Raw genomic sequence first — 142,829 nt, 5'->3', positions numbered from 1 at the left:
AGGCTAAAGCCATTGATGAAAAGAAGAGCTGGAGTAAAATTGTTGTATTTTTAATATTAGCAGCTACGGAATTCTAAAGAGGACTACTGTGTGTACCTCAGTTCTATTCTGAAGCCATCTGAGCTCATAGAAAGGTCCCTGGATCTTCTTGTGCCTCCCTTCTAGTTGAAGAAAGCTGTTCTTGCACTTCTTTTCCTCCCCAGAAGTGTCTGTAGACCTACGATCATTGTGCCCTTGCTGCCTCACTATATTTAAATGTAGGCTCCTCAAGACTATCTGCAGAATGTTTGTAATACTTTAACCACTCCTAGATTGTTCTTCTCAGTCTTCTACTTTTTCGCTATCTTGAAATGTGGGCAGCAAAGCAGCTTGTAATATTCCCAAAGCATTTGTACCAGTATTAATGCAGAATTAATTGAGTAGGAAAAATCACTGTTTGCATTTTATCCTGACAGAAGGCTAGAATTTAATTACATCAATTCAGGAAAAAGGTTTTTTTTCCTTCTTCATATGGTTTATAATTTTTTTTTAATATGGTGATAGCCTAATATTCTTATAGATTTCATATGTCAAATCAGCTGTAATGGGTGTGTTTGGAGTGCAGCATTTTTCCACAGATGAAGCCTAGACTTAGAAGTTTATCAAGATACTAAGGAAAAATACAGATCATTGCTCAGAGCAGGTTTATTTTTAAATTTAAATTTAGATTTGGTTTGTGAAGCCACAGTAGTTGCACATTCCAAAGCAGCACAAGCAGTTCTGTATGTTTTTTGTATCTATTGGACATTCTGCCCCAGATTTTCTACACTCACACACACAGAGTCAAGGTATATTTGTATAATCAGTGATGACACAAAAAGACATATTTTGACTTAGTTCATTTGATTGTCCCCATGGGGAACACTTGGCTATTACCTTTTGGCTAATCAAGCTCCATTCAGTGCTCCCTCTTTTCCATGCAGTGTGAACCTTCATGGAAAACCCATAATTTATGGAGCAATTAGTTAGCTAGGCAAGACTGACTACAGGGAAAATTAAAAAGCAGGAAACTTTTTCAGCTGTCAAACCATTGACAGCAATTGTATAAATGGGTAAATTACAATTCTTTTGGTAATTCGTATTAGTTTGGCCTAGAGCAATGCAGCTGTTTTGCCGTTGTGCAAAGCAAACACAAAAAAGATGTGAACAGACACAAATTAATTGTCTTTTCAAGTGGAAAACATTCTTGGGAAACATATCAAACATTTAACGAATACCACTCAACAAACTTGAAATTCCCCACGCTGGTGTTATTCCCACTGCTTATATACTAATTCTAATAAAATGCTGTTTTTCTGAAACACATTTTCCAAATCAGAAAAATGCTTATGAAAGCTCTCCTTTGGGGAGAGAGTAGCATCAGCATTCACACGTCAGGGGGAAACATTCAGGACTGAAGGAAAATAGACCTGTTGGTTCAGAGGATTTTAGCTCGGCTGATTCGAGAGGCAACCTCCAGCAAATCTGTCTCTGTCTTTATGGACAAACATAAATTCATCGAGAATTAACCACTCGTGATTTTGCTATTACAAACAAAACCGAAGGACTGGTGATCGGGGGGAAATTACAGTTGACTGCCAGAAGTCTTCACATCTCTGGTAGCTGAATATTTTGGGCAGATGAAATGTACACCTGCTGCAGTGCTGTAAGACAGAGGTATGCAAGAGTAGGCTGGCATGGATCATAAGGAATCCAGGATGCTTCAGTGGCAAATAACAGGGGAACAGAGCCAGGGGACAGAAATATAATCTGCTGACTTTGTTTTCAGTTTAAAAAAATTAGGGAAAAAAACCCTATATATGACCACTTCCCCATTCCTTTTTCTCTTTTCTTTGCATGGTGAGATCTTCCACCACCTCTCTAGTACTTCCCTCCAAAAACCTCGTGAAGGAGTTCCCTCACACACCCTCCCCTTCAAAGACACGTTTGATGCTCTTTGGTATCGCTTCTCCTGAGTTTTTGTGCTCCTAAAAGACAATTTCAGTGCAATAGTGCTTCTTCCTATTAATGTTATTCAGCTTGTATGGAGCCCTGCTCTCCTGGCTCCATACAAGGAGCTGGGGATGGCAGAACCCCTGCCTGCCCATGGGAAGTAGTGAATGAATTCCTTGTTTTGTTTTGCTTCTGTGCACAGCTTTTGCTTAACCCATTAAACTGCCTTTATCTCAACCCATAGGTTTTCCCACTTTTCCAGCTCTGTCCCTGACCCCACTGATGGGGGAATGAGCACGTAGCTCTGTGGGGTGTAGTTGCCAGTTGGGATGACACAAGAGCTGAGATAATTTCCTCTTTCTTTGGGAACTGGGAATTTACTGTTATAAAAATATGACTGATGGGGTTTTTATCCCCCCTCATCTCCTGTTTCTGTCTATATGGACCTCATTTACAGTCCCAGCAAGCTTTTCTGGTGGAATAGCTCCACATTGCTCCCATATCCCTGCACTGCTTTCTTTTGGCACCTTCATTGTTTATTTGGCCACAGCTGAAACCAAGCTGTGGTAGGACCAGTGTGCCAAATTCATTTTTACTGGGAGACCTGGTGCATTTTCAGTACTGTTGGGGCTTCTTGGTGCCCAAAAGAGAAGGAACAGGTGAGGTGACTTGTGATGAAGTACAGATGAAATAGCAGTAGGTGGGATCCATGTGTTGCTGATGTGTCCTTGGTGTAAAGGCAGAGCTGCACTGGGATATGGAATTAGCAAGTAAAAATAACCCCTTGGATAGACACTGTGCCACCCTTATGATCAGTGTGTTCCTTTGCAAGAACTGGCATTTTTTAAAATAGAAATAATGATTCAATTATTCTGACACCAAAATATGAGTTGTCTCCTAAACCAAATTAAAGCAAGGGAAGAGAGATATCTAATTAATAGGCATATAAATCTTGCTTTCAACGGCCCAGATTTGCTTCACAGTGCATTACAGGCTCTAAGCTGTAGGTATAATTTAGTGATAGAACAAACTACTAAAAAGAAAAGTAATTACAGAACAGATGAATCATTCTCACTGCAGGAAAGTATATTTAATGTTACAGTGAAATGATTGCTTTATCATAATTTTAATTATTTTGATTTAACTTAAAAAGAATCTTCCATGTTATATTATGCAAGTTTAAGCAATAGGGATTTGAGCTGCGGAAGTGTGACTAATTTATTTTTATTTTTTAAACTTTCCTAAGACTTAGAACAGGTAGAATATAACAACTGCATCAGGTTATTTTAAAATTTGATTATAGAATCCTAGAATGGGCTTGGTTGTGGAAGGAATGAGAAGGAGGTGTCTTTACAAACAAACTGTGGGTCTGCTGGTCGGTACAGCCAGACACTGAGAGGTGAAAGAAGCAACGAGGAGAACCATAAGTTCCATAGGAATCCCACTGATTGAGACAGACTGTTACTCACCCAAGGCCGTGCTAAATCCCTGAATTTAGAGAGAAAGAGCAGAGACACAAGGAAAAGGAAAACATGGGGGAGAGCAGTTGCTGCAGTTACAAGCACAGTTGGCAGGGATGGTGTTAGAGCAGGGCACAGAGGCTGCAGTGACTCCCCAGAAGCTTTAGGGCGTGCTCTGATATGAGCAAGCAACCTCTTCAAATGGTGGTGGGAGCTCAGGCAAAAAGAAAGACAGGAGTTATTTAAAGAGAAACACTTAACAGTGTAACCTGTTAAGAAAGCATTAATTTATTCAGTACTGGAAGTGTGCTGGAAGTGTCCCTTTCCATAAATATGCTTGTTTAGGCATTGCTCTCTTGGGCTTATATGCATTATAATATTTAAAGAATTCCCCAAATCACACCCAAAGTCCATCCTCCTTGGTATGTAATCAGTACATAAATCCTGATTTTTTTTGATTTTTGGTCCTTTATGTTTTCATGGCGCAAGATTGTCACCTGCCTTTCATTGTTCAGAATTGCAGCATTTGTTCTGGGGTTTTGGGGTGTTTTATATCTCAGGAAAATCCACAAACACCAGAGGTTTATGCTCGAAAAGGAGACAGAGGACTCCTGCAACTTTATTTCAATAAAGGGAGAGGTCATGGGGCATTTCCCCTGGGGTCTCTCAAAGTTTTAGGGGACGCTGCCTCCTTTTTATCCCAATTTCCCAGCTGCAATTCCCTCTCTCTTTCCCCATTGGCTGAGGCACTTGAGAGGTTCAGACTCCCCAGAAAGCCTAATACCTAAGATCCCTTGTAATGTATAACCGCCTCCCCCTTTTTTCTTTTTCTTTGTGTCCCTGCTCTTTTTCTGTAAATCCAGAGATTTACCTTGGTCTTGAGTGAGTAACAGTCCATGTCTATTAAGGGAATTCCTATGGAATTTATGGTTTCCCCCATTGTTTCTTTCACCTTGCCATGTGTAGCTTTTCCCACCATCAGGCCCAGAGTTTGTTGGTAGATACCTCATTCTCATTCCTTTCATTCTACTAAGTGTCTGAACAGTAACTAAAACAAAGCTACCAAAGTCAGTTACATGGTAAAACAAAGCTACAGACTGAAAGTTACAAACTTTATACAAAATCAAGTGAGTAAAGCTAAACTAGAAAAGGAAAGTTACAAAGTTTAGGCAAACTACAAAAATGAGTAAAAACAAACTACCTAAACAGGCAAAACTAAAACATTCTTTGTTTTAATCCTTCCAGGAGAGTTCTCCTTCAGCCAAGCCACAGGCAGCAGCTGGCACCGGCCCGCTCTGCGGAGCCGGCGAGAGCTCGGGCTCCACCTGGGAGAAGCGGCCTGCAGGCAGGAAGGCAAGTGATGGCCGCACCCCGCACTGCGGTGGGGACAGCCAAAGGGCCGGCAAACGGGGAGAAAACGAGCCAGCCTGCAGTGCCGGAGCTGCAGGGATCGAAGTCCCCAGCCCGGCAGCCAGGAGCAGCTGTGGCAGCAGGGCTCCAGTGCAGGCCCGGCCCGGGGACACCCACACCTGACTCTGGGCTTCCACAGCACGGGGAAAGAGGTGAGGGAGCGAGCGGGCAGGCCCTGGTCACAGTGCTGAAAAAGTGCCACAGGCCAACAGGAACTCCGGCCAAGCTTACACTGTTTGCAATATCCCCCAAGCCCCGGAAAACCTGGACAGCAAGGCTTTGAAAAATGCCCATGCCGAAGCAGGACCTCTCCCCTCTCCCGGCCCCACACAGATCCAGTCCCTGGCCCTAAAGATACAGCAACCATTCTGGGGCACAAAGCAAAGGAATATGGAATATACTATCATAATGGCTTACTCCAAGACAACCCATTATAAGGTTTATTAAGTGTCTAGGGTTTTTTTTTTCCCCTATTGTCATTTTCTTTTTATTAATCATTTACTATATTAAGTTAAGTTAATTTTTGTCCTGTTGGTTTGTGATATCCAAATCACAAAGACATTTTTCTAAACCGACTTCTAAGCTGTGCAACACAAGGCAGTGCAGAGATTACTGTGTCACTTGTGAATGATTATGGTCACACCACTATGACAATTTTCTGGAACTAAGAGGTCGAGTCACTTGCATAATTAGTTCAGACACAGCACCACAGGAAAGTGCCTATTGCCAGTGCCTCTGGACCCAAATACACTGGAATCAGGCTTGCAAAGTGCCGTCAGAATCATCCATCATCCCCCAAAACCCTGAAAAACTGGAGGGAGCTTTAACACTTATTGAAGTGACTTCGAGGCTTGAAAATCTGCACTGTACTGGGAGATTTAGAAATTCCTTTGATTCAGCTCATTGGAGTAAAAGCATGAAACGTCACAATATGAAACAAAAATATTTTTCTTTAGGTAAAATTATGTCAAAATTAGGGTTGAGGTAGAGGTAAGAGGAAGCCAATGGGAGAAGAAGTGACTTCTCTAGGTCAGCCTTCAGCTGATATAATATAGGCCAGAGGAACTGTGCTTTTGCAATGCTTCTTTTTTCCCTCTGTCTATAAAAAGAGTCTGTCTCGGGAATAGGTATCTAGAACCAAGAGACAGAAATTCTGGTCACAAGATATATTTTAAACCTATGTGGATCAATTGGAAATAGAACAATTTGCAAAAGGGAAGGGGGATGGCTTTTTATGCCATTTGCCATCCTTAGATCAAGATTGGGTAATTTTTAAAAATTTTTCTCAACCCAAGCCTGGAATAGGAATATTAGATAGGATGTCTTGTATGGTGATACATAGATGTGACTGTTACAGTAGCAAAAATCAGTGTCCAAAAGGGATGAGGCAAATGCAGAATAATACAAAATCCTGACAAGTCCTCATACTGTAGCACTGTGTTTCTTCTATGCCAGAACTTCATGCTGAGAGTTTGATGCCCTTGACTTTGCTATTAAGAGGTAGTGTGAATAACCAGAAGTTTGGGGCACATTGTACGTCATCTCTGGATACAACACAACCCAAATTCAGCCATCTGGAAACTGCCTGAAAGATGAGGACCCAAAGCTCCTCCTTTAGTAGTGATTAGAAATTGTGCCAATTTGGCAATGAACCAAGTATACCATGATTTTAAAACCTAAGTGGTGCTAGCAAAGCAAGAAAAAAGGCCATAAGTTTAAAATATTGTTTTATCTTCAATAAGCACTAAGTATTCCTTCCTTGCATGCAGTTTAATCAAATATCATGAAAATAAATTCTAAGTCACTAAGACATACCAATAAAAATGTCTCAGGTGCTAACTCCTAACCAAATTATGAACCGAGAGTCTTTCTGGAAAAAACATAAAAAGAAAATTTACAGCTTATATTTTCTATTAAGCTTCATTTTTGGATTTGCAGTCAGTCCATATGTCTGTATGCAATACCCTGGAACACAGAAGGAAAAGTTGCCTGAGTGTTCATTTCTCTTTGGAAAAGCTGATAATGCTTCCTGTACAATGCTATTCAATAGCAATTCACTGTTTCAACTAAATGCAAATGCCACACCAGCAACTGGCTGGTAAAACCTGTCAGGAGCTGAAGTCCATAAGCTGTCACCTTCAATGAATGCACTTTCCTTCAAAAAGTCATGAAAGTGCCTATACAACCACAAGGAAAGTGGTGTAGGAGCTGAGTTAGCTGGCAACAGATTTAACCTCCTGCTGTGCTGGAAAATGAATCGTCAAGTGAAGACCACTTGTCAAACAGAAGTTCCTTTGTAATGTACAGGAGGTTCAGTAATTGCTGCAGCTCTTCAACCCCTCAGGCAGAGGTCACTGGAACCTATAATCAAGCCCCTAAATATTATTGCGTGCACTCTGGTGACTGAATACACCCTTTGTCAGCACAGCGGTGTGTTAGCATTTAACACTGGTGTTCATCTTCTGCATGGGCTGAGAGCCTGCACTTCAGTACAAAATGATTGCTTGTTCTGACTTGGACACTGCTCCTTGTCTGGCACAGCTGCCCAGGAGGTCTGAGATTTGGGATTCCCCCAGCCAGTCAGAACTCCTTTGGAAGAGTGCATATGTGGTTAAAGCCATGCACTGGTGGCAGTGCTGGGAAGGTGGGAGCAGAAGGAAAGGGGGCCTAATGACTAAATAGAAAACGTGAGTATCTTTGGATCTTTGGAATTAAACTTTTCCAGACACTACCTCCTTTTCCAGACCTGCCGGGGGAATTTCTACCTGACATAAAACATAGGAAAATGTAGCCTTTTTTACACTTTCAGAAATGTTGCCTTACGCTGTTGCCACCACGAGGCTGCAGCAGAGAAGAGCATTAATTCCTACCTTAGAGCAATGTGTAAATCAAAGCTGGGGCTTCAAAATCCGTTCACTAGGATTTTCCACATCATCCATGTCATAGGAGAGAAACACAAGATTGGTGCAAAGGGAATTCTAAATGTCACAAGCATGCACCAGTACAGCTATTATTTTATTCAATGAGAAAACAAAACTGAAATGTCAGCATGTTTGCGTGCAGGCTTCCACCTTGTCCTTTCAGGAATGCCAAGAGAGAGAGAATTAGGAGAGCTGCTCAGCAGATTCTTGTGGCAACAGAAACAAAGTACCAGTTACTTACTTCCCCGATGCTGATCTGGTGGGGTGACATGAGGAAAATAAAAAAAAAGTAAAAAAAGAAAAAAAAGAAAAAGTAAGAACAGTTTAATAGCTGGAACAAAAGAAAATATAAAAATAATTATTATATTAAGGAAAAGTAGAGAGAAAGGAATAAAACCTAAGAGAGGAATAAGCACCACTCCCCACTGAGTGATGCCCAGCCCATTCCTGAGCAGCTCATGGCCAACTTCTCCCAGCTTAGATGCTGCTATGGAACATCCCTTTGGCCAGTTTGGTTCATCTGTCCCAGTTTTTGTACACCTGTTCTCTGACAGACCATGGGAAACCAGGAAATCCTTGATTTAGGGTAAGCACTACCTAGCAACAACCAAAGCATCAGTCTATTATCAATGTTGTTCCCATTCTAAATCCAAACCCCAGCACTGCCCCAGCTCCTGGGAAGAAAATTCTCCATCCTAGCTGAAACTAGGACAGAGATCCCTCTTGGTGTTGCTCTGTAATAGTAGGACATGCTGCAGTCTCCCAAGATACTTATTGGACATTAGTGAGCTAGACTACAAACTCTGGAGTTTGAGTTATTTTAAGGGCCATACTGAGCAACGTTATTTTACCTTCTGGGCATCCATTCTCCAGCATTGCTCAGAATCTTGTTTAAATCCCTACAAAATAAATGTCTTCTGCTAGAACCCTTTAGTTCAAATGATGAGCCAAAAGGATTAAACACATTGATAAAAAACTAGATTTCAGACAAAAATGTGGCTGAGAGTTATCACAGCAATAAATGTTTATCTAAACCTTCCTTTTTCTCAAGCATTTGCTAGCAAGGAATGCTGGAGGAGCCTTGAGAAGAGAAGCTTTGGGGTGACCTCATTGTGACCTTCCAGTACCTGAAGATATCCTACAGGATAAATGAAGAGAGACTATTTACAAGAACCTGGAGTGGACAAGGGAGAATGGCTTCAAACTGACATAGAGTAGGTTTAGATTGGATATTGGGATTAAATTCTTCCCTGTGAGGTTGCCCAGAGCAGCTGTGTCTGCCCCATCCCTGGAAGTGTTCAAGGCCAGGTTGGATGGGACTCTGAGCAACCTGGTCTAGTGGAATGAGGTGATCTTTAAGGTCCTTTCTAACCCAAACCATCCTATGGTTCTCTGAAGTCTGTGGATTTCTTTCATATCTACCTCATCTATGCAAAATTTTACAGGTTGTTTTTTCAGTGGGCATTTCCCACAACTCTCCAGTCACCACTTCACATCATGTTTGGAAAACAGCGTTTGAGCTCAGGCATATCATTTAGACAACATGAATTCTCCCTATGAATCAAGCAGAAAGCTAAAACAGGATGTGGAATTTATTGGAGAGAAAGGAATTTTGTAATGCCTTTCCAATTTATAAATCTAACAAGGACAAAGCTTTTTTTCAGTCACTTTTAAAGGAGTCTCAGACTTTACAGCCCCCATGTCTTTGTATTAGGAATTGTTTGGAACCTGTGACCGTTCTCTTGGATTTGTGAGGAGAACAAGGAGGTTTAGATTTTGCTGGATCTCGGCTGCCCAGGTCAAGAATATGTATTTGGTGTTGTTCTGAAGGATTATTTTTCCAGCTTGTGGACTGCTTTATTAATATGGTGGATGTAGTGTGAGACTTGTGGATGAGAGAATGTGAGAGAGCAGGCAACACTCTCTTCTGAAGCATTTGGGTGGTTTGGGAGCTGCTCCAATGTCTGATGGACCTGCAGTCCTCAGCTGGAAACACATAGCTTAAGCGGTGGACTCTGCCAGCGTGGGAGAGGGGGATGATGCTATCTGTACAGTTGAGAAGAAAAGAGCAGATCACTAAGTGTGTTTGGTCTAGTTTACAGCCTGCAAGGGGAGAATGAACATCAGCACCGGCTTTTTGTTGTTGGATTTTTTTTTTTTGCAGGCAACAAAGAAAAAGTCCATGGATGTCTTGAAAGGACTCAAGATAAGCTGAGCCTGAGAGTGTAGAGTGGTACATAGAGCTTGAGGGAAAGGATGCAGCTCAGTAGGTGCGAGTTTCCCGTTGAGCAGCTGCTCCAGCAGAAAAGGTTCTACAAGAAAGAGTCCCTGCTGGAAGTTGCGTTTTCTTTCGCAGCCTGTAAACTGCACAGCCAGCAAGGCAACGATTCCCTCTCCTTCCCCGCTGCACGCAGGAGCCCGTGCCGTCATTCTCCAAGAGCCAGGAAGCACAGCGGAGCTGTTCCCCGCACTGCCCCCGCACGAACGGGGCCGGGCGAGCGGAGCGCTTGTCTTTGTCCTGTCAGCGCTCATCCAAACAACCACACGACGGCGATATCTACTCGCAGAAGAAGGGACCGCACCCAGCCCAGCTCGGAAACACCCCACGTGCTGAAGAGCCAAGCTGAAAATGTCACTGCTCTCCAATCCACTGTGTCAGGACAAAACGATTTCGCTGATCTTCTCCTTCCAGGGACTAACTGCTATTTGCACCACACTCAGACGGCAACATGAACTGAACTGCTTTGCCCTAGAAAATCTTTTCACTCTCAGTCTGCTAGACTCTGAAAACATCAGACAGAGCTCACAAAAGCGCCAGCTGAGAGAGCTCTTGCTGCTTACAACTTCAGCTGCACCCAAAGAGCTAGCAGCACACCCCCTGGCACCTGCACTTTCCTTCTCAGCTCTATGTATCTCATCACAATCCTTTAGTCTCACGGAGTGAGGATCTAAACTAAAGGGCACCTGCGGCTGCTCAGACTCTAAAGGTACCAGGACAAAATGCTCAACAGCTTGGCTTTTGCCTTCTCACTGCAACAGCTCTAGCCCATGGAACTGCCTATTAGGAAAAGCCATGGAACCCACTAAGACCGCATGCTGTGCACAACCAAACTTGGCTTCTTTGGCGAAGAGAGGAACTGTAAGAAATCTCTTGCTGGAGTTTACCTCCCCATGGTACCTCATCATTAAATGACTCAAGTGAGTACCTCGCCTTCAGTACCATTGCCCGTTTCTTCCTTGCTACCTTGCTTTGCCTTCCCTTGCCTGTGTCTCCCTTGCCCTGCCCTGTCTGCAGCTGCTTTGCTTTGCTTTGCCCACTGCCCCGTGCCTTGCTTACTGCCCCTTGCCTTGTGTTACCTTTTGCCTTTGCAGGCAAAGCAATGCAATCCACGAGCAGGCAATTGCAGGCAAGCCAAGAGAGAGGTAGGGAAGGCACAACCCAGTGGGGGAAACCAAGTGGGGTGGGAGGTGAGAGAAGGCCCAGAAATTGCAGGCGAGGCTGGTAAGTGCAGTGAGGGCTGGGCCAGGCAAGGACAGGAAGGGCTAGGCAAAGCAAGGCCAAACAAAGGGGCAGGCAAGTCAAAGCAGGGAATGGTATACAAGGTAAGGCAAGGGGCGGGTAGGAAAGACAAAGCAAGTCAGAGGGAAGGAAGGCAAAGCATGGCAAAGCCTGGGAAGAAAGGAGGAGGCAGAGCAAGGCAGGGGATGTGTATGAAAAGCAATGCAATGGAAGGGAGGGCTAGGTAGGGCTAGGCAAGTCAAGGGGTGGGGTTGCAGAAAATGACATCATCATTCTGTGGGATGGAGGCAGGCTGCCCATTCAGAAATGGTCTAAATTTCAGCCAAGGCAGTAAACTTGAATTATTCATGAATGCCCGTTACAAGACTTGCTTTTTGCTTGCCTTTTGTTTCTTCCTTTTTTTTTAAACAAAAGTGGATAAAATCTCTCTGCTTTCTTCAGCACTCTAAGTTTGGACAGCTGGAAATCTCCAGTGCAAATCAGCAATAATGAATGCAAGTAACAGATTAGATAATCATGTGGAATTTATCAGGTACATATGGGTGTCTATTGTCAGGGTGCCTTTGTGCTTTATATAGGAGTTTTCAGAATGTGCCTGGTCAGCAATAATGAACAGAAAAATCAGTGAAAAGAAGGCGGCATTTCTAGAATGTTGGGGTTTTTAAATAAAAGAAAAAAACTACATTTATTTTATGAGTGCAGGTCACTCATAAAACAGATATAGCAGTTTACTTTTAATGTAACTCTTCTGAAATGCAGTGGACCCATAATTATATGTTTCTATTTATAAATTAATGACATGGGAATTTATCATCAATAATATGGATTTGTTATAACCATTATTTTTGTGACCCAAATCAAGGTATTTAATATTTTTATTATAAATCACAGTCTCTATTAGTGTATTTTCTAGGTGTATTGAAGCTCAGACTGGCAGCCAAATGAATACAGGTTTGGATCACAGACTGCAGTTCAAAAACCTTCAGAATATGTGTATTGGTGAGTATAAAGGCATCCCTATTCACCCTGCCAAACTAAGGCCTATCAGTGTTGCTTTTCCTAAGCCATTATATATTACTATAAGAAATTAATCTGTTTAATCGCTTCAATTTCATAGTGTGTTAAAGCTCCTCCCTTTTAAAACATGTTGGCATTTTACATGGTAGACATGCTTGTTGTCTTTGAGTTGTCCCTGACAAACTAGCTACAGTTATTTCTTTATTTCTTTGTGATTACAGTTGTTTTTCCAGTCTTTTCACTCTTTACTCATTGCTTTAATTTCATGCCCATCATTTAGGTATTGCTGATACCTAATAGCATGATGACTGCGCTGTTGTAAATAGGACAAGAAATATGAGACGTCTTAGGGAATTTATAACTGAAAATAGGTTGACAATCATAGTCACTGCACTGCATTCCAAAGTAATCCTCCCTGGGTCTGCGGTTTGTTTTCTTGGTGGTTTTTTTCCCTTATGGCTCCCAAGTATTTCACAAACTGAATTCAGTTTAGAGCACTGGCTCTGTGGTTCATAACTGCTCACCAAATCCCTTCTGCAGCTTTTGCAGCCTTGTCTTTACTGGGTGTTGACTCAAAGATTTGTACCTGGGTTTTACATTGCTGAGTTGCTCCTAAATCCTTGAATAGGAGACTAGAATATGGAAAAAGAATTAACAAGTGACTAACATAATTATTTACTTACTTGTAATAAAATTTTCCAGAATGCAAGTTCAAGTCAAAGATACAAGCAGACAATAAAAGGAAAGATGGTGTAAAGTGTATGCCATTTGTTTTGGAGAGCTCATTGTATGAAACATGTATCTTTTATAGTTTTAACTTCAAACAGGGAACGTAGGACTTACTTTTTACAAAATGAAGAAAGTCCTTCTTTTGGAATTTTTGAAGGTTTTGTATCAGCCAGTATTTTTATTGCTATCTAGACTTCATTTATCTCAAACTTGCTTCTCTTCAGGTAAGGAGGCATGTCCTCAGGTCATGTCTGCATCCCAAGGCATGAACAGTTCAACTCTGCAAGCAGATCAATATCAGTATTCCCATTCATGACTGTATTTCTTCTTTGCTTTTCTCAGTTTGGGTTTTTTTGCATTATCTAATGATAAGCAGCTTAGATAAAGAATGTGTTGCCTTAGGAGATTTTGGAGGACCCCATCATTAAGTGATGTAGGTTTCTTAAAAATGTCTGTCCTGTTTCTTTCATCTGCAAATCTGTCTGAGAGAGGGCTGCCTCAGAGAATGTCTGTGAATAGAGCGAAAAGCAAAACCTGACACACGTAAGGAACTAGTAAGTGTGGCAGAGATTTAGGATTGTCACTTGCCATATGGGCATGCCAAGTAAAGAAATGCAGCAAAGTCTTTCTGCCTTCTTTGCTGTGGGGGAGGCTTAGGACAAATACCTAAATCGGTTTCTCTTTTGTTGCATTTGAGTTTTCAAGCATGAAGATTTATTTATGTATTTATTTATTTGTGTTAGAAAATTATTTCTGAAGCCCACTACCTTCACTGTTTACTTGTCTCCTTTAAGAGAGAGAAAAGCAGGTAAATATAGAGCAAATTATTGTTTCATTGCAGTATCATTCAGATTTCCACCCTGCTGCAGACGGCTTAGGGTCTTGTAGCCTAATTTTTGGCAGCAAGAGGCCTCTTTTTTCACATCCACAGCTAATACTTCAATAATCTAAGCAGCTTCTCCCACGTATTTTTTTGCAGCTTGTGATGAGCATCATATCCTTAGACTAGCAGAAGGAAAAAAACTAGCAAACTATCCTATACATTCTACACAATTCTTTCTGAGGCCAAAGAGATGTAAAGATTAGACATATGTTAGGAATCCCAGTCACGAATCTGTCTTCATCTTTTGCCCAGAATTGCCTGAAAAGAAATTATATGGAACACCTTAGCTGCTCTCTTCAACTTCTTCTTTGCTTAGAATTGTAAACGCAAGCAAATATTTTGCATTTCTAGTATTTTTGTAGGGACATGTGTAGATTCCTGAAGAGGGCGAGGGTTTGATGAAGAGAAAAAGCCCTGCAGAATTTGAGGTGAGGGTTAAGGTCCCATCACATATCAAGTGATGGGACAAGGTGAGATCTCAGTTAATGCTACATTACGTGGAGGAAGCTCTGGGAGAGCTGCGTGTCTCAGTGCATCATTTTACTCCCCAAAAGGGGAAAGGCTCATGCTTATCAAATGAACAGTGTTCACCATCCCCTTGGGCCCTGGACAAAGCCCTGTTTGGGTTACAGACATATTAGTATCCATTGTAGTTACACTAATCTTGGAACAAAGTTTGTATTTTTGATGCTAAGGTTTAATGAATAGTTTATATGGGTATGATCTTGCCTGTGTGTTTTACAAGGCTAAGGTGCAAAGTCTGCAGCAAGTATTATAACATTAGGTGAACTAGCTGACAGGAGCAAGGTGTGAAATGTGTAATAGATTTATGTTCAGATTGCTACAATGCCCACCCTTAGAAAGATTAAAAGGTCTCTAGTACTTGTACTCTTTCCCCTCAAATTATTGATCTCAATTAATGATCAGGAATTTGTGTCAATAGACAATAAATTGAACTAAGTAAAAATTCCCTGGGTTGAGGCTTTTGCCACTGATCTTGCTAGAGAACCTGAATACTCCGGTGAAAGGGAAAAACAAAGGGTCAAAACCAACCATTTGAAAAGGAGATCCCTGGTCCCAACTAAAGAACAAGAGAGAGCAGGAAATGAGGCAAGGATGGTTATGGGGTTTATTACTTTGTCTAGGCCATGTATTTCTTGGCTAGAGCTAGGAAAAGCAGTAGTCTTGCAAGGTGCATGTGGTATTTTTGGGTATGTACCTACATGACTGCACACATATGTTTACACCTATAATGCATCCAAAAAGGTAACTAAGCCAAACATAACAGCTGTGTATCTGGGGCTGGAGTGTGTTTAGGTCACTGCAGAGTTGGACCTGGGAAGTGATGCTAGTGTAGTAATTCCCTCATTGGTCACCATTTTAATGGTGTGATACCTCAAAAAAAGGGATGTCTTTTGTCTAGCTATGAACTTTTCCAACTTCCAATCAATGCATTTTGTAGAATTCTTTGCTACTTGGTTAATTATCCATTTAGTATCATGCATCTCCTCTATTGGAGATTGTTAGATCACTATCAGGTTTGCTCAAGTGCTTAACTTGTGTGTGATGGAATGAGGACAGGCTTTCCAGTCCTGAAGTCACAAATTTCATCCTTATACCTTATTTTGGCTTCTTTGAAATGTGGTCATGGGCAGATAAACTGACAGCTTGTAAATGGGAAAGGGGAAAGTTGAGAGACCATGATATTTGAGTCTTTTCATTTTTGCTATTGAATTTGTCTTTTTCTGAAGTCTGTGTATTTGGAAAATACCAGACTTAGACTAGAAATATCCATGGTTCTTAGACTTGTTTCATACAGTGCAGGTATGTTTTTCTAAGATTTTTAGAAGTGGATAGGTTTTCCTACCCACTGAGGAGATGTCTGGGTCTGTTTAGTGCCTTAAAATTTCCCGGTCCTTCACAGTACTTAAGCTGAACATTTTTAGCAAAGTTTAATCAAATTGGCTGCTTTTGACACGAAAAGTCAGTTTTTTGAGTCATCCCTTCCCCATTGGAAAATGCAGCCTCTGTTGCTTACGAGCTGCATAGGCAGCATAAGCATTACTCCAAATAGGGAAGCAGCCTAGGCTGAATGCTCAAGGAAGCTGTTGTGAATTTTCCTTTCTGGACCACCTGCATGGAGTAGTGCAGTGGTGTGTAAAGATATTATTATTTCAATGCAGAGTCCCACTGAAGTCACTAGGTTTGTATTTACAGACTGTTTGAAACATCAGGGCCACAGCTTTGGCTGTTAAAAACAGCCAATGGATATTCACTATAGCCTAGGTTGAAACAAGATTAGTATTTTTTTATATGTGCACAATAATGAAGCTGGATTTCATTCTTCTGAATTCTTCTACATGTACACATTTATCTGTCAATATGCACTACAACAGAAACCCATTGGAGCAACTGTAGAGCATGAAAATATTAGAAATACTATATTGTCAAACAATACATTTCTATCCAAAAGCTTTAAAACATGATGTGGTGTGTATTTAGAAAATGAGGTATTGTGATTTAAGACCTATCCTGCTTAACTTAAATTGCTGGGAGAAAGAAGAAAAGAACTGAGAATGAAGAATTAAAATTGGCTTTTCTGAAGCTCTTGTGAGCTGGAATGAGTATCAGCAATATGATACCCGAGTAGGGAACTGCCAGGATCTGCCTTATTGGAGTAGAGGAACTTCACAAAAGGTCTCTCACGAATGTCACAAAAGTTGCATTTTCTATTCTGGTATATTGACATGATTGTGTCTTAGATGCAAAAATCTTATTTGTTCTCTCCATTTCCTCTGCAAAGTCACTGTGGAGAGAGTAGGATCAGGGATTCATTAAATATTTTGTTCTGTGCTGTCAGTCTGCAGCTCCCTCTCTCGTGCTCCCTTTAATCTTTCTAAGCAATTTTCTCTCTTCTTGGAGGGGTTACTGAAATGATCCTTTGAAGCAACCAGCTTTGACGTTTGGAAAAAAGAATTATAAAACAAAAGAATGCTCTAATTAAGGAAAACATCAGTTAAAGCTCAAGAAGAAATCTAAGATTTTGATCAATTCTTTCATGTATGCCTGAAAACTGCAAAGCATTAGCAGAGGGGCTCATTAGAGGGTGCTCACCCAAAGTCCAGATGAAGGAGCAGAAACACCTGTGAGTGATATGCAAGACTGCTTTGTGGAGGAAAATTAAATATCTGCTACCCTTCACATAACACAGGTTGTGATCTACTGCCCAAGTAGTTCATGAAAAGAGAACTTCTGTTTACAGTGGGGCTATTTAACACTGTTTCAGAAGTGAAAATGGGCTCAAAAGGGTGTGTATGTTCTCCACTGTTGGTTTCACTGAGAGTCAAATCCTCTGGGTCCACGTGTTTGCCCAGAGGTGTGCTTAATTGTACCTACTGAGCGACTTAATGAATATGGCAAGATTGAGAGGTTTTTCAAGGTAATTTTCTTCTTTGTTCAAGTGTTTTGTCCTTCCCCAGTGTTATCCCTGTCGCAGGGATTAATGCTGATACCTTGCTGCTCACAGTATGGAAGGTTGAGGAAGTTCTGAGAGTACAAACTTCACCTTGTGTCTCCATGTTTTGTGGCCACTTGCTACAAAATGCTGAATTTGGATGTTGTGAGAGCTGAGTCAGCGCTTTTCCACACAGAATTGCCCCAGCTCATTGTTCCAGCTGTGATGCCATTGTGGATAAGCAATTTCTTTTATTACAAAAGTTATAGACATTGTAATGAGATTTTTGTGAAGGGTCTCTGCAGGGTTGGGGAGGATATCAGGGGCCAGCGGTGCCTCAGCCAAACAGTTCACAGAATCCATAACAGTAGTGAGATACAGTTAAAAATGGATAATTGCAGCATGCTCACGCAGCCCTTTGAAAAGCAAGTGGAATGATGTAAATCGCTTGCATTGTTTTACTTGCTTTCTTTTTTTTGCTGAGTGAGGAATAATTTTATGCAGTGAGGTTGTGTGCTGCTGAGGCTTTTTGCCTTCCTTTCTAAATTAATTTAGTGGTTTTGGGGGAAAAAGCTAGCAAGACAGGTGGAACTCACAGAAGACCCTAGTTTCAGCCAATTTTGGGTGTGTCCACTTCCTGGAAGGAATTGTCTTCTTTCAGTTACAGGGTTTCTTGCTCTGGGCCTGGAGACAGTTAGTTAACTGCATCTTTAAAAACACAGCCACAAGCCCTCTTGCTGGCAAGCTGCACACCCACAGTGGATTAAATGAGCACTGAGGCAGAAGGTGACAGCACTTTGGTAGTCCCAGGAGCTTATTGCCTGCATTAATAATATGCCTGCACAGGAGAAATAAATTTTAAGAAGCGACAGCTTGTGGAGGTAGTACTACAGTGTGAAGACCTTTCCTGCAAGACTGCATAGACTTTATCCTTCAAGGTCTCCTTGTCATCAAACACCATCCCAGGGAACTGGGCAGCTTTTGCCTGGCTGCTTCAGGGGCTTTTCTTAAGGTGTTGCTGAGCTTGCCTGGTTGTAACACGCTCTCTCCGTGGACTGCAGAAGGAGCCTCCTCAGTGTGGAAAGACTCTTGGCTGCTGGGGTAGCAGTGGTGGGTTCTGGTGTCTTCCTGCTCCTTCAAGGGCACCTTGCAGAAATTGCACTGCTGGAGCTGAGCAAGAACCTTTTCCCCTAGGCAGAAAGATCTTTTTATGGACAATGGTTTGGTTTTTTTTTTATGGGGACAACAGACGAGACAATTACTGACTACTCTGGTCATGACACAACACAGTGCTCGTGCAAGTGGAACAGCTTCTACCCACTTTGCAGTTATCATGGTGGTGCTCCAGAGATCTCCATAGCATACTTGATTCCTGTGTGGCAATTATTTTCTCATGCACAAGTACAGCATAAGTTAAATAAAGGTGCTTTCTAGAAAAAATGTGAAGTGCTGAAATCCTGAACTGCTAGCAGAACAAGGAAGAGAGTGTTCTTCCCTTCTTCAGTCACCAGGCTTTTGCTGACAATTATTTTGGCATCCATAGCACATGCACACATGACTGACCATACATGTATGGAACCTCCTGAAAAAATGAGGATTGTGCTGGTGCGTGATTCTGCAGCCCTATCTGATGCCCACTGTGACAGAAAATAAGATCTAATAGAGTAAGTCTAGTTTTAGTTTTATAGCACACTCCCCGAAAATTTACTGGCAGCAGATATGGTGATACCATTTTAAAGTTGACTCCTTTGATATCTTCCATCAGATCTGAAAAAGAAGTCTGTTCCCAACAGATATTTGGGGCTTCTTGGCTGAAGCATCTTCCCAATCTTTTGACAAATTCAATGTCTCAACACGCTGAATCTAACACCCACCCCTAAAATACTGTCAAAGCAAGTGGCTTTCTTTAGAAATGCCCTTTTTCCAAGTTTGGGATGCTGCAAATACCTCTTTATGCAGTAAGTCTAGCTTGTGGGAGGATCTGATGATGTCCTTTCTTTTTATCTTCATCTGTAGCATATCAATTGTTCCTGCCCTGTAGCCTTGATGGGTGATCCCCTCTGCACACACCCCTCTGGCCTGCCAATGGGTATTAATGAGGCTCGAAAATGAGTTTATTGGTGCTCGTGCTGGTCCTGGAAGCTGCCACAAGCAAAGGCTGGAAAGTCAAGTCATGTCACCGGATCACGTGGTGATCAGTGAGTAACAAATATTATTGCCATCTGCATACTAAGAGTGACAGTTCTGTGTGACAGTCAGTATGTATTTTGATTGTCCTTGCTTTGTAGGTTATCCCCCTGAAAGAGGAGAGTAGGTGTGTAAAGAGGTTGCTGAAAAAAGAAAGGATGCTCCTTCCCTTAGGAAGCAATTGAATCTGGCCAAGGGAGAGAGATGTTTGGGTCCTGGGTAAACCAGAGGAAGCAGCAGCAAAGCAGCAATTTGCAGCCTAGTGGGAAAATGAAAGGCTGCTGAGTAAAGCTGTGAGCACACTCCAAGCTCTGCTTATGTAGGAGAAAATATCTTAGAGAACTGAGTATGCACAGCTGCAACCCACCAAAAACCCGTAAAAGACAGCTTGAGAGCAAAGGTCTGCTTTTCTTGGACATAATGAATTGGCAGAGATTTGTTTATAAACCTCTTAAATTATTTCTCTGTCCAAGTGACGCCTTGACACTTGTCATCGTCTGATCTAAAAAGTCAGTAAGTCAGGTTTTTGGTGTAGGGAAGACTAAATCTGAACACCTTCTAAGTTGTCTTTGAGGAACTCCTCCTGTGAAAGAAAAGGTCGACAGATTTCTATAAAAGTTAGGTCTAGTCTGGAATTCCAACACACAATCTGGTGATTTTCATAAAATGAATTAGCAATCTGACCAGACTGACAATAATTTTTAGTAGTAAATGACACTTTGTTCTCCTGTTACCAACATTTTTGGAAAATCATGGGACTGAATCATGAGCTCACCATAAAGTGGTTTTCCATCCTCTGTGCCTGGTCTCTGCAGATCTGCTCTGAGGGCCTTGATCTTTGCATAGCAGTTGACACCTAATGATCTCCTTCATCACGTATTGTACACCTCAAACACTGAGAACCTGCCTCCCCAGAATGTTTCTTCTCATTTTGCAGTATTTTGGGGTGGGGTATGCTTTCCTCTGTCCTGAGGGGTAGAGGGCACTGGCAAGTGCCTGGAGAAGTGGTCACATTAGTGTGAATCTTTCCTTGTATGGTTTTTCTCCTCTCCATCTCTTTCCAGTGTCATCTCTTGTGGCATGAACTGTCTTGTACTGGGAGGAAAAACCACAGTAAAGAGAAAACAGGTACTTCCCACAGGAAAAAAAAAAAAAAAAAAAACAAAACACAAAAAAACCCCAAACATTAATAGTACGCAGCTGAACTTGAAAAATGCTGTAGAAATCACTTTGAAACTCTTCAGTGGATTTGTAGGTGCTCTAACCAGTCTTCTACATCATGGAATTTTCCCCTACACATTATTCATTAAACAAAGGTATTTATTAGAGCAGCGTGTGGCATAGATAACATCTCTATTGCAGAGGAAAGAGAACACACCTTGCTTTTGTGTGAATGGCAGGTACAACATATGCCTGAGGCCTAGGTGCAGGATTCCCACCATGGGAGCAAGTAGGAGCGAACAAATGCCCTACAGTTGCTCCCACCCACCTCATTCATCTTTGGCTGTTGCTCTTGGGATGCTTTTCCACCTCATTTACCTTGAATGCTCCATGCAGCGACTTCCAGCTGCTCCTCAAGGGTGGCTTTTAAAATCAGTACCTTTTACTTCTTTCCTTGAGGACTCCCAAGGTCTCTGACTTTCAGAGGTCCACCCAAAGGTACAAACACAAAAGCCATCCAGCTGGCACGTGGGTTTTTATTCAGCATGTAGGAGGCTGCAGAGTCAGTCACTTGGAAGGTGTTTCAATTACAAAGGTGTTTCTTGTAATTGAAACACCTTTGTAACCTCTTTAAAGGTTAAAAAGAAAGGCTTTTTTTAACCTTTAAAAGGAGGTTTAAAAAACCCCCCAGATTAGATAAAAGCAGGAAGGTTATACATGTAATTGTGTATGTTTTGGCTGCTGGATAATGGTCATAATATGGAGCAAAGGCCTTCTCCAAAGAAATCAAATTACACAGGCAGCATTTCTGATGACACCCAGGCCTTTCCTTCAGTTATTTGGACAGGTTGTTCATTTTTCTGTACTGATAAGCCTTTTTGTCTTTTGAATGTCTTTGAACTTCTCTCCTCAGGATGTCAGCACAAAATAAACACCTTGTTAACTGTACCTTGCTCTGCCATCAAGGATGTTTCTCTCACACAGAGCTGCTCTTTGCCAATGTCCTGATGTTTTGACCAGGAAGCTGAGTTGTTCATCATGGTAAAGTTGTCCTTTAGGTAGGAATGCTACATTCCTATCTATGTATGTACTTATCTGCATGGATATGACTTGGCCTTTTGAAAATATGAAACCTACACACTTTGGATCTTGATGTAGTATGTAAGCTACCTACTGACTTTTTGTTTTTTACATCATCGCAAGTCTTCAGTTCCTTCCTTAAGGAAGTAATGCTCATGAACAGCTGGAATTTTCTTCCATTATTGCTCCTCTCCCTCACAAGGAGTGGTTCCAAGGTGTCTGTGTTGATGCCTCACTGCTTTATGGAGCCAGCAGATGCCAGCAGCTTAAGCTCAAAAAACTTCTAACCTTCAAATATATAAGAATTATATTTGCTGTTGGAGAAAGGTCAGCTACAGGTGCTGCTGCAAACAAGTGTTAGCCAAAGGATAAATGAGGTAGAACAGATCTGAACAGTTCTGGGCAGCCAGTTATTATGGGAGCAATATGTCTGGATACATTGAGAGTAAAAAAACCATTTTTTTAAAATTTGGAAAAAGTAGTGTCTGTTCAAAGACAAATAGGATATGCTGTTGAAGTCTTACAGAAATTTCAGCTCTTTTATGGTAATTTTTTGAAAGAATTGTTTCAACAAACAGCAAATATGTAAGGATTTATATTTCATTGCTTTTAGTCTAGTATCAGAGTACTAATGTTATTTATTAAGGTAATTTTGGTGAATGGATTTTAAAGAAGATATTCCCTATGCCATTACTAGTACACTGCTATTAATATTTAAAATCTATTATATGGGGCTACTGTAAGTTTGCTCTTCAGGGTATTAAAAACAGTACTTAAAAAAGAAAACAGACTCCCTTAAGGAAGAGCTTCAGCAGCAATAAACAAAATTTTCAAAAACAAATCAAAAATATAAAGTGAAAAATATTAAAATTATTTTTGTAGAAAGTTGAAATCCCTGCAAATGATTCATGTGGGCTCTTTAGCCGAAGAGACCACTAGCACTTAAACTTTTAATGATGGGAGATGTAAGAATCCCTTTTTGTAATCAGGGAAACGCAGCCAGCACTGGCATGGAATGTGGCAACCCCTTAGTAGCAAGGCCAACAGCAGTCCAAATTTATTAATCACCTAAAATCTTAGAAAGATGCCCGGAGAAATCCTATAAGCAAGTCCCTGGACCTGAGTAAATGACAGATTTGGACGGGCAAGAACATGATAGCAAAAAACTACCTGCATCAGTATGTGCAGCAAAGCACTGCAGAAACAGCTTTTACCTCCTGCAACACTTCAAAATTCAAATTATTATCGTTTGTTTTGATTTGCTTTCTTTTGTTGTTGGTTGGTTTTGGTTTGTTAGTTTGTTTTTATTAGAGCTGCTCTGCTTTTGAGGAGGTCATGAGACAGTGTCCTGGCTGGCAGAGTCCCAGTACCTGCTGCCCAGGAGCGGCAGGGACAGTGTGGAACACGAGGGGGCTTTGGGAAATAAAAGGACAAGGGGGCAGTGGTGTGTGCAGCTCTACTGTAGTGTGAGGAAAAGTGACCTTCTCTCCAGAGCCTCTGCCAGTATGGGTGGGAATAGGGTGAGAGGGCAGCAATAGCTTGTTTGGTAGATTCGTTTTGCTGGTGGATCTTGTGCTAGGGACTCACAGGATTCATGTTGCCACTGTGCAGTTTTCTCATGTCCAACAGAAAGGTCATGGGGCAAGAGACTGTTTCTTTGCCGAGTTCATAGTGAGCAATTCTCACCAAAATTTCAAAAAAGAAAAGACAGAGATGGATCCTCCTTCAAGCAGCCAATCACTGTTGTAGTTTTGTTCCTACAGACGCTGTGTGAGACCTGCCTGCAAATTCAGCAGTTGACTCAAAGCAGGACTTTGGGTCCCTGGCATTCTAGACAAACATCTTCAGCCCCCAGGTGCATTGAGTATTCTCAAGGCAAACTCACTGACTGGGATGAAAAATTTCAGATCTTCCTAAAGAATGCTTCACTCAAAAATTACCCAATACTGGTTAGTTTAGACAAGATCAAGCACAGGAGGATCTCTCTCCCCAGTGTGATTCGTAGTTAGCTCCTGTCTGGGATGGTGGGTTTGTGGCTGTGGGCCCCTGCCAGACTTGACTGAATGGGTGAAGCAGCTTCATGTGCAGACAGAGCAGAGATCCCAACCAGTATCTCTGCAGAGTACTACAGTGGTGTTACGAGGAGTTTTGCTCAGGCTGACACTGTGCTGAATTGCATTGTCAAAGATGCTGGGTTTTGAAATGTCAGCTGAACCGTGGTTTCTTTTCCTTTCCTGCTGACCATCACGTTGAAACTTCTGGCTTATTTCATATATCCTCCAATGTTGGCCAAAACAACTCCAAAACAAAAAGTGGTTCTAATGTTCAAACCTGTTTGTGTTGAAGCCATTGTGGCAGCCATCTACTGCTGTACTTATGCTTAACTTACCAGTACACCTGGAGATACCGTGATGCTGGAAAGTTCTTGAACCTCTGAGAAGCAATAGGAGATGCAATATTGGATGTCTCACACAGATCAGTGGTACATCACTGATTTGCTACATACCCTACAGCAGCTCATACCACCTCTTCTATTGTAAGTAACCTTACGTTTATTTTGATGTTTTAGCTATTGCAGCTATTTTGCAAAATATTTATCAGCATCTCAGCTAGATGCTATGACAGAACCAATTAATTAACATTAGTGAAGCATTTGCTATTCTTGGATAAAAGACACTACAGAAAAACAAATTATTATTCCTTTGCAAATCAAAATTCCACTCTATTCCTAAATAATTTTATTATCCTTGGCTGATGGCAAAAACCAAGACAGAGTTGCCTGAAGGCAACTTTAATCAGAGATTTGTCCTTTTCAGGTGGAAAAAAAAAATCTATAGTAAACAATTTCACTAGCCAAGAAACAATGGAAAGGCTTCCATGCTAAGATGTTAATTACTTTGTGGTTAGAGAAGGAAAGAAGCCTGAGACAAGCATCCAACTTCTAAGCTATTCAGGCTATGAAGGAAACTAAAAGCCTACAGCTCCATTAAGAACTAGAAGTTAGAGGTTATTATCTCAGGAATCCTACAGTTGAGAAAATTATTTAATCACTTCTGCCTTGGTTGCCTCAGTGAGTTCCCTTTTCCATTTATATTGACTGTACTTTTGTACTATAAGCTCTATTTAAAATGTTGTGTTTACAGTTCATCTTGACACCCTTGAGCTTCCCATCTTCAGCTTCCCTGACAACAATCCCTAGATGCAACAGTAGGGACATGTAGAACAAGTGTGCACACAAACACTATAACCACATCCAATAAAGTAAATCTGACCTTATATTAATTGTAACCTGCTGGTAAAAACTGAGGTGTCTCTGCTTTTACTTCAAGAGTTTAAAAAGATGACTGGTAGTGAGTTTTTGTTGTGAGATGGAGGGAAATATCTGCCTCCAGTAATATCTGTGGAATTAAGTTGCCTGGAGTGGGCATGCTACAGCTTAACCAAGGCCACTGTGGCTGTCATACTCTTCCACAGTTGTGAGATGGCACTTTTCCACAGCCTTTAGCCAGGATCAGGACATCAGCATTTTTCCATTAACTTGTTCTTCCTGTAGCTCTGTGGTTTCCTTTGCTTGTTCTGGTGTGAATTTCCTTCCATCCACAACTTTGTTATGCAGCTTTTTCTTCAGGAGGCAAGAGGTCTGCCTTTGTTTTGATAATTGGGAACTGCTGAGGACACAAAAATACACTACCAGCCATCACCCTTCGTCTCCCAAAGCCCTACAAACTCTTTCTTGAAGACCTGCCTTGAGCCTGGCAGCCCAGCCCACTGCTCACCTTGGACTTTACTGCTGCCACTCAGGCTGCCCTGGTCATTAACTCGTTTGGCTGGGGAAGAATTAATGCTTGGTTCCTATGTACAGATAACTCTCCACCAGGCAGTTCTGCTGTCCTGTGAACTGGGGCCGGCTACAGTTTATAGCACTCCTAGTCTGCTTCCTGATGCACTCATACCTGTGTGGAACTGACAGGGAGCAATAAGATCAGTCGATGCTTTCCCTGAACTATTTTCTCCATGTTAGAACTGTTTCCAGTGTAGTTCTGCTGTACTAAACTCTGCCCATCATCTCTTGCACTCACACTAGCAAGAAGTGCAAGTATGCAGATTAGACCCAAGCAGGAAGATGTTGCTAGTGATGAATTTTTTTCTAATGCAGCTGGATTCATGTGACTGGTAGCAAAGTATTCTGACTGATGTGACTCCATTTGGCACCAAGATTTATTTGAAATCTTTGGTGTTTTTTCCTGCTGTGAAAACTAAATATTTCTCATGCCAAGACACCATATTGGGGTGGTATTTCACCTACCTAGCATAATTAATCAATAATAATTAAATACAAATTAATCCAGCAAAGTGAGGCTCTGATGCCATAAGAGGTTCCTAACAGAAGTGTAGTGCCTGTGGCTTTTGATGGAAGCCAGCTGAGCTGTGGAGAAGTACAGAGCTCATTCAGCTCTAGCTATCATCCTGTAGTCATCACTGAAGTTCATTGAAAGTAGCAATTTCTCTTGGGTTTTTGTTTGCTTGTAGTTTTTAAAGCAGAGCTTTTGGAAAACTTTCAGAGGGAATGTAACCTGTGCATTTTTGCTTTATCAAATAAACAAATGAATGTATTTGGGGCTTGTGATGACAAATTCCGATACCCATTCCTACCAAAAAAGTATGGCCCAGTAGTGATTCTGTGACACTTGGATCAAAGACCCAACTCAGGTTCCTTTGCATGACACATAATTGTGTTTTAATAATTTGGTTTAGATTTTGTTAAACAGAGACAACTTAAAAGAAAACAGACAGTGATGAAACTGTCTCTTCCATGGGCTTCAGTTTGTCCTAGGGACCTACTGTTTGAAAAAAAAATGCCAGATTTGGAGAAGAAACTGCTTCTCAATTCTAAGATTAATTCTTCCTTGCATTCAGGGACAAGGGCAACAAGGGAAGTTCCTCTCATTCCTCCACTGAGGATTTGGAAGGGCAAAGCTGTCTTTCTCAGATTTCTGGGTCACTTAAGCTAATGAAAAATCATTACTTACTTTTATGCTGGATTGTAGCTTTATGGCTTACATGACTCTTGGACTACTTAGTCATGAACTTGGTTTTTTTACCATTTAATCATGAAAGACTCCATGAATTTGGCTGGTATATATGATGATCCAATAACAACTCATATACTGCTGCTGTTTTCTTTGCAATCAGGAAATAATTGCTTTTAAAGTGTAATAATCTGCCCTGAACATTGCCAAGGAGGATTCCTTTATATGATCCTTATTTCTCTTCTATTAGATTCCTTCATATACCATCACCATTTAAAGTCCTTCTACTTGGAATGCAAACTGGATCAAATAGTTACAGTAAATGGTGATGTCCAGCTTTCACTGGAAGACTATGAAGCATGAGCAGTCCCTAAGACTGTGTAGGTTGAAACCTATGGTACTGTAACGTGATATAGTGGCAGTAACACACAAACATAGCTGTCATTTGAACTTGCTTATTGGCACTGTCATTCCCTCAAGCAGGACAGCTGAAGCAGGTATGAGACCAGTGTCTGCCAGATATCCCAACCAAGCTATGATTTGATGTGGCTAAAGTCAAGGTGGAATTGATTTTATAAAACTTCCTTTGGTTTAAACCCTTGCAAGGTGTACCTAAAATCCCATAGCTCAGATCGCAACTACCTCTTCCAGCCCCAACCAAAGCACCAGTTTGGGACGATACAGGGCCCGTGGAGCACACTGCGGCCAGCCCCATGCTGCACTGCAAGCTCTAGCGAAACCCTCGCCGGGACCGCTGCCTACCCGGGTCTATGTGCCAATGGAAGAAGGGTGTGATGCTTCCTAGTGGCCTTCCAGCTAATCCAGCACTGGAGCATCTGGAGCAGCATAATTTCTCCTTGACACGCGTGAATGAGCTGCTGCCTACACCTGCACCTTTTTGTGTCTGTGTGTCGCTGCCTGGTCGCTATCCCTTGTTTCTCAGTGGCTGGGGCAGGGAAGGGGCCCATTGGCCGGGCTTGTTCCGCAGGACACACCGGGAGCCGCAGGCAAGGGCAGCGGCGCCTGGCCGGCCGGGGCGCAGCACCCGCCGCGACCCGCCCCGCGGCCGGGGGTGCCCCCGGCGGCCCTGCCGGGCTGGGCTGGGGCCGCTCTAGCGGTTCTAGGTTCTGGTTTGCAGCCAGGTTCCGCCCTGCGGGAACGCCCCCCGCCCCGCCCGTCCCCGCGCCGCCGGCGTGGCTCCGCGGCCGCGCATTGTGCGCCAGCCGCTGCCCGGGCGGAGCTCCGGGAGGGGTCGTGGCCACTCAGCCCCCCCGACCCCGCCGGGCCGGGCCTCGCCGCCAGCGCTGCCCTCGGGGGCGCCTTCCGGGCTCGGCGCGGTGAGTGCGGGTTGTGCGGTCGGGGGAAACGGTGATGCCGCCGCCGGGTCCGTCCAGCCGGGGCTCGCCCCGGAGAGCTGGGCGAGGGGGCGGAGGTCTGTACTCGGCCCCCGCCGGGCGGACGTGGGCTGCGGTGCCAGGGTCTCGGGGAGCGGCTCCGAGCGGCCGGGCGGCGGCGGAGGGTCGGGGGCTCTCGGTGAGAGCCGTGGGCGCGGGGGGCTCCTGGCTTTGTTCATGGCTGTGAGCTGCGGTGAGACTTAGCCCTGGCAGCCTTTCGGAAGGTCCTGGGAATGCTGGAGCTCGGGCTCTCAGGTTTTACTCCCTGCGTGGGTATTCAGTGTTTGTGCAGACACTGCTCTCCTTCTCTTCCAGTCTATAATAGAGATCTCAGGTAACTGGAGTTGGCTGTAAATGTGAGCCCTGTGGTCTGACTTCTGTAAGCTTTATTTACGCAAGTAAGACCTCCATGCATGAGTAAAATGTTTTTTGCAGAATGATTTTGCATGTTTCCACCCCGAAATGCAGTCTCCGATGGCTCATGCAGGAGATGGGCTTGTCCCTTTCAGCGTGTGTGTGTGCGCCTGCGGTCGTTGTTAGTTTTGGCAGCTCGTAAGTGATCATTGGTAAAGGTCCGGGGTCTTCGTGTTTTTCAGGAATGCGTTAGGCTGGATTTGTGCCTGTGTTTTGGTATTGAAGAAGCAACAAGAGAGAGCAGCCTTTAAAAAAGGTTAAAGGAAATTGTTTAGCTTTCCTAACGCTTATCATTTCCAGCTGGCATACTTTTAAGCAAGTCATGGTAAATTGCAGGAAACAATTAGGTTTTGTATTTACTAGCAAGTTGGTGAATAATAGAAGATAGGTCTAAAGCTAAATTTTGATGATTCATTTAAAATAAAGTCTTGTAATTTCTTCTGTCTGTTGCACCTGTTAGCTGTTAGGAAAAGATGATTATTAGGTGATGATTAGGCAGCTTTCTTACAAATTTAATTAAAGGAATACATCACTATAGGCCAGCTATAGAATAATGGACCCACTTGTCATCTTGTAGGTAGTTGAATGTAGAGCTGTGGTACTGCCTGGCAAAGCTGTTCTTTTTCTGAAACTTCTCTCGTAGCCAAAGCAGAGCTAAAACTTCATTCTAGGAGTCAGGTGAATAGAGTGTATAAATCTAGTTCCTCTGTGGTAGACTAGTGATAAGTGGCTTATTATGAAACATGTATTAACAGGGATTTCATATCTATAATATACATTGTTGATTGAGTGACTTCATGCTTCATCTCACTGTTTCTTATTAATAATCTAATTAGGGGAAAACTCTGGAAGGAATATGGAATTAAGACACAGTCCCAGTGGAACGCAGTAAAAAAGACATTGTAGAGCAGACAGAGTATAAGAAGAATTTCCAGAAGTACTTACTCATCACCCAAGACATAGCCAGATTTTGAATACTTACAGCTTGTATTTAGTCTGCAGAGTTAATTGCTAGATTTTCAGGTCTTTCTTTTCAGTATTCAAACTTTTATATCCAGAATGCTTTGGGAGACAGCGAGGGAAATGTGTCTGTTGTAAGCCAAATTCTCTATCTTCAGTGCATAAGAAAATCCCACCCTGAGCACTTAAAGAAATCTGATCCTTGGGTTGCATCATAACCCCTACCACATCCATTCTGGAGTCACTTCCATTTAATTTGTGTAACAGATAAAATTACAATTGTAAAATCTAGCCACAATAAGGATGCCAGTAAAATTACTTTAATTTTTTTTTTTTTTTGCAGTGTAGGAGCTGTCGGGATTGATGAACAGCTCTGTAAATACAGTAATAGTATGTGGCACTTAATCTCTGAACAAAAGTAATAGGTAATGGCTAAAAATAGTATTTCCTCTTTCAGCTGTAGAGTTAAATATGGATATTAACTGCAGCAAGATAGATTGGTCCAGAGCTGGAGGCTCAGATCGTTCATGCTTGCTGACGTGGCCTACTTCTTTATTTTCCTTTGAAGTATCACTTTTGTGTGTGTGTTTGAAAATAAATCACAAATGCAAATCAAAAAGCTGTTCTTTAAAGTGAAAATTGGAGCATGTTTTGCTGCACCATGAAGGCACTGTAATTGCTAGAATGCGTTCTGATCCCATGTAGCTCAGCACAAACTGCTGAGCTGTATTGAGGTTGTGCCTCCGTTTACATGAGCGGCTGGTCTCGCACGTGGCCAACAGCATCTTTGTGCCAGGGAGAACTGTTCGGTCTGGTTCTGATCATTTAACACTTCAGTGGTTCGATGTCCCTGCTCAATAAATGCCTTCATAAAAAGGTCAGTGAAAAATTTCCCTCTCCAATAGCCCTGTCACAACCTCTCAAGAAACTGTTGAATTATGAGAGCTGGTGATTATCTGCCTACATCTGTGGCCCGGGACTCATTGACACTGAGCACCAAGAAGAGAAAGAAAGTCTCAAGTGCTTGTCCAGCAGCACATCCTCTCGGAGGTGTTTGCTTTCCGCCCGTTTCATAGGATAAGACTGGTGAGTTTGAGGTGTCGCTACAAGAGTGATTATTTAGCTAGTGCATATTTAGCCCTTGGAAGATGGAAAATAATGTATGGGGATGATTTAAATTAAGTGCTTTTATTCCCTACTGTTAAAGAAATTCCTTGCCCGCTCTGTGTCTCAAGTGGAGCTCTAGGCAATTTGAAAGCATTATTTAAACTGTGGTTTAGGTTTCTTTAAACAGAAGAGTGAGGGAAAGTCTTTCAACAGGAAAAAATAGTAGGTAAAGATTTTCTTGTTTAAGCCTTTTTTTTTAGCAGCAGCAAATCTGTGTTTATGGGAATGAGGAAAAGGGAGTTGAAAGGAACTAAGCAAGGAACTGTCGTGTGATGTAAAATTCTGATATTGTTCTCTCAAGTCATCTTGGAGATACATTTGCATTTAAAATTTCCAGGCGAACCAAGCTGTAGGACCAGTGCAGAATGCTAAATGAAACCTGACAGCTAACTGAAAGTGCCACTCAGTGGTGCTGGGCATTTCTCTGCTCACACAATTGAGTTGAAGATTGTTTCTTTTAATGATTATGGATCTGAAATGAAGACTGGTTCTGAAAACAAATGGGATGTCAATTTTATTCTGAGATACTTTCACTTGAAAGATGTTTACTTTCTGTCACATTACCCTGCAACGGCTTGAAAACTCACAGAAACTGTCAAGTGCAAATCCCTTTTTGCCCATCAGATAGCCACAATATACTCCTTTGTGTTGCTTAGGCTGAAATTCAGTCTGCTTGGGAGGCTGCTGAGTGGATTCAGGCACAGTTGTGATTCCAAAGGTACTGGGTACCACACAGAGGTACCTTTATGTTGCTTGTGTGAGCAGACAAAGTAGCAGCTCTTTCAGGAAATGTGGTGATGTATTTCCTGAGCAAGAGTAAAACCTGTTTCTGCTCAGGAATAGTGAGATGTAGAAGCTAGGATGATGGCAACTGGGGAAGGAATGTGAAAGAGACCATGAAAGGCATCAGAAGAGATTGGTGAGTTTTACCTTTTCATGTGTCAAACTTGTGTGCCTGCAGTTATTGGCAATACGCTGTCGCTGTGCAGGCACACCAACCATGCAGAACAATCTGAGGAGACCGAGGGCTGGAAAGAGAAGAAAATGATTGGTGAGTTAATGTGTGTATTGGGTGTGAAAGGGCACCTGCAGTCACAGGGCTGGAACGAATCAAGGGCCTGTGCTTGGCTGTGGCTGCTGCAGTGCAGCAGCCACAGTGGTCCGTGATATCCCAGTTATGAACAGAAGAATAACAGGCTTTACTAATGCAGCCTGGATGCATATTTAGCTCCCTGCCATAACTGTAAGGTACTTGCCCTTGGAAAATTTCTGAGGGAACGGAAAGAGCTGATTAGGAGAGCAGAGTGACTGATTTCTGAGGAATGATTAAAAATACTTAATATAGATAATCTGAGAAGAAAAGACTCCATTGATTTCAGGTATTATTACTCAAGAAACATAATCTCTTAGCCTTTGCAAGAGGCTGTGATTAGACATAATGGGCTGCAAAAGAGAAGTTACCTTGAACATCAAGAAAAGCTGCTTGCAATGAAGCTAAGTCATCTTCCATGAAAAATGGAGGTAACATTGTTTGGTGTTGTGTGACACAAAGAGCTGGGGAAAATATTCTGCAGGGCTGGTCATTTGGAGTCACATCTTCCCTGGCTGAGCTGTGCCTGGGGATTAGGGTGCAGGTTTTGGAAACAAAGCTCTTCAGTCTGCCAGGTCAGCTCCTCTGTTGGGAGCTGGCTGCTAAGCCCCCCTCTGTAGTCTGCTGGTAGGGCAGTCATACCCTGGTAGCTTGGATTTGTACGGATGAATTAATAGATCTCATTCCATCTTTAGCCTCTGATCCAGGAAATACATGAACATCAGCTGGTTGCTGTTATTCTGTAAAACAAATTCTAGAGCATCTTGAATTCTGTTCTGATCATATGCTGAGGGAATATGGGAGGAGGCAAGTGATGAAAGGTACTCCAGTGGTGAGCATAGCAAGCTGGGCTAGAAGTTTTATTGGGTTTGCATTGACTTTGTTAATTTGTGTTCTTGGACCCATGATGAATTCTCCTTTTAAAGAAAAGCTGGAAAGAAACAGACCTGGGGTGTTTTCCTGTTTTAAGTTTCAGCTGTTATTGGCAAAGAAAACCTAATGGATAGTCTTGGACAGTAGTTGCCTCTTCCTTTGCCAAGCCCAGTAATAGGCAGAACTTGTTGGTAAAATGTGAAGAGCCATTTCAGAGGGTTATGCAGCTCTGGGTTTCATTGTGTTACTGCGCTGTCGTGATACTGTTCCGTTTCTCTCTTCAGTTATGAGGTGGCTGGGTTCATGCAAAGTCTGATCAGACCACTGAGAAGTACAATATATGATAACCTATGTCTCCTGGGTGATTTGATGTTGTAACAGGCAATCTCTCCCCCACTAGATTTCTGGTATCCCACAATAAACTTAGAGTTTTTATAAATTAGATGTGCTCTTCCTGCAAAACTGATGGAGTTACAAGGGCTCCAAGATGGCCTGTTGTTGCTAGATAGGGAGGAGTATATTTATTCTGATTCATAGTGGCTGCTTTAAAAATTGGAGACAGTTTGTCTGTCTTCAGCGTGAATAGTTTATTGAACGGCAGACAGGTAATACACAGACAAGCATTTACAACACTGGTTCAAGGATGAGCCTCTTTTAATTAGCTGTAATTTGAGTTACAAAAGTTCCTCATCTGGTGATTTGGAGGGAAGAGGGTCACATTTTCCATTCCAAGGTAGGTTCTCACCTTCCTTGGCAGATACCTGGCCTTCAGACCAGAACACATATCAGTGAAGTCTGGATCAATCCAGGTCACAGTGCCCGGAAAAATACATACTTGTGGTAATTCGGGCATCCCTGATGACAGAAAGTATTGGAAAATTTGAGAAAGACTTTGTTCTTATAAAATATCCAAGCCAGTTTTGTGTAACTGAGAAGCAGCTTGCAAAGTTCAGATAAGAAGCCAGATGTTGGCCCGAATTAGTGAGATTTGCTTGCATGAATCGAATTTGGCATTACAGCATGCTTCCCAAATTAATTCTGTCACGTATAATTCCAGTGTGAGTTGATTTTTTATTTTATTCTGCATGACTTCTGTTCATTTATCATTATTAAGCTATTTCCTGGAGAAACTCAGGCACAAGTATGTGCTGGTGTGACTACCAGAATTGTCTGCAGTTACACAGACAGAAAATATTAATCCAGGTTAAAAGGTAAATTTTTCCCATGTACTGTGTATACTGTGTTTCAGACACCATTTCTCAGTTTACCTGAATATTTGATTTGAAGAATTATCCCAGCCATGAATAAGATAGAAGGTTTACACATAGCTTATTGTACTCATGTACAGTAAATCCTTTCTTTTGCTGTTTTTAACATTGGTAATACACTTCTGGTATCATCTCTTTTAAATTTTTTTTGCTGGGAAAAGACTATGCAAAAGAATATTTATTAGCTGATTTAAATTCAATTAACTTCATTTCCCTTTCATGGAGTTTTTAACAATGCTTAATGAGAGATGTAACTGAATTGCAGAGCTATTACTTCCCTCTGAATACATTGAGATCTTTACTGAATTCTCATGAAGGTTTCTTGATCATTCACACTTTAATCCTGGCCTTTGTAATTATTTTGTAGCACAAGGAAATTCCCGTAGATGCTAATTCTATTAGCCTTTGTCATGCTTATTTAACAAATAATTCTGGTTCCTAATTTATCTGCCTTAGTATCTGTTGTTTATTGGTGATTTTTTTTTTTTTCTGCCTTTAAACCCCTGGGCTGAGGCAGTAGGACCACGCTGTGGTAGACAGAGTATAAACATAAAGCAAAGTGCATTCCCTGCCTTGCACATTAACACTTTCATTTTATGACTATGTGAAGGAGATTACCAACTGCCTTGAACTCAGACCTCTACAAACACTCCATTGCCACTTCAGCCATATGTAGAAAGTAAATCTCCAGCTTAAGGGAAAAAAAATTAAAATGGAGCACCATTGTTGCTGAAAAAATTCCTGTGCTTGTTGGAAAATGCAACAACTTAAGTTTATAAAGACTATCATCTGCATGCGTAGGCAAAAATGTGATGCTCTTTCCTCTCCTCTCTGCCTTGCCTTTGCTCTCATTCAAGATGATGGGCTGATAAATGCTTGGAAGTTGTGTGTCCCTATTAGCCTCCTGGTTTGCTTGCCTTCCTTCAGCAGCTTCTCCATTCACAGTGTTCAACAACAGGAGAAGAAAAACACGTATAAAATGAAAATACTCTAATATCGAGTAATCCTGTGAAGAAGGGTGTCCTGCTTCTCCCACAGATGGTCAAAGTAGATGGTCATTTCTTGTCCTAAAGTCTGCTATGGCAAGAAGAATGATAAAAGCACACTGAAATTGCAGATCATTGCATTGCTGAACACAGACTCCTGTGTGTGGAGCGCTCTGAACTCTGGGAAGACTTGAGCCTGCAGTGTGATTTGTGGGCAGCAGGGATTTGGAGGCAGAGCTTGTGGATGGTAGGGCAGTTAACTGAGCTAGGCTCTTTCCTAAGCATTTTTTAAGCATTCCTTGTTTTTCCTTTGGTAGTCCCTGCAGGGACACAGATGTACATGGATAAACATGCAGACACACGGTGTTTACAGACTGAGCATGACAGCTGAGCCACTGCTCTTAAACCAGCATCCCCCCCTCTGCTTGGGTGTGCAGTGTGTCCTCCCTAGGGCTTGGTGTAACCTTGTTTGGGGAATTACCTGGCATATGACTCCCAGAAGCACACATTATGTATCTAGATGATGTATTTCTTCTGCTGACACAGCTGGTGGGAAATGTATATGAGGCTTGCCATTCTTTTCAGCCGGGAGACGGCATGTCCAGGCAGACCCTGGATGGCCTCTCTGAGGTGATCCCATCCTCACTGGGAAGGTTGGATGCATCTTTAAACTCTGGGACATGTCTTTGGGCGCTCCTTGCTTCATTCTGTTATAGGGAATGCAGAGAATGCTGCATAGCCATGAAGGCCACATCTGTTGGGATTCCTGCTCAATCCATCTGAGTTTTGCAAAACCTGGTAGAGCCTTGAAGAGCTCAGAATGGTTTCTATCCACAAGCCCTACCGAACAATGTCCACATAACTTGGGGCAGTGATCTGATCTTTGGGTATGACCCAGCTCCCTATGGGATATAGTGTGGAGGCAGGTTCTGGTTTGGGATGGCCACGGTGATTAGGAGACCTCCTGGAGGGGCATGACAGAACTTAGGTAGTCATTGCTACTGCTTTGGCTGGCTGTAGAGCTCTGTACATGCATTCAGAGATCCCAGATACAAGCAAGTAAAAGCTTTTGCTTTGATTCTGCCTTACTGGTGGGGTTTTTTTTTTAACTCCTGCATTTACTATGATGCACATTCTCCTGCCTGCCTGTATGAATGAGACAGCTGTGGAGCAGATTTATTAAGCTGATAAAGAATGGGAAAAAACAGTGGATTTAGTGGAATTTAAAGACAGTTCATACCACTGAGCAGCGCGTTATGCTGTGCTGGGATAAAGTGCTGCAAGATGGTGCCCTTGGTCAGGATTTGCAAAGTCATAGGGGACATTTGAAGCTGTTTAAGAGAGACTTGCTTTGATTATGCTTTAAAAAGACTTTCTTTTGTGGACTAAAGCAAAGCCCTTATCTTCCTACTTTGGGAACAGAAATCTCTAGAATGTGAGTGCTGCAGATCCTGCTCCGACCAATATTCAGTTTTGTTCTTCATTTATGATGGTTTTGGCTTATTGTGAGGAAGTTAAATGGATTGTGGCTCTTTGGGAAATGACAGGAGATGTCTGGGAATAGTGACTCCAGCCCTGATACAAACAGATCTCAGTGTTCATGTCTTGTAGCTGCTGTGGGGGTGTGATGGACCGGGGCTTGCACTGTCTTGTTGCAGACTTGGGTGAACTCTGAGGAGCACATGGCTAAGAAATCAGTGACTGAGAAGCTGAGTGATGGCTGTGCATTTAGAATGGCCACAGGTGCCGATTATTCAGTACTGACGTTTTAGGTACAGCAGCACCACGTGCCCTCTTCCTTGGAGCTTTTCCATGCCAACAGTGCTATCTTGGGCTGTAGCTGAATCCTGCAGCACTGACAGCTGCATCTTGGCACTGTCCTGCTTCCCATCCCTCCTTCTTCCCCACCCTCTCTGATTACGTTTCAGTTTCTTCCACGTAAGAACTGTAAATTACTACAGTAAGCCTATTTCTCTCTGGGGTTATGTTTGTCTGTTGCTCATTTTAATAAATGGAACTGTTTAGCAGCCTTAAAGATAAAGTCATGTGAATTAAGGTACTAGGTCATGTTGGAGGTTTTTACTTTCTACTAAATGTAAGAGCAAATATTGCAAGCCTGAAGAAATGCAAGGGAAATATTTTTCTACTCCTTTTATGTATGGGATAACTTAGGGGAGGATGCAGAATGGCCAGCTCTGCTGTACCTCACCTAAGTGAAGTGCAGTGCAGCTCTCTGGTACCTCAGTGAAAGATGGATACTGGCACAGCACAGCTGGATTGCAGCTGTGACCTTGTGCCTTTCCCAGTAAGTTTGTGCAGTGGGAGACAGTGGCATCAGGAAACAAGGACAGAAAGGATTCCCAAGAAAACCTGGGTCTTTTGAAGTCACCATGAAGCTAAAGCAGTTGAGACACTCACCAATTCAACCCACTACCTTTGGTGGAGAACAGAAATGTGGCCTTTCTTTCAGTTATTTCTGGTTCAGCCACCAAAACACAAAGCCTTTGTGTTTGGGCCTGAAGCCAGTCTGGCTAATGCCATCTTGAGGGAAAAGCCTTCCTCTTATGGGAATACCAAGCCTGGAAGTCCTCTGGCTCAAACAGAAACAAGCAGAGCTTTTTACTGAATCAAAAATCCTTGACTCCCCCCCCATGTGTTTGCCGGCTGCCTCCTGAAGTCTGCTGTTAGCTGTGCTTTCATGGCTCCCTGGCAGCATCTCCCCTGTCACATTTCTTTGTATGTTTTCCATGAGTACAAACACATCTGTGTTAATCTCTCATTTTGCACGTGGTTTCACATTCTCTTCCAGCCTTTATCTGCCTCCTTTTTCTCAGCTTTGTCCCAAGATGGAAGTCAAATTTGGTAAAGATTAGAAACAAATATGTGTAAGAGGGATTAACCCAAGTTTTCAAGGCTTGAAAATTATTATGAAGGGAAATAAAGTGTATTTACACCCTTTTTAAATTCTGTTGGATTTTTTGAAATATCATGCTAGGTCCAGCTCAGCCTGTTTCTGTTACTGTAGTAGGACAGGCGGGGCAAGAGGGGCTCTTGCATTTTTTTCTTTAGCAAAACTTGAAGATACCTGGTTAAATCCCACCACCTTAGATAGGCAGCATATTAAATCAGCTCTTGAAGGCCTGCCTACAGACTGCTCCGTCCCTGAGGAAAATGGACTTGGAGGGCTAGGAGGGAGGAGGAGTGTTCCATTCACTTTGTTTTTGTCTTTCACTTTTTGAGGTCTCCTTTTGTTTCTCTTTTTTTTTTTGGGTTTTTTTTTTTTCATTTCCTTGAGCATCACTGTCATGACAGAAATGTAACCTTTTAGAAAGAAGAAAGACTGTGTCTCTTTTCCTGCCCTTTAATTAGCAGGTGAGAGCTACTAAAGATCATCTCATCAATATTTCTGCAGAATCAGGATATTTCTGGTGTGTATGTAGAGTAAACCAGTTGAAGGAAAATCCTGGATTTAATGGCAGTCCCACAGTATTCATAGTAGTCTTTCAGCTTCTTCTGAGGCTTCAGAATTAATTTTGAGGCATGGAACTAATTTTTGAATTACCTGTAAGTAAAGCGCTGCTGAGGAGTCAAAAAAGCTGCATTGACCCTGTGTGGAGAGCACAGCACCAAGGATCTGGCCCATCTTTCCTTGGGAACTGCTGCCTTGTTATCATCTCAGTGGCCTCTGTGGAATTTAGTGAGATGCTGACTCAGTATGGCATAAATGGAGTCCACGAGCCTTTTGTGACATCTTGACTTTTTCTCCCTCATTGTTTGAAAATGAAAGGATATAGGAGTTTTCAGCTTTGTTTTTGAGTCATCTGGCTTCCTGCTGTGAGATTTTGTGGAAACACTTTCACTGTTCTTTAGTTACCCATAAGTGATTGTGCCTAGAATGTATCTTAGGAGAACACATGCTTCTATTTTTGCTTAATGCTTAATTATCTTTTTTTGTGCTGCATTCCCACAGCAGCTACCTCTGTCAAATTTTGGTCTGTGAGTCTGCGACTGAGGTTCCACAGTTTGAGAATAATGAAAAAAAACCCCAAGAAATAAGAATTCTAAACCTTTCAATACAACTGCTTTTATGCTATTTGGTAAATGCTTAGGAGCCTGCTCAATAAGGCCTGGGGGAAAAAAATTGCCTGACTTGCAGTTAATTTTTACTGAGTGTAATTACACCTTCAAGGTGTGATTGCCCTTGACGGTCAGAGAAAGTTTTCCCTGAATAAAAAGTCTAAGAAATGGTGCTTAGGTTTGTGCAGGCTTTTGAGCATCTTTCAGATTTGGGGTCAGTTTTTGGGGAGTTTCCCCTCTTAGTTTGCTTTGCCTGGGCCCTTGGGAGCTTCCCAGCACTGTTCTCTGACCTGCTGGGAAGGAGTGGAGAAACAGTGCTCTCTAATTCAACAGAGGCTGGGCAATTTTGTGAAGGTTAGAGCCCTTATTGGTTGGTATTGTCCACCATCACAGATTCAACAAGCTCCCCAGTATGCCTTGATACCCAGATTCTTCCTCCTCTTCAGTTATCACCTAATTTTTGCTATTGTAATTTTGTAAGATTTTCCAGAGTTTGGTTTCATGTAGCAAAATCTTCTGGTTGGGTTGTGCCACTGGACACAAAATCTAAAATGTAAATCATGTTGTTCTTCACTTACTTGTCGTATGGGATCTCTAGTTTTTCCCCTGTTTTCATGGAAGCTTGAAGACTTTTCAACTCTATCATCTTTTGTTGAACAAGCAGCTTTGTTCAGGTTCAGCTGCTCGTACGGGGTTGTCACCTGCTTGCACCGGGGCAGTGGAACTAGTGTTTAAAAAGCTCATAGGTTTGTGTTCTTCTTGCCCCATCTTCTTGCCCCCATTGAGGCTTTTGATGGATGACTGAGATAAAGCATAGCAAAGGTGCTGCACTGCCATCGACTTTGCAAACTACTGCTTCCAGTTAAAATATGGAGAGGCCCTTTTGCCTTGGTTGTTTGGTAGTGCCCCTTTGCCAGCAGTTAGTCTTGCATGTGTCTGCTGAGCAGAACAGAGCCAGCTGAGATAAAATCAAAAAGCTCAGGTTAACCCATGGATAGGAGATGCTTCAGAGAGGGTGGCTGTTCTGGTTCTGTTCTGGCTGCTCCTCTCCTGGCCAGGCAGGAGGGATTCCTGGGCTGGTGACTGCTTGCACCCACTAAGGGATCTGTTTGCACAGGGCGACAGTGTCCAAGCAGAAGCCTTGGCTGGTTTAGATAAATCCATTTAACTGTTCTGGCAGAGCTGGAGGGTTCAGGTGAGCTTGGGTAATGTGTTAGTCTGCAAAATGTTCACCTTTGCATTCCTCTCCACATGGTATTGTTTTTCTATCAGCTCCTTTCCTCTGTTTTGCCTGGTGAGAGGCTGATCCTTGAAGCTGAGTCTCTTTTTCATCCATGTGCCTTCGTACAGGCTCACAGAGTGCTGTGTTAGTAGCAGGTGGCCTGTGTTCTCTCAGGAGGTCATACCTCTTCCTTTGCTGCAAAACAAACTCATCCATCCATTTGTGTGTGAAAATTACAGTGGTCTTGAAAATTTTGGTAGGAATGACAGTATGACAGTGAAAGTCTCTGTGGCCAACCTGGCAAATGAAAATGGAAAAGCAAAAGACACCACCACCCAGACTGAAAAGGTTTTTATTTTTAAAAGCTTAAAGTTGCATAGAACTTCAGCCAAGCTGGCAACCTGTTGGGTGGTCCAAGATAATTTGTTGCTTTATCAAGTGAAGGAGAATGGGGAAGGAGTCTTAGTTTGTTCTTTATATTGATGAATTAGGGTTCTTTTTATTACCTTCTTTTTGTGGTAAGGTTATTTATCTTTAATTATTCAAATACCAGTCTTGCCCTCAAGATGATCCTGAGGCATTCGTGTTTGTGTGCCCACAACCATGGCAGCTAGATGCCAGTGAGGATCTGAGAGCCTCCTTCAGTCCTCCAATAAAGGCCCAGTGCCAGCTGGCACAATCCAAGAATTAGTGGACTCATCCATTAGGCTTTTTTCTGATTAAACTACCAGCCACTCTGCAGGAACAGCTTCCAAACCACACTCCCCTCTGCAACAGGCAGGGATTTTTTTCGTTGATTTCTTTGCTGCTCATGAGCCAAACAAACATCACACCTGCCTGCCCTGCCATTCATCTGCCAGCACTGCTGGTGCCAGACCAGCTGTGCAACAGCAGTTGCTTTCTGTCTAGGGTGAGAACAGATTGCTACTACAGAGACTCAGGAAATAATTGGATCAAAAACTTAATTTGCTCTTTAAGCACACTGAGGTCCAAATAGATCTCCTTCCCCCTACTGAGGGGGGGAGGGGGGGGTTGGATGAAATGAGATGATAGGAGGGAAATCAAGAGAGGAAAGAATGGAGCTGCATCCTCGCCATCTGTCTGCTTGGAGTGGTGCAGCTGCTCTGCCATTGACAGGTTGCTGTCTCTCCACTCAGTGCAGGCAGCCAAATGACTTGTATCATGAACAAAGTAGCTGAAGATTAATACCAGTAAATAGCCAGGTCACAAAATCTACCCTGAGGCATAGCCTCTAGCTGCTTGAAAACCTTAAGAATTCTCTCCCTCTCGATTCACACTTCTCTTGAGAACCTTACACCGTTTGGGAGCCAAACATTTGATCCAGAAAAAGCTCATGTGATTTTTCTGGATCAGATCCTGTGTCTTTGCAGCACAGTCAGTTTTGGAACATGGATAGGTTATCTAGAAACAAAGAGGAATGGCCAGTTGGAGTTACAGTGGTACTACTACTGTGCTTAAAATCAGTTAAGGATGTATTTAAATGCTTCATTAGCTCAGGGTCTGTCTGCTACCCAGGGCTGCACAGTTTCTGACAGTCCCAGGGATTTGTGGAAGATTAAGAAAAGCACTTTGTATCAAGTGCTGTGGAAAACAGGCAGGCATGAACTGCAAGGTAACAGACACAAACCTAAACAAAAATTCCAAAGGTAGAGTGTGCTCTTGTGAATGGCTGTAAACACCTTTGTTGAAATATCAACTGGGCACTCAAGAAGTATCTGAGGGATTCATGCAGGGCAAGGAATGTAGGGTTTATTTTCCTCTCGCAGATCACAGGCTCTTTGAGGTGGTCTCGTAACAACCTGGGTCCTGATCCAGTACTGTTGACATCCATAGAAGAATACGTTGTGTAGCCAACCTAAAATAAAATCCAGCACACCACAATTTTGGATACTCCTCTCCTGGAGTTATTAATGATGATAAAGATTTTCCAGAGATGAGTCACTGGCAAGTGTCCCTTCCTGAGTCTGAAGGACCATTCAGGCAGTTGTTAAGCCCTGAGAACAGTTCTGCAACTGAGTCATTATAGAAAATCTGAATATGGTTTAGGGGCTCAAGTTGTCTCTCAGAACTTTTCAGAGAGGTCGTGATGGGATGGCAGTCTTTACATCGCATAGATTTGCAGTGTGGGACTACAAATTAGTGATAGCACGAGCACAAAAAGACAGCTGAGTTGATTCCAAGTGCTTTTTGTGATAGCCCTGTAATTGCTGCTACTTCTATTCATCTCTTCTTTTTTTGTTAGTTTATTTCCCACAAAACCATGCCTCCAGCACACCAAGTCCTAACTTTGGTGCACAGCTTATCCAGCCTCTGGCTGCTTTCAGTAATGGAGAATCAACAGACCCATGAACTTGCCAACCTCTGTAGAAGTCCAAGGCCTATACTCACACTACCCCAGACTTTGTGAGCTAAAAGATAAGAAACCTGCTCTGTCTCCTCTCACAGTAATTTGTTCTCTGATGTCCAGGCATATCAGCCTCACAGGAGAGGAGGCAAAAGCTTCTTTTATATCCTTTTCTTCTGTTATTCTCAAGGCATTCAGGCAGTAGTATGTGCTCTGAGAATGGCAGCAGATGCAGGCTGTGTTCTCATATTTTTGGGTTTCCTGGGGAAACTTTTGACTAAGCAGCTGCCATCTCATGCAGAGTCAGAATCTGAGTCTCAGAATGTGGTAGAAATGTCACAGGAAATATAAGAAGTTGCTGCCCCCAGCTATTTGCTGCCTTTCTTCAAAATGTGCAAGGCTGCTGGAGCAGAAAGTTATCTTACTATTGCATCTGGCAGCTTCAGCAAAGCTTCACCTCCCTTGGCAGCAGAGCTGATACCACTGGATTTACACAGGAACAGTAAAACACAGCCCCGTGAGCATCTTTGCTTTGGTGGGGCAGGAGGGATAGTAGTGGCATCACTTCTTAAATATCTCTTTGCAGACTTGAAAGTAATCTCTAATGAGCTTAGGATGAACTGCCTGCTTAATATTCTTATTCAATTTTTTCCTGTTTCCCTCATACTATTAAATGCAAGTGATAATTATTTCTGTTTTCAGGATTCATGATGGTGGAGTGCTGTCCATGTAAGGATTGAGCTCATTTTATTTTTGCCTTTATTTTTTTTAAGTTTCCCTGTAGTCATAGTGGCCATGGGAATTGAGAATTACAATGTTTGCCATTGCTTTTGCCCAATCCCTGCCATCCACTCAGAGTTTTTGTTTGCCACTGGGGCCTTGTGAGCATCTCTTGTAAAACTCCAATGCATTTCTCCATATGCCTCTATCTGATGCCATTGCTGGCATTGTCTGTGATCCCCACTGTTGAAATAAGTAAGTCCAGCTCTGCTCTGAAAGTAGAGCCATGTGAGAGGTGAATTCCTGAAAGGTGGTGTTCCAGAAGCCTCGTGGTTTGAGTAGAGATGTTCATGATAACCTTGGTGATCCTTAGAGCATGTTCAGCAAAGTCTACAGAAGTGTGAAAAGAGACAGATAAAGTTGTCAAGGGGGTTTGTGAGTTGTGACTTAATAATTCATTTTTTGCCATGCAGACTGTAAATTCCTGCTGCACTGGAAGTCACTCTTGGCTCTTCTCTGCTGTCAGATGCTTCTCTCCCCTGCTTCTCATGCTCCTTCCAAAGCTTGCTAATCTCCTTAGAGGTTTGCTATTGTTCTTAAAAGGAAGCTGCCATTCCTGAAGACGTTTTCCACATGGGGTCTGACACTCCATGCAGACAGGCTGAGCACTGGGCTCATTGGGTGAGGATGACCAGGACCTCCTCACTGTGCAGGAATTGTTTATAAATAGGAGGATAAATTGACATGTTCCCTTTTTCTTTTCCCACCTCCTGCAGTTCCTGGGAATGAGGAAGGAAGCCAATAAGAAATGTTGATGTTGACATTTGGCATTTCAGTCAAAAGCAAAGGAAGATGAAGTGGAGTGGTGGAATTTTTTTTGTGGGTTTTTTTTTGGGGTTTTTTTTGGGGGGGGGGGGGGGGGTTTTGTTTGTTTTTGGTTTTGGTTTTGGTTTTTTGTTTTTTTGGGGTTTTTTTTGTGGTGGGCAGAGAAGTGTTGCTGCAGAGGTAGTGCCAGGCTGCTGCCTGGATTTATGCTGTTTTCAAATTCAGGGGGAAAACAGTTGACAGTTTTTGTGTCTCAGATTCCTAAAGTGACTGAGCCAGGAAAGGAGATTCAGCATGTTCTCAACTGAAATTCTTACAAAATGACCTCGTTTACACTCACTGCATCCTCTAGCATTAAAACCCTTTAAATGCTACTTCAAAAATTCATGAGTTCAAGTGCTTTAATGGAAGCAAAGGAAAGACCCTTCTGTTTTGTCCTGAAAGAACTCATGGAGAGTTCAAAGGGAACTTCTGGTGTCTGGTTGTGCTGCGCCCACCTGTCCAAGAGCTCTTCTCCTTGAGTTAACCCTGAAGCTTTAATGTTTTATTGAAATCACCATGGGATGTTAACTTTAATGTGAGACTTATAAATGGGCAGCCTGTAAACCAAGGCACTAATACATCAAAGGTGAATTTAACTTCCAATTATGCACACTATGAATAGGATTTTCTAGTCTTTTCCTGCTGAAATTGTTCAATATTTTTTTAGGATTTTCATGAAGGCAGAGCTTCGACAGTGCAGAAAGATTTAAAAATCTCAGTCTATAAAGACATTTATAGATTTGAGGAACATTGCCATCACGATGGTTTTTTATCTATTTTGTTAAATTGTAGTTCACCCCTTGAAAGATGTGTTACTCTTCTATCTCCAGGATGAAATTCACAGCCTGCTTGGAGTGTGAAAATGCCGGCAGTGCTGCAGTTGCATTTGGAAGCTTTGCTTGCGAGGTGTTTGCACTTAGCTGAATCTGAATTCAGCTTGGGGTGCCGTGAAAGGCGCTTCACTTGGTGCTCCCTGCAAAGTGGAACATCACCACTCTGCCGTGTAGGCAGCTGGCAGGGATCTGTGCATCGTTGTTCCTGTGATCAATTAGTCCTTAATGCTTCAGAGTCAGTCTATGGGAATTGAAGAATGAGAGTTTCTAAATATGAATTCCTGGAGCTGTGAGTGTGAAGAGAGCTTTTAAGTTGGAGCCTTGAGTATTGAAAAAGTCATAATCTGAGATAAGATGGGGGATATATTGATGCTTTTAGACCGTTTTAATCCTGTAATCAGCCCCTTAAATTTTCAATTTTGTTTTTAGTACATTCTAGCTTTCTCTTTGTCTCCAGAGTTAAATTTGACACTTTCTAATGCAGAGCTTTCTATAACTTTTTCATCTAGCTTCTTTTAAGACTAGCACAGAGGATTTTCAGGAGAATTATTTCCTTTAGGTTTTGATCTTCATTAGTTTATGTCCTCAGAGATATAAAAGCAGACTAAGTGTAACTAATGCAAAAGAAAAGAAAGTCAGAATACATGCAACAGAAGCAGGCTGCCAGGAGTAACATTCTGGTTTTGAACAAATTCACAACTAACCACACCACACCTTTTCCTCCTCTGCCTAACACGTAGAATTTACCTGGAAATCGTACTGCGCTGTGGCTCAGAGCAGTTTGGGATGAGTCTGGATTTTGTAGCAGCTTTAGAGTCCAAAAACCTCTGGAGTCATGTTTCTTTCCATGCTGGTCAGGAGGTCTCTAAAGCTACAGCCTGAAGGTAATTTTGGGTCATTAACAGGGATTCTTTTGAGAGCCTTGCGTTGCTGCTATCCCTGGAGTGAAGTGGAGGGGTGGGCCAGCAGTGTGTGCCTGAGAAAACTGTCATGCAATTCTGAAATTCTGCTTCTGGGAAATGCTTGGTTTAAGGGATGGTATCAATACTTGATGACAAATGAATTCATCATTTGCTTTATCTGCCAAAGAATGCACCGATTGCTCAGCTGGAGAAAGGAATATTTAGTTACAGTCTCCTGGAACTTGTATGCAACAGCATCATGAGTTGGGTTTTTCTAGGCATTCTTATTTTCTCCTGAACCTATAAGTATTTTAGATATACTGAATGCTAGATAAAGGCAAGATGAATGTATTTCGACAAGTTAAAAAAAAAAATTATACTTCATGCTTGCATTGATGGGATAGCTGAGCTTTAATCATCAAAGTTAAGTCAGTTTAAGTAAAAAAGGCAGTGGAATTTTATTTTGAAATGACCCCCTTAAATCCTAAAAGTGGCACTATGATGTAAGTTTTTTATCCTGGCTGATCAAATTATCACTGATTATAGGCAAAACGGAGGATTTTTTTTAAATCTGGTAGCATAGAAGTGCTGGTAGATAGAAATGTAAAAGCAGGTTGTCCAAGCAAAACACTATTTTCATACCCATAAGCATTTCATTTTTTGAGAACAAATTAGCTATTATTATGCTCTCTGCTGATAATATCTGTCTGAAGTCAGGAGATGTTCTGCCAGTTGATGGGGGCAATTTAAAGGACACAGACACCAATGGAAAGAGTGGTTTTATTTTACTGTGACTTTTAAGGCAACGCAAAAGTAAAATGATATATCTAATAAAACTACATGCTTGGCTTTAGCAGCAAGCAAAAGTAAGAAAGGTAATGCACCTAATCATTACTGTCGAAGAGAGAGAGTAGTGATTGAGAGAGATAGATACATCACCAATTGCCTAAATACTCCACCATCATGCAGAGCCCACAGTCCCTGGGAGCCCCATTTCACAGCGAGGACCTGGAGAGCCCCTCCAGGCAACTGGGGAAATCCTACACAGTGCTTCCACCCAGAGGAGAGAGCTCCAAATTCACCCCAAAAGTGGGCCCAGCATTTATAGGCACAAGCCAGCAAGTCCAAGTGGCTTGATTATATTTTATCACAGAAACTCCTTGCTCTGATGGCACACTTCCCAGCAGCAGGGACCAGGGCTTGGCCAGGGCCCTGCCTTGGCCGGCAGGGTTTCCCATAAAATACCCTACAACCAAGTCTCTGTTCATGTCAGCTGGGGAGGAGTCTTGGAACGCTACGTTTCTGGCAGATAACTGCACAAGGTTATGTGAAAGTTTCTAAAGCAGTCAGTTTGGTGTTAAACAGATAGCTTCAGCATCTCAGTCATGTGTTTTTAGCTAAATAATACTGGTGGTGTCAGCCACGTATTGCCCAGGGTCCATCTTGTAAGTCAGCTCTGGCCGAGGCCTGCTGCTCGGGCCTCAGCACTTCAGTGGGATTTCTCATACAATTAGTGCAGCTTTTCATGCACTCCTGCAGTGTCCAGCTGTGTCCACAGGAATTGCTGTTGCTCTGGGTGACGTTTGTATGTTGGTACCTTGTGTTTTGCGGGGGCTCGGGACAGCAGTTCAAGGCTTTCTCCAGCTCTGCAGCTCTCTGCTGAGCTGCTGTGTTTGTGCTCCTGAATGCATTGCAGGCAAAATGCACTGACTTTGCCCAGTGCTCTGACTTAAGCTAACATCTCTAAGTTCACCTAAATAAGTGGTAACAGAGTGAAGCTGATACCCGTGGAGCAAAGGGGGAATATAAGGGCATTGTTTCATTCTCTGAAGTGCAGCAAAGATTAAAATACATATTTTTAAACACATGCAGTCACATCCTTGCAAAGTCAGCATGAAATGTCACAAAACAAAAGCCAGAGTGATTTATGCCCAGGATGAGCTAAGCCAAAAAGGACATATATGTATTTTTAGTTCAATTTAGCGGCGTGTTAGAGTTGGTACTAAAAACTGCACAAAGTGCAAGACATGAAGAACTGTACTCAGAATGTGGGTGCATGTGAATACTACTGTGTATCTGTGTGTGTAGTGTATGTATGTGCATGTGTGTGTATATATATATATATGTATGTGTGTGTGTGTATATGTGTGTGTGTGTATATATATATATATATATATATATATATATATATATATGGGGGGGAGTATATACACACACACATATATATTACTTTCCTAATAGTGTTCTATATTTATTGACCAGTTATTTGAAAAAAATAATCTTTTAATTATGAAGCTGTTTATGTTGGGGTTAGAAGTCACATAATTCTTAATTCTGTGCTTCACCTTTTTATCCACTCTGGGTTTGTTAACTGTGTTAATATTCACTGCAGAGGGGCACTAGAAGACCAGCACAGGACAGGCAGTGATATTGTACCCATCATTTGAAGCCCTAAAGAAGGAATTCCCAGTATTTCTAAATTATTCATTTAAGGCTTTCTTGGGCCTTCCAGGACATCTGCTCTCCGAAGCCAATCACAGCAGATCTTGCAGCATATTTCAAATCTTCTTCTGTCACCTCCTTAATGTTGGGACACAAAACTGCTTGCACTGTCTGTGCCCATGGAAGCTCTTGTGCCTTCTTTAGAGGTAAGTGTAGCTTTTAATGATGGTGCCAATGAGTTGCTCCCCATGAAGAAAATAAAACAGAAAAGGGAAAAGTGCTAGAGGAAATACTTGAGTCAGCAGTGAGGTGGAACAGCACTGATTATTGTGCTTATTTTACTTCTGTGTGTGTAATTATGGGTTTATTAGTGCACTCTTGAAACATACTGTAGAATAGCAATATTTACAATACTGATTTTTTGTTCATCTTTTGTTGCAGAGGTGACTTTTTTGCGAGGGCCTGACTTTTTTCAACCAGTTTGTATTGCCTGTCAAGAATTTTCATGTTGACTCTCAGAAACCTGCTGCAGAGTCTTCCCTGTTTACTATTCAGTCCTGTTTTCTTCTTCCTTTAGCAGGTAAGCATATATTTCTGCAATACTAATTCCAACTGGAAAATGTTTCCAAATTCAGATGCCTGGAGAGTTCATTTTGTTGGACTTTGTAGGGTTAACATTTCTCCTCCAAAATTTCTGCCACAGGAAAATACCTGAATAATAGTGCAGTGCTTTAGAGTTTTTAGCATCAGTGCATGTCAGTCTGCATCCATCTAGCTTTAATGCAACTCAGAAAATGCTATATGCATGAACTTTCAGTTGGAAATCTATTTAAAACTGAATCAGGATTGTGAGCAAGCAATATAGAAAATTGCTTGAATTGTTGCTGAGAGGAGCCTCTAAATAACTTTGTGTCCTTGAGGAAAAAAGCCCTGAAGAGGAGAGCCAGAGTGCCTGATGGAAAGGCTGGGGTGTGACCCCCCAGAGTGCCCTCAAGCTGAAGGAGGGCATTCAGCTACTGTTCACTAAGATCAGTGTTGCAGAAATAGATTTAGCTGCCCTGGCTGGCTGTGCACTAAAGAAACAATGGATTCTCAAATGACCCACATATATATATACATACATATATACATACATACATATATAGATATATATATATATACACACACACACACATATATATATATACACACACATATATATAGGTGTGACAAGAAGGGACACAGAACAGCTGAGCTGTAGGAATGTCTTACACAGCTGCAGCTTTCCTGCAGGGGGGCCTGGCCAGACCCTTAATATTCATTCTTAGAATTGGATTTGTGTTTGAGATTCAAGGTTTTTAGGAAGAAAAAGGTTTTTAATGATTTCTTGAAAATGCTAGTGGTCAAAGGAGAGTGTGTATGGTGGTGTGCAAGTGCATTTATGTGAAAAGAAAGTAAATGTACTTACTCTTTGATGTTGTTCTGTTTTTCTTTTAACATTATCATCACGTGTAGGAAGTCTTGTTTTTTTCGAAACAACTTAGAAATTTTCCCAGAAAGCAGTTGTCAGTTTCCTCCTGCAGAAGGATTTTCTTTCTGAACATATAGCGATTTATTTACTTTATCACTAAACTGCAGAATCTAATCTCTGCCATGGCTCTGACTTTTTTTCCTTTGTTTTTTAAGGAATGAGGTCTTTTCTAAAGGATTGGCTCTTGAAAATTTTTATTTCGATTTCCTTGGTAGTAATGCATGCTGCATGCTTTCTTCCCGATCTGTATGGTGTGGGAATGGTGGGAATTCCTCTTCGGTACTACCTTATTGCAGTGGTAGCTGCATTTTCCTACAGTGTTACTTGGTCTCATCCCAGGCTGCAGGAGTAAATGGTCCCTATAAACTGCAGTTTGCCAGAGCCTTCTGATCATAGTCACAGTGTTGGGTTGGAAGGGACTTTGAGGATCATCTTGTTCCAATCCCCCTGCTGTGGCAGGAACACCTTCCTCTAGAGCCCGTTGCTCCAAGCCATGTCCAGCCTGGCCTTGAACACCTCCAGGGATGTTTGCAAGGCTGAAACCTACAGCAGAATTTATCTTGTTCTGTAAATTGGGCACAGATGTTTCAAACTGAGGGGAAAATGAGCCCGCTCATTTTTACTTGTGCTGCACTTCTTGTCCCTTAGGATTTCTCAAGTGCTGTTTGGGTACTGCCATTCTGGATTACCTGACACGTGAGTTAAGGATGTCAGTAGCAGAGAGGGGATATTGTACAATGGGAACTTGACAGTCCCGAGTCATGAGGACTATGGGCATCCGCTTTTCTCTTCATAAGTGATTGATCTGGAAAAGGTGAGGGAAGAATTACTCAGGCAGGAAATCCCTGCTATCTTTGCCTGTATTATTTCAAGCATACCCAGAAAATTTTTGTTTCTGAACTTTACAACTCTCCCTAAAACAAATACCCATATCTGCTCTTAGCTAAATCAACAGTCTACCAACTAATCTGCTACCAAACGTGTTCTGTCAGCTGCAACTCCAGATACTCCTAGGAAGATTCAGCCACTGCCAGCAGAACTAAAAGCTGCTTTCATGCTTCACTGGAATGTTTTAAACATTCTCTGTGTAGAACTGGTCTTTGGTTTGTTCATTGTTAAACTTTTTATTCTTGGTATTCTAAATAAGTCAGAATAAACAGAGTTACTTGTAAGCCCACTGTTCTTAGTGCAGCATTTGCAAACTGTCCTATTATAAACTGTTTCTATATTGCCATGTAATCTGTAACCTTACTCTGATGGACAGTCAGATCAGAGTTCCCACCATGCGAGGAGATACTATTAAACATTGTACCTTGAGCAACTTACCAGCACCCTGACAGAGCATTTTCTGACTGGAAATATCAACATCTTATGAAAAAATCACTGCCTTCCCACTGCAAACTTGGGTTTTTTTCTTTGCAGAAATGCATTACTTGGCTGGCAAGATAGTAAACTTTAAGCAATGTTTACAGTTTTATTCACATTTTATATTCCAAGATATTTTTATAGTCATAAGTATTACTTGCTCTTCATTGTGGTATGCTATAATCTAAAGATCTTAGGAATATGCCTGTACTGTAACAGGGGCCCTAGAAAACAGGTATTGAGGCCCCCATTAGTTTACATCTGCAGGCCACAGCCTTTGTAAGTGTTTGTACATAGGTTTGTACATTACTTTCTGGATGTGTCCTGTGTTATTTCATGGAAATGTCACAGGTTTCAAATCCAGCACATGCAGAAGCCTTGGCATGTCAGAGCCAATCAGAAATGGCAAAGTGACTAATTGTCTGTCCTCATGAGGAGACAGAAGTCAGTAGGAGAGTGTTGAGATAATAAAGGAGGTTAGAAGGGTTTACTGTGTTACTGCAGAGGAGCACTCATTTTTACAGTAATTAGTATTTTGGGAAAATCCTGGCAAAATTTTCTTTCTTTGTTCCCTTTTTCGCCTGCTCCAAATACAAAGAAGAGAATCTGGCAGTATTTTCATTTATTTTTCAATTATTGTTCACTGCTGGAGGGTGTAACTGTAAGCTGAAGTCTCCCTAAAATTTCATTTGATTTCCTAGCCAGAAGATGTTCTTAGCCAGTCTTTCTGTGGAGGCTGTTTCATGAAAGCCTTTGTCCTTTTCCTTTCAGTCTCTCAATGCCTTTGGTCAGCAGATCATTATCCTAGAAATACTAATTTAGTATCTCCCAACTTGAAATAGCAGCTGAGCTTGTACCAGTGATAGCTCTCAAAGATTTCTTCATACAGGGTCAGAGCACGTAATTGAGGAAATTAAACATTCATTAATTGGATGCCAGATTATTTGCACTTGTATTATTCTCAATCTGGCAAAAAAATCCTGGGGATGACATTCATGTAATCTAATTTTAGGTGTTTACAGCTTGGAATACCATATCCATATCTGATATTATCATATCTTTATAGCCAGTGGAGAGAGAACAGGCACATAACCCAGCATGACTTTCCTGACCAGGTTGAAGTATTCTTTAAATGATGCATTGCACCCTGAATGTGCCCAGTTTTCTCCAGCAGTTACAGAATGAGATCTGAATTTTCCTGTACTAGAATTTTCTAGTAGCTAGAGCTAAATGAGCTTAAAGAAGTAGAAGACCAAACTGAACAACAGAATTTTATCTCAAGAGTGTTCTAAATGTACCTTCCAGTTCTGACCTTCCAGGCCACTACACTGCCATTGCTGTGGTCACAAGCATCTTGTCTCTCTCCATAGCTCTTATGGAGAATTTAATCAAAAGGAAGAAAGTAATTCAAATGCTGTTTCCAGTTTTCATCCTTTTACTTATTTGCCATCTCACAAATACAGGCAGTAGTAAAGTGTAGGTACAAGCAAAATATTCTATCTATAGATCTACCTGTTATTACTATGTGAAATAATTCTACCATATAACAGCTTAAGTCTTACTTTTATTACATTGAATTTTGCAGTAAGTAAAGAAAGGTAAAAGTAGTACCTTTCATTCCTCTTCCATTTTCTCCAGGAGGACAGGTCACATCACTGAGGTTTGAATAATCCTCTATAAGTTAAATTACGAGGATTACATTCCACCTATGTGATAAGTCAGGTGTTGATACCATGTTGTGTCCAATTGAAAACTGAGACTGGCTAATGAGCTACAGTGACAGTGAAGAGTTCTTCCAAATCTTGCTGTGGAGTGTAAAAAATTCCATCACTCTGCCCTTTGAGATAAATTGTTTCCCAGAGCATCCTGAGAAAACACTCAGAATGTGATACCTACTGAGAGAGGTCATAGTACTGTACTTGCTGACCTGATGAAATGAAGATTTAAAGGTACAAGTATAAAATAATTTGTGCAATTAAGGCTTTTAATACTCTGGCTGTTGGCACTGCCCAGTATCACAGTCTGAAGGGACTGTCTCAGTATGAGGAAGTGTGAAGGATGGCAAAAAGTCCCCATTTTTAAGTTCCTATGGAAGTTCCATCGCACCGAGTGCTACAGAGTCCAAGAACACAGATAAGTGTTGCAATTTTGGATTGTTTTTTAAATCTCTCTGGCAGTTTTTCCATTCAGAAAGATATCCTTGTGAGGCAAAGGGAAAATGATGAATTTTCTGAAATAATCCATTTTTATTGAACACTAGGCTTTTGTTGATTCTTGCAGGACTACAGGATTTGTTCCAAAGAGCTATATAGTACCATGCAAATAACAGCAGTGTAAAAGATTGCCCAAGTTCACAGAGTTGGCTCGTGCATTGCTCAGGTCTGAAGTAACCTCCCTGCCTTGGGCACAGGAGGAGACAGTAATCTCAAGGCACAGTTCATGTTTCTAGCCATGCTCATAGAGAACATTGCACAAGCAATATCATGGCTTTGAGAGAAAGACAGGATATCACTTGTAATTAACAGCTGCCCACCAGTGCAGCTCATTAGAAACTCAGTGAGTTGCTGCAGTGGGTTCTTTATCTTGGCGACCTTCCAAGGCAATCAGAGCCTTCTTGGAAGACCTTGAATCAGAAATATTTGTATATAAGAAAAATAGCACTGTGCAGCACATGCTTCTGATCTCTCAGGGTTCACAGATTTGGAAGGCACAGTACCATGTATAACTGTAAAAGACAGCACTGAGATACTGTAGCTGCTGCATTAAGGTCATGGTGTTCTGGGAGCCAATTAAAATTATGCAAGATGGCAATTTAGGAAAGAATTGACACAGAGCTCAGGAAGGCAAAAAATCATGGGTATTATGAGCTCAGTTACTTTGTAAGATTAATTTTCCACTGTCTCATGATCTTGTAATAAGAGCACAAAGTATTTTAAATGTTTGATTTACTTACTGATCAGAACTCTTGAGACCTCGCTTTCTGAATCAAAATTTAAGATTTGACTCCTGTTTAAGTGCAAAGTTGTGAGCTTGTCTTGGAGTGTACACTGGTTACTGGGTTATTGGGTTTTTAATTCACTGAGCGGGCAACAGTAATACCTGAAACCAGGTACATTTGGCACTCAGAACCCCCTCTCCTTTCCTGGGGGCATGTGAGTGGAAGGTGGTAATGCCACAGGTCATATAATCCAGAGCATTGGTCCTCACTTCCTCCAGCAGAACCACTGCATTTTTTTTTTTTTTTGGACCACTGCACTGTCTTTAATTCCCAGAACCTTTACAGAGATAACTAAGAGCAATACTACAAGCCAGGAGAATTGATTTATCATGAAAGCTTGATATTTTGGATGGGAGTATAAAAGGCCTATTCCTGTCCTAATTCTCTCCTGGTGCCTTTATCCAGAAGAACAAGACAAAAAAGATTTAGCTGTCTACTGTATTTCAAGAACTGCTTGTATTGCTGTGCTCTGTAAAACCAAAAACTGCTGACAAAGGGGGTGGGATTTCATGGATGCTTTCAGCAGGTATTTCTCAATTCACAACCTGTGTTAGGTTATGCTGGGGACTGGGGTCCAAATCTGAGTGTAGGCCCCTGTTTTGCTGGCTGAAGAATAGAGTGAATCCCCAAAGTGAAGAGGGTAAAGAACAGCTCACAGTCCAAACAGGTGAACTGAAGCCCTCATTCCCTGAGAGCCAGCTGAAGAGTGGTTTGCAATTTTGTGTTAGTACCAACTATTTTCCTTTCCCTTTATATTCAAAAACTGCCTGAGGAAGAGTTAGCTAGCCAAGAGAGACAAAAACCAAAGAGGGAGTACAAAAGCAAAGGGTGAAGGAGAAGCAGGAAAGAAGCAAGGTGGGGAGGCCGAGGAGCTCAGTGTACAGGTAAAAAATGTCATCCATCAGCAGACAGTGAAAAGAAACTAGAATTGGGTGGTTGCTGCAGTCTGGGTAGCTTTTGCTCAGATGCAGGCCTCTCTGCTGAGAGGATCTCCTAGGCGCACTCGGGCTGCTCTGCCTCACACTGAAAATTTCCAGAAGGGAAGGTCCCGAAAATCGGCCCTGACTGTCTGCTGGTTGCCATGGCATGGATGGCCATGTTTGGTGGAAGCCAGTGAGGCAGGCAGTGGAGCTGCAGCAGCTGGGGCTTGCCTGGAGGGTCAGGTCTGAAGCTTTCCAGGGCAGACTGTTTACTGCAGAAGTAGCAACAGGGGCTGAGCATCCCTTTCTAGCCCTAGACAAAGGGGTCTTCTTGGGTGTCACCTCGTGATTGCTTAGGATGGAGATACTGTCATGAGCCTTTCTTTGTCACAACGTAGAAGACAGATGCCATGTGTGAATCCCACATGGAGGTGAAGGGGCAGAAAGCCCCAAAGGGAGGCAGCTGTGGTCATGCAGGCATGGTTGGTCACAGGATGCAGAATTACAGGAGGTTTTCCAGAGGTTGGGAAGATGTCCAAGTAAGGCCAAGTCCTCTCTTTCAAGTCAGTACTCGGCTGTGGTGAGGGCAAAAATGAGATAAAGGATTAGCAAAACCAAAGGTGTCCTAAGACTAACCTCAATAAACAAAAAGGCATCCTTAAGAATGCCTTTATTTCCAGAGGTTGCAGAGAGTCAGTGGGATGGAGGAGGAAGGGTGTTAAATAGACCCTGTTTAGTTTCCTACTTTCTTTTTACTCTCTTTATTCTTTGTTTTCTGATGATAAAGGAGCTTTATGTAGATACTGTAGCAAAAGAATTGATGAGTCATAAGGTTTACAACTTCATTTCCTCCTGGCTCTTTTTATTTTTTCCTGATGACTGCATCTCCTTCCTTTCTGCCTCGCCCCTCATCTGCTGGTGTGGCAGGATGTGCTGTGCCTTTAAGAAGGCTGTGCTGCTCTGTCAGAAGACTAATTCCTGAGCTTTGGCATGTGTCAAGGCATGCCCTAAGTTTTGTGGTGTAGTTTATGAAAAACTGAAATGCGTTTTTCTAGGGAGATTTTTAACTCCTTTCTGCCACAGAGACACTTTACCATTCTTTTCTTTGGCTGCAAAGTGTACACCACTCAACATCACTATAGGAAGTTCTGCTCTCTTCTCCAAAAGAGATGGGGAGGTGAAGTGAAGTAGTGGGCTGCTTTTTTCTTTTCCAATTAAAGTTTTTATTTATTGAGTTGTTTTGTTTCATGGCAGAGCTCTGAAGGGTGAATAAAGCTGAGATGGCAAACTCTCTTACTGTTTATATCTTCCCACAGGTACTGATACCACTGCAGTGCTCACCCATCATTGCAGTAGCAGAGTGGTGTAGTCTAAAACATGCTGACCCATAGCAGTCACAGTTTTATTATGGATTTCATATATTGTGAATTTCTTAATGTTTCCCATTGTGAACATTACTTTTTGCTTCTTTTTCCCTCTCCTCATAATCAAAAAGAAACTTTTAAGTAGACAGTACAATTAAACTGTAAAAATTATCATTAGTAAATAAAATGTATGGTTCTTTCTTTTTCCTTTATTTTTTTTTCAGCAAATCTCATTCTTTTGAAATCAAGTGTATGCTTGGGGATGACTGCCCAGATCTTGGTATCTTCTAATGTTTTCTAGGCATAGCAATACAGTCTTTAAAGCACAGGTCCCAGTAGGAATATTGCAGACATAAATGACATATCGGGAGGTAACTGTGGAGTAACCCTTGTGATTTTAAAAGAAGTGTTTAATACAAGGTCCTGGATCTGTATGTTACCATGGTTCTCTAGTAAAAGCATAAATCCTCTTCAACTTCCAGGTATTTACCTACCTATATATTGTCTCAGGCCTTGAGATAGAAGTAAGTCCAGGTAAGCAGAAATTCCCCTATGGCTCTGGCACTCTGGTGGTTCTGGGACTTGCTGTGCGGTCACTCGCAGGATGTGGGCCCCAGAGATCAAATTCTTTCTGGTAGAGACTGGCCTGTTTTCACAAAGAGAAACTTTGGAGGGGAAGAGAAGGAGCTAGGGCTGGCAGTGCCTTCCTCGCTGAGGTAGTTGTGTGGCAAACTACTTAACCTTTGAGCTGCAGGTTTTGTCTGAGCTACATAGTGGTATCAGTACTGTGTACAGCATGCTGGGTTTAAATGAGTTAACTTACCGGTACTTTACAGTCTCAGCTGCGACTGTGCTGAGTACAGTTGTTCTATTTAAGAAGCTTCTAGTGCTCCTTACTGAGCCTTTGGGAGGTCTCCTCCTAATCCCCAGTCCTCCCCTCCTTCCCAGGAAGTCCGACAGGGCTCTCGTCCCTCTCCATGGCCAATGGCGAGCAGCCTGTGCTGCGGAGCTGCTCTGGAAGCAGTGCTGCACGGAGAGCTCTTCCCCAGGGGCTGCAGAGGCACAGCTCAGCACAAGCCCTTCCCAGCAGTTCTGTCTCCTGCATTGCCCTCTGGCCGCCCGGGCCCCAGAAATCCCCAGCTGCTACCTATTCCCTGCAGGATCCACTCGTTCCTCTGCTGGAATGGGAAACAGAGGTCCAGGATCTCCTGATGTCTCTGCCCCCTACTCATGGGGTGGCCTGGGCAAGTCACACCACCTCTCTCTTCACTTGCAATGCTGAAGTGCAGATTTTATCTTCTCCATTCATACCCAAGAGCTGCTTAGGTCAAGTTAATGAATGACCTGAAGTCAAGCATGTCAGTGGACTCACAGCATGGTATAAGTATGAAGTATTACTCTGCAATTAGGGGTGGAGGTAGCCCTTGTTGAAAATTATTTATTTTATCATAAATCAACATTTGGTCAGGTGAAATCATAAAAAGGAGAAAGAAGTGTAGAGAAAGCCTGTCCCCTGTTAAAAATTTTTCAGGAGATTGAAATGCTGGCTCACCTGTGATTTTGGTGCATGTGTTGACTCTGAGTCTAGTACTGGTTACTGTGATTGATGGGGTGGCATATAAATAGAATGACTTCTACAGGTGTACTATTTCACCATACAGACGGAATCAAAGAGTTAAAAAATCCAAGGATCTAATCCAGTATAATAACATTTTGCAAAACCTATCAAATTCTCAGCAAGTGACAAGCAGAAAAGCTACTGAGCTAGGTGAATAATGAAATTAGAGGGAATTAGATTGCCCTTTGTTTATCTAACTTGTTGTTTCATTTAACAGGACAAACATTTTATCTGAGCAGAATATTTTATCTTCAGTAGAAGCTTAGGCAGAGTTGTGTTCCCCTGCTCTCCCCAGCTGTACTGTCCACAGAAATGGAGTACCCCTCATCCTATTTGGATAAAGTAGTGTTCTGCTGGAGGTGTGTTTGCTCCCTCATATGTATGCTGTAGAAGACATCTCATCCCTTAAAATATGAATATATATATATAGAGTTGTATTTTTTTTCCTTTTGCTGCCATATACATAATAAATTGTTGTGGTTTTTTTTGAAGGATATAAACATTTGGAAGAGACTGGGGATAGTAATGTCTTTGTCCGTAGATTAGGTGTGGAGCTGCAGGTCCCTTCCAAAGTGAAATGTTATATGCCATCTACTGTGATGCTGGTTTCTATACTTGAGAATTTTGGTGTGGGAAGGGCAATTAATACAATGCTAACTCAAGCAGCTGGATAAAGCAACTATGGCTAAAACTGGCACAAGGTAAAAATAAATTTATTTCTCTAAGTAGTTCTGCAGTTGGTTCCCATGGAGCTAACACCAAATTCACATTTTGGAAGTAAATATTGATATGAAATAATCTTATCTGACCTCAGTTGAATAGTGAGAGGAATTGTTTTTTACAAAAACATGTCAGTATATGATGCTCATGGGGCAGAGCTCTCTGTGAGAAATCGAGTTTTCTGTAATGTAAGCTTTGTCATGTTATTTGGACAACAACAAATCTGGTCATAGCCTGAATCTAGACAACAGGCTATCACAGTTGAAAAGAGTAAGTAGAAAACAGGAAAGAGGAAAAAAAAAAAAAAGAAAGGCTAGGTTCTTCTATTGCAGCCCCTTTGCAGTGAGTGTGAGGTTACTCTGCAAGGAGCCTTTGTGGCTTTTACCAGACTATTTGCAGATCATTGCCGTAGCGACAGAAGAGCCATTCTTATGTTCTGGCTCCGTTGTTGCAAACTATCCCAGAAGATTATCAAGGCACTCCTGGATTTGAAACGGAACTGCAAGTGAGTGACGGCAAACTAAGCATGGGGTGGAGTCTGCTAGCAGCATATTCTTCAGCTGCACTGCTGCAGTCAGAGAAAGATTTTTCCTTTGAAGATAAGACACATGGGGCTTTTGTAGAAACTTGGTATGCCCCACGTTGTGCAGCTGTTATCACAATTTAAAAATAAAACCAAGCCAATAAAAGGCAGAGAAAGGCAAAGCATCTGGCTCTTGTGTGAGGCAGCAAAAATTCCTCCAAATGCTAAACCCCAGACCATCACTTTTCATTCCACAGTTATATTGCTTGCGAATCCTTTGTGTGAGGCTTTGAGCCAGAGCAGCCTCTGAGGGTGTGGATGTGGATGTATGAGTGAGAGTGCGAGTATTCAGTGTCGTAACGTGGCAGGGCACAGGCAGTTATGAAACTTCACAATAAAGTCTCAGTGCGTCAGTGCTGGTTACTTAGGTTTGGTGTTTTGGTTTTCTTTTTTTTCCTGTCCGTTGCCCTGCAGTTTTGTTTCCATTTATGAGTGCAGGAAGAGGGGGGAGAGGTTGGGAAATGCTGCAAGACACCCCCCCCAGCCCTCCCCCGGCTGCTGGAGGAGCCAAGGAGTTCCTATGACAGGTGGAGCACCGCAGTGCTGAGCGAGATTCCTGGGACATGGTGCCCGGGGCCACGGGGAAGGGAAGCCTTCACGCCTGGGGCAGCTGCAGTTACAAGGGGCCCCTTCAATGGGCTGTAGCAGAAGCCAGAAGTTTGACTTATTTTTTGAAAGGACTGGAGAAATTATTAACCACAGTTGATGACATCAGAGTTGATCTGATTAAAGGTTTGTTTTTTTGCTGGCAGAGGTGTGCTCCGTAGAGACTGGTTCTCTCTTCTTTTTTTTTTTAAGTTTCTTTTTTGAACAGCAGACGGAGGGAACTGCTCGCACTGCTGCTGCTGCCGCTGCTCCAGCTGCGTGTGTATGTGTGTAAACAGGATGGTGTATCTGTAGCTGCCACACGCAAACACACATTTGACCATGAGGACTCTTCGCAGGTTGAAGTTCATGAGTTCGCCCAGCCTCAGTGATCTGGGCAAGAGAGAGCAGGCAGCCTTGGATGAGCGGGGGACCCAGCAGCGCCGGGCCTGCTCCAACGCTACCTGGAACAGGTAAGGTCACGCGGTGGGCTGGCTCCTGGCAGTCCCTCATGCTCCTGCCGTGGGACTGACGTGCAAGTGGCTGCTCCGTGGGCTGCAGGCTGGGCTGCCTGGCCCCCACCTCGGCGGGCTCACAGGTGTCTGGTACACGCACTGGAGCTCCCACTCAGATAAACACAGTGGTGCCTTTTTCCCCATGCTCTTAATCTTTCTCTGAAGGCTTATGACTAAGAGGGGTCCCTGCCTTCCCTTCGGCCTTTGTGACAGACAACAGCTTGTTTCATAGGGTCCAGCTACAGACATATCTTTGTGTCAATCTAGATATTCTCATTCAAAGTTTATTTGGCTTAGGTTTTTTTTTTTTTTAATTACTTATGTGCAGCTATTAAAATACATACTTTTTATCTGCATATCTGTGACTGTTGCTGGTAGTTTGATATAGTTAGGACAAAGTCTGTTAAGTTTACTCATGTTAGTACAAATAGATCTGTGCATGTGTGTATGTACACATGCAAGAACCTGCACTTTGGACAGGGAAAATGAGCCTTGATTGTTTAGTTTATTGTATTTGTACATTTTAATTCTATGGCTGTTTTACAAGAAAACATATGCAAACATTATATTGTGAATGTATCAATTAGCTCAGCTATTCAGAAAGCAACTTAATGTCCATTTTGGTGACAATCTTAAAAGATTAATCTAAGTCTCTAAATCATTAGGAATTAAATTCTAAGGTCATTTTTGAAAATGAAATGTCACCTGGAAATGGATCACAGCTTGGAAAGTGTAATCTGTAGTATTTTATAACCATAAGGTGATACTACTGTAGGAATCAAAATACCAGTGAACTACAGACACATTTGCTAAAATTCTGAGAAAAATAAAATATATAAAATAGCATATCTTCTGTCCTTCTCACCACTTGATTTGTGGTTTCATGTCTGTATTAAGAATTAGTTGTTTAATGCCAACAGTGCACTAAACTCTGAAACTGTGCTGATCACAAAAGAGACTGATTTTCTTCTCAAATATCATGCTGTTTGTATGACCCCGAGTTGTTGTACCTGATGTGCAGATGGATGGTGGTGGTAGTTCAAGGATAGTTTGGGTCATCTTGGGTTGTGCCAGCTGGGATTTTATTTGGCCAGTAGCACTAAGGGAAGCAGCGGGGAGTAAGAGACTCCTTGGAGGGGATCAGGGTGACAGAATAGCGTCCCCAGACCCTTTTTGTGATGGTGTGCTGACAGCTTTTGTTGGCAGAGATTAGTTTTTCCAGGCTTTGCATGTGGGGAGGGAGCTGTGGAGGCCGATGTGAATGGAGAGCAGGTCAGGCACCCAGCTTGCTGGGAGGCAGAGAGTTCCAAGCTTGGGCCTGCTGATATTCAAACTAGAGGATTTCCGTAGTTGAGATGAGTTTGTTAGCAAGCAAGAGTTTGTAACTTTTAATTTCGACAGGACAGGTACGGCTCTGGCCAGAAGTGACTGCCAGACTGGCTTGCCAGTCAGTGAGCTGAACATCTGCACATTTCATCCAAACAATTGCACAACTGTCCCATTGCTGTTCCTTGACTAGGTGTCCATGAGTCATCCTGTCACTGCTTTGCATGAACTCAGACCTACCCGTGCTTTCCCCCGCTGGGTTGGCTTTTGCCAGTGTGTAGGTTGCCGGGCTGTCCTTGTGATGGCATGCTCCCCTGGAATGCCAGAGAGCACCAGTGGGGTTGTGGTACTGGTCAGGTGTGCCCTGTGTCCCTGCATTAACAGCTGCCAGAGCTGCAACAGGTATTGCAGATATGAGCTGGTTCGCTGCATGAGCAAAGGGAAGGCCCTTGATTTCTTATTTAATGGGGTAAGGCTTTCTTCTGAGTGAAAGAGTGAGGGTAATTCTTCTTTCAGGCTCAGAAAGACTTGTATCATCTGTTGCTGTTCAGAAACTCAGCTATTCTACAGGCTGAAAAACTGGGTCTTTGTCTTGAGGAAGGTCAGGTCTTAAATGATACTGAATTAGATAGACTAGGAAATTATCTACTGTACCTTCTGCCTATAACCAGTGCATGCCCATCTTGACATATATAGCAGGGTCTAGTCTTGAGGGAATCTCTGTTCGTCTCTCCTGGGGAGGCCAATGTTCCTGGACATCTAAAGTCAGACTCACCAGAAATCTGGTCTGGTTTTTTTAAATCTTGGGCTGTGGAATTTCTTTTTATTTTTCTGCTGCAAAATTGAAACAACCCAACATAGGACACTTTGCATACTTTGGTTTACAGGAGTATTTTTCCTTGTAAATGAAATGCTTGCTTTGTGTTGTTTCATTCTGTGTAAGCATAAGAGCTTGCTGATCAAGGAAGTCAAGATGCACCAGCAGAGCTCTCCCTTCTCACCAAGACTGGCTGTTCTATATTTAAATGTCTGCTGTTTTCTTGCCTAATGTTAGCAGCTGTGCCTGGGTGTGGCATGTGTGTATCTGCTTTTCAAAGAAGCTTTGAATCAAGTCTGTGAGAGCTGAAGTGGGGAGAGTTGAAGTGCAACACGCAGCAGGTTCGGCCCCGCACAAACAGGCCGGTCCCATGCTGAAAGGCAGATCTTTGAGGCAGAGCAAGGATGCTGCCCCTGGCCATGCCAGGGACTGAAAAGCCGAAGTGCTGCTAGTGGGGTCTTTTGCAGGACAGCAGCTCTGTCACTGTGGGTGTTTTCGGGGAGGGGGTGCATGTATGGCTACCCTTCTGCACTTGCTCTGTGTGTGGCCACCGTGGTCCAGTGACGTCCCCTCCACTGCCTCTGCCCCCTTCACAGCAGTCTCAGCTCAGGCTGAATTCTCATACCTGAGAATTATTTCTGCATTTACACACCAGGGGAGGACAACCTGAAGGAGCCAAATTCAGCCTAATGGGGGAGCATAGCACTGTGGTAGCAAGGAAGGTCACTTCATCCCTGAGGACTTCCCTTTACGTCTGAACTAAAATGCAGTGAAACTTCTCAGCGCTGTAACATCAAAGGGAAATTGGTGCCAAACTGCTGCCTGCTCTTAGGCAAATGAGACTTTATATCATGGCTTTTTCAGAGCTTGCTTTCCCATGGACCCTAGGTCTGTGCAGCAGAACATTGACAGTGCAGTTAAGTAGCAACCAGTGGCAACATAGCAGAACAATTTACTTCATTACAGCTCACAGAATTTGCATTGGATTAAAATAGTTTAGATTTTTTTCACTAGCTCTGTCTTCAGTTCTTGTTCTTCCCCCCCCCCAGCCCCCATTTCTGCTTCAGGCAAAAAATGGAGGCTGAATGCTGACTAAACCAATTGGACTGAGAAACTGAGAAACCCAGGGGTTTTAATCTTGAGCTCACACACCAGGGGGCCCACTCAGGCCAGATAAAACCCATGGCAGGGTTTTCATTCCGACTGAACTAGCACAGACTGCCTAATCAGGAGCTGATACTGTCTGAGTTGTGCTCTGGGAAAGCCTCTAGTTAAAGGCTCTTAGATCCTCTTTGATGTAAGAAAATATGGGAAATTCGCAGAGACATGAAGGCGTAGGAGATAACAAAGAAAAGGTGAAGAAAACAGGTAAGTTGTTTGTGACATTAGTGAGATCAGCAGTAAATCTGAGGAGACGGACCATATCTGAAAGGATTTTATGGCCTGGGCTAATTTTTTACAGGGTTGTAATAAGCACAACAACTTTCTGTAAAATTACTTTTATAGCCATGAAAACCATATTTTGTCTCCTAATTTAAGATTAATGTTTTTTCAGATCACAGGAAGACTTTTCCAGTGGAGAAAATATTCCAGATATTTTTCAGCATATTTTTCTCTTTCTTTCGTTACTCAGTTTTTATTTAGAAATTTTTTTAAATATTTCTGCCTGTCTGAGGATAACCTCTTTTTTTCCCTGACCCTTTATTTGAAGCCCTTTGTGGAGTGTTTGGCGCTCTGTGTGCATGGGAGGCAGACAGAATCTCACTGTGGGGTGGGAGGCAGAACAGGGCTGGTGAAGGAGACTTCCCACTGGCCCAGCCAGTGCTGCTCCCCATGGAACATTTTCCAGCCATGACTACAGTAACTGCAGATGGGGCTGGTTTGCTCCCTGTAGCCCTCCAGAATAACTTAAAGTTCCTTGAATACAGGAAACCAGTCTTCTTCATCCTATAGTCTGTAGAGATATTAAGTCTTAGTAGCACCTCTGGGAAGTCCTCTCACCTGTCTATCTCAATTTCTTGGTGTGTAAGAGCAGTGATTATAGTTGGTGAGGTGAGTGAACCAATGCCCCCAAACTCTTTGAAGAGGTAGTTTGCCAGACCAGCTTATTTTCACTTGTATGACCAAGTGCTTAATTGCAGCCTGTTCCTCTTTGCAGGTTGCCTTACTTTGGGTAGAAGTTCCAGGAACATCAGTGGACTAGTATCTGCAAGCTTATGTTGGAAGGGTCAAGGCCTCATGGAAAGCTGGTGGAGTTGCAGCTGGACTGAAGTTTCAGCTGTGCTGAAAATAGGCTCTTCCCAATTGGATTAAGCTAATTCAGAAAAATTATGTTTTACTCTGGAGCAAGGGTGTCTTCAAGAAGGTTTTGATGCAAGTATTTCAGGTTAATTATTGTTAATTAGCTGTTCACGTAACTGTGCAGAAGAAATTTGCCCTAACGAATTTAGTCCCTTTTGAAAGTGAAAATGTTGTCTTTAACTGCCTGGTAGTCAGAGGGTGTGATTATTCACACAGCATTGTTTTTCTTCTGGACTTCACCTGGAGCTCTGGGAAGGGCAGAATTTGCAAACACTTCATAAAAATCACAGTGGTATTTTCACCTGTGCTGTTTGCACACAAAGGCAGTGGCTGCTTTAGAGAACTAAAATTATCTGTGTGGCGTTTATGGAATATCAACATTGGCCAGTCCTGCTGCTTTGCCAGGAAATGCTGAGCTGTGAGGGCCATGGCCATGGTTGAAACACACAGAAGACCAGGACTTAATAGACTTGCCAGCCCAGCTTTGGAGTCGTTCCTCATCTCTGTGGTCAAACTGATTCTGACCTGGCAGAAAACTGTTTTAATCGCAATAGTTTTTCCTTCTTGGCTTCCAGATGTCAGTGAAAGAACAGTTATGGGATGGTACTGGAGGGAGCCAGCCTCCCACCCCAATGGTGTGTGGATGGACAAATAGCAACTCAGGAGAAATGTATGTTTTGGTGGTAATGAGCTCTGTAGGCAGTAGCCCATAATTGATTAATACTATGTAAATATCAGAATAATCCACCCCACCCTGCCCACCTGGACCCTGATCCTGTTGGGCTGGTTGGGGGTGCCATCAGCAAGCATCCAGCTCTGTGCTTCAGGGATTTACACCTTCCAGTTCACTTCATGGTGAAGCTCATGGTGGAGAAAGTCTGTGCTATGTGTGCTGGAGCTGCCATTCCCCACATTTTGGTCGGCTGGAGCCACCTCGTCCTCTGGAGGTTCAGTCAAATGTGGAATGAGTTGTCTTTGGAATGAGATGGAGTTTCTTAGGCTGCTTGAGTTGATTTTTGTGGCTGTGAGTGCTGCCTTGGGTGTTGGTAGTTTTCTTTGGCAATCTCTAGCTACCGTGGGATAGATGAGTACAGTGCATTGCTGGAGCCATCTGACATTTTGTTATTTTAAAGGCAACCCCCAAAAAAGGTCTCTTCAGTTTTCACTTCCTGTTTTCCCCTTCTCCATCGAGCCTGCTCTGTGGAGTTTTCTGGGCTCTATTGGACTCTTTTTTGTTTCCTTCAGTGCCATGTTCCTGTGCACACACACACAACGCAAGTACAGAGGAGGTGCTCACAGTAATATTTGGGCATGGGGGCACCCATTATTAACTTTCATGTTGTAAAAGAGTTAGAGAAGGGGGTTTACAAGGCATTTTCAGTTCAGGTTAACTATTGCAATAAAAGTTTCATTATATGCATCGCTGCCTTAAGCCTCAGTGAAAGCTGGTTGCAGGCACAAGGTCAAATGATCCACCTGCCTCAAGCATCTTGCAGGACTGCTGTGTGTAAGCAGCAGCTCAGATTTTCTTTACACCAAAAGGTTGAACGATTCTGACCAAATGTTTTTAAGCAATCACTTGTTATAGAAACCCATTGATTTAATCAAGGCCTAGGTCTGTTTTTTTTTTTTTTTTCCTCATTAGTTTAAGGTAACTAAGAAGATTTAAGCCAACTTTTCATTATCCTTACACAAACTGAGGCCACCAGGAGCATCCCACGTAACCTGCAGGCTGGGGATATATCCTGCACCCTCCATGCAAGCACTGCTGTCTGTGATGGGAAGGAAAGGCAGGTGGTCAACTTAATGAGGCCAAGATTTGTTTTCCAGACAAGGATATTGTCCCTCACTACGAGGGAGATCGGGGCAGATTAAAAGCTCACTGTTAGGATGTTTTATGTAGATGCTGTTCTACTATACAGACAATAAGTTAAATGCTCACAACCTGTCCCTTTTAATCCTGGTTAAAAAAGTTTGCTCTCTCTTATTTCTTTGAGGAATAATAATGGACCTCTTAAGCTGGAGAGAGAAGACTTCTCTCTCATTTAGAAAGGGATGCCAGAGGGAAAGAGAGAGAGCACGTTGCCTTTTAGGAGAGAGATTTAGTCATTCTTCTCTGCAGAAGTCTGGCAGGCAACATTGCAAAGTTAATTTCTGAATTAGAAGAGTGTGTAAAAACTGCTTGTTTTATTCACTACATTGATCTTATTTCCCATATTACTCATAATGTTAAAATACCCAAGTCACTTCACTGTATACCAGAGACATTTATCTGCTGATTTTCAAGTAATTGTAAATTGAGTGTGTGTGTGTGTATGAGCCAGCCAAAATAATCTGGGTTAGATCGTGAATGTATATCTGTGCTTGGGGGTGGGGGGAAAGAGGGACTGCTGTGGCAGCAGTTGTGTGTAAGGCCTTGGAAACATCTTCAAAGAAACAAAAGAGAGAATAGTGGTTCTTATTTCTGTCGACGTCTGTATTTCTCCACAGCTGGTCAGACCCTTCACCTGCTACTTTCAGTTTCCTTCTTCCTTAGATGAAGGTGGCTGAGCTTTTCTGATAGTGCATCTCTTTGTTATTGTGTGCCTGCATTTTGAATCTCTTAGTGAGCAGCGTGGAGTTTACCTTCCAACTGGTCCTCTGCTCCCAGCCAGCCTTGAAAAAGGAGCTGTCTTAGCTTGGGCCTGGGGAAGTTTAATGTGGACACTGGCATTCCCAAGGCAATCTCTGCTGCTGCCTGGCACAGCTCCTGCAATGACATCCCTTGCAGTGGGAGCAGCCCTGTGCAGTTGGATCTGGCCCTGGGTCAGGCCAGAGCTGACCAAGTCTTCAGTACTTGAAGGGAGCCTACAAGCAAGAAGGAGAGAGACATTTTACAAGGACATGTGGTGACAGGAAAAGGGAGAATGTCTTCAAACTGACAGAGAGTAGGTTTAGATTGGGTAGTAGGAAGGAATTCCTCCCTGTGAGGGTGGTGAGGCCCTGGCACGGGGTCTCCAGAGAAGCTGCGGCTGCCTCATCCCTGGAAGCATTCAAAGCCAGGTTGAATGGGACTTGGAGCAATCTGCTCTAATGGAGGGTGTCCCTGCCCATGGCAAGGGGTGGGACAGGATGATCTTTAGGGTCCTTTCCAACCCTGGACATCCTGTGGTTCTATGATAAGCTCTTCTTCCGCCAGCAGGAATCCCCTGGAGACCTTATACCAGATACCTACCACCTTTAGCCTTCTTCACAAGGCACAGCAACCCAACACCCTCGTATGTACAGGATGGGCAGATCTGGTCCTTATCCTGCTTTTCAGAGTTCTAAAGTTGATTGCCGCTGCCTTCGACAGACTCCAGTGCAATGGAAGCTGTAAATTGTCTCTGTACTGAGCCATAGAGATAACAACTATACTTTCAAATGCTTCAAATATACTTAATATGTGAGTCTAAAGTTATAGTTGACATACTTGAAGTACTTAAAAATACTGGCCTAAGTTTTTGAAATTACTGATTTCATATGTGCAGCTGTTGAAGCCACTGAGCTGGAAAAAATCAAAAGGAACTGATTTTCAAAGATGTTACCTGTTTTCTAGGCAGTAATTTCCTTTTAGGCATCTGGGGTGGGTGGGGTACCAGAAGTCATCTATGACTTTTAAAAGGTCCTGAAGTGTCTAGACAGAAATGCTAGGATAATTGTGGAGGTGATGTCCTTCTCAAATCTTGCTGGGCACTAATGACTCTTCATGTCCTCTTTCAGTATCCACAATGGAGTGATAGCAGTATTCCAGCGTAAGGGTCTCCCAGACCATGAGCTGTACAACCTCAATGAAGGAGTCAGGTAAGAGCCTGGGCCACACAGGGCGTTCTCAGCCGCATGCTCAGTACCGTGTGCCAGCCCTCGCACCCGCAGCTGCTGCAGAGTGCTCAGGTTCTTCTCCCGGTGCCAGTTTTGACCAGCGCAGTCCATTTTGCCTCAGTGATCACTGCTGCTGCTGCTGTCAATGCCACACAGTGGGTGACAGCTGATCCCTCCTTCTGCAAGAGTAATTCAGGCCTGAGCAGCAGGGCTTATTTCAGAGTCTCTCTTGATATGCTTTTTTAAAACTGAGGAAGGGAAGGCCTGGACCTCTCCTGTGATTCAGCCCTATTACATGGCAGTGATACTGCCATTTCCAGAGGTGCCACTCTCAGGTGCTTCCCTTGCATCCATGGAGGAGGTAGAGCCTGCACGCGCTCAGGGAGACATGGCAAGGAAAGATGGTGGTCCCTTAGGTAAACTGCTCCTTCCACACAGCATAAATCTATGTGAAATGATAAAGCTGTCCTGTTAAACACCATGGCCTGAGTAACACTGTTTATGTTTCCAACTTTTTTTCCCATATTCTGATGATACTGTCTGCAACAGATTAACTGTAGGCCAGTGAGATGTATGATGAGAACCTTCTTCCCTTTAAAAAAAAAGTGAAATCTCTACCATTTGAGTTAAGTTACAGTTGAAAAGAGAATTTGCCAAGATATAAGCTGATATTTGGATTTACAACACTTCACATTTTACTACTTTTTCAGCACTTATGATTACTTACCAAACCCTCTCACTGGCAAGGGCAAAGCAGCAGATTTCCTTATAGAAATTTGTCCAACGCTTTATAAAATAAATGGTGGAAAAGAATCTGCGCTTACAAAAGACAGACAGCTTATTACATTCCCTAGCTGCCTTCAGATATGATCCTTAGTTATTCCCTTTCCCTTACTGCTTATTGCTGCTATGTCTGGGCACTGGAGTCAGACTCTCCAGTAATTTCCCCAGAATACATAGATATCCTGTGTTTATCTGTCCCTGTCTGATTCCCAGTCTGGGATAGTTGGCCCAGTCAGGTTCCTTTGATTGTGAAAATATCTTCAGAAAAGTCCAGCCAGATGATATTGGGCCTGTGTTTGCTCTTCTTGAAATTAAAATAAACTCACTCTTCAGTTATTTCTTACATCACTGGTGAGAAAATGACATACAAAGAGTAGCTTTTCTAGGATGTCTGTCAATTAGCATGATCCATCAATCATGTTGAGTTACTTACTGGAATAATGGTCAATCAGCATTATTATTGTAAGTGCCTTTAGGATTATTCAGCTTTATCTGACTGACAAAAAAAGGTCCTTCTCGACTGAGATTTCTTGGCCCAATGAATTTCCCTTAATATGCTCATCTGCTGGTGAGAAACAGAAGAGAAAAAATTTTCTGGTGATGTGTCAGATGAATATAATCTGGTATGAACCAACAAACAGATAGAAATGTGCCCAGATTTTGCTTTAATTTACTTGGCTATAAACCCTGCACCACAATGATTCTTGGTAACATAATTGAGTTGAATTTATTGCAGCATCTCATGTGGCTGAACGTGCAAGCTGACTAGAAATGCACTGTTGTTTTTTTTTTTCTTTTCCATTTTATGAATGGGTTTGCTGCCACTTGATAGGCCCATTCTTTTTTGTTTGGGTAGGAATTATGCTGCTTTGTTGGTATCTCAGCTGATAGCTCACTTCAGGGAGAATGCCTGGTGCCTTTTACCTGAGCTGATGATTAAATTACTGATTTGATACATGCCAAAAATGCCTGTTTTACTGCTTTTGTTATTTACTGCAAAATAACTTTGTTTGAGTTAATGTAATTATTGAGTATAAAAATACCTGATACATAAACATGGCTCAGAAGGGGAAGAAGTGTATGCTTGCCTTACAATTGCTTTAGATGCATTTTCCCAGGAGTACAAAATGAGACACAAGTCCATTATTTCCACTGGGCGGAATTCAACTGTGGAAGTGTTCAGGTAAATGGTTAAAATTAGTTAGTTACTTTTTTTACTAGTTACAGGTCAGTAAAAGAAGTTATTTTACTTTACCACTTTAATTGGAGCAGATTCTGGAATATTTATCATAATAAACCCTTGAATATCCAAGGTGACTCACAGATCAAGTGTAAATATTTGAACAATATTTGCACACCATTGTTTTGACTCAGGAATGTCACATATATTCACCTACCATGTGTCACATACATGCAAACAAATATGTAAAACTTCTTCTGAACACACATCTCGAGGTTTTGAACACTGATTGTTTAAGGAAACATCAGTGGGTACAAATCTGTACAATACCATTTACTTTTCTTTTGAGTTTGGCTCATAAGAGCTGCCACTTGTTTACACCAATGCCTTTTGACACCATTCTTGCATTCCTGTGGCAAGGAATTTGTATTTAAGTGGCCTTAAATACCGAGTCACACACCCAGCCCTCAGAATCCCTATTGCAGTAAAACCAGTGGGGGAGTTGAGTCTCTCTCACACTGCTGGAACTCCTGAATTCCTCTGCTAAAGCTGATGAAGCACAGTAAAGTCCCAGCAACTGGGAGTATCACCAGTATGTGACCTGTGCATTCCTTCTTCTGGGCCCTTACTGGGTGATTTATTAGGAGATTGAGTCAACGGTCTAGTAATAAAAATCTCCATGTCTATATGGACTGTTTAGTTTTCTCTTGGTCCATGTCTGCAATATTAATAATCAAACAGTGTTTTCTCCTTTTTAATTTCATGTACCGTATGTCATTTCAAAGTGTTTATTTTGTCTGCTTTTAAAACAAAGGAGAAAAAGCAGCAAAGGGAAACAGTGGAAGCTGGATGTCCTGTTTTAAAGCTAACGCATATTTTAGCTGCCTCTTTTCTGAGTTTCAGGATACCGATGTGATGCAAACAAAGCACATTTTTAGTGGCATTTCCTCTTTTGCAGCCAGAGTTCAAACCCAGTAAAATCACTTGTTTGCTTCATTCAACTTTATTTAACATCTATTATGCAGTGTTACACTTTCCATTCTGAGTAATGTTGCAAGAGTTAATTCTGAAATGAACCAATTGATCAGCATCAGGGAAAAGAAAAAGTCAGGAGCTATTTTAGCACATTTTAAGGGAATTTATAGCATCATCTTAATTTATTAAGTCATTAAACAGGCAATGAAGACTTGATATCAATGATGGAGTAGCTTTATGAGTGCAAAATGCCTGCTTTAAAAATCAGATATACTTGAAATAAGATCTGCTCTCTGGTCAGGGATCTCCTTTAGGTTTAGTCAGATTTTTACCTGGATTCCACCATGATGTCCACACGTCTTGATAAGGTTGGTCAGTAATTGAAATTATCCAGGATCTGACAGCGTAACTGGTTTTTGTTAAAGGAAATTAAGCAAAGATGAAAAAGAAATTGCAATGTCTTGGATCCAGTTTCGTTGTGGATCTCTTTTAAATGAATATATACAATTAATATCAAACACAAGTGTTCTGATCTGGCCTGAGGGCCTCACTGTTTCACTAGAAATTAATTAAGTAGCTTGAAGAGTCTGTATCATTAGGGATTCAAAAAGCAAGATGCATGAATTGTGCTGTCAGTTCTTCTGCCCTGTAAACAGAGATGTTAATGTAAGCCTGGTGTGGTGTACTCCAGTGCATATAACTACCTACAAGCTTTTTGTTTGATTTCAGTTGAAAAAAATGGAAGCGTGGTGGGAACTTGTTTTATCAGAGAGCTGGATGTCGGATAAATAGAACATACATTTTTATTTCCTGACCTAAATACCAGAATTTATCAGTAGAGCTTATAATACTAAAAGAGAAGGTAGCTGCACATCACCTCTTCAAGACTGTGAGGAATCCATCTGGAGCTGCTAGTGCGAGGAGTGGGAAGAAAATTAAGCAAGATCTGTCAGCATAAAGTACCAGTATTTTCTTGAGACAGTGGCACAAAGAGATACATGAGAATAAATTGTCACGCTCATAGGAAAATTGAAATCTGCAACTTTTTTCGTTAGTTCAACCTAAAAGTGGTCTATCCATGTTCTTTGATGTCATCACTTGTGATCTAGAAAAAAGTCACCTCACTGGAAGTAAATCTCCACTTGGAGTGAACCCGCTACAGTTTGGCTGTCACCACCTTGTTCTCCTTGACTTCTCTGAAGGCACTGGAACTTGAGCAGCCTTTGAGTGAGGTGGGTTTTAACCCGTGCCAAGGGCTCGTCAGTATTACTGTTGAGGGCAGAGTCAGAGGGTGCTGACAGAGCTGTCCTCTCCCACACTTTGCAGCCACATGCCAAGAGGGCTGCTGACCTAGCTAGCTCTTCATGACAATGGGAGACCTGTGGCTAATGCCTCAGCTGGCTTTCAGAATTTTTCTCCATAAATAGTTTGTCCAAATTAATCAAGTTTCTAGCTGAAAGGGACTTAGATGCTTAGAAGCATCTGAAAATGCCCTTCCTGCTGTTTATTTTTTGTTTAATTTCTGCCTAGACCTTCCAGAGCTGTGAGGTCAGTGTGGACATGTGCTTAAGGATAAATAAACCAAGATACCATATTTCAGCCTCCTCAATACAGAAGTACTCCTCTCTTCCCTGAATTTGGAGGAGATCTCAAGAGGCTGTGCTGTAGGATATGTTGGAAAAGCATCAGAATCAAGTCCTGTAGACTTTCACGGAATGTAGGGATATGCTGGACTTGGTTTAATGTCTCGTTTACTAGTTAAATAATTTGATTGATCAATTGTCAGTTAAAGATATAACACAACGATAGGGATAGATGACATGCTATTGAATATATAATTCACATAATTATTCTAATTGAAGTGGGTATTTAGATTTTAAGTCACATTCGACATCACTTCTTTTTGGGACCTGGCATGGTCACGTAGACAGCTTTTCAAGAGATTTAGATGTGTTCAGAAAACCCAGCTAGGGCTGCATTTCTATAAGGTCTGAGCTGTCATTTATGCATCTAAATAGTGACCTGACTGAAGAGTTATCTAGCATCCAGCGTGTAAGATTTAAATAACACACCTTTATAGCCATGTGGAGAATTTTACCTAGATACAAACAGGCTTATGGACCAAGCTGATTTCAGTTTCTGAATTTGAGAGTTTGTGGGATTTTGTTTTGCATGGGAGTTTCAATTGCTCTCTGAGGTTGCTTTGTAGGTTTTAGTGTAGAGGGATCACAAAGGGCAGAGCTAAACTCTTAAATTCCTCTCTGCCTTTTCATTGAAACCAAATGAAACTTCGGCCGTCTAGTCTCCTGAGTGGACATAGGATGGAAAGCATTCTCTTTTCATCAGATCTTATTTTCCTTTCATATGTGCGATTGAGGCATCTAAAATGACAGCAAATATTTTTCAACCTGCAAAAATGCTGTTTTGAGTCTTGGTATTGTTGACCCTGTTTGCTCTCTTTGTAATTAGTCATTAATGACAGTCTCAGTGCTCATACTAAAGTAATTTGCTATTAGTGACTTCGCCTCATTCATGCAATGCACAGCTAATGTGATTTGCTGATTACACCGATTCTTTTCTTGCTCTTTTTAATACAGGCAATTACTGAAAACAGAACTGGGATCATTTTTCACTGAGTATCTGCAGGTAGGCCTGTGTTTTCTTTATTTAAAGACCATTCTGTTTTATGCTACTGAGAAAAATAATTTTGCCCACTCTAAAAGGTGACCCGGAGACCCTTGAAACCATTCAGAGATGCCACTGACTTCTCTGTGGTTTTGAGATTAATGGATTAATGAGATTCGGATTTTGTATACATACGTATAGTTAGGCAGGGAAAGCCCAACCTGTCACGGTGTTTCTGTAGGTCACTGCTGTCTTTCTTTTGGTTTCAGACATTGGTTTTTAGCTTAAAATTGAAGTCCTTGAGTAAACCAGTGAAGTTCATTGCAATAGAGTTTCTAGGAAAGACTTTTGGAAGTACCACTGTCTGTTGAAGCAATATTCTTTCTGCTTCTCTAAGTACATGTTTTGTAGGTCAGTCATTTGAAGCTTGAGAAGCACTTTGTACTGCACAAAATACATCCTTTGTCCTAAAAACAGCAGGTGATTATAGCATCCTTTCACGAGTGTCCCAAGTGAGTTAAATAAGATGGATGCAGCAAGAGTTCTTCGATGATTCATTTTTAAAATAAAAGACCCCATTCACTGTCTGGAGTTAAGAATGAACAAAATGTGAAATACGATGGCTGTAGGGAAGCACAGAATTGAGTAAATGTAGTCTGGTTTTTATTTACAGAATCAGCTGCTCACAAAAGGCATGGTGATCCTAAGGGACAAGATCCGGTTTTATGAAGGTAACTTGGATTTTAGCATGGCTATTTATGTCACAGGTGTTTTAGCAAATGCACACTGGAGGCACTGGCATGCTTTCTACTCTCCTTCTGGGACTGTGGATTAGCATGTCTCAGTCCATTCCTACAGTCTGTTGTTGGGTCCTGCCTTGGTGCTCTCATTAACCTTTATAAAGGAGAGGTGATTGCCTAGAGCAGCATTGAGGGAGTCAGGGAAGGATTGCCTCCAGCAAGGACACTTCCTTCTCCTTCATTTACATCCTGCTCAGGAAAAGTGAAAATAGACTGAGATACATAAAACAAAAAACTAAGCACAAAGATCCCAGTTAGTTTAAGTATCAAAGTGCAAAATAATGCTGTAGCTTGTTTTAAGAGTTATTCAGGAAGTAACATGAAGAATAAACTTCCACCCAGTGTGTTGCTTTATAGTCACCAATATTTTGTCTTATGCTATTATGTGGTGTTTAGGTGTGTTGTTAAATATGCTGTCTTGTCCTAGATTTGGCATGCAAGTTGTGCCAGGGGAGGTTTAGATTGCATGTTAGAAAATCATTTCTTCACCAAAGGAGTTGTTCAGGCATTGGAATGGCTGCCCAGCGCAGTGATGGAGTCCCTAACCCTGGAGGTGTTTAAAAGTCACGTGGGTGTGGCACTTGGGGACATGGCTTAGAGGTGGCCTTAGCAGTGATGGGTTCATGGCTTGGTTTAATGATCTTGGCGGTCTTTTCCAACCTAAATGATTCTGTGATTCTGTACATCAGATGGTGAAATGGTTTCATAATAGCTTCAAGAATTATTGCCCATGTAAACATTCTAAAGATCTTTGGGTAGTGAAGGCAGTTTCAAAGAAATTAATCTTTCCTTTTCCAAATCTGTATTCTTAATATCACTTAGTCTAAACATGCTGCTTAAGCAGGAGCTTGGAGACAGTTGTTTCCATTAGTCTCAGCTATCTATAAATCATGGATGTGACCTTTCATTACTGACAGTACAGTTGATCAGATTAAGATGGTGTTACGGAGTCAGGCTTTTCTGATGAAAAGAGAGTAGCCCTCAACATCGCAAAAAGAGAACCAGTATCACATTAAAAAACCCAAAGCCCACAAAAAAAGTACTGAAAGTCCTTAAGCTGAACACCAAATTCCACAGTTATATAAAATAACAGCTTGGAGAGCACAAGGGGAGCTGTAGGGATTGCAAGGTCTTCATAGCTGCCTTGTAAATCACAATGGAAGTTGTTTTATAAGTAAATCAGCAAATGAGATACAGACCTACCTAGGTCCAATCCTTTTTTTCTGCCCTAGTATTACCAGCTTGAAAATCGAAACTACTGTACCTGGTGTTTGAGATCAAAGCTTAGATGAAAACCTAAAATGTGAGACCACTAAAGGGCTTTCAAATATAGGACCGTGTTTAGGAAATACCAAATTTCAGCAAGCTGCTGATTTTAAAATCATTTTGGTTTTTGATTTAGTGTATCGTTTTGTGGTTACCCCTTAAGATATGGTCAGAAATTCTGGTAAGGTGAGAATTAAACTGGTCATGTTTTTTCCAAGTCTGTGATCAGAAATGTTATCTCTCTAAAACTGGCAAGTCACAGGAGGGTAGCAGTAATTCAGGCATCTGGTTCAGAGGCAGAGATGTTTCTGACACAGCTTTCTGAGGAGCTGCTGGTGGACTTGAGTTTCCAGGGCTGGCATTTGTGTTCATTGGCAGCAAATGCAGCCCTGCCTCAGAGTCCATCCTGTAGTCAGTGGCTCTAAAAACACCCAAGACAGAGCTGGAAGCGTGGAAGACTTGGAGCTCCCGTTCTGAGCAGGGCTTGCTTCCTGGGTCTGCAGAAGCAGCAGTCCTGCCCTGAAATCTCAGGTTGTCTCCATCCTGTGGTTTGAATTTCCATCTCCGCTTGGTGTTGAAATTTTCATAAGAAAAAAACCCCCACACTTTGAAGGGTTTTTGTCCTGCAGAATGTTTTGGGAATCACAGAATGGTTTGGGTTGGAAGGGATCTTAAAGATCATCCTGATCCACCCACCTGCCATGGGCAGGCACACTTTCCACTAGACCAGGTTGCTCTAAGGCCTGTCCAACCCGGCCTTGGACACTTCCCAGGGTGGGGCAGCCACAGCTTCTCTGGGACAGGGCCTCACCACCCTCAAAGGGAAGAATTTCCTCCTAATACCTAATTATTTATTCTTATCTTTCTTTCATGAGTTTCAGTGAAGTTTTAGAAGCCTGGTGAAAAGTACCAAATGCATTTTTATGCCATACAAAATTGACTATACTGTGCTTCATAAAAAATGAAGCACAATATAGTGTGCTTCATTTTTCATAAAAATGAGTGGTTTAGAGTAAACCACTTCCCTGGAATCCAGCAAATGCTTGCACTAAGTGTAGAGATCTTTGCCTGACAGTAAGAAAAGGATCTATCCTTGATAGCACATTAGTCGCATTCCTTCATGTGAAAGATGGTAATCATCAGCAAATCATGGGAATCTTCCACAGCCCTCAATAAAAGGCCTTCCTGCCTAAATCATTCAACTCTGCAGCCATTCTGAGTTGCTGTGCAGAAATTCATTACGTCTCAAAACAAGCTGTCCACAGGATGGAAGAAGCCCATGACGGTAAAGGCATGTTTACCTCAACAGAGTAAATTACTTCATACTATTCTAGCAGCAAGATTTGGAAAGGACCAGATTTATAAGGGCTTTTAATCTCACCTTGTGGGAACTAGAACTAAATTTAACTCAAATGAAATTTAACTCTTTAAAACTCTGCCTTCAGGGTGTAGTGGTTGGGCTTCTCCTTCATGACCCGATTTATATCTTGGAAGCACTTTGGTATTTCAGACACTAATATTGGATGTTAAAGTGCAAGGTTATTTTTGTGATTTAACCCCAGCCATTAGCTCTGCCCTGTGGAGGCACTCACTCACTTCCGCCTGTGGAATGTTGGGGAGAGTTGGAAGGGTAAAAGTGAAAAAACTGGTGTGTTAAAATAATGACAAGTTAATAGGTAAAGCAAAAATTATGCACACAAGCAAAGCAAAATAGCATTCATTCACACTTTTCATGGGCAGGCAGGTGTTCAGCCATCCCAGGAAAGTTGGGTTCCATGCACCATGGTGACTCGAGAAGACAAACAGAGCCACTCCAAATGTCCAAGGTTCCTCCATCTCCCCCAGCTCTGTATGCTGACCATGACACCATATGGTCTGGGATGTCCCTGTGGCCAGGTGGGAAAAGCTGTCCCAGCCATGTCTCCTTCCAATTCCTTGTGTCCCCCCCCAGGCCCTCAGAGTGGGGTGGGAGAGGAGCAGAAAAGGCCTTGGCTCTGTGCACACCCTGCTCAGCAATAACTAAAACATCCCTGTGTTACCAGCACTGTTCCAGCCCCTACCAGCTACTGGGAAGAAACTTAGCCCAGCCAAAACCAGCACATGTTCATTATTACTGCTACTGCTACATTGTTACTACTACTATTACTACTACTACTACTACTACTACTACTACTACTACTGTTACAGTTGCTAGAAATCTTTTTAGTTGGTTTCCTGCTGTATTTCATTAAAACTAATGAAAACCAGATTATTTTTAAATGTTTTAAAAATGGAAACAGAGAACACCCTTTTCAGTCTTGCGCACGAGTGTGCAGGACAAAGAGAGCTCCCACCTGGGGGTGCTGAAAATAAGACCTTGGTGTGTTCCACAAGCCAGCAGCTTGTGGAACACAGTACAGAATGATGATCCACATCTGTCACTGAAAGCACTTAGTCATCAACGTGGAAATAATTCAGGAGTTGCAGATTCCAGAGCTGATGTTATTCATCATGTCCTTAAAAAGGTAGAGGGATCAAGTATCCCATAATAAAGATTGGCTAACTCTGAGTGCAGTTAGCAGTGTCAGTGCTTTCATGCATAATTGCTTTGTGATATGTGTGTAGTTCTGGACAAAATACTCCCTAGATGAGGCTCCAAGTAATGCTTTAATACAACAATTAAGAATAGCATCACATTCTGACACCGATAGCAATATCGATTGATTGCTACTGAATTTGCTTCCTGGTGAGTCATATTGTCTTGTCTGAATACATCAGAATCTCTTATGTCTTTTCCTTCATAACACTTGCTGGTGTAGGTGCAGGGGCATTGCTCTCCTCTCACAGTTGGGTTGGGGTCATGGGCATGGTAAAGAGCTTGTCCAAGGTCACATGGGCCATTTTGGGGATCTGAAGCCAGAACCCACCTACTGAACCAGATTTCCTCTGTGGATCTTGGCTTCTGCATTTGCCTTTGTGTTGCATAAAATGTTCTGTGAGGAACTCAGTATCCAGCTTGGTTGTACAGTCTGGCCAGAGCTTCTCCAGATTCTGCTGGGGAGGATTCCAGGTGGCTGCAGCTTGGGAAGGAATGGACGTGGAGGTGGCCTTTTCGTGAGGACCGCGGGGAACTCTCCCCATAACAAATTCTAACTGCATTGCTTGAAAGTTAGAGTAAAAATTACAGCCCTAACATGATTGTTCTTTTCCGTGGACTTGGGTGAGTTTTTCTGTGTAAGCAGAAAAGGGAACAGTGGAAAAGCTACAAGGGATCATTTTGAGAGGATGCTTTACAGAGCATCTCCTCAGAGTGTGGTTTGCTCTGCTGTCCTGCAGCTTGAAAGGCAGGAATGCTTCCACACTTAACCTGCTGTGTTCTCCCCCTGCTCTCCTCTATAGTCCTGTCCAGCTAGTATTACTGCAAGAGGAAGACGTAACCTGGGCCATTACTCTTCATTCTTCACAGGGTTTTCCTGAGTAACCTCAGACTCTTGAGCTTATTAAGAATATTAGATGAGTCACCTGAAAAGACACTAATATGGAAGGATCTGATACACCACTATGGAAAACTAATTCCATTCTACTAATAGTAGTTGCTGCATGGTTTAATCTTAGCATATAGCAGATTCACATCATTTCCTGCATGTTTTACTTTCTGCAGCTAGCTGATTACAACTAAAACTCTTCACTAGTTTATTTTGTTTTTGTTTTTTTGTTTTGTTTTTGTTTTTGTTTTTGCAGGGCAGAAGCTACTGGATACCTTAGCTGAAACCTGGGATTTTTTCTTCAGTGATGTCCTGCCCATGCTGCAGGCTATTTTCTATCCTGTGCAGGTGAAAAAAATTACTGTATTATCATAGAATCTTGAAAAACTGGAAAAAGCAGCTTTACAGGTTCATCAGCAGATTGATGCAATCCTTAAGTCTCTGTCCGTGGGCCAGCCTCCCAGTGCAGCTGTTCTATTTAGTCATGTCATGCAAATAAGTTACTTATGCAAATGGTTTGAAGTACTCAGGTGGAAAAGATGAAGGGAACTTTGAAAACAAAACTAGAGTGCAGGGAGGCTGGTTAGTCCATCTGCCAATCACACTAAAAGTCAAAAAAGGTTATGAATGATAAACTGAAGTGTTGCACAGTGAAATAAATGAAGTTGTGTTGATTTAAATTTATGCATTTCCTTCTCTGCAATTTGAATTTTGCCTTTGAAGTATCTCCACTTTTGAAAAGGAATTGTATTTCTGAGATCAAATTCTCTGCTATGCTAAGTGAACAACAAAAGTCAATGGAGTTTGATGAGCACAGATTTTGAGTCCAGTAATTTTAAATACACAATAGGTACTTAATCTTCTAATGTAGTGATAGCCAGAGAGTATTGTTTATCACTGAAGTCTCAAGGAAATCTGTACCAGACAGGTGCAAGTGATCTTTGCGGTTGCTCATGGATGCTTACAGATTTTAGTGGGAACTGGGTGCCTGAATATATCTGGGGAAACTTGAGAAACCTTCTCCCATTTTTTCAAGTGGACTTTATACCTCATGTGATTACCCAAATGTTACAATATTACTGTTTGCATCTTCAGACAGTTACAGGTAAGAAGTCTGAATTTAGACTCTGTTGTGTATCTGAGGCCTTTGAAAATATTTTAGTAACGCAAGTCTTATGCCCTGTCAGATGGAAATAACTACTTGAACTTCCAAAGGAACATTGAGGATTTAAGAATCCTAAGTCCCATGTAAATTCAAATAGATCTCATTGCTCATGTTCTGCCGTTTCTTCCAAAAGCCCAATTGGTGCTTATGTGCTCTTGTAAATTCTATTCATTAGCAACTGAAGCTGATATGGGGCCTTCTTGACTTCAGTTTAAATAATCTAGGAAGTGAAAAGGAATGGGTTGGGTCAGGTTTATTTATTCTAGACTTAAGTCAACACCAGTTGAACACCAGACCTCCCATATGTACATACAGCCAAGTATACCCAGGGGACAACCCCTAATGGCAGAAAGAGAAACAGTTTCACAGCTCTGCATGAGGTGGGCGCCGTTATTCTCTGCAGACAGAGCTGGAGTTGCGTTCTTCAGCTGGGAGTCTTCCTCAGTGAGAAGGTGGTGTTGAACCGAAGACAGATGGCTGTGAAAATGCAGTATAAAACTTCAGCTCTGCTCCTGCTTTATAGTGAAGTTTCTCAAACTGTACAGAGAGGAGTATCCACAGGTGGGCTGAGTCAGGATTCCTGCCAAATTTAGAGATAGTAAACAGGGAGTACTTAGAATCTTACAAAATACTGGAAATTCAACCAATTTGCAGTCGTGCCTTTTTTTTTTACTTATGATACATTTAATTTGTGATGAACTGGTAAAATACAAAATATTCATGTCTCGTCCAGCTCTCATCCCACCCCAACCCTTCATGCTCTCCACATGCAGTCAGACGCAGTCACCATCTGTGGAGTTCATTAGTGCCAAATCAAATTTACCGTGCAGACTTGGGGGCTGCTCTCTGTCCTTTGTTATGTTTCCTTCACGATTCATTTGGGTTTGCCATTCTTGTAACCCCTCAGGAGTGGAGGAAGGAATTTGAACAGAGGATTTTGAAACTCATTTTCACACTGCTTATAATCTGTCTTGATTTCTTTATGTTTCCAAGGGAAAGGAGCCCTCAGTTCGGCAATTGGCTCTTCTGCATTTTAGGAATATAATTACCCTCAATATCAAATTGGAAGATGCATTATCCCGTTCCAGAGCCAGAGTTCCACCCTCTATTATTCAGATGCTGCTAATACTTCAGGTAAATTGGTTACTTTTCTCAGCCTGTCTTTCTGTACTGCATTGCTGAAGTCTTCTTAAACAGTCTCTGATTTTGCTTGTTCATTGGAGATATCTTACCCAGAATGCCAGAGCTTCTGTGCTCTTGTGGTCATAATATCTAAATCCTAATAGTCTAGTATCCCAATATCCGAATGTCTAGTGTCTAAAAAATGTTATTAACCTAGTATCTAAATTATCCAATAGTCTTTAATAATAATAATGTACTCTATATAAATATGTCATCTAGTATAGAATATCTAATAATATAATAATGTGACATATAATGGTGTAATAAAATTATATAATAATTGTAACGTAATAATTAAACTAACAAATATCTTAAAGTAGGGACGTAAGATCAAGAGAGTGTGAAAGTACAGACTTGTTTTGCAACTAGGCCTTGAAACATGAAGTTTTGGAAGCTGACAGGTGTGTGGTGATGACATGATTTCCATTAGATGCTGTGTGTTGCTGCATTAGCAGTTCAGGATATGAAGGTTCACATCTGGAATAGGCATCAAAGTGAATATACAAATAATACAGAAGTGGTTGAATCATGGTCATATTTGGTCACTGGAACAAAATTCTATCAAAACTGATGATAGAAATCATTAGGACCAGATAATGGTATTTGACTTCAGTATTAGATTTTTTTCTCTGTGTGTGTAGTAGTAGGAGAAACAAAATGAGAAAATCCAGGCAAAAGGCAATTTTAAGATATTTTTATTTGCTTAATTAAATAAAAGCACGAGGTATGATGTGGAGAAAAGGAATGAGGCAGAAGGGAAAGAGAGAACCAGGGGTGGATTTTTAAAGGGCAGGGGAATTGAGATTTTCATGGCTTCTGATGTTTTTTATAAGTGTTTCTTTGCTCTTCCTCACAGTATGAATTATTTCTGTATCCAAAATTGTTTTGAAGAGCAAGATAATCTAATGAGGCCAATTTTGAAAATGGAAGAAAGGAGCAAGATTCTGTCTGCTGGGTCAAGAAATGGGATTTCACCTCTCAGTGAAATCAGTGATATCTCAGTGTCCATTTGTTAGGGTGTTTAATGGTGTGTTTAGCCCGATTGTCTCAGAAAAAAAATCCTTTTCATATAGGAATGTCTACTTGGTCTTGTCTCCCTTCTCATAGCCCCCACCTTCCAGAAGCTTCTTGAAACTTCTGGCTGATTGTGACACAGTGACAGCAGTTTGGGAGTCTCATGGAAACTGGTGTCTGGAGAGAGGAGAGGAGCCTCAGGGAAAAGCTGGAGCATGGACTTAAATGTGTAATGAGGCATCAAGCAATTCACAGGGATTGAGCCATGAACCCAGTTGCATTAGCAGACACCAGAGACTCCACACAAGACAGTACCATTGCAAAAACCTTCTTCACAGGGATGTGCTGAGGCCTCAGCCCTTGAGGTGCAAGGTGCGAGGTAAACTGCCCGTTCTAAATCACGCTTCAGCAGCATTGTTACTAACAGGTTTGAAAGCTTTTTGTGATTACTTTAGGGAGTCTGTGTTGGCTGCGGGCAGGATCTGGCTTTGAATTAATTCAGTGGTGGGCTGGCAACTGAGTTCCATCCTGATTTTTCTTTGCAAATCTGCTTTCTTCAGCAACCCGAAGTGTTGACACCGTGGATGCCTGTTTAGGGCAAAGGGTCAAATCCATTCTTGTTGCAAAGCTGTTCATGGAAATCAATAACCAAGTGAGAGGGAATTTGCCCCTGGGTGTTTATTTCTGCATACTTTGCTTATGGTTCTGTGGTGGGGATGGTGAAAGTCTTTTCTTGGCAATAGCTCTGCTAATCTTGTGGTTTAAAACCTAATGGGAATTGTGGGAAAAGGATCAGAAGAAAATCTGGGAATTAGCTATTTACATTCTTAGTGGTGTTAGTGAGTAGTTGGAATTCAGAGCAAAGACTTTTTTCTGAATTCACATGTCATGTTAAACAAAATCGTATTTTATACATTAGTGACATAATGGAATTTTCTCAATTTAGTTGAACTCCATTTGTTAATAAGACTGGAAGAGGGCAATTCAGCTGTCCATTGAGCACATGGTGGTCTTGTGGGCTTTGATTTCACTGGACTGAGACGTGGTGTCTTGATGGGGATGTTGCCTAATCCTGATTTGTGACCACGGTGAATACCTCTTCCATAAGAAACTTGGTGACTGGAGCAGGCTTTCATGGATAGAAGATGATGCCAGTGATAGCATCTGAACCAAGGGTTGAACTTAGTGCTGAGATTTCCTGTTTCTGTCCTTGACAGCCTCATGCAGCTGTGTGATGTAGTTAAGGAATAGCTCATGTTTTTTAAGACAGCAGTTGTAGTGTCAGAGGTTGAAATGCACCAGACTGGATTAAAGTGGCAGAGCTTTGGGAACTAATGCAGGGTGCATCTGGTATTATGTTTTGGCTTCTCAGGGTGTAGGGGAAAAGCTCTGTTACTTTGTCAGGAGAAGACACTTTCCTTATTGGACAGGGAAATTTTTTAAAGAGGAAATGGAACAGCTCCATTTAAAGGAGCAGAGATCAGTTCTCAGGTTAATTATTAGACTTGGGTTCTTCCATTCCATAGAGCTACTTCTCACCAGTGCTGTAACCTGGTGTAATTACAAACCAGCAATCTTTCAGGAAAGAGAGAACTCTGGGAAGAATAATATTCATGTTCTGGCGGTCAGTGGTAGTTTTATCACAGCTTGCAAGAAGGGCCTTATATCACTCAAACTGTGAGTTGCCAGCATAGACTGACTCAATTACAAAGCACAAACTGAAATGTTAATCCTCTGTGGCTGCTCACAGGCAGCGCAAGCTGAAATGCCTCCAGGATGCTCCTGTTCAAGTTGCAGGGAGTTCAAGAGCAGAGTTATGGATGAAGGAAGGAAGGAAGGAAAAGAGCTAACACTGCTTTTCAGCACTGCATCATGCGACGGAGCTCAGTCTGCTTTAAATGAGGATACTAGAGGGAGAGGGGTGAGAAGAGGAAGAGTTTAGAAAAGAACTTTCTGAACCAAAAAACAAAACTACCACTATCCAACTTGCTTCCCAAAGTATGTTGTAAAAGATTACCTTGGCTGCTGAAACTGGAACATCATATCTCCAGGTAACTCTCCTGCGGTCTGAGAAAGCTGAAAGAGAAGAATTGAAGAGTGTTCATCTGCATCTTTCAGTTAACATCAGGATTATTTGAATTCACAGACTCTCTTAGGGTGACCTGACATATTTGAAAAACCAAGAGCACAGCACAGTATCTCTTGAGAGGGAAGAGGCCTCACAAAACATAACACAGTATATCTCATGCTGGGGGATGAGGCCTTACTAAATACAAGCTCTGAAGAAAAAAATGAAACCTGTGGTTTCCTCTTTGGCTCTCTGTGCTTCGTTTGAAGTCCCTTGCCCGTTGTCTCTCTCTGTTGAGGAAGACAAAATAAGCTGCCCAGTGTGACCTTTTTGTAATTTCTGCAAAGTTCCTTCCATTTTAAAGGAGTGGAAAAGTACATTGCAAGATCTGAAAGTGAAATGCAGAGAGTGCTGTTTTTCCATCACAGCAGCCACACATGAAACTAAGGACAGCATAGTGGTTAAAAACAAAATAGCCCTTGCTATCAGAAAGCTGCAGCTATAGAAGTGCTGTAACACTGTGATGCCAGTTGTAGTAAATTCTTTATGGCCACAGGTTTTCACAAGTGGTGGTTGCTTTTGGGAGGTTTTCTTACTAATTCTCTTAGACCTGAAGCATGGGTTGAACAAAGTGGTGTGGGTGTGAGGTTTCCACCTGCTTTAATTTATCTTTACATTTGTCTGAGTTCCTGGTTTAAAAGACACAAAAAGCGGAAATCAGTAAATAAATGTATTGTAGACCTTATTTAATTATAAGTCACCATATAAAAAACCTATACTTTATCTGGGTTGTGCATAAATTTGGATGTTTTTTTCCTTCCTGGTGAAAGGGTGGTTTGTTTGTGTTGTTTGCATCAGTCTCATGAAGAGTCAGGTAAGAAATCTTGCAGCCAGGGCACAAAGGGAAGAGCCCTCTGTTGCTTTGTGTTCACACATGCAGAACTGAGAATCTGGCCCTCATTTATTTTTGTGCAATATTCTCTCTTTTTCTAGTTTATTTATTGTCTCTATCACCAAGTGCAGTTTGCAGTAGTTAATTTGATGCAAGTTTGTTATCCTGGAATGAATTTGTATTGCTGGGATTTTTAACAAGGCATGGCATCTGATGAGGAGTACTTGTCATATTTGGTTTTGAGTTTCTTCATATTGTTGTGTCTCTAGGGGCAGAGGTTGGGGAGCACTGGTGGTTACTCCTAACCATTCCTGAGCGGCAGGGGCTTGCTCAGTGTTAACTCCAACATAGCCCATGCTTCTGCACCACACACCTCAATAGTTCTGCACTCATGTGGACCCTCCTTGTAACTGGAAGTCAACTGCCACCTGAAAAGAGATTTTATTTTCAGATCAAGTACTCCCTAAAACGAGCCCTCAGCATATTTCACAGCACCATGTGTTGCCAGTTTTGTAAACTTTAACAGTGGAAAAACAGGGAAGCAACATAAAATGATATAGTTCTCGTTTGATACACATGAACCTGTCTCATGCACACCATGTCATAGTAATTTAAATGTGCATCTTGTCCCTCATCTTTAGCAGAAGGATGGTTTTTCAGAAAACCAATACCAATTAAACACAATTGTTCTTGAAAGCAGTTTGCATTGTGCAGAATTCCCTTTGGGTATTGCAGTCACGGTGCATTTTAAGAGTACCTCATATTAGGTAAAGTATCAGTTCTGTGAAGGATACTGGTTACTTAACCAAAGGTACGCCTTTGGGTAGAGTTGGTTAAACTAAAATAAATGTCTCCTGCAATTTGCCTCTAGTGATAAAACCAGTCTGTTAAAACCAGTACAACATTGCTAGGCAAATCCTTAATCCCTACCAATATAGAGTGAAATCAGTAAAATCATTCTTAACTTGAAGTAGCGTGTCATTGCAGACCCTATAACTTTGTTGAGTAAGAGAAGGAGATTTTAACTAATTGCATTCATCTGTACAGATGTCTTTTGTGGACCCATTTGGGCCAGTAGACTAAATCTGGCATAAAAGACAGCATAGAAATTTTAACTGTTGAAAAACTCTGAGCAGGAAGTGTTCCCACAGTGCAAGAATCCTTTGAGTCAGGATGCTTTAATACTGTAATTCATGAGTGGTCTACAGGAGGAATAGAAGAAAGTTAAACTAAGGTACCTTTAAGGAAGATTAATTAAACTTCCTTAAAAGTCTGTATGGACACTCATTCTGAGAATTAAAGGAGTAGGAAGGGAGGCAATTAATGATGCTCCAATTCTCCATTAGAGGCCTAAGCATAATTTATCTTGACAGATTTCTGTTCTTAATGCAGTTAGTATAATTTAATTTCCCTGAATGACCCTAGGTACACAAAGGCACAAGGGAATAGTGGCTTTTGAATTGCCCAGGGCACTCCAGGTGGGGCTCCTCCAGAGGTGGCCTGCACTTTTTGACTGTTACCACAGAGCTTTGAGCCATCCCAGGTACCACCAGCACCCTGAGCAGTGTTTACCAGCACCTGGCACAAAAAGATTTTCTCTGTGTGACCGAGCTGTGTCCATGCAGGTGGCAGAGGCAGCCAAGCCTGTGCTCAGGGTCGCTGCTGCAGCACATCCCATTCTGTCCTGGTGGCATTCACCGAGCACTGTTCACAAGAAGAATGTCAAAAGGGGTTTCTAACAGAAAAGCTGCAGGGGGTCATTTCCTAGTGTTGCAGACATGGTCTTTCCTGTGGTTTTTGTAACCAGGTCACCACCATCAGTTCCCAGCACTGAACTGGGGCAGGGGGTATGTTTGTGTGTGTGTGTAGTTTGGCTCGTCCCTGAACAGGTGCCACCATGCCTCTACCTTCTTATTGCCCAAAGCTTTCTGTCCAGGCACAAGGTGAGTAGAGAAGCTTCCTGCCAGGAGATTGAGAGGCAGCCCGTGTGCTCTTTCTTCTGCTCCATGAGCCTTTCCTGGTAGAGAAAGGGCTGCACAGTGCTCCCTGTGTTTTGAACACTGTTACTTGCTGAGAGCACAGCTTCCTCTCCTATCATCTTGCTGGCTGCGTTGTCCTTTTACCTTCCCATGTGTTGCCTTCTGATTCTTTTTCTCCCTAACTGAATTTTATTTTCCCTTGGGAGTGATTCTTGGGGTTTTGGTGCTTGTCTGTTTCTGTCTGTATGCTATAGAATTTTATTGTTATGGGAAGACGTGTTTCCACTTAAGCTAAAAGGGTGAACAAAAAAATTAGCTTCAGCCTTCTCTGCAGAAGGTGCACTGAGAAGGGAAAGAATTGTGAAAGGTATGGAATTGCCTTCTCTGCCATACCACCAAGCCCCCATCCCCAAGTGTTTCCTATCCTGGTCTCTGGTTGCCAGTGCCAGAATCAACAGCCCATGCGTACAGCATGGTGACACTACACTGGTGGCAAAGGGACCTGCAAAGGGAAACTGTTTTGTGCTGGATTTCTTCCAGAAATAAAAAAGGCTAATTTGTTGTAATTTGCCAAAGATAGGAGAATGATGGAATGAGTCTCTTGGAGGCATCTTTTCTCCTATGGTGAGTAGACACTTAATTGCTTTCGATCAGTATTTTCACAGTCTTACCCTTAATTTTGTTGCAGATGCAGAAGAAACAACTATGTTACAAGGTGATATGTGACACGTACTGTGAAATTCATTAATTTGCCACTACCTAATTATTACAAGCAATTAAAAGGTAAACAGATAATCATGTAATAGAGCAGGGCTCAGATTACGTTATTTGATTTAAACCATTATCTGTTGTGAATCTTCTGTTACCAGCGAGCTGCATGGCAGTGGCAGCCTAACTTCTGCAGCACGAGGTTACAGTGATGTGACAGATCAAGCCAGCTATGTGGACAGTTCTGCCCCATGCCCCCAGTTATGGCTTTGGCATGATCAAAGTGGCTGGCCAAGGCTATGGTTTGGCTGCGGACTTCGATGGGGAAGCGGGCGTGCTGACTTTCAGCAGATCAGGTCAGCTTAGTCAGCACAGGCTTCATCAAAGCAAAATTTAGTTCCTTCTTGAAGCAGTTTTGAATCTATTTCCTGTTTTGAATCTATTTCCTAAAGGGTTAAAAATATCAGAGTTGTTTGCTTGGGATAAAAGTAGCATGAGTCATCAGGGAAACCCAGGAGGAAGTACCCAAAGTTTTCTAGGCAAACGAAGGCTGGCAAACGTGAACAAGTGGGCTGTAAGCAGAAGGAGGTACATTAGGTTCTCGGTCTTTGTCCCTTGATCCCAGCTGCTTGGATGCAGGGCATTTCATTACCCAGATGTCTCTCCAAAATGCGTCAGTTGATCTTGTAATCCCTTACAGTGAGTTTATTCAGCACTTTATGGGACTTGAAGCTCTCAAGTATGAGTCCTCCAGAAGTAGCCTTCAAGTAGCGTTCTCCAGAAATGCTGAGCCCTGTTGGTACTAGTAGAACTTGTGCCAGCAGTGTGCCCTGGCTGCAAGGACAGCCAATAGTATCCTGGGCTGCGTTAGACAAAGTATTGTCAGCAGGTCAGAGAGGTGATCCTGCCCCTCTGCTCTGCAGAGCACACCTGGAGTGCTATGTGCAGCTCTGGGCTCCTCAGGACTGGAGAGACATGGACCTCCGTGAGAGAGTCCAGCAAAGCACTGTGAAGGTGGTAAAGGGACAGGAAAAAAGACTGAGAGAGCTGGGGCTGTTCAGCATGGAGAAGAGATGTCTCAGGGGCATCTGGTTACAAATAGTTGAAGAGAGAATGTAAAGAAGATGGAACCAAACTCTTCTCAGTGGTGCTCAGTGTCAGTGAGCGCAAACTGAAGCAAATGGAGGAAACATTGTCTTTGAGGGTGACTGAGCTGAAGTATTCAGAACTGCATTCACCCAACTCCTGAATAGGGAAGCTGCATCCACACGAGAAAGGTACTTTGCGAAAGTACCAAAGAGATCCATGCTCTCCTCTGTTCAGAGGACTCAATAGCTAAGCTAGTTCTTTATTTCTGGAAATCAGTTATTCTATCAGTTATTGACAATCTTCATCTTGATTGTTAAATAATTTCTAACACAGATTGTTTATGCTTAAGGACTACCGCACAGTTTCATGCAGCAAGTTTTTACATCCCTGTTCACTAGAAGCAGCATATCCTCCAAGAAAGCCTGCACTGAGCATGCCCTATTTCCTTTCTTTGCCTGTGCATTTCTCCTGCTATCACTGTTAGCAAGAAAATGTTGAATTTAGTTAACTTTTAGGTCTGAAAACTGATGGCTGATTCTATGCATGGCGTTCCCCTTGGTGTCAAGTTAGCAAAAGCTGAGAAGAATCCATTATCACATCTAATACTTCCATGAGTTTATTCATCGGTTTGCATTGTGTGCATGAGTAAATGGAGGCCAGATGTTGCTACATAAACGTAGTATAGTACTGCTATATAAATTTGTGTAATACTGCGGGATTTGCTCTGCAAGACTGACATCCTGGGCATTGGAGTTGAGAGAGCCCAGTACGTCCTCTTTCTTGTGTGTGAGTTCCTCCAGTGGGTATAAGAGCAAGATCTTTGAGCTTTTCCTTAGAGTGCTGTGCGTGGTCACTAAGTGAGCCACGAACAGGAGACTTCCAGGACGATGCTGTGTGGTGCAGTAAGAGCAGCAACTCCTGGACAGCTGTGTGCTAGAGGAAGGCTAAGAACCACTGTCCGGAGCATGTGCTGGATGGGTTTAGACAATGAAACGGTGCTGTAGAGCAAACAAAAGCTGTGCATAGCTGGCGACAGCTCTGAGGCCTCTTCTCAACCAAATAAACCATAACATAACTTTGCTGCCATAGGTTTGTCTGTGAGTAGTCTGTGATTTTGTCTGGAAGATCGGTGCAAATTGGATGATTGGCTGTAAAGTATGTGCATCCGTCTCTTCTAAGGAAGATGGAGTACTGCAGATCTCCATCCTGAATGTGACCCAAAGTGTAACTGGGAGCATATGCTGTGCCATTGGTGATGCATGTGGTAAGGACTACTGACCCATTTGTCTCCAGCTTGTCCCCATGGTGATTTCTTGCCCGCCCTGAGGCAGGGTTGGTCTGTGTTACTCAAGTTCCAGAAGGTTGCGATGCAGTGAAAGTGGGATAAGAAGTAGTCCTGTAAGGGCACTGGTTTCCAAATGCCTCACAAGCAAGGCTGCTGCTCTCTCTTGCGGTATGCCAAGCAGCACATCTTGCTGTTTCTGTGGTCACCAGGGTGTGGAGACTGCACTGCACCAAAAGTCTCCACCACCAGTGTTGGCTGAATCCTGTATTTTCACAACGGATATTATCGTGCATCTGCCTTGTGACTTTTAATTTCAGTTTTCTCTGGGAGTGTTTGGGCAGCAATCCATAACTGGATTGTTATCCAGTATGTGTCAGATTATCACCATTGCCTGAGTGTTTCTTTCTGTCATATTGAGTTTTCCTTTTCTCCAAGGAACGTGCTGCTTTTCAGCAGAAAATAGTTACATTTTTAAACTGTTTGCCTGCACGGTTAAGACAGGGCAATACATGAGGCCAATACCTCTGCTTTCAGAACTGACCCTGTAAATGCTTCTGGCAGGGTTTCCTTTCACATAGCACCAGGTCAGGACTGTTTCAGCATTTTGTTGGTAGACAAGGGTGAATCCAGCCATCAAGGGTGCCCCTGATGTCCCCATATGGAGGATGCTTCAGCAGACTGAGATCCAGAGTGTTTTATCTGGCCATGAGCTGAGCCATACACGGTCACTTCTTGTCCGTGGGCCGAGGACTTTGCTCTCTGTTCCATTAAGTTACCAAGAGTCATCATTGCTGAAATTACTTTGTTAAATAATCCAGAAGTTTGCCTTTTCCTCTTTTCTTTCCTGAGTTCAGAAGTTGCATCAAGCACCAAGCCATGCTGTGTGTCCCTTAGTGTTGTGTCTGTTACTGGCAGGGCCTGGGGCTTGGGTCCAGAAGGTCTGGTTTGTTTGTTCCCCTGGGTCTGAAGGAATACGGATTTTATTTATGTTTTATTTTATTCTTTTTTATTTTTCATTTAAAAGCTATCCAGCAGTTTATCAGTTGAAGCAGAAGACAGTCCTTTGCACCAATACTTACGCATGTACACATGCTGATCAGCTGAAGTGTTAAAGCTCAAGGTGAGTGCTCCAGCCTTTAATCAATGACCAGTCATTGATTTGGCACATCCACAAGTTTCAGGTGGGCATGAAGTAGTTCGTCCATTGCGTCATTTTTAGGGTACCTTTAGACACTAGAGATACTTTTCAATGTATAACTTATTAGGTAAATAGCCTGTGCTAAAGAGGGATGTGAAAAGCAGCTGAGCAATACTGCCTTTTTTAGGTGTTAGAGATGGTGGGTACGATTAATCAGAACTGGAAAACACAGAACCTGTGACCTTTTATAAGTACTGAGCGAGGTGTTGAGTTACTGCTGGTCAATTAAAAGCTGTTAGGGTGTTTAATAGTCGTTTATGATGATATTCATACACAGATGAGTGAGGAGTTACTTGAGGCAATGTGTGTGCAGCTGTTGAGCCAGAACTGAAGCAGCCTCTGGTAAAGGTGAATGCAGAGAGGCTTATGTGGCAGAGGAGCTCAGCAGATGATAGGGGGCTTGCCCATGGACTGAAAGAGGAGCTTGCGATGCATGGGGGGTATTACGAAACCGCAGATGTCAAAGGGATGAAGCAAAGCTTTAAAAGGGAAGGAATCAGGCATGAGAGAGTGATGGCCAAATGGAGATCCAGCTAAGGCCCTGAAGTGGAATTATGTAAGGCAAACATCAATGAAAAGCAGCTGGGTAGCAAGAAAAGCCAGCAGCCAGGCTTGTTTTTGGTCCCTTGCCATACATGAAACATCCCTTTAGAGGGTGTGCATGATGGCCAGAGGATGTGATAGCTTTAGCTGTAGCTCTTTTGTCTCCAGCTATTGTGAGTTCTGTGCTTAGTTCTCTGGTCTGGTGCATTGCAGGATTTTTAGGGTAAATCATTTTTCCATCAGTGCAACCCACCAGTTGCCAGGATTTCAAGGCAGCTGGATGGGGTGGTGAACATACCATTCTTCTGCTGGTGGCTACCGGAAATACTTAAGAAGAAAATTTCATCTTTGTTCTACATAGTGCTGTGCTAGCAAGTACTTGTGAACAGGCTGTAATTCCCAGAGCACTGGGGCAGAAGCTGCTCCATGATCCAGGGACAGGCAGCCATGTAATGGGTTGGATGCCAGGCACCCACCAAAGCCTCTCTTATCGCTCACCTCCACAGCTGGACAGGGGAGAGAAAATACAAAAAAGGGTTGAGATAAGGACCAGGAGAGATCACTCATCAAATACTGTCACAGGCAAAAGACAGTCTAATTAGAGATACTAATTGAATTTATGGCTAACAAAATCAGAGTTGGATAATGAGAATAACATAAAACCTTAAAAACATCATCTTCCCACTCCCTTCCTTCCTAGCTCTACCTCCTACCCCAGCTGTGCAGGGAGGGAGACAGGGAATGGGGGATATGATCAGTTCATCACCCACTGTTTCTCCTGCTGCTTAAGGAAAGGAGTCGCTCCCCTGCTGCACCTGTGCTGCACATGGGGTCCCTCCCATGGGAGACAGTTCTCCATGAACTTCTCTAGCATGAGTCCCTCTCACCAGGCAACAGATGCCTGCAAATTGCACCCCCCACCTTGCTACCAAAGCTTTGCCATGCAAATCCAGTACAGTTGTATTTCATTATTGGTCTGTCTGCTCAGGCTATTAATGGTGGGGATTTGCCACCTCTTTGCTCCCTAATACAGGTAAAAAGGAGATCTGCAGCTTCACATCCATTTTTTGGGGGGTAAGAAGAGAGAGGAATAAGCAGCAAAGGATACACAAGCCCAACTCCCATTCTGCCGTGTGCCAGGTTCCTCGGGACAGGAACATAACACACCCCACCTCTGCTCAGAAGAGTGTGGGAAGCCTAAAATTCTGTATCCTAATTCAGTCAGACTGTCTAACAATATGGAACAAACTATCAGCAGCCTAAATAGCAGCTATCATTCATTTTCATGGCTGTCATTGTTTTTGGGGAATTGCTTCATGTCTGGGTTTCTTACCAGAGCCTGAGGAAAGGAAGTAGCCAAGACCACGTGAGAAGCAGTGTAAGGCAGGTGACTAATTTCTGGATTCCTTTGCGACTCCCAGTCAGAGCAGCTCCCCAGTGGGCTGGGCTTGGGCAGCCTGGTTTACAGTCACTTGGAAGTGCTGACACTCTCTGGTGAAATGTTAGGTGTCCTTTTTAAAGGAAAAGAAAAAAATGAAAGTATTTCTGTTGTGATGGTGAATAAAGAGCCTGGGTGCAGCAATGACCACCTAGTTGCAGAGGGACAGAGGCTGCAGGCAGGTTTGTGTCCTCCACCAAGTTGGAGCGATGGTAGGATTACTTGCCTGCATGTTCACTGCTTTGAGGGAAGAGTAGGGTGGGAAAAAATAATGTAATAGGAAATAGAAGTACAGACTTGTGATTGTGCTTATTTTGTTACCGTGGTAAAGCATGGACATTTGATGATTTTTAAAAATTTATTTATTTAAAGAAAAATTGTGGCAAATGTTATCAAAATAGTTTATGTTTCTGGAAGCTTTACAAGTCAAGTAGCCTGTGCCTAGATACAATGTTAATAAAGGCTTAGCAGTATTTTTTGTTAAAATTTATGTACATTAAAAAATTCTTCAAAGCACTCCATATTTGGAGTTTTAAGGTTATCTTTGAGAGGGACCCTTTACATCCTTAAATGCCTGCCTGAGGTGGCCTCTGCTTTAGGACTTTAAAGCTTAAGGAAATCCTATATACAGAAGAAATTCTTCCCTGTTGCAGTGGTGAGGCCTTAGCACAGGTTGCCCAAAGAAGCTGTGGCTGTCCCACCCATGGAATTGTCCAAGGCCAGACTGGATGGGGTTTGGAACAACCTGGTATAGTGGAAGGTGTTCCTGCAGGGATGGGATAAGCTTTGAGGTCCCTTCCAACCCAAACCATTCTTTGATTCTGTGATTGATTGTACATGCTGAAAAAGGAGGCTGTGGCCTTATGTGCTTAGGTACAAATCCCCCACCTCTGCTTCTGAACACACCTGTTTACACATTTATTCTTTCCTTTGTGCTTTCACAAGAAGCTTTTGTGCCCTCAAAAGCTCAGTAGGAGTTCATGGTTAGTTTACAGAATTAAGAGGGATGGAAACCTGAGCAGTTGGGTGCATCCCTACTTGCTTGAATGGTTGTGGATTTGACTTATGGGGTTTTGTTCCTAAATTGAAGAAAAGTTTTATTCCAGTGGCACACTCAAGCGTAGCAGCGGGACCCATGCGTGCAGCTGGTCCAGCAGATGGGGCAGTGTCTTCATAAAGTAAATACATAAATAACCTGTAGTCCTTAAGGATGTGGCCCTTCTGGGAGTGCTTGCATGTTTACGTATAAAAACCAGTCATGCATAGGGCCCTTTTAATGCATTTAAACCACTACAGAAAAATTTTGGTTTCAAAGCCATTTAATTAAGGTTAATGAAGTTTGGGACTTGGGTACTGTATCTCATGCAGAAATACATGTCTCTGTTCTTCATAGGTTCTTCCATATTCAGGACTCAAATCCCCATTATCCCCATGCCTTCAGAGTAGGGCAGACTCTTGTCATAATTTTACTTTAAAATCCTTTCCAAATGGAGACATAATGAGGTGACCCTTGTTGCGTTTTGAAACAGTGTGGATTTGATCCAGCTGTTCCACTCTTCCAAAAGTACTAAGGTGCTTGCAGATATTTGATATGGAGCTATTTTGGCCCTCAATTGCAAAATAAATAGGTCAGGCAAGGCCTTTGAAAGGATTTTAATAGTTACATCTCATAGTCATGGAGAAGCATGAAACTGTTCTCCTAAAATGAGATTGGGGTCATGAACGGCCACAGTTGCGGTATTCACGTGCCCTCTGAACAGAGAGAAGCTGTGAGACAAGCAGAGAAGAAAGAAAACGCAGTTCTTATCTCGCTTGCTGTGCCTGTGTTGTGCTAAAGTAGAATGCAATATGGAGATTGTTTACCCAAAGTGAGGATGTTTTGTTCCTTTGGCCTATCAGGGCCAAGAAGTGTGTGTGTGTGGGACTGTCATGAGACAGTCACGAGAGAATCAGAGATGAGTGCAGTTCTATACAGTTGTAAGCAAAAGGGAGGGCACAGCAGATTCAGTTTAGATCAAATGTACATAGTGTAGTATAATAAAGTAATTCATTAACCTTCTGATGATAAAGTCAAATGCATCATTCTCTCTCCCCTTCTTCGGAGTCATCTTTGATTTACAATACACAGTTATCTTTCACAGTAAGTTTTTGCAGGTCTGCAGAGCAAATATTGCATTAAAGATACGGGTAGAATCTCTGTTTTACTGATAAAGCTCCAAGTTTTATTTTTTCCCCAAATTGTAATAGAGCTTCTTGTAAGCTAAGCAGCCAGCCTTATGACTTTTGCTTTATTGCTTCTTAGTGAAATACTAAGATAGTAAGGCATTGAGCAGTTAGTACAAGAGGAAGCATAAGCTGCCAAAATAACAGCGAAATACTTTATTATCATTATTATTATTACTATTTTATTGGCAACTTTTAAGTCCCGTCATAATTTTTTCAGAAATGGTTATGACACAAATAACCATCCAAGTTGGTTTAACTCTAAGGTTCATTTTGTTTGCCTTTATAAGCACCAATCACTTAAAAAATTTGGGGAAGGGTCTAAAAAGGACTTCATATAGATATCGATGCAGGTGGGTGAACAGATGTCTGTGCATACTTAGCTATCTATTTATCTGTCTTTACATACAGATATATGAAACATTTATAACTATACTTTCCTCCATTCCTGAGCTTCTACTAGAAGTGCTTTTCTACTGAATTCGGTGTTACACAAACAAGTAATTGCACATGTGGCACAGGGGACGGGTTAGAAACCTCTGGTGGGGAGACAGGAGTTTAAATGCACTCTTGGGCCTGGCATCTAAATCAGAACAAGCTTCTTCCAGGCTCCTAAAGCTTGCTCTGAGCCTGCAGACACTTCTCTAGGCTACATGGGCTGGGGTGGTTCATAAGTAAGTGACAGTGTCATTACATCATATGGAAAGTTTAGATTGGGAAGGCTGAAATTGTCCTTGCTACACTTTGGGATGTACTTATATTTGGTAAGATAGAGGCCCAGAGGATGCTTGTTACTGAGTATCACATCAGAAAGGAATGCAGGAAAACCACTGGTTTGCAGGGTCAGGATGGGATCTGCACCCTGTTAATGCTCTTGCTCTGACAGAAGCTCCACATCCAGTAAAAGGTTTAAGGGGGTTGCTCCATCAGGCCCCTGCAGAAAAGCTTTGAACAATGGTCAGTGCAGGAAGGATGTCGCAGGTGGTAGAGCATGTTTGTGCCAAGGCACAGTGCAGAAGTCAGCACTGGCTCCAGCAAATACCACATATTTTACGAGTTTTCAGTATGTTTTTAAAAATATCCCTTGGAGTGCAGGGCTGAGGATTAAAACTAATAGCAGGCTGTTTCAATACTGAGTGGTTTTACACTGTACTGGTAGAATTCAGTGGCTTCTTCACTGCAAAGGTGGCAAACAAAAAGATGCTGAAATTCAAAAGACGTGGAGATTAACAATGCCTTGAGAGAACAGAAATGAAGGCTGAGGGCAAGACTGAAGAAGCTGATGCAGGTGGTGAGGGAATTGGGTTTTTCAGAGAAGAGAGTGTTACTCAGGAACAGAAAGCCAGTGGGCTCTCCAGGTGCAGCAGCTGCAGGACAGCAGTGTTGGGGATGAGGTGAGTCTGTGCCCTGCACAGCTCCCTGGCCCCATGATGATGGAGAGCTGTCCTAGCAGCTGTAGTTTGGGGGTCAACTCTCCATCCTGTCAGCTTACCACAGGAGCCTATCCCAGCCCAGGAGGGCTGCTGGAAGTCTCCTTGTATCTCTGCAAGAGCAGCTGTCCATGCAGAATATAGCTCTGGCTTTTGAGTAGTTCATCAGAACATATAATTCAAAACCAAAAGAACTCTTCAGACCTGAAGGCTGATAGGAAATCAGACAGTGTTAAGGTGCTACTAGGCAAGGACACTTCTGTTACTCATACAGTTCAGCTGGTGGTAAGAGTAGGTTTTTGAGCAGTGTGGCACTAGTGAGTTACTGGGGTTTGTGAGGAGCCAATTTAGTTTTGATTTGGCTCAACACTGATTGTCAGAGGCATGTGGGGGAGACAACTGTCTCCTGCCACGTGCAGGAGACAACTAGAAGATAGGAGAAAGCCTTGTCTCTGGGGGGACTGCGTGGCAACCATTTCCAAGCTCACATGGGACAGCAGGAGACACTGCACTCCCCAGAGAGGCTTCTCTGATCGGACGGCGAAAGGTCGCCACCCATGGACCGCAGTGGAAGGCTGGACTGGGCCAGTGGTCTCCTGCCAGCAGGCAGACTTGAGGCGGGGCCAGGGGGTATAAAAGTAACTGCGTCACCGGCTCTGGGGGCCTTTCCAGACTTGTTTTCTTGGGAGTTTTTGAGTTGGGGCTTTTTGAGTCTGGGGGCCTTTTGAGTCTTACAGTTTTGCTTTGGCTCCTGCTGAGTAGCCTGCTGAGGTCTGCTCCTTCGTCCTGGCCCTAGCCTGCTCTTTGTCCTTTTTTTCCCTGGCTCCAGCATGCCTTTTGGCTCTCCTGCTGCTGCTGGCACTTGTTGGCCCTCGCGTTTGTCCTGCCTCCCTGTGTCCTTGACCACTGCCCTGTCGCTTTGTCCCTGCGTCCCTGCCTGAGCCAGCTGTGTCCAGCCCTGCCAGCCTCCGATCCAGCCGCTGCCGCGTTCCCCGCCGTGACCGTGTCCCGGGTTCTGCGGCTCCTGTCCCAGCACTCCCTCCCTCCCTCCCTCACAGTGTGTCCAGCTGCCTGCCAAGACATAGCACATCACCAAAGATCATTATTTGTTACTTAAAAACTGCTGAACTGGAATTCAAATTCTGTCCAGATTTGAATTCTCTGTTAGCCATTATTTATTTTCCATTCATAAACTTTTATCAAGTGACGAGGCAGTGCAGCAAGCAGGGTGTAGAGTCAGCCATTCAGAAACACATCTGGGAGTCACTCTAGACTCTGGTTGGTGAGTCATACTGAGCTATGAACACATCCTGAATCCTTTCACATGCTGAAGGAAGTGTTGCAACTTTACTCATCTGGTCTTTATATTGCTCTCCGGAGGCTTTCATCCCAATCAATTTCTTTTTACAGTAGCTCAGGAACACGTCATGAAATCTCCTAAATTCTGGCAGAGTTCTTGCTGAGTATGGCATTTAGGATCTTAATTCTGCGACATGATGTGTTGAGCACGTGGAAAATGTGAATTTGCTCCATATTGCAAGAGGTATCCTACTCAAGAGTGTACGGCGCTCTGCTCAGACCACATGGGAGCACACGCTCTACAGCTGTAAGCTGAAGGGAGAATACAATTCTGCAAGGTTTTTCTGTCACCTCTGCAGCCCAACAAGTATGCTTGTGGGTGGAAGTGCAGAGTTACAGCTAAAGGCTAAACATTTTGGCTGTGGGTGATTCTTACCATGCTAATTATAATGTGACTTTTGCCTGGAACATTGATAGGTGCCAAGGGATGGATGAGGAAAGAGAACAAACTTCTTTACTGTAAATATTTGTTGTTGAAAATATCCTGGAAGAAATATTTCTGAGGGTCTCCGTTTCACCTTTTCCTTAATGCTGTTGCTATTGCCGAGATGGCAGTGACACCCTGTGGTACCAGATGCGATCATTCAGGAAGTCGCTGTAAGATTGCAATAGCAAAAAGTCCAGGGATGTTTTTAATTCCTCTTTACAGATCATGTCCTCTCTCCTTCCCTGAGTGCTGTGCACTAGGTAGGATGTACTTTTCCTGAATTTAAATGTCCTGGAGGTAGCTCTGGTCTGATTCACATCTCTTGGTTTTACAGAAGAGGAATCAGCTGTACCAGCAAACCAGGATCACATTGCAGGGCACCTTTGCTTTCACTCGGTGAAAATGCTTGTTCTTCTCTGGTTGCCCTGGTGAGCCAGGAGAGCTTGTGATTGAAAGGGGCAGTGCTCATCTCGGGTATTTCTCTTTTTCAGGGGGTTCATGAGTCAAAAGGTGTGTCTGAAGATTATTTGAAACTGGAATCCCTGATCCAGAAAGTTGTTTCTCCTTACTTGGGCACGTATGGTCTGTATTCCAGTGATGGACCCTTCATGCACTCTGCCTGTATCTTGGGTAAGAACAACACAGACTCCATTTGGCACAGCACAGAGAACTTCCCAAAACCTTGCTCCATGCAGGGCCAGGGCCTGCACAAGAGGTGGCTGCCAGTGCTTACATGAGTACATCAGGCTTCTCTTTTAAAACCATTCAAGGTGCAGAGTCGCAGTGAATCTTGCAGTGGCAAAAGATGAACCTAGAGTATTTAGCATTCCCATTCTACCTTTTAACAAGAGAGCTTTAACACAGGATGCTTTATGGACAGTGAGAGGAAGAAGCAAGAAGCCACTTTTAAAGTACTCAGTAGTTAATTTTCATTAGTGTTCATTAGTACACAAAGATTGTACAAGGCTGTTAAAATTAGGGAAGAGAGTAGGAATTTGTCTTAGAAAAGACTAACACATAAGCCTTCAAGCATGTAAAAGCTTTCTGCAGATAGAAAGTAATAAGCTGTTCTCCATCCCAGTGGAGATACAGAGTGGGTCTTACATAGCACCGAGAATTCATATTACATGGAAGGAAAAATCTCAAATTTCCCATGCGTTGCCTCTGGAGATTATTGAATCTTCCCTGCTGAGACACTTTTTGCCTGTCACAAACATCAGCCTCCATAAGGAGCAAGGGGGAAACGTGGGCTGGCCTGGTGGCAGCTGGAGTTCCCTCCAGCTTAATTTCTGATTCTTGGAGCTCTGAAGCCTTTGGTGACTTCTGTGATGGCAAGATTTAGCCAGGATGAAGGTGGGATATCCTACATACCAATGCAATCTGTTCAAAATACAAGGGAGATACTACCAACGTAAATGAAAAAGGAAACGTGGTAGTACCTGAGTATTTTATTGTACATACTGAGATGGTCTGATTAAATAGAGCAAACAGAAGGGAAGATAAGTTCAATTGCATGTTTTCTCTGCAGTCAGTTCAGTCTGTTTGCTTGTCAGAAATGGTCAGTAAAGTAGTTGATTTTCTCTTGGAGCTGAATGGCAGAATGGTTGTGTTGCAGGTGTTTAAGAAACAAATGAGTGTTAAGTGACTAAATAGAGGCTGGTTATGTCCTGAAAATGGTTCAGGATTACTGCTTTGTATTCAGTGCTTGCCATTAAAAGGCCACAAGCATTTAAATGGAGCCTCAAACTGACATTTTCTAAATACAAGCTTTTGTATGTCAAGATAGAAAAAATGCACCAACAGAGAATAAAGCATCAGTGAAACAAATTGTTAGCAAATAAATGTCTGATTACATGACTGCAGAAGATAGGAAGGTTTTGGTAGGCTGGGCACTTCCTCTTGCTGTGGTCTGGGTTGTAGATGTAGCAGTACTCCTGGAATGGGTCTCACTGCAATCACTGAACCTGGATCCAAGGGAGCTTAGTGTGTAAGTGGCTGCTTCTTTTGAACTAATGACTCTAATTCTCTTCAACTATTTTGCTAGTATGTTGCATGTTGTTACCAGAGTTCATAGCCCCAGGAACCTTTTCTGATTACCGGCTCAAACTCCTTAACCATGAAAAAGTCCAAAAATGAACTTGGATCAGATGATTTCACTGCTAAGGCAGACACAGCTACAAAATACAGTCTTAAATACAGAAACTGGCTTTTTTAGTAGTACAGCATATGATTGGAATTTGTGTCTAGGTAAGCACATAACCGCACAATAGCATAATTTTAAGAGATTGGAATATGTTTGAGGGAACATATACCAGCATCCTGATTTAAAGCAGACAGTTTATTTGCAGTGGCTGTCGTGACTTCCAGAGGGTAATTTGAGCCCCTGCTCCAGTTGTGCCTCCTTCATGGGATGGCAAAGTGAGAGTAGCAGAAAGAAAGCAAGCTTCAAAAGTGAGACGTATTATTCACACCACTTCTTCTTCTGATGGCAGGAGTGAATCCGAGCACCGAGACCTGCACAGAGTTTGAGTGGTGGTCGTTTTGCTCATGATGGTAACTTTATTCACTCTGCCAGGACAGTCCAGTGCTAAACTACTGGCAGAGAGGGAGCTCAGTGCTCACTTGCTGCCATCTGCTGCCTATCTTTTTTTAAAACTCCACTTGGTTCACAGCATTCAGGCAATCACTGCTGGATTTAAGGCAGATTTGCTCCCCCAAAAAGAGGTTTCTGTGGGCACTGCCCTCTAGTTAACATTTTCAGTCACTCTTGCTGGTCTCTCCCTCATGTGGTCTCTGAACTTTGAAGGTTTTTCCAGAATTAGTAGAAAAACTGCTTGTCTTAATCCTCATGCTCCAAATTTAAAGAGACTTAATTTTCCCAGGATGGGTGGAAAAGTTAAATTTCAGCTACTAAAAATGAGGGAAAATGTTTATAGCCTGAAAAAGAACAGAATTGCACTTTCTGTTCTTGTCTAAAGGAAGTATTTACAACTGTATTACCACCTCTCTCTCTGTATTTACTGTTTTAGTTCAGCCGCTGAAGTTGTGTGACTGTAAGGGAATCTCAGTTATTATTTGTAAAGATAGGTTTGGGGTCTTCAGTATGCTAAAGAAATCTAGGAAATCTGAAGCCTGTGAATCAGAAATATCGGCAAAATGTCTTCTTCTAGAAAAGTTTCATTCCAGAAAAGCTTATGAATAATCAGGACTTTGCGTTTCTTTTGAACACCCATAATTATTAGTACCATAACTGGAGACTTTGCAGATATGACTCTGGCTCTTTGTTTACAGAGAAGCGGTTCTTCAGACGTTCCAAGTCGGGTGACGTCCTTGCCAAGAACCCCGTGGTGCGATCAAAGAGCTACAACAATCCACTGCTGACACCCGTGGCCGAGTATGACACTGAGAGCATAGCTGCCAACGGAACCGGCATCCGAAGGCACTCTGTCTCAGAAATGACCTCCTGCTTGGAGCTCCAGGGGTACTCCAACCTCACCACCGTCATGGACAACGGTTCCAAGAGCTCCATGACAACCATGAAAAGCTCACTGCCAGGAGACCAGGAGAGGCCCAGCACTGGGTCAGTGCAGTGCTCCAGCAAACTCAGCACAGCTGAGCAACAGACAGAACTCTTCCACGCAGTTGGTGACCCACACAGGTCTTTTGAGCTAGACAGAGACACTTCCTTACTTCCAGTTCCCTCTTCCAGCCCTGAGAACATAGTGGATCAGATTTTGGAGTCCATCGACTCTGATTCTGAAGGCATTTTCATTGATTTTGGCCGAGGCTGTTCCAATTCATCAGCATACAATGTGGACGTGAACAGACAGAGCATCGTGTGAAGGATATTAGGAGACAAACTGAGGGGTTTAATTATATATGAAAGTTACTAACGCAGTGTATCGGACTATGGGCAAGCTGTCTATGCCTGGGCAGATTTAAGGCAGATTTGCCAGGTCATCGTGGCTGTACGGAACAAACACTGTTTGTTTGTAGCAGGTGGGAATCTGCTGAGGGGGAAGCAACTCCAGCTGCTTTTCCCCATCCCTGTCAGCCGGCAGATGGATTTCCTATTTCTTTATAAACTTAGGGGTTCACAAACTCACAAGTGTCTGGTAAAATACTATTAGTGCAGCTGGCAGTGTTTGTTCAGGAAAACAGCTCAGCAAATAGCTGTGCTCGCTTCTAATTTTCTAAAGAGGTTTCCTGCAGATGGTAGGTTGTTCTCTGAAGTGTAACACCTCAGCCAGAGTAGAAACATATCCTTTAAAAACAAACAAAAACAAAAGGCATTTGGCTTTCATGCCACAGAATACAATAATAAAGAAGTCTCTTTTAATCTTTTTCTTGTACATCCTTGTATGCACTCCTTTGCCTAATGGGTGACTTCGAGTTCTTGAAGAAAGGCAAATAAACAGAAATATGCTTCCTGATGTCACACAATGCCTAGTGTCTCATTTTCTGTTTCACTGTTTCTTCAGCCAGTACCTTGTGTCTGGGAGGGCTGTCTCAAAATTGGCTTTCAAGAACAAAATTAATTTGCCCTGAATGTGGCACCTCTGAGAAGTCTGTACTGTCAGCTCCTGAAGCATCTGTTGTATGGAGAGATTCCATAATATTTCAACTTACTTGTTTTCTAAATAAATGAAAATTTGGCCTCTCAAGGAAATCCTCATTATATATTTATATTCTTATGGAAATACCATAGTGCATCTGCTGTCAGTCATGGTTTTGGGAAGTGTGAACCTTGTGGCTCTTCTTATCCTGAGCACACCCGGCCCTTTGATTCTCTCTTGCACTAACACAGTGGTGTAAGAGCTGGATCAATAGTTTTGCAGAGGATTGATGCATATGATACCAAGGTGAAGCAGAAATCCTGCTGCACAATACAGTTTTGATCAGGGGGGTTTTGCAGTGAAGGCAACTCCCTTTTGTATCTGTGCTTTGGTGGAAGGAGTCAGATGATATCTCCTGAGCTGCCCACCCTCTCCTTGCTGGACGGCATGATGAGCCCTCACTCTCAAGGAACTCTTACCTTATTTGGTCCTGTGGAAACCACAGGAGAGAATGGAACTCTTGCTGAAATTGGATCCATTATGTGACAGGAGTGATGATTTCCAAAAGTGTCTTAAAGTGGTACAAGCCACCACGCTGGCACCATCAGTCTCTACCCTCATTCTTTCTTGTATTCATTCCATTTCTGACAAACACTCTTCTGTTTCCTAAATTATTATTTTATTTGGAGAAAAAGAGTGTCCGCAGCCTTGTTCTAAGGACACAGTGCAGGGAGGAAAAGATAAGGTTCAAACCTTTACATAAAAATATAACATAACCCCAGATGTAACAAATACACACACCTTCATCCCTCAAGGAACTTTAAATGTTTTAAAAGTCATAAGCATACTTAATTACTGGAGAATGTTTAAGCACAGTTTCAATGGAGGAGAGAAGAGGACCACTAGGACCCTTCCCACTGGAGGTTTTTCATGGTTAGTGTCTTCTGCTCTGATGGAAGACCTTGGTATACAGGATTCCTCTTCTGGTATGCTGGTAATTAACTAGCTTCTCCCACCTTGCACACATGGAGATAGTGAATAAAAATCCTTCTCTGTTTGTTTTAGATGGTTATTTAGAGACTGGGTTTAAGAGAGTGAATGCATAAGAGGAATTCTCCTAACAGCCGCCTCAGAAAGCTTCGAGAAGGAAATAGCCCCGTCTTCAGTGTTTCCACTTGTCCAAGACAGGCAGCCTGGCATGGGTTCACTTCACCTTCTCACATGCACTGTGTTAGGGGAACCTTTCTTAAACCAGAAAGACTGTTAAAGGACCTGGCTGTCCTGGGGTACTGGGGCATTGCAGCGCAACACATCCAATTAGCTTTTATATTTACAGCTCTTAAGAGTGAGGTCTTCAAAGTCACAGTTCTAGCAGCAGCGTGAGAAGGATCTCCTAATGGCTTTCACGAGCAGCACTTAGGCTCTTCAGAAGGTAGAGTCCAAGGCCACTTTACTCAGACTACTCTGGGGAAGGACAGAAAAGAGAAATTCAGCCTAGCCTCACCCCCAAAACTTTGATTACCAGCTGAAGTAGTGTTAAATGAGTATTTAAAAAGCTTGGGTTCATTCACACCTGCTGGGATTCATTCATTACCTCTTGTTAAGATGAACTACAAGTTCTGCTGAGCTGAAGTAAAAGGCTTATGTTTGTCCTCTTTAGGATGAAGAGGCTCTTATTTGGCTTCAGTTAAGGTAAGTTGCTCTGATGATGCTGTAATGGAACAGGCTGACCTGTGGTTTAGAGCTTGCTGAATTAAATTGGTCACAGGTGACAAATGTGGTATTCACGGCAGTCTCCCTCTGCTGAGCTGCAGCTCTACTTCGGGGGGTAATGAGTAAGTAAGGAATAAAGGCATTTTGACTTTCAGGGTTCGAGCTTTTTTAATTAAATAAAACATTATAACTCAGCAGGCTTGCTCTGAAGACCCTGAAAATCACAGAATGATTAAGGTTAAAAGGGAACCACCAGTGGGGTCATCTGGCACAACCTTCCTGCTCAAGCAGGATGAAAATATCTGAAGTCAGAGTTCAGTTCCCTGTTGGAACAGTGGTAGGGTGGAATTTTGACTCTTTTCAAGTTTATGTTAAAAGGTGTAGGCAGATATGAGTGAAAATTTTAAGACTTGATGTGATGGTCTGACTGGCCAAGCCCATTGTTCCTTGACTATAAATGCTGCACAGATAAGAGACTACCTAAATTTGTGATCCTCCTCCTAGTAATCCCAGTGCAAGCATGTCAGGGATATGGAAGTCCTAGAGACAAACCACTGAGTCATTACAAAGGAGATATACACATCAAAGAGAATAGCTCAGGTTCTTGCCAAAATGTATTTATGAAGTGATGGACTTTGAACTTTTCAAATCCTGCTACAGGGCAGTGTCACTTGAGCTTTGCCCTGAAGTGGCATTCTGAGTATGCCAGGTATTCCTCTTTATGCTTCCGCTGTTACGATTAACTGTGGCACTTGGTGTCCTAATCCAAGAATCAAAAGCTGTTCTTTCCCTGGTTGGGAAGGGTTCCAAAGTGCTATGAGTGTAATACAGAGGAACAGATAGCACTTAAAGCTCCCGTCATATGGCACTGCAGGGGGAACATTATGCAAGCAAAAGGAACTGAGAGACTGAAAGAGATTAATCTAATGAACAGCTCCTGAGCTCCGTGGAGAAGTAATTCAGCTGCCTAGAGCACTGCTGGAAGTAGCAGAATAATTGGCTGAAAATAATGCTGTCCAAATAGAGGGCCTTTCTGTCATAGAAATGGAGAAAATTACTTTCGTTATTCAGGTAGCTCCTGGCACACAGGTTTCAATAGTGCTTTTGACTAAACCTGAACCTCCAAGGTGTGGTAACAGAGGAGCTGTGTGCTAACTTCCCCTAAGGCCATTCTACAGACACGTGAGTATGTGAAAGTAGCTGATATCTCTACGGTTCTGGTTAGAGATGTATGGATTGCCCCTTTACTAGGATAATGTGCTGTAAGAACATCTTAAAAATGAAGGTGTCAGAAATTCTTTAGTGTTATTTTTGAGCTGTTGTCTGCAGAGGTGTAACTGTCATTCCAGAACTTTGAGAAAAGTACCCAAATTTGGAGGCAGGGAGCAGAAACCCAGATATCAATCAAGCCAGCAGTGCTGCAAAGAACATATGTAGCCATTTTAATAATACATAAATCCTTGCCATCGTGCCCTCCAGGAGAACATAATGCCTGCTTTGCAATCGTAGTCTTGTTTGCACCTTTCCACTAAGTCAAAAGACCTTTTTAAAAGGAAAATAGTTATAATTTGTGCTGATGGGCTTTGAAGGTATCCAGGGTGGATCCCAGTCGTTCTCTGTGGCCTGAAGGACCTCAGGCTCCGCCTGTTCTGCCATGTCAGCATGACCTCTGGGACCTCTGGGGGATTGAGATTATACCAAGAGGTTGAACTCCCCTAGCAATTGAGAGAAGTCCCAGAAAGTGATTCAAATGTTTTATGTGGTCCCAGAATACCACAAACAAGTGGCTGTGAACTCCCCCAGGTGCTGTGCTGTTGGCCTAGGTGCTCCATGAAAAAAAATAGTTAAACTCGGCTTCATCAATCCAGCTAATGAGTAATCTCTCTGCCCTGCTTTTGGGTGGGTGTTCTTGGGTGGGGTGTGGGGATGTTTTAGGGGTAATTTGGTGTTTCACATTGGAGTAATGTTGAACGGTTTAGGAAGAAAAAGAAGAAGTTACAGTTCTGGCAAATTTTTTTGTTCTAGCTAATAAGTGAGAAGTCGGTTAAAAAAAAAGTAAAACACTGAGTTTTTTTTTTTTTAATTCGGCTTTTCTTCAAAATTAGATTTTTTGGTGGTATATAACGTGTTGTTTTATTGCTTGGTATTATTTATGATGTGTAATTTGGTTCTTGAGTCAAGATAACTATGGATGAGTTTGTTTGTATTTGAGGAAGAATTAATTTCAATAGGTTTGTTTAACAGACTTTTGATATGTATTATTGGGATTTTGGTTTTGTTTATTGTATGTATAAACATACAGATTTAGTAGGGCTAGCTTGGCTGCTGGAGTTTTGGGTGTTTATTAGATTTTTTGTTACATAAAGTTTTTAATTTTTGAAAGTTTTTTTAATGTAGTAGTTTTAAGGTGGTTTTTAATAATTTATAGTATTGTTTTGTTTTGTTTGCAGTTGGTATATGATAAGGGATATTGTCTATTTTAATGTTATGGTTCTTGTTTTAGGTGTTGATACGGTTCTTTTCTGAATTTTCTGTTATTACAGGGGATGAAACTGAAGGGGAGAACACACATTTATTCGCCCTTGTTGAAGCGAGGTGAGCCCCGCCCGCGGCGTCAGTTTCGGGGTACAATTGCGGGCACCTCCAGCTCTCGCAGCGTTCGCAGGCTTGCGATCGGGCCGCGCCGCTGCATTCCAGGGCGCTTCTTCTGCCCGTGGCCCGGCCCCGAACGTTCCCGCTCGGGAGCCCTCCCGGCACCGCCCGGGCGCTCGCTGAGGCGGACGGGGAATTTGGCGCGGCGGGGCTGCCGCGGCAGCGCCGGTGCGAGCCGTGCCGGAGCCGAGCGGGGCTGTGCCGGGCCGGCGGGCGGGAGAGGCGGCCCGGGCCCTGCGCTGGCCCGGCCGGTGCCGGCCGCTCTGCCCGCTCCGGGCGCGGGGCTCGGGCGCCGCCGGGGCCCCTGGGCCCGGTGCCGGCCCCGCCGGGCCGGGGGAGCGGGCGGGGGGCTCCGGGGCGGCGCCGCCCCTGCGCGCCGGAGGAGCCGCTGTCCTGCCGGCAGCCGCGCTCCGTCCGTGCCGGCAGCGCGGGCTTCGATTGCTGAAAGTTCTTGGACGTCGTGGTTTCGAGGCGGCTTTTGGGAATCGATTGCATCGGTTCGTTCGCAGGTTGCAGTTGCTGGATGCTAAGGGATAGGGTGTTTTTCCTGAATGCTGTGGATCTCGGTTCAGGTGGTGACGATAAAGGTTTGTTTTGAATGGAGTTTTGTTGTCGGATTTTTTTTTTTTTTTTTTTTTTTTTTTTTTTTTTTTTTTTTTTTTTTTTTTTTTTTGCCGGGGTGTGCGATGTTTTCTAAAGGTGTGCGATGGTTTTTATGGGTCGTAGCGTGAAGTAGAGGTTAGGCGTTTAATTCTGTTGTGGTGGCTTTTAGTAGCGTGAGTGTGTAGCTCCATAAAGAATGACATGGCCTGATTGTCAGTAATTTTTATTTCTGCAATAGTGTAAAAATGTTTGAGTTTTAATACTATTTATTATTTCAAAAAGAGAAAATATTTTAAAGTTTTAAATGATAGCTAAAAATTACACCTGAAAGCTAGAAAGAGGAAATACATAGAATACTTCTCCCTCTTTAGAGTTGCATTCAAAAATATGTTTTCATTCAAAAATAAGCTGATGGGGATGTGCTTTTATGTCTTTAGTGACCTTTACAGATTTACTCCTCAGGTTTTTTGAGTTCATAGAATCATGGAATAATTCAGGCAGGAAGGGACTCCAAAGATCACCTGATTCCAAGCCTGCTGCCATGGGCAGGGACATCTTTCCCTAGAGCAGCTTGCTCAGAGCCGCATCCCAGAGCAGCAATGGGCCTTGAACACTTCCAGGCGTGGGGCAGCCGCAGCATCTCTGAGCAACCTGTGCCAGCCAGGTGCCAGAGGAGGCAGAAAGCCCTTCCCACCCGGAGCAGAGGCCGCTGCAGCTTCGTGCAGCCTCGTGTCACCGAGCGTGCGAGACAGAAGGGCCCTTCCCGTGGAGGGATAGCAGCACCCAAAGATCTTTTTCGGGAAAAGCAGAGCGATGGAACACCAAAGTAGCCTTCAGTTCTTCAGCAGGTTTGGGAACAACTTGAAGGAGGAGCAGAGCTGGCCTGGTGCCTGCCAGCTCTGCAGGCAGTGGGGATGGAGAAGCTGCAGTTGTCTGTCTTCTCGGCCGAGTCTTTAAAAATGAGGCGCTTTTCTGTAGCTCCTTTTCAAGCATTACATGAAAGTTCCCCCTAGAAGTCCAAAGGCAGCTGTTTTCTTAGCAGAAGGAAGTCTGGAAGAGGCAAAGCAGGCAAAGACATCAGAGGAGTCTGGATAAAAACCTTGGCTAACCTCTTTTTCCTCCCTCTTCCAAACAGCCAATTTTGAAGCGCTCACCAGAGATCTGCCAGAGATCTGGGAGGAAAAGCAGAGCCAAGCACTGAGAACTGACGTGTGAGGACTGCCGCTCCCTCTGCCTTGGTGTGGGACCTCCTGAGCTCCCATTCCGATGCTGGGAGTGTTTCTCCTCTCATCCAGCCAAGCCAGAGACCTCCTAGGGAACAAGCAGGTAAGGTTTAAGTACCGACATCTCCCAAGTAAGAGGCGACATGACAAAAGGAAATGGCCTCAAGTTGCAGCAGGGAAGGCTTAGGTTGGATTTGAGGAAAAATTTCTTCACTGAAGGTGTGGTCAGGCCTAGGAGCAGGCTGCCCAGTGAAGCCCCCATCCCTGGAGACATTTAAAGGGTGTTTAGGGACCTGATTTGGGAGGGGCTTGGCAGTGCCGGGGCAACAGCTGGGCTCGGTGACCTTAGAAGGCTTTTCCAGCCTAAAGGATCCTATGGTTCTGAACAGCCTTGACCCCCCTGGCTCTTACACAGCACCTGGATAGGGAGGGAGGGAGGGAGTGAAATCCTCTCTTCACATGTGCCAATCCTTCTCTGAAACTCATCCCGGCAGGACAGCACGAAGACTGAACGTGTAAGAAGATGTGGGGTGCAATGGAGAACCTGGCAGGAGCATCCGACGCACACGTGCACGAGTTTTGCTTTTTGCTTGGATTGAAACTCAAAAGTTGTAAGGAATTTGGGAATGAGATGGGACGTTTCAGAAGAAGAGGAAGGAGGAGAAGAAGTTGTTGTTACAGTGTTACAGTCCTGGCAAAATCCTTTGTTCTAGCTAATAAAAGAAGTTAAAAAAAAAAAAGCAAAAAAAGTGGTTTCTTTCATTCAATATTGTATTCGTTGGTGGTATATGGTGTGTTGTTTTATTTCTTGGTATTATGAAATCTGCGTAATTTGTTTTTTGAGTGAAGCTAACTTTATGGATGGGTTGGTTTTTATTTGAGGTAGGATTAATTTCAATAGGTTCCTTTAATAGACTTCTGATAGGTATTGTTGGGATTTTGGTTTTGTTTATTGGATGTATAAACAGAGAGATTTGGTAGGGCTAGCTCGGCTGCTGGAGTTTTGGGTGTTAATTTATTAGATGGCTTTTGTTAAATGCAGTTTTTAATTTTTGAATTGTTTTTTTTAATGTAGTGGCTTTAAGGTGGTTTTTAAGAATTGATTGTATTGTTTTATGCTGTTTGTAGCTGGTGTACCAGAAGGGATATGGTGTACTTCTTGAAGTGTTACGGTTTTAGTGTTCCCAAGTTCCGATTTATTTCTGGTGTGATGGGTTTTGTTTAGTTTTATCTTTGGGGACAGGGGCATTTTTATGGTGGGTTTTTATAGGCAACATTTTTTAAAATTTGGGTAGTGGTATTTTTTAATATTTTAATAGTTTACATTTTTTATTTGTATGCTTTTAATTAGTTTTTTTTAAATTTCTAAGATAACTTTGTAGATTATTGGTTCTTATTTGTGAGTTAGCATAAAGGTGGAGCTTTGGGGGCTTTTTGTAGTAATGTTTAGGGTCAGTTGCACAGTTTTGAGTTTAGTGAGTCGGCTTGATTTTACGAGTTTTTGTTTTTATTAGCAGTTATTTCATTTTCAATGTGATTTTGAGTTTTTTGGGTTTCTGAGATACTGGTTTGGGAGGAAGTTTAGGATTGGAATGGATGGGGGTTTTGGGCCAGTTATAGTGGGATTTCTAAATTTATTTACAGTTAGGTTTATTTTCATTTATATTTGGGTTGTGGGATGTTTGGTGATAGAAATAGGTTTTGTTTGGATGTGCTGCGATGGGACGAGCGTGCCCTGCGTGCCGGTGCTGACCGAGGCACAGGATTTCTGTGGTTCTGATGGGTCAGGGAAGTGAATTTTTATGGTTTAATATACAGTTAAAATGGAATTAAATATAAATTTAAAAATAAATATAAAATTTAAGTGGTAAACATAAGTACAGAGAACAAATAGATAAATATATAAAACTATAATATCTACAGTATACTGTTGTAACATATAATATATAAAAATTATAATCAATTCCATAAATACCAAGATATATAAATATAGATTGTAAATATCAAAGTATTTAAATATAGTTAAAATAAATTTGGGATATTTTGGTTTTTATTTCGTTATAGGCTGGGTACTTTTATAAGTAAAATAAATATAATTAATATAAACCCAGAAATTCAAATATACAAATATATAATATATGTCCTGATACCTATAAATGATTTTTATAAATAAATATAAATGATAGAAATATCTAATATAAAAATAATATATCTATTATTATGTTAAAAGGTATTCTCTCTAATATGTATAACATCTATAAATATAATAAATAAATATTATAAATGTAAATGTGACTAGAATTATGAAAAGTGAAATTATTTTTTAAATTTTAAATATGGTTTAAATAAAGGGGTGTCTTTGGTTTTTATTTGGTTAGAGGCAGGGCTTTTTTTTTAAATAATATCTGTATTATAGTAATGTAAATCTAAATATAGAAGTGTATAATAAATATATAAAGATATATTACTAAACTCTGAATATAAATTTAAATATAAATATAAATATATGTAAGTAAAATGAATATATGTAATATAGAATATAAATAACATTATAAGGCCATATAAATTACAACTAGAAATGTGAATATAAATGTGAAAAATTTAATTTAAAAAAAAATTTGAATACAGTTGAAATTAAAGGGGGTTTTTTGGCTTTTATTTCGGTAGAAGCAGGAGATTTATTTTAAACACTGTAAGTGTTACAGAAGTAAAAATCCTAACACAGAAATATATAATCAATATGTAAAAATTTGTATAAAAATAAATAAATAAATCTAAGAAATAGGAAAATATGTAATATACAATATCCATATATTTATAAATATAAATGTATAACTAAACATTATCCATCAATATACATTAAAAATGGAAATGTGAATATAAATTTAAAAAATTATTTTAACAATATTTAAATATTTTTTTAAATAATTTTTTCTGGGGGTGTGGGCTTGATCCTGTTGGGTTAGAGGCAGGGGGTTTTTTTTCTTCTTCCTCCGGCTTGTTTTTTGGCATTTCTTTCAGAGGAGTTTTCGGCGGAGGCCGCCCCTGTTCTCTCTCGCCGCCTTCCCTGCCCGCAGCCCCAAGGCGCGCGGCTGCCCCCGGCTGGGGCGCGCGGCGGTGCTGCCGCCTTGTGGGCAGAGCGCGGTACTGCAGCCCGGCACGGGCAGGCGTCCCCGCTGCCGCCATGTTGGGAGTGGCGTGCGGCGGGTGTCGCGGCCGCTTGACCTTCTCAAGGTGGCGGCCAAAAGGGCGGGAAAGTTGAAGACCCGCGGTCCGTCTAACCGAACTGCCTGCACGGCACCCCGACGCCAGGGCGGCCCCGGCAGGATTTTCTGTGGCGTTTCATGTGTCCCAGACGCGGGCTGTCGGCTCAGCGGCGCGGTGGGCGGGCGCTTTTCGGCGGGTTTCTGACAGGCATCTGCGTAAACGCCTCTCTCTGCTGCTGGGTCTTCTCGCAGCCGCCATGTTGAGAGTGGCGTGTCGCGAATGTCGCGGACTTTCTCTGACCTTCTCAAGATGGCGGTGAAAAAGAAGGCCCCGCGGTCCGTCTAACCGGACTGCCTGCACAGCACCCCGACGCCGTCGCGGCCACGGCGGGATTTTTTGCGACGTTTCAAGTGCCGCGGACACGAGCTGTGAGCTCAGTAGAGTCGCGGACGGTTGTAATTTGGCGTGTTTCTGACAGGCATCTGCGTAAACGCCTCTCCCTGCTGCTGGGGCTTCTCGCGGCCGCCATGTTGGGAGTGGCGTGCGGCGGGTGTCGCGGAGCCGCTTGACCTTCTCAAGGTGGCGGCCAAAAGGGCGGGAAAGTTGAAGACCCGCGGTCCGTCTAACCGAACTGCCTGCACGGCACCCCGACGCCAGGGCGTCCCCGGCAGGATTTTCTGTGGCGTTTCATGTGTCCCGGACGCGGGCTGTCGGCTCAGCGGCGCGGTGGGCGGGCGCTTTTCGGCGGGTTTCTGACAGGCATCTGCGTAAACGCCTCTCTCTGCTGCTGGGTCTTCTCGCGGCCGCCATGTTGAGAGTGGCGTGTCGCGAATGTCGCGGACTTTCTTTGACCTTCTCAAAATGGCGGTGCAAAAGGGCGGGGAAAAGAAGGCCCCGAGGTCCGTCTAACCGGACTGCCTGCACAGCAACCTGACGCCTGCGCGGCCACGGCGGGATTTTTTGTGGCGTATCAAGTGCCTCGGACGCGGGCTGTGAGCTCAGGTGAGTCGCGGACGGTTGTAATTTGGCGTGTTTCTTACAGGCATCTGCGTAAACGCCTCACGGTGGGGGGGGGGGTCCTCGTTTGGCCGCCATGTTGGGAGTGGAGTGTCGCGGATGTCGCGGACTCGCTTGACCTTCTCAAGGTGGCGGCATAAAGGGCGGGAAAATCGAAGAGCGCCCCTCCCGGTAAGTCTGCCGCCTTGTGGACAGAGAGCGGTACTGCAGCCCCCCCGAGCCAGCGCCCTGCCCATCCCCAGGCGTTGGAAGCGACCGCAAAAAGGGCGGTAGAGGGATAGAGATCTGTACAAAGAGATAGAAATAGGGATCGTAAACAGAAAAATATTTAAATGTCGTTGAAAATAAATTGGGGCTTTTTTGGTTTTTATTAGGTTATAGGCTGGAGTTTTTGAAAAATAATATAAATATAAATAATATAAAAATATAAATCCGACTATACAAATATATACTATATGTACCGATACCTGTAAATATCTAATATAAATAAATTAAACTTATAGAAATACCTATTATAAAAATAATATATCTGATAGATCAAAAGGTTTTCTCTAGACTATATATCACATCTATAAATATAACAAATAAAAATTATAAATGGACATGTAAATATAATTATGCATAACAAAATTATTTTTAAATCTTTAAATAGGTTGTAAATAAAGGGGTGTTTCTGGTTTTCATTTGGTTAGAGGCAAGGGTTTTATTTTAAATAATGTAAATATTTTAGAAATATTTTCTATATCTAAATAGAGAAAGATAAAATAAATGTATCAAGATATACACCTATAACTAAACGATAAATTTAAATTTAAATATGAATATATGTAAGTAATATGAAGAGGTGTCATTTAGAATATAAATAATATTAGGCGGCAAAATAATTAATTCGTATGAATGTGTATATAAATATGAAAATTGTAAATATAAAGATATGTAAATATAGGTTAAAAGAAAGGGTTCTTTTCGTTTTTATTTGGTTAGAGGCAGGGCTTTTATTTTAAATAATATGAATATAGATATTATTGTTTTATATTTCTAAATATAGAACTATATAATCAGGATATAAATGTAGATATAAAGTATAAATCAATAGAAATAATAGGAAGAGATGTAATAGAGAGCACAAATAATTAATATATACATTATTATACATTTGAAATGTAAATTTGAGTCTAAATATAAAAACCATAAGTAAAAAAAAAATTAAATACAGTTAAAAAAACGTGGTTCTTCTCGGCTTTTATTTGGTTCGAGGCAGGTTTATTTTTTAAAAAAATAGAAGGGTTACAGAAGTAAAAAACTTAACCAGACATATATAATCAATATAAAAACATATGTATAAAAATATATAAATAAATATAGGAATGTATATAAAATAGAATATAAATTTATATACAGATAGAAAACGATAAACATAAATGTACAAATAAACGTTATACATCAATATACATTTTAAATAGAAATGAATATAAATCTAAAAAAAAATTTAAAAATTTAAATATTTTTTACAACAAATCGTTGGGTGGTTTTTTTTTTGTTTTTATTGGGTTAGAGGCAGGGGGTTTTTTTTAAATAAAATTAATATAGATATTATTTTTGTATATTTCTAAATATAGAAATATATAATCAGGATATAAATATATAGATAGAGAAATATAAAATAGAAATAAATATAATAGGAAGAGATGTAATATAGAGCACAAATGACACTATACATTAACATACATTTAAAATGTAAATGGGAGTATAAATATGAAAAATGTAATTTTAAAAAAATTAAATAAAGTTTGAAAGAAAGGGGTTCTTTTTGGCTTTTATTTGGGTAGAGCCAGGGGTTTTATTTTAAATATTATGATTGTTACAGAATTATAAAATCTTAACCAGAAATATATAATCAATATGTAAAAATATATTAATAAATCTAAGTAATAGGAATAGATTTAATATAGAGTATAAATTTATATATAAATAGAAAATTATAAATATAGAAATCAACATTATGCATCAATATACATTATAAATCGAAATTTGGGTGTAAACATGAAAAATTTGAAAATAAAATATATTTAAATATTGTTTAAAAGAAAGGCTTGGGTTGTTCTTTGTTGACTTTTTTTTGCTTTTTAGCCGCCTGGTGGGCAGAGCGCGGTACTGCAGCCCCCCGAGGTTAGCCGACAATAGCCGAGTGGAGCCGAAGAACCGAAAATAGCCGAGTGTGGACGGAAATAGCCGAGTGGAGCCGAAGAACCGAAAATAGCCGAGTGTGGACGAAAATAGCCGAGTGGAGCCGAAGAACCGAAAATAGCCGAGTGTGGACGGAAATAGCCGAGTGGAGCCGAAGAACCGAAAATAGCCGAGTGTGGACGGAAATAGCCGAGTGGAGCCGAAGAACCGAATAGGACCGAGTTTAGACGAACCGTGCCGAGTTCAGCCCAAGAACCGAACCCAGCCGAATTTAGCCGAGTTCAATGGAACTGAACCGAACGTCGCCGCCTTCGGCCGAATCGAACGAGCTCAGCCGAACCAAGGCGAGACCAGCCCAACCTGGCGACCTCGACCGAACCGAGGCGAAGCTTACGAGGCTGGCTGAACCGAAGCGAGCTCAGCCGAACCGAGCCGCCTGCTCTCGTGCCCGCTAATTAGCGCCAGTGCGGTCACAACCTAATGAGCTCCTGGCCAACCCTGCGCTGCCGTCCGTGTCCGTGCGACGGCCGGGCCGCCCGCGGCAGCAGGAGAGCCCCGAGCTGTGCGAGTTTAACGTGAGGCGGCGGCGCTTTCCCGACCTCCGAACACACAGAGCGGCTCCGAGTTCGGCCGAAGCGAGCCCAGCGTTGCCGAACAGCCGAATCTCGCTGGATGCAGCCGATAATATCCGAGTTTAGCAAAAAACAGCTGAATTCAGCCGAACAGCCGACTCTAGCAGAGCGTCGCCTAACCGAGCCGAGCTCCGCCGAGCGCAGCCTCCCGGGCAGGGCGGGACGCCGGGCGGGCTCGGGGTGGAGCCGGGGCTCTGTGGGGCTTCCCCGCCTGTCCCTCTCTATCCCTCCTTCCCCATCCCCGTATTCGTCTTCTCTCGCTCCCTTTCCCCCATTCCCTCGTCCCCGCAAGCCCGGCTACTTCCTTTCCTGTCCCTACTCCGCTACTCCCTTCTATTCCCCGTCTCTCTCTCCTCAGTCCACCATCCCTCTTCCCCCCTCCCGGGCTTTCCCTTCCCCTCCCGCTTTCCTCCACAGCCCGACCACCCTCCCTGCCCTTTCTCTTCCCCTGCTATCGCTCCTCTCTTCCCGTCCCCCCTTTCCTTCTTTTCCCCCGCAGCCGCGGGGCTCGGGGTGCCGGAGAATAAAGCCCAGAGGGCCGGAGCCCGGCGCCCCTCGGCCCCTGCAGGAGTCCCCGCACGGGGCCGGAGGCTCTCGGCGGATCCCCCCGTGCCGGTCAAACACCCCGCCCGACACCGCCGCACCTGCGGCTTTCCCGACATCCCGCTGAGAGTGGCCCCCGCTCTGTGCCGTCCCGTCCCCGCCGTCTCTGTCACTCCCTCTCGCTGCCCCTCGCCCGTGACAGCGAGGCTGGGGAGGAACCTCAGCCCTGCCGGGGGCTGTCCCCACTTTCTTGTTGCAGCAGAATCCCCTTCTGGGGGGATGTACATGTGGAAAGGGCTCGAAGGAAGCGCTGCGCTGCTCTCCAGGGCAGTTGGACTCGTTCTGTGCCTTCTTCGGGGGTGAGGAAAAGGGGGTGAAGACTCGGGGCTCTGATGCCATTTGGGGCACCCCAAGGTCCCTGGGAGAGCGAGCCACACTCACTGCGGTGGGGGAGCAGGTGGGTGGCGGACGAGGGGGGTCATGCTGGGTGCCGTCCCCCAGAGGGACCCAAAGCTGCCTCAAAATTCACAGGGAAGGGTGGGTGGAGAATGCTAAAACCTGTCAAATTATTCGTTTTTATAGGTAATGGTAAAGAATAGGAATTTGTCTCTAAATTCATTCGGGAAGAAACCCTCTCTCTATCCACTCTCTATCCAGGAATGTATTTATATTCTCTTTTTCCACTCCAAGCTTGACTTTTCCCCTCCTTTTTCGAGGTGCATTGGGTGTCCCAAGGAGCTCTGGGTCCCTCAGCAGGGGTCTTAGGAGTTGGCGCTGATTCTGCTTTTTCTGAAGGTATCAAAGTGTGCTACCACAATGACGGTTCTCTCCACTGGAAAGCTTTCTCTCAATGCCATCAGCGCACGAACGCGTTTTAGTTGTGGAACCAGATGGAATGAGAAAAGCCAACACCCGTAGCAGATTTCTGTTTGCTCTGGGTCTGTGAGAAGCGGGCTCTGCGCTGGTCACCGAGAGGCGCTGTTGGAGAGTGGCACCAGCGCCAGGTGTGAGTGTGAGGATGATGAGGGCTCAGAGCAGCCCCAGGTGTGAGTGTAAGGATGATGAGGGCTCGGAGCAGCCCCAGGTGTGAGGGTGAGGATGATGAGGGCTCGGAGCAGCCCCAGGTGTGAGGGTGAGGATGAGGAGGGGCCGGCTCCTGCCGGGGTCTGATTTAGGGGGAGGGTTTGCCTCAGCTCCCTTTTGCATGGTGCTGCTGAGTAGCGGGGCTCCCGGGGCTGTCTCGTGGAAGGACGGTGAGAGCTTCTCCCGGGGTCTGGGGGAACACCAGGATGCGCGCTTGGATACGTGGAGCGTTGCTTAAAGGAGGTGCCGAGAGACAGAGCTTTGTGCCGGGAAGCGGCAGCCGAACAGGTGAGCCCGTGTGGACTCGGAGCGGGGACTTTTGTCCTTTCCCTTCTCAATTTCATCTTGCCAGTCCCTCCCCGGTTCCCCAGGAACAAAAATGGAGCTTATGAGGACAAAAGAAATTAAGGAGAGGGAAGCAGCTACTCTTCTATTATTGTCTGTGTTTGAACCGGGGGGGGGATCCCCCTTCACTTGCGGTTTTAAGGGTGTTGATTGAAGGAAAACCTGCCTTTTCCAGGCTGTTAGGGGTATCACAGGGGCGACAGGGAATCCCTGCGTTCTGTTTTAAGGGCAATTGGAAAAATATCGTGGTCGTATTGTGAGTTTGATTTGAAGGCAGCCACCCCATTTTCATCATCCTAAGGTTTAAATTGAGGGGGCAGCCCTGTTGTCCCTCCTTCTCGAGGGTTCGAATTGAGGTCCAAATCCCTCTTTGCCATCGGTTGAAGGCTTTCATTTGAGGAGAACCCCTTATTTTCTGTTATGACAGGGGATGAAACTGAAGGGGAGAACACACGTTTATTCGCCCTTGTTGAAGCGAGGTGAGCCCCGCCCGCGGCGTCAGTTTCGGGGTACAATTGCGGGCACCTCCAGCTCTCGCAGCGTTCGCAGGCTTGCGATCGGGCCGCGCCGCAGCATTCGAGGGCGCTTCTTCTGCCCGTGGCCCGGCCCCGAACGTTCCCGCTCGGGAGCCCTCCCGGCACCGCCCGGGCGCTCGCTGAGGCGGGCGGGGAATTTGGCGCGGCGGGGCTGCCGCGGCAGCGCCGGTGCGAGCCGTGCCGGAGCCGAGCGGGGCTGTGCCGGGCCGGCGGGCGGGAGAGGCGGCCCGGGCCCTGCGCTGGCCCGGCCGGTGCCGGCCGCTCTGCCCGCTCCGGGCGCGGGGCTCGGGCGCCGCCGGGGCCCCCTGGGCCCGGTGCCGGCCCCGCCGGGCCGGGGGAGCGGGCGGGGGGCTCCGGGGCGGCGCCGCCCCTGCGCGCCGGAGGAGCCGCTGTCCTGCCGGCAGCCGCGCTCCGTCCGTGCCGGCAGCGCGGGCTTCGATTGCTGAAAGTTCTTGGACGTCGTGGTTTCGAGGCGGGTTTTGGGAATCGATTGCATCGCTTCGTTCTGTTTGCAGTTGCTGGATGCTAAGGGATAGGGTGTTTTTCCTGAATGCTGTGGATCTCGGTTCAGGTGGTGACGATAAAGGTTTGTTTTGAATGGAGTTTTGTTGTCGGATATATTTTTTTGCCGGGGTGTGCGATGGTTTTTATGGGTCGTAGCGTGAAGTAGCGCTTCGGGTTTTAAGTCTGTTGCGGTGGCTTTTATTAGCGTGAGTGTGTAGCGTTTGTTTTGGTGGGTTTCAGGTAGCGTCATGTAGTTAATAGGTGAGGGTGTTTTAATACTTATAATTGCAGTTTTGTTTATTATCTTACGGGGCTTTTACTTTTTTGGTCTGTTTGATTGAAGTGTATGGTTTATGGCTTTTATCCGTTAGGAATAATTTATTTGCTGTCAATTGAAGTTGTTTTGTTTTTTTTTTTTTTTTCGTTGTTGTTTATTACTTTGGTTTTTATGGTGGGTCTCCTTAGGTCGTTTTTTTATTTGGGTAGTTATTTTCTTATTCTTTATTGGTTGAGGGGGTTTTTTTATATCGTTAATTACTTCTGGTTTTTTAGTTATTTTTATAGAGTGCTGGTTATTCTTTGAGTTACTGTAGAGGTAGTGTTGTGGTTTTTGTTTCTGTGGTTTTTTTGTTTGTTTGTTTGTTTTTAGTAATAATCAGGGTCAGCGGTACGGTTTATAGTTTAGTAAGTTGGTGTGATTTTTTTTTTTCAGTAGTTTTTGTGATTTCCTGTGTTTTTCCATAGGGTTTTTTTTTATTTTCGTTCCATTTTTCTGGTGTAATAAGAATTGTTAGTGAAAAGAGCATAGTGTGGGGGTTTTTTGCTGGCAGTTGGTTGGCTGGTGGGGGTATTTTTATGTTTTTCGACGATATTTGTCGATATTTGATGCTGTTTGTTTTGTAATTGTTTAGGAATTAGATTTTTAATGTAAAATTAAAACTATATTTAAACAAAACAAATATATGTATAGAAATGAGAATAAAAACTTGAATTTTGAATGCAGAAAGAATATATAAAAATAAAACATGTAACATAAGTCCTTATATATTACAATAGTATATTGTTTCTTATAGAGTATTTTATATGTTTATAGAAATATATAAATATAGATTGTAAATATAAACAAACACATACAAAATATAGATATAGAAATGTATTACAAATAACTGTAGACAAATATAAAAATATAAAATATTCATAAACATAAAATAATAGAAATCGATACAATGCATAATAGAAGTAATACTCTGAATATCTTAATATAATTAATTATAGGAAACATATATAAATATAGTTCATCAATATGATATCATATATTATATATCAAGTTATAAATATAAATATGAAAAATAGAAATATAAACATACTTTAAAGTAGTTTAAATAAAGGGGGGGTCTTGGTTTTTATTTCCCAATAGGCAGGGTTTTGATTATAAAAATTATAAATACAGATAGTATAAAGGTAGAAATCTAAGTATAGAAATATATCATAAATACATTGAGATTTATATTAAAATAAAAATATAAGAAAAAAGGTTGTAGCAGTAGAAAAGATACATATGCAAATGTTCGTTTAAATATATTTTTAGAGTTTTATACAAATTATATTTATGATTATAAATATAATAAATCAAAAGAAACTATAAATGTGAATATAAGTATAGAAAGTGTAAATATAAAAATATTTCAATATAGTTTAAAAGAAGGGTTTTTTGGTATTTATTTGGTTAGAGATGGGCTTTTGTTTATAATAATAGAAGTATTATAGAAATCTAAATCTAAATATAGAAATGTACAATCAATATATAAAGATATTTATTAAAAATCAATATAAATAATAGGAATAGACGTCATATATAAATTACATAAAACATCACTGTCTATAATACGCATGCATGTGATCATAAATATGAATAATATAATCTAAAATATAGTTTAATATGTTTTTAAAGGAAGCGGGCTTCCTTGGTTCTCGTTGGGTTAGAGGCAGGTTTTTGGCCTTTATTTCAGAGGAGTTTTTGGCGGGGGCCGCCCCTGTTCTCTCTCGCCGCCTTCCCTGCCCGCCGCCCCGGCTGGGGTGCTCGGCGGTGCTGCCGCCTTGTGGCCAGAGCGCGGTACTGCAGCCCTGCGCCGGCAGGCAGCCCCGCGGCCGCCATGTTGGGAGTGGCGTGTCGCGGATCTCGCGAACTCTCGCGTGACCTTCTCAAGGGGGCGGCAAAAAGGGCGGGAAAATTGAAGACCCGCCGGTCGGTCTAAGCGGGCTGCCTGCGCGGCACCCCGACAGCGGCGCGGCTCCGACGGGATTTTCTGTGGCGTTTAAAGTGCCCCGGACACTGGCTGTGGGCTCAGCGGCGCAGCGAGCGGTTCTATTTCGGCGGGTTTCTGAAAGGCGTCTGCGTAAACGCCTCTCTGCCGGCGTCATCACGTGGCCGCCGCCATCTTGGGAGAGGCGTGTCGCGGATTCGCTTGACCTTTTCTAGATGGCGAGGAAAAGGGCGGGAAAATCGAGGACCGCGGTCCGTCTGCCGCCTTGTGGACAGGCAGCGGTACTGCAGCACCCCCCGAGCCAGCGCCCTGCCCCGCGCCGCTGGGTGCCGGGAGGGCGGGGGAAGGACCGCTGCCCGTCGAGGGAAGGCGAGGGGCGGGAGCGAGCGGCGAGCGTGGCGGTGTCTGTAAATAGAGGGTAGGGGGGAAGGAGATTCAGGAGTGCAACGGGACACGATGACTGGGGTGAATGGCAGCGGCGAGGGAGGCCCGGCGGGGCCAGTTTCGGCGGTCGGCAGGGGCGCGATCGCAGCGCTCCACGGGCCGGGGGCAGCCGGCGGGGGCGGGCGAGCGGCGTCGGAACAGGGCTGCAACCCCCGACCCCCGTCGGAACAGGGCTGCGCGCCCCTCTCCAGGCCCTGGAAGTGACCGCGTGCCGGAAAATCCCGGCGGGGCGGCGCCGGCGTGGCGTGGAGGTGGGACGCGCCGGTGCGAGCCGTGCGGAGCCGGGTCAGCTGTGCCGGGCCGGCGGGCGGTAGAGGCGGCATGGGCCCTGCGCTGGCCCGGCCGGTGCCGGCCGCTCTGCCCGCTCCGGGCGCGGGGCTCGGGCGCCGCCGAGGCCCCCTGGGCCCGGTGACGGTCCGGCCGCGCCGGGGGGAGCGGGCGGAAGTCTCCCGGCTCGGCGCTGCCCCTGCGCGCCGGAGGAGCCGCTGTCCTGCCGGCAGCCGCGCTTGTTCCGGTGCCGGGATCCCCGGGCCGCCCTGGGGCACCGGGTGCCGCCGTTCCCGTGGCTCGAGTGGCCTTCCCGGTGCCGCCCGCCCCGCGGAGCGGCGCCAGCCGGGAGCGAGTCCCGGCAAGGGGCGCTCGGGGACGCTTGGGGCTTGTCAGCCTCGGAGCATGCTTGCCAAAGTCACTGAAAGGAAGAAGGGGGAAAAAAACCCAGCGCCGACCACGAGGGCTTTTTGTTTGTGGGCTTTGTTGGTGTTGCTCTGCAAGCGAGCCACAGATTTAAATAATACCGTGGGCGTCTTATGGAAACAGTGTTCCACGCGTTTCGCACTGTGTCGTGAGACCTCCGGGTGTCCGTTTTTACATTGCTGCGTCCGTGCAGCGGCAGGGGCGGACGGAATTGTGCATGGGGTGTGACCAGCATCTTTTCGTCATCAGGTTTTTGGTGGTGGTTTGGTTTTTTGTATCGCAGTAAAGTTGAATGGTTTTAGAAGAAGAAATTACAGTTTTGGCCAAATTTTTCGTTTTGGCTAATACACGAGACGTAAGGTAGAATAAGTGAAAAATTGATTTTTTTTCTATTGTTTGTGGTCGGCAATATAGTTCAGAGAGAAATAGGGTGAGGATGATAGAGGATATCCTATTATATTATCACTTTAGGACGTTTTATTTTCTTATATCGTTGGTTTAATGCTCAAATTAATATATTTTTATTGTATGTATACATTTATATATACAGGTAAATATATCTAATGGCAGTGCTGTTTAATAAATAGTGGCATTTATATGTGGCTTTTATTCCTTTTTTGGTGATATATAGCGTGTTGGTTTATTTGTTGGTGTTATTTACCACTTGTAACTTGGTTTTTGTGATTTTTTTAAATTACGTTTGGTACAGCAGTGTTTAATGGTGGAGTTAATTAAGGTATGATACTTTATAGTTAATTTTTATTTGTTTTGGTTATGTGTGGAGGCTAAATGGGTTTGTTGAAGGGTGAGTGGGTTTTGCTGATTGATTTTTTTCTTTTTGGTGTTTTAGTTTATGGTGTATCTTTTGGATGGGGATGACAGCATTTTGAGTTGTTGGGTGTTGCTGGTGGTGTATTGTTGAGGTGGTAAATGGTATTTGTGGGGCTGTTTTTTAAGAAGAGATATTATAGACAGTTTTAGATAGTTGAGGTTGGGTTTTTAACTGTTTTATGGCTTTTGGCTCTTTAGTAGTTATTTTAAATCTTTATTTGCGATGTTTGGGTATTAGGAATATTTGTTTTGGAGGAAGTCCATGTTTAGTATGTATAACTAATGTATGAGTTTTCAGGTTAAAATGGAATTTTGAAATTTTATTTTTAGTGAGGTTTTCAAGGTTTTATTGCAGTAAAATTTGGTGATGTTTTTGTTAGGTTAAAAATAGGTGGATTTTTATATGTTGTGATGAAATTAGCGTGTAATGCTGTTCAGTAAGGTTTTATCTTTTTGTGGTTTTTTTGTGTTAGGTTAATGTTTTTTTATAGATCAAAAGACATGTTTCTTTGGCTTTTATTTGGTAAGAGGCAAGGTTTTTTCAGTTTTAGTGATTTTTTTTGACACAGATTTTACAGGTTTTATTAAGGGGATTGGACATCGGGTCTTTGTTATTATATCAGGTAGTGTGGTTATGAGTAATTGGAGGCAGGTTTTTTGGTGGGGTTTTTTTGAGTTTTGTTGTTTAAAATTTATATATTTGTCTACCTAGGGTAGTGGTGTTTCTGATGCAGCTCTAAGCATCCATTATTGTTTGCATGTTTTAGATGGTCCATGCATGTTATGCCGAGAATAAAAAAGCGGCCAAGAGACCCACTTTGTCAGTCCCGTGGGAACTCGGGAGGTTATATAGGCCTTACTGATGAAGCCTTGACCTTTTCCATTTGAAGGTGACGCCTGGAGAGCCTTCAGGAAGGGCCGAGGAGTTGCTGTAAGTTGGGGAAGTAATGAGGAGGAGCCTGACTCCCCTGAAGATTCAGCAATGCCAAATCACCTTGTCTCCTCTTGAGCCAGGCAGAGCCCGCGATGACGGCGGCGGCCTCCGAGCGTGGCCGTAGCGTGCGGCCCGAGGAGCCGGGCGTTCTTAGCAGAAGGGTGAGTAGCAGGCTTGGTGGGCTTTGGCCGCTGTGCAGCTAAGAGGGTGCAGTGATATTTGGTGTTGCTGATTGTAGCTGAGCAAGAGACCAGAGCCCGGTGACTGCGGCAAATTCCCAGCGGGTGAGGCGGCCTTCCTTGGCAGCGGAGGCGGATTGTCATCCCCGGACGTCCAAGAGATAAGTGGAGGGTTACGAGCCCCCTGAGAGGGGGACGAAAGCGAGGTGCTGGGAGGGTTTTTGGAGTGGCAGCTTTGGAGGCGGGGTTGTGCAGGAGGTGGCCCTTTAGGCCATGTAAGGGAAGAGTTACCCGGTGCTGAGGTGCTCAGGGCAGAGCAGTCCCGGTGCGTGTCACTTGCGTCACTTGTCTATGGTGCCTTCTGTGTGTATCGTGCCTTCTGTGTCTTTTGCCTCGTGCCCCACAAAGGATTATCCGAAGCCCAGGTGTCCATCTTTGCCACTGAGATCTCTGTGTTCCTCGGCCCAGTGCGTATTCCTTCAAAGCCTTGACTCAGGAGGCTGGACAGGCAACGGCGTAGCATCTCTCTTAAGACATCTGACCGGATGGTTCTATTCAGGTCTTGTTCTGAGCTGTTCTCAACAGCTGTGCATGGCAACGATCCCTTCTAGCTGGTTAGGACTTGTACAAATTCCAGGAGAGGGGGAGATTCTGACCGTAGGATTCTGGGGCACCCATCTTTGCCCCGCTTGCGAGAAGTCCTTCTGTTAGCGTCTTTGTTCCTCCAGGATTCTCTGAGCCTGACGGGCTCACCGTCGCTCTCACCCAGGTCATCTGGTCCCGCCTTCTCTGGGCCCTGGCTGGCATTCTTCTCGCCGAGAGCTTTCTCTCCCTGTTGTGTCCCCTCGTTTGTCTTGTTCTGTGTCACGGGTGTCTGGGTATTGGGCCCGAAGCTGCTCTGCCCTGCTGCACAGCCTGGTGTAGGTATAGTAGGACAAGTCCTGGGGCCTGGGGAGTTGTAATGCAGGGTGTAGCTGGACTCTAGATGGCATTTGTCGATTGACACAAGATGTCTGGAAGGCCTAAGTTATCCTGTAGCCCTCTGACCCCTGTCCTCCCATTCTTTCAGGTGCTGGCAGATGAAATCCGTGGCGGAGCGCCCCGTGGAGGGTGAGTGGTTCCCCTGAGCAGGTGAGGCACCCTTTGCCTTTGCAGGGGCGGCGTTAATGGTGACTGTGTGTTTACAGCATTGTTCTTTGCCTTTATTTTTAGGACATAAAGCCGAACCTGAGGAGTCAAGGTAAGCGGGCAAGGTGAGCAGCGGGCCCTGGATGGAAGCAGTGGTTATTGCGCAGGTCTCAATTTCTGCTGCATCTCTCAGCCTCCATTCTCCTATGTGTGCTTCCGGCGGTCCATGGGTATCACGCCGAGACCCCGTCAGCGAGTGGCCGACAGACCCGGTTCGTCGCTCTCGTGGGAACTCGCTAAGCGGTACGAGGCTCTGTGATGGTGCCGTGACCTTTGCCATTTGAAGGTGAGGCCTGGAGAGCCTTCAGGAAGGGCCGAGGAGTTGCTGTAAGTTGGGGAAGTAATGAGGAGGAGCCTGACTCCCCTGAAGATTCAGCAATGCCAAATCACCTTGTCTCCTCTTGAGCCAGGCAGAGCCCGCGATGACGGCGGCGGCCTCCGAGCGAGGCCGTAGCGTGCGGCCCGCGGAGCCGGGCGTTCTTAGCAGAAGGGTGAGTAGCAGGCTTGGTGGGCTTTGGCCGCTGTGCAGCTAAGAGGGTGCAGTGATATTTGGTGTTGCTGATTGTAGCTGAGCAAGAGACCAGAGCCCGGTGACTGCGGCAAATTCCCAGCGGGTGAGGCGGCCTTCCTTGGCAGCGGAGGCGGATTGTCATCCCCGGACGTCCAAGAGATAAGTGGAGGGTTACGAGCCCCCTGAGAGGGGGACGAAAGCGAGGTGCTGGGAGGGTTTTTGGAGTGGCAGCTTTGGAGGCGGGGTTGTGCAGGAGGTGGCCCTTTAGGCCATGTAAGGGAAGAGTTACCCGGTGCTGAGGTGCTCAGGGCAGAGCAGTCCCGGTGCGTGTCACTTGCGTCACTTGTCTATGGTGCCTTCTGTGTGTATCGTGCCTTCTGTGTCTTTTGCCTCGTGCCCCACAAAGGATTATCCGAAGCCCAGGTGTCCATCTTTGCCACTGAGATCTCTGTGTTCCTCGGCCCAGTGCGTATTCCTTCAAAGCCTTGACTCAGGAGGCTGGACAGGCAACGGCGTAGCATCTCTCTTAAGACATCTGACCGGATGGTTCTATTCAGGTCTTGTTCTGAGCTGTTCTCAACAGCTGTGCATGGCAACGATCCCTTCTAGCTGGTTAGGACTTGTACAAATTCCAGGAGAGGGGGAGATTCTGACCGTAGGATTCTGGGGCACCCATCTTTGCCCCGCTTGCGAGAAGTCCTTCTGTTAGCGTCTTTGTTCCTCCAGGATTCTCTGAGCCTGACGGGCTCACCGTCGCTCTCACCCAGGTCATCTGGTCCCGCCTTCTCTGGGCCCTGGCTGGCATTCTTCTCGCCGAGAGCTTTCTCTCCCTGTTGTGTCCCCTCGTTTGTCTTGTTCTGTGTCACGGGTGTCTGGGTATTGGGCCCGAAGCTGCTCTGCCCTGCTGCACAGCCTGGTGTAGGTATCATAGGACAAGTCCTGGGGCCTGGGGAGTTGTAATGCAGGGTGTAGCTGGACTCTAGATGGCATTTGTCGATTGACACAAGATGTCTGGAAGGCCTAAGTTATCCTGTAGCCCTCTGACCCCTGTCCTCCCATTCTTTCAGGTGCTGGCAGATGAAATCCGTGGCGGAGCGCCCCGTGGAGGGTGAGTGGTTCCCCTGAGCAGGTGAGGCACCCTTTGCCTTTGCAGGGGCGGCGTTAATGGTGACTGTGTGTTTACAGCGTTGTTCTTTGCCTTTATTTTTAGGACATAAAGCCGAACCTGAGGAGTCAAGGTAAGCGGGCAAGGTGAGCAGCGGGCCCTGGATGGAAGCAGTGGTTATTGCGCAGGTCTCAATTTCTGCTGCATCTCTCAGCCTCCATTCTCCTATGTGTGCTTCAGGCGGTCCATGGGTATCACGCCGAGACCCCGTCAGCGAGTGGCCGACAGACCCGGTTCGTCGCTCTCGTGGGAACTCGCTAAGCGGTACGAGGCTCTGTGATGGTGCCGTGACCTTTGCCATTTGAAGGTGAGGCCTGGAGAGCCTTCAGGAAGGGCCGAGGAGTTGCTGTAAGTTGGGGAAGTAAGGAGGAGGAGCCTGACTCCCCTGAAGATTCAGCAATGCCAAATCACCTTGTCTCCTCTTGAGCCAGGCAGAGCCCGCGATGACGGCGGCGGCCTCCGAGCGTGGCCGTAGCGTGCGGCCCGAGGAGCCGGGCGTTCTTGGCAGAAGGGTGAGTGGCAGGCTTGGTGGGCTTTGGCCGCTGTGCAGCTAAGAGGGTGCAGTGATATTTGGTGTTGCTGATTGTAGCTGAGCAAGAGACCAGAGCCCGGTGACTGCGGCAAATTCCCAGCGGGTGAGGCGGCCTTCCTTGGCAGCGGCGGCGGATTGTCATCCCCGGACGTCCAAGAGATAAGTGGAGGGTTACAAGCCCCCTGAGAGGGGGACGAAAGCGAGGTGCTGGGAGGGTTTTTTTAGTGGCAGCTTTGGAGGCGGGGTTGTGCAGGAGGTGGCCCTTTAGGCCATGTAAGGGAAGAGTTACCCGGTGCTGAGGTGCTCAGGGCAGAGCAGTCCCGGTGCGTGTCACTTGTGTCACTTGTCTATGGTGCCTTCTGTGTGTATCGTGCCTTCTGTGTCTTTTGCCTCGTGCCCCACAAAGGATTATCCGAAGCCCAGGTGTCCATCTTTGCCACTGAGATCTCTGTGTTCCTCGGCCCAGTGCGTATTCCTTCAAAGCCTTGACTCAGGAGGCTGGACAGGCAACGGCGTAGCATCTCTCTTAAGACATCTGACCGGATGGTTCTATTCAGGTCTTGTTCTGAGCTGTTCTCGACAGCTGTGCATGGCAACGATCCCTTCTAGCTGGTTAGGACTTGTACAAATTCCAGGATAGGGGGAGATTCTGACCGTAGGATTCTGGGGCACCCATCTTTGCCCCGCTTGCGAGAAGTCCTTCTGTTAGCGTCTTTGTTCCTCCAGGATTCTCTGAGCCTGACGGGCTCACCGTCGCTCTCACCCAGGGCATCTGGTCCCGCCTTCTCTGGGCCCTGGCTGGCATTCTTCTCGCCGAGAGCTTTCTCTCCCTGTTGTGTCCCCTCGTTTGTCTTGTTCTGTGTCACGGGTGTCTGGGTATTGGGCCCGAAGCTGCTCTGCCCTGCTGCACAGCCTGGTGTAGGTATCATAGGACAAGTCCTGGGGCCTGGGGAGTTGTAATGCAGGGTGTAGCTGGACTCTAGATGGCATTTGTCGATTGACACAAGATGTCTGGAAGGCCTAAGTTATCCTGCAGCCCTCTGACCCCTGTCCTCCCATTCTTTCAGGTGCTGGCAGATGAAATCCGTGGCGGAGCGCCCCGTGGAGGGTGAGTGGTTCCCCTGAGCAGGTGAGGCACCCTTTGCCTTTGCAGGGGCGGCGTTAATGGTGACTGTGTGTTTACAGCGTTGTTCTTTGCCTTTATTTTTAGGACATAAAGCCGAACCTGAGGAGTCAAGGTAAGCGGGCAAGGTGAGCAGCGGGCCCTGGATGGAAGCAGTGGTTATTGCGCAGGTCTCAATTTCTGCTGCATCTCTCAGCCTCCGTTCTCCTTTGTGTGCTTCAGGCGGTCCACGGGTATCACGCCGAGACCCCGTCAGCGAGTGGCCGACAGACCCGGTTCGTCGCTCTGGTGGGAACTCGCTAAGCGGTACGGGGCTCTGTGATGGTGCCGTGACCTTTGCCATTTGAAGGTGAGGCCTGGAGAGCCTTCAGGAAGGGCCGAGGAGTTGCTGTAAGTTGGGGAAGTAAGGAGGAGGAGCCTGACTCCCCTGAAGATTCAGCAATGCCAAATCACCTTGTCTCCTCTTGAGCCAGGCAGAGCCCGCGATGACGGCGGCGGCCTCCGAGCGTGGCCGTAGCGTGCGGCCCGAGGAGCCGGGCGTTCTTGGCAGAAGGGTGAGTGGCAGGCTTGGTGGGCTTTGGCCGCTGTGCAGCTAAGAGGGTGCAGTGATATTTGGTGTTGCTGATTGTAGCTGAGCAAGAGACCAGAGCCCGGTGACTGCGGCAAATTCCCAGCGGGTGAGGCGGCCTTCCTTGGCAGCGGCGGCGGATTGTCATCCCCGGACGTCCAAGAGATAAGTGGAGGGTTACAAGCCCCCTGAGAGGGGGACGAAAGCGAGGTGCTGGGAGGGTTTTTTTAGTGGCAGCTTTGGAGGCGGGGTTGTGCAGGAGGTGGCCCTTTAGGCCATGTAAGGGAAGAGTTACCCGGTGCTGAGGTGCTCAGGGCAGAGCAGTCCCGGTGCGTGTCACTTGTGTCACTTGTCTATGGTGCCTTCTGTGTGTATCGTGCCTTCTGTGTCTTTTGCCTCGTGCCCCACAAAGGATTATCCGAAGCCCAGGTGTCCATCTTTGCCACTGAGATCTCTGTGTTCCTCGGCCCAGTGCGTATTCCTTCAAAGCCTTGACTCAGGAGGCTGGACAGGCAACGGCGTAGCATCTCTCTTAAGACATCTGACCGGATGGTTCTATTCAGGTCTTGTTCTGAGCTGTTCTCGACAGCTGTGCATGGCAACGATCCCTTCTAGCTGGTTAGGACTTGTACAAATTCCAGGATAGGGGGAGATTCTGACCGTAGGATTCTGGGGCACCCATCTTTGCCCCGCTTGCGAGAAGTCCTTCTGTTAGCGTCTTTGTTCCTCCAGGATTCTCTGAGCCTGACGGGCTCACCGTCGCTCTCACCCAGGGCATCTGGTCCCGCCTTCTCTGGGCCCTGGCTGGCATTCTTCTCGCCGAGAGCTTTCTCTCCCTGTTGTGTCCCCTCGTTTGTCTTGTTCTGTGTCACGGGTGTCTGGGTATTGGGCCCGAAGCTGCTCTGCCCTGCTGCACAGCCTGGTGTAGGTATCATAGGACAAGTCCTGGGGCCTGGGGAGTTGTAATGCAGGGTGTAGCTGGACTCTAGATGGCATTTGTCGATTGACACAAGATGTCTGGAAGGCCTAAGTTATCCTGCAGCCCTCTGACCCCTGTCCTCCCATTCTTTCAGGTGCTGGCAGATGAAATCCGTGGCGGAGCGCCCCGTGGAGGGTGAGTGGTTCCCCTGAGCAGGTGAGGCACCCTTTGCCTTTGCAGGGGCGGCGTTAATGGTGACTGTGTGTTTACAGCGTTGTTCTTTGCCTTTATTTTTAGGACATAAAGCCGAACCTGAGGAGTCAAGGTAAGCGGGCAAGGTGAGCAGCGGGCCCTGGATGGAAGCAGTGGTTATTGCGCAGGTCTCAATTTCTGCTGCATCTCTCAGCCTCCATTCTCCTTTGTGTGCTTCAGGCGGTCCACGGGTATCACGCCGAGACCCCGTCAGCGAGTGGCCGACAGACCCGGTTCGTCGCTCTGGTGGGAACTCGCTAAGCGGTACGGGGCTCTGTGATGGGGCCGTGACCTTTGCCATTTGAAGGTGAGGCCTGGAGAGCCTTCAGGAAGGGCCGAGGAGTTGCTGTAAGTTGGGGAAGTAAGGAGGAGGAGCCTGACTGCCCTGAAGATTCAGCAATGCCAAATCACCTTGTCTCCTCTTGAGCCAGGCAGAGCCCGCAATGACGGCGGCGGCCTCCGAGCGTGGCCGTAGCGTGCGGCCCGAGGAGCCGGGCGTTCTTAGCAGAAGGGTGAGTAGCAGGCTTGGTGGGCTTTGGCCGCTGTGCAGCTAAGAGGGTGCAGTGATATTTGGTGTTGCTGATTGTAGCTGAGCAAGAGACCAGAGCCCGGTGACTGCGGCAAATTCCCAGCGGGTGAGGCGGCCTTCCTTGGCAGCGGAGGCGGATTGTCATCCCCGGACGTCCAAGAGATAAGTGGAGGGTTACGAGCCCCCTGAGAGGGGGACGAAAGCGAGGTGCTGGGAGGGTTTTTGGAGTGGCAGCTTTGGAGGCGGGGTTGTGCAGGAGGTGGCCCTTTAGGCCATGTAAGGGAAGAGTTACCCGGTGCTGAGGTGCTCAGGGCAGAGCAGTCCCGGTGCGTGTCACTTGTGTCACTTGTCTATGGTGCCTTCTGTGTGTATCGTGCCTTCTGTGTCTTTTGCCTCGTGCCCCACAAAGGATTATCCGAAGCCCAGGTGTCCATCTTTGCCACTGAGATCTCTGTGTTCCTCGGCCCAGTGCGTATTCCTTCAAAGCCTTGACTCAGGAGGCTGGACAGGCAACGGCGTAGCATCTCTCTTAAGACATCTGACCGGATGGTTCTATTCAGGTCTTGTTCTGAGCTGTTCTCGACAGCTGTGCATGGCAACGATCCCTTCTAGCTGGTTAGGACTTGTACAAATTCCAGGAGAGGGGGAGATTCTGACCGTAGGATTCTGGGGCACCCATCTTTGCCCCGCTTGCGAGAAGTCCTTCTGTTAGCGTCTTTGTTCCTCCAGGATTCTCTGAGCCTGACGGGCTCACCGTCGCTCTCACCCAGGTCATCTGGTCCCGCCTTCTCTGGGCCCTGGCTGGCATTCTTCTCGCCGAGAGCTTTCTCTCCCTGTTGTGTCCCCTCGTTTGTCTTGTTCTGTGTCACGGGTGTCTGGGTATTGGGCCCGAAGCTGCTCTGCCCTGCTGCACAGCCTGGTGTAGGTATCATAGGACAAGTCCTGGGGCCTGGGGAGTTGTAATGCAGGGTGTAGCTGGACTCTAGATGGCATTTGTCGATTGACACAAGATGTCTGGAAGGCCTAAGTCATCCTGCAGCCCTCTGACCCCTGTCCTCCCATTCTTTCAGGTGCTGGCAGATGAAATCCGTGGCGGAGCGCCCCGTGGAGGGTGAGTGGTTCCCCTGAGCAGGTGAGGCACCCTTTGCCTTTGCAGGGGCGGCGTTAATGGTGACTGTGTGTTTACAGCGTTGTTCTTTGCCTTTATTTTTAGGACATAAAGCCGAACCTGAGGAGCCAAGGTAAGCAGGCAAGGTGAGCAGCGGGCCCTGGATGGAAGCAGTGGTTATTGCGCAGGTCTCAATTTCTGCTGCATCTCTCAGCCTCCATTCTCCTTTGTGTGCTTCAGGCGGTCCACGGGTATCACGCCGAGACCCCGTCAGCGAGTGGCCGACAGACCCGGTTCGTCGCTCTGGTGGGAACTCGCTAAGCGGTACGGGGCTCTGTGATGGTGCCGTGACCTTTGCCATTTGAAGGTGAGGCCTGGAGAGCCTTCAGGAAGGGCCGAGGAGTTGCTGTAAGTTGGGGAAGTAAGGAGGAGGAGCCTGACTGCCCTGAAGATTCAGCAATGCCAAATCACCTTGTCTCCTCTTGAGCCAGGCAGAGCCCGCGATGACGGCGGCGGCCTCCGAGCGTGGCCGTAGCGTGCGGCCCGAGGAGCCGGGCGTTCTTAGCAGGAGGGTGAGTAGCAGGCTTGGTGGGCTTTGGCCGCTGTGCAGCTAAGAGGGTGCAGTGATATTTGGTGTTGCTGATTGTAGCTGAGCAAGAGACCAGAGCCCGGTGACTGCGGCAAATTCCCAGCGGGTGAGGCGGCCTTCCTTGGCAGCGGAGGCGGATTGTCATCCCCGGACGTCCAAGAGATAAGTGGAGGGTTACGAGCCCCCTGAGAGGGGGACGAAAGCGAGGTGCTGGGAGGGTTTTTGGAGTGGCAGCTTTGGAGGCGGGGTTGTGCAGGAGGTGGCCCTTTAGGCCACGTAAGGGAAGAGTTACCCGGTGCTGAGGTGCTCAGGGCAGAGCAGTCCCGGTGCGTGTCACTTGTGTCACTTGTCTATGGTGCCTTCTGTGTGTATCGTGCCTTCTGTGTCTTTTGCCTCGTGCCCCACAAAGGATTATCCGAAGCCCAGGTGTCCATCTTTGCCACTGAGATCTCTGTGTTCCTCGGCCCAGTGCGTGTTCCTTCAAAGCCTTGACTCAGGAGGCTGGACAGGCAACGGCGTAGCATCTCTCTTAAGACATCTGACCGGATGGTTCTATTCAGGTCTTGTTCTGAGCTGTTCTCAACAGCTGTGCATGGCAACGATCCCTTCTAGCTGGTTAGGACTTGTACAAATTCCAGGAGAGGGGGGAATTCTGACCGTAGGATTCTGGGGCACCCATCTTTGCCCCGCTTGCGAGAAGTCCTTCTGTTAGTGTCTTTGTTCCTCCAGGATTCTCTGAGCCTGACGGGCTCACCGTCGCTCTCACCCAGGTCATCTGGTCCCGCCTTCTCTGGGCCCTGGCTGGCATTCTTCTCGCCGAGAGCTTTCTCTCCCTGTTGTGTCCCCTCGTTTGTCTTGTTCTGTGTCACGGGTGTCTGGGTATTGGGCCCGAAGCTGCTCTGCCCTCCTGCACAGCCTGGTGTAGGTATCATAGGACAAGTCCTGGGGCCTGGGGAGTTGTAATGCAGGGTGTAGCTGGACTCTAGATGGCATTTGTCGATTGACACAAGATGTCTGGAAGGCCTAAGTCATCCTGCAGCCCTCTGACCCCTGTCCTCCCATTCTTTCAGGTGCTGGCAGATGAAATCCGTGGCGGAGCGCCCCGTGGAGGGTGAGTGGTTCCCCTGAGCAGGTGAGGCACCCTTTGCCTTTGCAGGGGCGGCGTTAATGGTGACTGTGTGTTTACAGCGTTGTTCTTTGCCTTTATTTTTAGGACATAAAGCCGAACCTGAGGAGTCAAGGTAAGCGGGCAAGGTGAGCAGCGGGCCCTGGATGGAAGCAGTGGTTATTGCGCAGGTCTCAATTTCTGCTGCATCTCTCAGCCTCCGTTCTCCTTTGTGTGCTTCAGGCGGTCCATGGGTATCACGCCGAGACCCCGTCAGCGAGTGGCCGACAGACCCGGTTCGTCGCTCTCGTGGGAACTCGCTAAGCGGTACGGGGCTCTGTGATGGTGCCGTGACCTTTGCCATTTGAAGGTGAGGCCTGGAGAGCCTTCAGGAAGGGCCGAGGAGTTGCTGTAAGTTGGGGAAGTAAGGAGGAGGAGCCTGACTCCCCTGAAGATTCAGCAATGCCAAATCACCTTGTCTCCTCTTGAGCCAGGCAGAGCCCGCGATGACGGCGGCGGCCTCCGAGCGTGGCCGTAGCGTGCGGCCCGAGGGGCCGGGCGTTCTTGGCAGAAGGGTGAGTGGCAGGCTTGGTGGGCTTTGGCCGCTGTGCAGCTAAGAGGGTGCAGTGATATTTGGTGTTGCTGATTGTAGCTGAGCAAGAGACCAGAGCCCGGTGACTGCGGCAAATTCCCAGCGGGTGAGGCGGCCTTCCTTGGCAGCGGAGGCGGATTGTCATCCCCGGACGTCCAAGAGATAAGTGGAGGGTTACGAGCCCCCTGAGAGGGGGACGAAAGCGAGGTGCTGGGAGGGTTTTTTTAGTGGCAGCTTTGGAGGCGGGGTTGTGCAGGAGGTGGCCCTTTAGGCCATGTAAGGGAAGAGTTACCCGGTGCTGAGGTGCTCAGGGCAGAGCAGACCCGGTGCGTGTCACTTGTGTCACTTGTCTATGGTGCCTTCTGTGTGTATCGTGCCTTCTGTGTCTTTTGCCTCGTGCCCCACGAAGGATTATCCGAAGCCCAGGTGTCCATCTTTGCCACTGAGATCTCTGTGTTCCTCGGCCCAGTGCGTATTCCTTCAAAGCCTTGACTCAGGAGGCTGGACAGGCAACGGCGTAGCATCTCTCTTAAGACATCTGACCGGATGGTTCTATTCAGGTCTTGTTCTGAGCTGTTCTCAACAGCTGTGCATGGCAACGATCCCTTCTAGCTGGTTAGGACTTGTACAAATTCCAGGAGAGGGGGAGATTCTGACCGTAGGATTCTGGGGCACCCATCTTTGCCCCGCTTGCGATAAGTCCTTCTGTTAGCGTCTTTGTTCCTCCAGGATTCTCTGAGCCTGACGGGCTCACCGTCGCTCTCACCCAGGTCATCTGGTCCCGCCTTCTCTGGGCCCTGGCTGGCATTCTTCTCGCCGAGAGCTTTCTCTCCCTGTTGTGTCCCCTCGTTTGTCTTGTTCTGTGTCACGGGTGTCTGGGTATTGGGCCCGAAGCTGCTCTGCCCTCCTGCACAGCCTGGTGTAGGTATCATAGGACAAGTCCTGGGGCCTGGGGAGTTGTAATGCAGGGTGTAGCTGGACTCTAGATGGCATTTGTCGATTGACACAAGATGTCTGGAAGGCCTAAGTCATCCTGCAGCCCTCTGACCCCTGTCCTCCCATTCTTTCAGGTGCTGGCAGATGAAATCCGTGGCGGAGCGCCCCGTGGAGGGTGAGTGGTTCCCCTGAGCAGGTGAGGCACCCTTTGCCTTTGCAGGGGCGGCGTTAATGGTGACTGTGTGTTTACAGCGTTGTTCTTTGCCTTTATTTTTAGGACATAAAGCCGAACCTGAGGAGTCAAGGTAAGCGGGCAAGGTGAGCAGCGGGCCCTGGATGGAAGCAGTGGTTATTGCGCAGGTCTCAATTTCTGCTGCATCTCTCAGCCTCCGTTCTCCTTTGTGTGCTTCAGGCGGTCCATGGGTATCACGCCGAGACCCCGTCAGCGAGTGGCCGACAGACCCGGTTCGTCGCTCTGGTGGGAACTCGCTAAGCGGTACGGGGCTCTGTGATGGTGCCGTGACCTTTGCCATTTGAAGGTGAGGCCTGGAGAGCCTTCAGGAAGGGCCGAGGAGTTGCTGTAAGTTGGGGAAGTAAGGAGGAGGAGCCTGACTCCCCTGAAGATTCAGCAATGCCAAATCACCTTGTCTCCTCTTGAGCCAGGCAGAGCCCGCGATGACGGCGGCGGCCTCCGAGCGTGGCCGTAGCGTGCGGCCCGAGGGGCCGGGCGTTCTTGGCAGAAGGGTGAGTGGCAGGCTTGGTGGGCTTTGGCCGCTGTGCAGCTAAGAGGGTGCAGTGATATTTGGTGTTGCTGATTGTAGCTGAGCAAGAGACCAGAGCCCGGTGACTGCGGCAAATTCCCAGCGGGTGAGGCGGCCTTCCTTGGCAGCGGAGGCGGATTGTCATCCCCGGACGTCCAAGAGATAAGTGGAGGGTTACGAGCCCCCTGAGAGGGGGACGAAAGCGAGGTGCTGGGAGGGTTTTTTTAGTGGCAGCTTTGGAGGCGGGGTTGTGCAGGAGGTGGCCCTTTAGGCCATGTAAGGGAAGAGTTACCCGGTGCTGAGGTGCTCAGGGCAGAGCAGACCCGGTGCGTGTCACTTGTGTCACTTGTCTATGGTGCCTTCTGTGTGTATCGTGCCTTCTGTGTCTTTTGCCTCGTGCCCCACAAAGGATTATCCGAAGCCCAGGTGTCCATCTTTGCCACTGAGATCTCTGTGTTCCTCGGCCCAGTGCGTATTCCTTCAAAGCCTTGACTCAGGAGGCTGGACAGGCAACGGCGTAGCATCTCTCTTAAGACATCTGACCGGATGGTTCTATTCAGGTCTTGTTCTGAGCTGTTCTCAACAGCTGTGCATGGCAACGATCCCTTCTAGCTGGTTAGGACTTGTACAAATTCCAGGAGAGGGGGAGATTCTGACCGTAGGATTCTGGGGCACCCATCTTTGCCCCGCTTGCGATAAGTCCTTCTGTTAGCGTCTTTGTTCCTCCAGGATTCTCTGAGCCTGACGGGCTCACCGTCGCTCTCACCCAGGTCATCTGGTCCCGCCTTCTCTGGGCCCTGGCTGGCATTCTTCTCGCCGAGAGCTTTCTCTCCCTGTTGTGTCCCCTCGTTTGTCTTGTTCTGTGTCACGGGTGTCTGGGTATTGGGCCCGAAGCTGCTCTGCCCTCCTGCACAGCCTGGTGTAGGTATCATAGGACAAGTCCTGGGGCCTGGGGAGTTGTAATGCAGGGTGTAGCTGGACTCTAGATGGCATTTGTCGATTGACACAAGATGTCTGGAAGGCCTAAGTCATCCTGCAGCCCTCTGACCCCTGTCCTCCCATTCTTTCAGGTGCTGGCAGATGAAATCCGTGGCGGAGCGCCCCGTGGAGGGTGAGTGGTTCCCCTGAGCAGGTGAGGCACCCTTTGCCTTTGCAGGGGCGGCGTTAATGGTGACTGTGTGTTTACAGCGTTGTTCTTTGCCTTTATTTTTAGGACATAAAGCCGAACCTGAGGAGTCAAGGTAAGCGGGCAAGGTGAGCAGCGGGCCCTGGATGGAAGCAGTGGTTATTGCGCAGGTCTCAATTTCTGCTGCATCTCTCAGCCTCCGTTCTCCTTTGTGTGCTTCAGGCGGTCCATGGGTATCACGCCGAGACCCCGTCAGCGAGTGGCCGACAGACCCGGTTCGTCGCTCTGGTGGGAACTCGCTAAGCGGTACGGGGCTCTGTGATGGTGCCGTGACCTTTGCCATTTGAAGGTGAGGCCTGGAGAGCCTTCAGGAAGGGCCGAGGAGTTGCTGTAAGTTGGGGAAGTAAGGAGGAGGAGCCTGACTCCCCTGAAGAATCAGCAATGCCAAATCACCTTGTCTCCTCTTGAGCCAGGCAGAGCCCGCGATGACGGCGGCGGCCTCCGAGCGTGGCCGTAGCGTGCGGCCCGAGGAGCCGGGCGTTCTTGGCAGAAGGGTGAGTGGCAGGCTTGGTGGGCTTTGGCCGCTGTGCAGCTAAGAGGGTGCAGTGATATTTGGTGTTGCTGATTGTAGCTGAGCAAGAGACCAGAGCCCGGTGACTGCGGCAAATTCCCAGCGGGTGAGGCGGCCTTCCTTGGCAGCGGCGGCGGATTGTCATCCCCGGACGTCCAAGAGATAAGTGGAGGGTTACGAGCCCCCTGAGAGGGGGACGAAAGCGAGGTGCTGGGAGGGCCTTTGGAGTTGCAGCTTTGGAGGCGGGGTTGTGCAGGAGGTGGCCCTTTAGGCCATGTAAGGGAAGAGTTACCCGGTGCTGAGGTGCTCAGGGCAGAGCAGTCCCGGTGCGTGTCACTTGTGTCACTTGTCTATGGTGCCTTCTGTGTGTATCGTGCCTTCTGTGTCTTTTGCCTCGTGCCCCACAAAGGGTTATCCGAAGCCCAGGTGTCCATCTTTGCCACTGAGATCTCTGTGTTCCTCGGCCCAGTGCGTATTCCTTCAAAGCCTTGACTCAGGAGGCTGGACAGGCAACGGCGTAGCATCTCTCTTAAGACATCTGACCGGATGGTTCTATTCAGGTCTTGTTCTGAGCTGTTTTCGACAGCTGTGCATGGCAACGATCCCTTCTAGCTGGTTAGGACTTGTACAAATTCCAGGAGAGGGGGAGATTCTGACCGTAGGATTCTGGGGCACCCATCTTTGCCCCGCTTGCGAGAAGTCCTTCTGTTAGCGTCTTTGTTCCTCCAGGATTCTCTGAGCCTGACGGGCTCACCGTCGCTCTCACCCAGGTCATCTGGTCCCGCCTTCTCTGGGCCCTGGCTGGCATTCTTCTCGCCGAGAGCTTTCTCTCCCTGTTGTGTCCCCTCGTTTGTCTTGTTCTGTGTCACGGGTGTCTGGGTATTGGGCCCGAAGCTGCTCTGCCCTGCTGCACAGCCTGGTGTAGGTATCATAGGACAAGTCCTGGGGCCTGGGGAGTTGTAATGCAGGGTGTAGCTGGACTCTAGATGGCATTTGTCGATTGACACAAGATGTCTGGAAGGCCTAAGTCATCCTGCAGCCCTCTGACCCCTGTCCTCCCATTCTTTCAGGTGCTGGCAGATGAAATCCGTGGCGGAGCGCCCCGTGGAGGGTGAGTGGTTCCCCTGAGCAGGTGAGGCACCCTTTGCCTTTGCAGGGGCGGCGTTAATGGTGACTGTGTGTTTACAGCGTTGTTCTTTGCCTTTATTTTTAGGACATGAAGCCGAACCTGAGGAGTCAAGGTAAGCGGGCAAGGTGAGCAGCGGGCCCTGGATGGAAGCAGTGGTTATTGCGCAGGTCTCAATTTCTGCTGCATCTCTCAGCCTCCATTCTCCTTTGTGTGCTTCAGGCGGTCCACGGGTATCACGCCGAGACCCCATCAGCGAGTGGCCGACAGACCCGGTTCGTCGCTCTGGTGGGAACTCGCTAAGCGGTACGGGGCTCTGTGATGGTGCCGTGACCTTTGCCATTTGAAGGTGAGGCCTGGAGAGCCTTCAGGAAGGGCCGAGGAGTTGCTGTAAGTTGGGGAAGTAAGGAGGAGGAGCCTGACTCCCCTGAAGATTCAGCAATGCCAAATCACCTTGTCTCCTCTTGAGCCAGGCAGAGCCCGCGATGACGGCGGCGGCCTCCGAGCGTGGCCGTAGCGTGCGGCCCGAGGAGCCGGGCGTTCTTGGCAGAAGGGTGAGTGGCAGGCTTGGTGGGCTTTGGCCGCTGTGCAGCTAAGAGGGTGCAGTGATATTTGGTGTTGCTGATTGTAGCTGAGCAAGAGACCAGAGCCCGGTGACTGCGGCAAATTCCCAGCGGGTGAGGCGGCCTTCCTTGGCAGCGGAGGCGGATTGTCATCCCCGGACGTCCAAGAGATAAGTGGAGGGTTACGAGCCCCCTGAGAGGGGGACGAAAGCGAGGTGCTGGGAGGGCCTTTGGAGTTGCAGCTTTGGAGGCGGGGTTGTGCAGGAGGTGGCCCTTTAGGCCACGTACGGGAAGAGTTACCCGGTGCTGAGGTGCTCAGGGCAGAGCAGTCCCGGTGCACGTCACCTGTGTCACTTGTCTGTCGTGCCTTCTGTGTCTGTCGTGTCTTCTGTGTCTTTTGCCTCGTGCCCCACAAAGGGTTATCCGAAGCCCAGGTGTCCATCTTTGCCACTGAGATCTCTGTGTTCCTCGGCCCAGTGCGTATTCCTTCAAAGCCTTGACTCAGGAGGCTGGACAGGCAACGGCGTAGCATCTCTCTTAAGACATCTGACCGGATGGTTCTATTCAGGTCTTGTTCTGAGCTATTCTCGGTAGCTGTGCATGGCAACGATCCCTTCTAGCTGGTTAGGACTTGTACAAATTCCAGGAGAGGGGGAGATTCTGACCGTAGGATTCTGGGGCACCCATCTTTGCCCCGCTTGCGAGAAGTCCTTCTGTTAGCGTCTTTGTTCCTCCAGGATTCTCTGAGCCTGACGGGCTCACCGTCGCTCTCACCCAGGTCATCTGGTCCCGCCTTCTCTGGGCCCTGGCTGGCATTCTTCTCGCCGAGAGCTTTCTCTCCCTGTTGTGTCCCCTCGTTTGTCTTGTTCTGTGTCACGGGTGTCTGGGTATTGGGCCCGAAGCTGCTCTGCCCTGCTGCACAGCCTGGTGTAGGTATCATAGGACAAGTCCTGGGGCCTGGGGAGTTTTAATGCTGGGTGTTTTAAGGGCTGTCTTACTAATAGTGTTTTTGGGTGTTTTTTAGGGTATTCTTGTTCCTATTTTTGGATTACTTACAAGTTTTTAAAGGAATTTCAGGTGTATTGGTGGTGTATGGACAAGTTTTTTCAGGCTAGGGACTTTTTAGGGATTTTGAGGGGATTTTTTAGACTTTCTTTTAGCTTCCAATCAGGGCGTTTTGAATGGTTTTTTTTATATTCTTGGAACTCTTTTAGTACTCTTTAGGGATTTTTTAAAGTTTTTTCGGATATTTTTAGGCCATTTTCGGGCTTTTTATAAAGTAGTGTATTTTTAGTGTTTTCTGTGGCTTTTTAATGTTTTTGGGGATGTTTAGGACACTTTGGAGAGGAGGGTGTATTTTTAGGGAATTGATGGGTTTTTTAGGCTTGTTTTGGGGTGTGACAGAGGTTTAGGGGCACTGTGTTGGCTTGAGGATGGCAGAGGCTGGGAGCTGAGGGAGGA

General features: G+C 44.5%; 1 protein-coding gene and 2 long non-coding RNA genes across 12 annotated transcripts; all 3 read left to right on the top strand.

The window, feature by feature from the left end:
• The first annotated feature begins 4,476 nt into the window (after nt 1-4,476).
• On the top strand, nt 4,477-8,977 carry LOC132328202 (uncharacterized). Its single transcript, XR_009486713.1, has 2 exons — nt 4,477-4,993; nt 8,814-8,977. It is a non-coding gene; the product is annotated as an uncharacterized LOC132328202 (long non-coding RNA).
• A 19,033-nt stretch (nt 8,978-28,010) lies between these two features.
• PRR5 (proline rich 5) lies at nt 28,011-104,401 on the top strand. 10 transcript variants are annotated; one of them, XM_059847960.1, is made up of 13 exons: nt 28,011-28,160; nt 48,474-48,609; nt 48,845-48,983; nt 60,280-60,349; nt 60,426-60,539; nt 68,767-68,847; nt 74,401-74,449; nt 75,102-75,159; nt 78,235-78,390; nt 80,215-80,306; nt 82,117-82,257; nt 100,450-100,588; nt 103,250-104,401. In XM_059847960.1, the coding sequence occupies exons 5-13, from the start codon at nt 60,436-60,438 to the stop codon at nt 103,798-103,800; spliced, it is 1,371 nt and encodes a 456-aa protein (XP_059703943.1). In that variant the 5' UTR covers nt 28,011-28,160; nt 48,474-48,609; nt 48,845-48,983; nt 60,280-60,349; nt 60,426-60,435; the 3' UTR covers nt 103,801-104,401. The 10 variants fall into 10 exon arrangements, with proteins under 10 accessions (XP_059703943.1, XP_059703948.1, XP_059703942.1 ...); XM_059847965.1 differs by lacking the exons at nt 60,280-60,349; nt 60,426-60,539 and adding an exon at nt 72,913-73,035; XM_059847959.1 differs by lacking the exon at nt 60,280-60,349.
• Nucleotides 104,402-109,320: 4,919 nt separating this feature from the next.
• LOC132328200 (uncharacterized) lies at nt 109,321-111,454 on the top strand. Its single transcript, XR_009486712.1, has 3 exons — nt 109,321-109,466; nt 110,618-110,808; nt 111,200-111,454. It is a non-coding gene; the product is annotated as an uncharacterized LOC132328200 (long non-coding RNA).
• Nucleotides 111,455-142,829: the final 31,375 nt, after the last annotated feature.

The sequence above is a fragment of the Haemorhous mexicanus genome, chromosome 5 (genome assembly GCF_027477595.1).
Source record: "Haemorhous mexicanus isolate bHaeMex1 chromosome 5, bHaeMex1.pri, whole genome shotgun sequence".
NCBI classification, from domain to species: domain Eukaryota; kingdom Metazoa; phylum Chordata; class Aves; order Passeriformes; family Fringillidae; genus Haemorhous; species Haemorhous mexicanus.
The sequence above is the reverse complement of the archived record's forward strand: the minus strand, read 5'-3'. Positions and strand labels throughout refer to the sequence as shown.

Coding starts and splice junctions, on each gene's coding strand:
- PRR5 (XM_059847961.1), top strand. CDS start 60,436: ATGAGTTCGCCCAGCCTCAGTGATCTGGGCAAGAGAGAGCAGGCAGCC. Junction 60,540..68,766: donor TCCAACGCTACCTGGAACAG/GTAAGGTCACGC, acceptor GTCCTCTTTCAG/TATCCACAATGGAGTGATAG. Junction 80,307..82,116: donor CTATTTTCTATCCTGTGCAG/GTGAAAAAAATT, acceptor TATGTTTCCAAG/GGAAAGGAGCCCTCAGTTCG.